Source organism: Tachyglossus aculeatus, chromosome 14 (genome assembly GCF_015852505.1).
Source record: "Tachyglossus aculeatus isolate mTacAcu1 chromosome 14, mTacAcu1.pri, whole genome shotgun sequence".
Lineage (NCBI taxonomy): Eukaryota > Metazoa > Chordata > Mammalia > Monotremata > Tachyglossidae > Tachyglossus > Tachyglossus aculeatus.
Window position 1 is genome coordinate 44,641,166 of NC_052079.1, and position 144,179 is coordinate 44,785,344.

The following is a 144,179-nucleotide window of genomic DNA, read 5'->3' on the forward strand; positions in this document are numbered from 1 at the left end:
TTTAAGATACTCTTTTCCTCTTAGACTGTTCTTTTCCCACTACAGCCCAGTCCCTCTAATACCAACTACAACCCAGCCTGCACACTTTGCCCCTCTAATACCAACCTACCTCCATCTCCCCTCTCATGTTGTCAACCTCTTGCTCACACCCTCCGACTTTCCTGAAACTCTCTTTTCCTTCACACCTGACAGACCATTACTCTCTCTATCTTTAAAGCCCTATTATAACCACTTCCATATTTTTACCAAGAAAACTCTTTGGATACACTACCAGAATGACTGCAGAAGGAGAATGGGGCGTTCTAGGAGAGATGTGTCCATACTGTCATTATGGGTTGGAAACGACTCAACAGCATGAGACAAGACAATCACGTCTGCTCCAGGAAGCCACCTCTATTCTCCCTCATCTCTGCTTTGCCTATGCACTTGGATTCTACCTCCTGAGAAATTTTGATATTCACCCCATCCTCACTCCTACAGCATTTATGTACGTATCTTTATTCTCTGTTGCCCCCTTCCTGCAATTTGTTTTGATTACTATCTCCCCTGCTAGCTTGTAAGTGCTCAGTAAATACTTGATTAACTGATGGTTTATTCTTAGGGGTTGGTGGATCCCTACACCTGCCATTGTCTGTCCGTGTCTCCTGGACATGGATGTTTATTGCTGAACTGAACTTTCCAAGCATTTAGTACAGTGCTATGCACACAGTAAGCACTCAATAAATATGATTTCATGAATGAATGAATGTCTGGATTAAGGGCACCCTCCATTTTTAGATTCTGTCCCTCCCTTTTTCTTTTAATGGTATTTCTTAAGCACGTACTATGTGCCAGGCACTGTACTAACTGCTGGGGTAGATGTAAGCCAATCAGATTGGACATGGTCCATGTCCCAAATGGGGCTTACCATCTTAATCCCCATTTTACAGGTGAGGTAACTGAGGCACAGAGAAGTGACTTGCCCAGGTCACATGGCAGACAAGTGGCAGAGCTGGGTTTAGAATCCACGTCCTTCTGCTCCCAGGCCCGTGCTTTATCCACTAGGCCATGCTGCTTCTCATTTCTCCCATTTCTTCAGGCTCGGAAGTGTTGAAGACCCATTGACAGCAGCAGCAGATTTGAGGGGAGATCTTAGGTGGGAATCATTTCCCCAGGACACTAGTAGATTCGTTTTCCTGGGATTCCACATTCCACAGTCCACCAGCCACCCCTGTTTGGTTCTGTGAGCCAATCAAGCATCTTGAGAAACAGTGTGATCTAGTGGGAAGAGCACCGGCTCTGAGTCAGAGAACTTGGGTTCTAATTTGGCTACTCCACTTGCCTGCGTTGTGACCTTGGGAAGTCATTTGACTTCTCTGTCTCATTCTCCTGATATGTAAAATGAGGATTCAGTGCTTGTTTTCCCTCCTACTTAGACTGTGAGCCCCATGTGGGACAGCGACAATATCCAAGCTGATTGACTTGTATCTACCCCAGTGCTTTGACCTGTGCTTGGTACATATTCCCCTAAGCTCACTGTGGCCAGAGAAAGTGTCCACCAACTCTGTTGCATTGTACTCTCCCAAGCTCCTAATGTTGTGCTTTGCACACAGTAAGCACTCATAAAGTACTATTGATGATAACCATATTTATCATTATAAATAATTATTATCTTCCTTTCATTTTTTCCTTGCTGCCCTGCAGAGGGAGTTAGTGCCTGTAGCCCCTTCACCAAAGAGCTCCCTCTGAAATGGAGTTGGTGTGTCCTGACAAAGTTGTAGTTTATTAACAAACTACTGAGAAGCTTGATGACTGGCAAATATTTCTTTGAGAAAGCATAATTAGAGAGGGTTTCCGTTTGTGGTTGCTGGGCTCCCCTGCTTCAAGAAAGAGGAACATCAAGTTCTTGTACAGTCACCGAACAGGCCTTTGGGTAAAATACCCATACTACTCAAACCCTGGCCTGTTTTCACAAAGTTGACCTGAAAAGGCCTTGTCCAAGACAGTTGAACAATGTAAATCTGTTAATGATTTATAACTGTTTCTCCAAGCTGTATGTGACCACAGGATCAGATTTCCAAGCAGAGAACTCAAATATGTAGAGTGAGAAAGTTACTGAAGCACTCCTGAGACATTTTGTTCTGGAACTTGGTCTCTCCTATGCTGTGTGCAAGGGGATGTGAGCTCCTTATTTTTAGGAAAGCTGGTCCTAAATGAGTAAACGCAAATGGAAAGCCAACGGGCACCACCTCGCTGGCATCCTCTAAATTATAAATTCTTTGATGGCAGGGATCATGGCCTAGTTGAAATGATGTGGACTTGGGTTCTAATTCTGGCTCTGCCACTTTTTTTCTGTGTGATCTTGGACAAGTCACTTAATTTCTCTGTGCCTCAGTTTCCTTATCAGTAAAATGTTGATTAAAACCTACCTAGATTCTGAGCCCCACGTGGGACAGATTCTATGTCCAACCTATTATCTTCTATGTACAGGGTTTGGCATATAGTAAGCACTTAACAAATATTATTATTATTATTATTATTATTGTGCTCTGCCCATAGTAAGTGCTCAATAAGTACCACTGATTGATTGATTGATCTCTGTGATGGAACAGGACCAGCTCTCTCATCCATAAAGTTGAGACATGGGAATAAAAAGTTTAGGCTAGTTCAATCAATCAGTCACTCAATTGTATTGATCAAGTGCTTATTGGGGCAGAGTACGTGTGCAAATTAAGAACTAGTTCCCAGTTGCAGTTAGAGAATAAGGAGTCATTCCACAACATTTCTTTTTCTGGTACAGTTCACACTGGAAAGCTAGGGGAAGGATTTGAAAAAGATCATGGAGAGGGTGCCAAGGAGAAGATGGTTTCAAAACAAGAGAAATATTAAAGTATAGTTGGAGGTTTGCAGCAGTGGAAACATGTTTCAGTGATCTGGGGAAGAGTCATGAGGTTAAGTTCACCTTTCAGATCAGTAGATCATCATCCTGCTTTTAAAGGAGAGAAGGGGACCTGCATAAAAAGAGAAATGAAATGCATATTGGTGAGTGACAGGGGCAGAAGACAATTCCATGACTAAGATGGTGATGCCCATTGACTCCAGTGGACCCACTCTTGGGTTCTGGGGGCCTGGAGGTGGCACCACCAGTTTCAGGAGCCCAGAGCAGCCTACGTTTTGGCTCCTATCCTGGGTTGGCATGAAATCCTTGCTGAAGAGGCAAAGTCTCTGCCTGTTACTCCCAATTTCCCTTTTCCAACAATCTCAATGGAAACTCCTAAGAAAAATAGCTGAAGAGGAAAGAACCCCACCTAAGCAATGCACTGCTCCAGCCAGCAAAATTTAACCAATAACATATTTCACCCTAATTAACACAAGGCTTTGTTGGATTCAAGAACAACCCCTCCCTTTCTTCTCTCTCCCATTTCTGAAAGGCTTCCTGTTAATCCCATTGTTACCACTGTCAACTGAAGATGAATAAGATAAGTAGTTTGCACCTTTCAAGAAAGGGTTTGGAACATTTCCGTTGCAAGGAAAACTCGGATTTGATTTCAACTGCCTAGAGGTCGGGGGAGGCTACTTTATGCCAAAATTATGGTCTTTTTTTGACAAAAGCGGTTTTCTTTTCAGTGGCCTTCAATTTGACATTTAACTGGTTCTTTTCCCAATGAATTGGATGTACCAAAATTGCAAAATTCAAACTCAACTTGCATGAGGCAGGAAAAAAGTTATTCTTGGGTAAGTCTCCTTCTTGATTTTTAAGCCTGAGTATATTTTTTTCTCTGTAATAGTTGCTCACTGAGGGTGTTTTGAGAAAACTCTTTCTAATCAAGTCCTCATTCATGAATTCCCTAACTCTTCTGGATTTTTGTGAATTGCTTATATATTCCGGTTATTTGCAAGCTCCCTGTGGGATAGAAATATGACTCCATACTTCCAAATTTTAGATTATACTGTTCATTTTAAAGTGGAGCACTGAAATCAGAGGAGGTCTAAATTATCCAGGTCATTTGATAAAGTAGCCCTAGCCTATGTCTATGTCAGTCAGTCAACCATATTTATTGATCACTTACTGTATGCAGACCACTATACTTAGGGCTTGGGAGAGTACAATATAACAGACACATTCCCTGCCTGCAATGAGCATACTGTCTAGAAGGGGAGACAGACATTAATAGAAATAAATAAAATTGCATATATGTACATAAGTGCTCTGTCTATTGGGGGAGGGAGTTAGGTGATTTACTGGAGACTCTCTCGGTAGGAATATTTTTTCCAGACAAAATCTGCATAGGCCAAAGCTAAACTTCCAAACTAGCATTAGTGGCTATTACGCTATCAGTCAGGGCCAACCTGTTTTACAGCCATATACCACAAGTCTCGCCTCCAAGCTGGCTGCAGAAACCCTGATGTCAGAGGGACAGTCTGACAAGGGAGGGTTTCAGGCTTTTCCAGCCCTTCCCCAGTCCTGTCGTCCCAACCCTGGCTGGGCTGCAGGTCAGTGTGCAGAGTGCAGGCAGGCTGAGGACAAGTCTGCAGAGGGGGGCAGAGGGGTCCCACCCATAGCCCTTGGCAGCAGCTGTCAATCAGGCAGAATCTAAGGTCTGTGAAGGGAACCATCTCTGCACCAAAACTGTCATACCTGTCTGGCCCCCGGATGTGGCCCTTTTCAGCACTCCCACACTGAACTGGAGCATAGAATACTAGTTGCAAAGGTCCAAATCATTGATCACCAGTGAGTTAGGTACAATGAGCTCTGGATCACCCAAATGGGGCAAGGGAATTGAGGGCTGCGCTGTAAGTTTTCAGGTCTTGGGGTCCCCTATCTGGTCTTGCACAGAAACAGAGGGTGAGAGGGGGCAGAAACACGTAGAGACACGCAAACTCATATGTGCACAAACACCAGAACAGTCATGCCCAGAAACCCTCTGTCTCACAATCTCCTTCACTGTTCAGCAGTCAATCAATTAATAGGATTTATTGAGCACTTACTGTGTGCAGAGCAAGATACAAAGCTCTAGAGAGAATGCAGTATGACAGAGTTGGTATTCATGTTCCCTGATTACAACAGAGAGGGACCCCAACCCTACCACAACCTCCACACCTAACTTAACAGCAGGAGGCAGAGCAGATGTTGGCATCACTGCTACTGCCATTACTACCATCTCTTGGTCCTCAGGGTGGCCCCCTTAGGTAAGTTCCCAAAAGTCCCCCCACCCCTACTGCACTGGGAATCTGTCAGTTATTTGAGGTTAGGTAGATATGTCCCACATAAACTTGGAGAATGTAAAGTGTTTATTCAAGAGTGGGAGTATGGGGAAGCAAGATTAAAATAAAATTGAGCAAAAATCAATGGCTTTTTTTTCCTATTAAGAGAGTCTTTGGAACTACTGCTCTGCTCAACAGGGAATACAGAGCCTTCCAAGAAGAGAAAGGAAATTCCACCCCTCTTCAGAATGTGGAGCAAGAGAGGGGCTAGATGTTAGCATCAGGGGCTAGTTTTATATTATTATCATTGCAAACAATAATAATAATATTGGTAATAATGATAACAATGATGGCATTTATTAAGCCCTTACTATATGCCAAGCTCTGTGCTAAGTGCTGTGTTAAAGGATAATCAGTTCAGACTCAGTTCCACAAGGGGCTTAACAAGGGAGAAGGGGAGGAAGCTTCTCCCTATTTTACAGATGAAGAAACTGAGGTTCACAGGGGTTTGATAACTTGCCCAAGATCACCCAGCAGGCAAATAGCAATGCTGGGACTAGAATCTCCATCTCCTGTCTCCCAGGCCTGTGCTCTTTTGACTAGGTCATGCTGACTCCCTATATTTTAATAGCATTTTAATATTAAGATGGAGGAAGGTCATAGCTGGCCCAGTTGCAACCGTTTCCTTAATCACAGCACTGGAATAAATCCAGAAGCATGAAATATTAAAGACCCTTCATTAGTTTTCAGAATGTTTTACACTTGTTCTCGGAGTTGGAATCTATATAAAAAAGTCCCTTAGTGACTATTAAATTAGTCAGGGGTAACCAAATTCATTTCTGCAATGCCATTGTTCACCCATTCCAAGGTTTGTTTGTCTTCCTCTACCATGAATTGGAAAGGATGGTTTGTTGGCTTCTGCATTGTACTTTACCTTGTGGAATTTCATCTCTTGGCTCAGGCAGGGGAGAAGAGGAGACAGTAAGGGAAAATGAGAATAGACTATTAGGTTCCTGTAGAGTAGATTTAAATGGGAGCAGCTTTTGAGTATCTGGAAGCAGAATTTAACTCCAAGCAAGAGCTTTATAAGAATAACAAAGGACCTGGCTTCTAATCCTGCTCGTACCAATTGCTGGTTGTGAGACACTGGGCAAGTCACTTAACTTCTCTGGGCCTCAATTTCTTCAACTGTAAAATAGGGATTAAATCTTTGTTCTCCCTCCTACTTAGACTGTGAGCCCCATGTGGGGCAGGGACTATGTCCAACCTGATTACTTTGAATCTACCCCAGAGCTTTGAGTAGTGATTGACACATAATAGGCACTGAACAGATACCATTAAAAATAATACTGGCTGTGCAGGTGGTAGAATTGTTACCTCTGTGTATGTGTGTTGGCTTTATAGGTTTTGTGGGGTGCCTGGCATGAAGAAGGGGAGAGATGGTGTAGTGGGCCCAGGAGTCAGAAGGTCATGGATTCTAATCCTGGTTCTGCCAAATGTCTGCTGTGTGACCTTGGGCAAGTCACTTTACTTTTCCATGCCTATTACCTCATCTATCAAATGGAGATTGAAACTGTGAGCTCCACATGGGACAGGGATTGTGTACAACCCAATATGCTTGTATGCACCCCAGCGCTTAGTACAGTGCTTGGCACATAGTGTTTAACAAATATCACAATTATTATTATTATTACTATTATTAGATGAAAGGATATTTGTGAGCTTCTATTGGGCGATGGCTAAGACAGTGTGCCAAAGAATCAGTCGCAGTAGCTCCAGAGGTTAAGTCCCTTGGCATTGCATAATAACAGCAACAACAGTAATAATGATAATAAGTAACTGTAGCATTTGTAAACTATTTGCAAGCACTGGAGTAGATACGAGGATATCAGTTTGGACACAGTTTCTGTCATGCGTGGGGCTTACAGTCTAGATAGGAAGGAGTAGGATTTAATCTCTATTTTACAGGAAAGAAAACTGAGGCACAGAGAAGTTAAGGGCCCCAAATCACACAACAGACAAGTGGCATAGATGGGACTAGACTCCTAGGTCTGTGTTTTTTCCACTAGGTCATGCTGCTTCTCTCATACAGAGAGATAGCTAGGGAAACTGGCCCAGTAAGAGCCACTAACATCCAGATTTGTATCTTCCCCAGCATTTAGACCAGTGCCTAACATGTAGGAAGTGCTTAACAAGTGACACAATTATTAATTATTAATCATTTCTAATGAGTAAGATTTTTTTAATGGCGTTTGGTAAGCACTTTATAAGTGCAAATCAATGTGAACGGGCAGTGGGGACATTACTAAGGATGATGTTTAGTGGTGAGAAAATTCATTCGGACACTGGCTCAGTGGTATCACAGAAGGGACATTTAATGGCAAAACTCACCACAACTCATTTGAAGAGAGCCAGGCCCCACACCCCTCCACCCCACCCCCAACCATGACAACCAATTTGTAAGATGTTGTAAGATTAAGAATGTCATGCAGGCAGCGAGAGTGCCTGAGTGTAGTAAATAAGGAGGCAGTTTGGTTGTCACAATATCCACTGGAGATATTTCACCTCCTTTACCGGACAGCTGTTGTCCTTTGCTACTTTGCCCCAGCCTATGATGGACAAGTAACAGCAGGCCACACTAAAGGAAGCCTGTTTCCTATTTGTCTGTCACCGCTTGTCCTGTCCACCTCCACTCCCCGAAGAAGACCAGATGGCTCTGTGGATACTACTGAACAGGGAAGCAGGAGAAATTCTGTACTCTAGATGATTCCATATGGTCCCAAGTAGCTGATAAAGCCACAGATTCTGAACCGGAGAAAAATCGAAGGTTGGGACAGTGTGCTCTTGCCACCCTGGCCTACCTCAATGCCAAGAACAACTGCGTGACCCTGATGTTGTCCTTCCCTATCACACATCTCTCCCACAAGTCAGACCCACACCTCACTGTAGCATGGGGGTGAAACAGCCAGAAGTAAGGAAATGTCTGTTGGGACATCAGTAATGAAGATTGCTAATCAGAGACCTGCTTAGAACACCTTGTATGATAGACAGACTTAGCAGGTATTCTGAAAATAGCTAATATGGGTGGCAAAAAACATCAGTGGCTATTGAGGTGGCTACCCTGGCAACCACTCAGTGGTCTACCACTACAGCCTGAAAAGGTAAAATTCTTGTATGCACAACTCATTCTGCTGTCCCCTTGCTCTCCCATTAGAGTCACAATAAGTACATCATCTAAGCCAGTCATGGTTTCTTTGTCTCAAGAATTTCCTTTCTTCCCAATCTCTAAAAAGCTTGGCATTTCCTGTTGTAACTAGCACCAGTGGTCAGTTGGGTATATGACATCATTTTTCTCCCTGCAATATTCATTCATTCATTCATTCATTCATTCAATCACATTTATGGAGCACTTACTGTCTGCAAAGCACTGTACTAAGCAGGCTGTCATCCCTTTAAGCACTTGATAGTCACTCCACTCTCAGCTGCATGGTACTTACGTAGGTACCTGTAATTTTTTTTCTGGTGTGTCTTCCCCTCTTGACTGTAAGCTCCTTGTGGGCAGGGAATGTGCCTTCCAACTCTGTTGTATTGTCCTCTCCCAAGCATTTAGTACAATGTTCTGCATACAGTAAGCACTCAATAATTACCATTGATTGATTGATTTTCCAAATGCATCCCCTGCCCCAGCAGGAACACAGTGAGCAGGGAGAAGAGAATGTGATTGGCACTGCACAAGCCACTAGCATAGAACCAATTCCTTCACACAAGTTCTTGAACCCAAAGTCTCAGGACCAAGATTAAGCTGTCATTAGATGGAGACTCCATCATTATGTATCTCCTCCTGTTGACAGTGGAATGATGAATCGACCGAGGAATCGATGGCTCTGTCTGCAGATTCCCCTGTAGAACTCACTTCCTCTGAAGCGGTTAACCTGTCGACAAGCTGCTTTCAGACTTGTGTTTCAGTCTAGTCTGGGGCCAGACAGATTCTCTCCCATGCAGAATCTGCTACAATTTGTTCTTTCCTTTCTCCCTTTGATCACTTGCAAGATTTGAAGTGCCACTTGAGATGCTATCCATCAATAAATGTGGTGGTGTCAGGGTACCCGAACAGATGGGGAAGTGGACTAGTGTCCCCTCTAGGGCATGATATGGCATGATTTAGGTGCTGACCATCAGCGGGTTGGTAGTGGACAGGGCTGAAGTTGTACTTTCCACAGAAAAAGTTTGGTTGGGAAAAATTCAAGGTAGTCCCATTTCTAATGACATGAAATAAAATTTAGCTGGGAACTGCTTCATTCAATCTATTTGGATGGCCTACCTGGTTACTGTAGACACCCAATAGATTTTTGGATTTGAATGATTTTAATTGGCTGCCTCAATTGAGCAGGATAATCCTGTTGCTGCCAAATGGACATTATGGCTAATCTGCTTTAGCAAAGTAGCTAGATCATTCAAATTCCCAATTATCTGGCCTCAGTTATCAGAAAAAAAAGAGTACCTTCACCTAAGGATTTAAATATCTGAGAATAAGTATATTTTGAGAAGTCAAATGTTTTGGATTGTTGCTAGAGTTTTTTTTTTTTCTAATGGCACTTGTTAAGCACTTACTATATGTCAAGCTATGTGCCAAGTGCTATGTATTAAGCACTGGATTAGATGCAAGATAATCAGGTTGGACACTGCCCATGTCTCATAATAGGCTCACAGTATAAGTCTGAGAGAAGAGGATTTAATCCCAATTTTACAGAATGAAATAACTGAGGGACAGAGAAGTTAAATGACTGGCCCAAAGTCATACAATAGACAAATGGCAGAGCTGGGATTAGAACCCAGTTTCTCTAACTCCTAGACAAATGCTCGTCCCATTAGCCCACATTGTTCCTTGGATAATTCATTCATTCATTCAATCATATTTATTGAGTGCTTACTGTGTGCGGAGCACTGTACTAAGTGCTTAAGTTCATTGCGATTCAGTGCCCTAAACTGGTACTCATAGAGTGTGGTAAGTGTGCCACAGTGGTAAGACACACTGCTCATGGACATCTGTACCAAAGTTAACCTTTGTATTTTAGAGCAACAGAAACAGAGAACAAAAATGAGGTCTAAAAAGCATGCTTTCACCTGCATTTCAAAGGTTCAATGATCAACATTTGGAAACTGCTTCTTTTTGCCATTCCTGCTTTGCCATTCATGCCAACACAGACCCAGGTCAACAATGGGCCTGGGAATCAGAGGACCCGGGTACTAATCCTGACTCCGCCATTTGCCTGCTGTGTGACATTTGGCAAGCCACATAAATGGCTGGAGTATGATCCCTTCCCACAAAGAGCACACATACTAGAGGGGGAGGCAGAAATTAATATGTTATAGATGGTTATCTACACAAATTCTGTGGAGGTGGGATAAAAATCAAAGGCTTAAGCAGTACAGACCCAAGTGCATAGGTGATATAATAGGGAGGGCATAAGGGGAAGTGAGACCTTGGGCAAGTCACTTAACTTTGCTGTGCCTCAGTTCCCACATCTGCAAAATGGGGATTCTACACCCATTGTCCATCCTACATAGACTGTGAGCCCCATGTGGGGCCTGATTATCTTGTCTCTATTCCAGCGCTTAGTACAGTGCTTGGTACATAGCAAGTGCTTAACAGGTATTATTATTATCATGTGAGGGCTTAGTCAGGAAAGGCCTCTTGGATGAGATGTAATTTTAGTTCGATTTTACTTGCTGAAGCAGAAATGTGCTTTTGTTCAAAATGGGGGTGGTGACCTAGGGCAAGTCACTTAACATCTCTGTGCCTCAGTCACCTCATCTGTAAAATGGAGATTAAGACTGTGAGCCCCACATGGGACAACCTGATCACCTTGTATCCTCCCCAGCACTTAGAACAATGCTTTGCATATAGTAAGCTTAACAAATGCCATTATTATTATTATTATTATTAATTATTATTATTATGTGCCAGTAACCAGTGGGGAAGTGGCAGCAAGAAAAACGCACAGAAGGGAAACAGAAAAGAAGGCCAAGATGGAGACACATACACGCACAAGAGAGAAACAGATAAAACAATCCCATGAGTTTTCAGTGCCTATGCCAGGATTGTACTTTTATACTTCAATTCCCCTCTTCTTCTTTTTTTAATGGCATTTGTAAAGTGCTTACTTTGTGCCATGCACTGTACTAAGCACTGGGGTAGATACAGTTAATCAGGTTGGACACAGTCTATGTCCCACATAGGGCTCACAGTCTTAATTCAGATTTTACAAATGAGGTAACAGAGGCACAGAGAAGTTAAGTGACTTACCCAAAGTCACACAGAAGAACAGTGGAAGAGCCAGGATTAAACTCAGGTCCTCTGTGTTTTTTCCACTAGACCACATTTTTCCTCTCCAAAATGTGTGCGCTCTCTCTCTCGCTCTCTCTCTCTCTCTCTCTCTCTCTTTCTCTCTCTCTCTCTCTCTCTCTCTTTCTCTTCTCTTCTCTTCTCTTCTCTTCTCTTCCCCTCCCCCCCCCCCCCAACTCCCTTGTTCCTCTGGCCATCTCATATGAAGCCACCAGAATGTTTCAACGAGACTCATCCCAAACTGACTAGAACAAAAGGCATCAGGAAAGGCAAAAAATGAGCACTACTGCTTTGAAAGAAAGATAGATTTCAGACCTGTAGAGGTATTTTTAGATCCAAGAAGGTATTCTGGGACCATAGAAGATATGGAAATACCCCATTAATATTGAGCAGAGCACGAAACTGCCTTCAGACTGCCCGCTCTGGTGCAACCCAATCCTGTCGAAGCTTCCATGCAATGCTCCCTGGCACCTCAACCCCTGTCAGGAACAGAGGGGTGAGTTGCCCCCAGTGGCAGTGGGGAAGCCTTCCTACCGAAGGGTCCCCTTAAATGCAGTTGAGATCTGCGGGTCTCAGTGCAGTGGCCCTAAAAGCAGTGTAATCAGCCACTTCTCAAGCCTTGATGCCCGTCGCCTCCCTTCCCCCCTCCCTTCCTCTTCCCAGCTTGGGCCTCTTTCTGCCAGCATTGGGTCTGCCCACAGGCTACGAGTCTTTTCCTTTCCAGACTTTCCTCTTGCTCAGACTGCTGGCTTTTAGACTGCTGGATCTTCTTTTATTTCAGCCCACTCAGACCTCTCAAAATTCCTAATCACGTAGTAAAATGTAAGTAAAGTACAAGCAACCCATTCAATTTTGAAATCAGAAATACAGACAAATAAACAACACATCCACCCTCACCTGCCAATAGGAAAGCGAATATAGCAAATCTAAGTCACCGTTTTGGAGTGGGTATCTGTCTTGCCCACATCCCTATTAAAAAATGTGTGTGACTGTATTCATTCCCATTGCTGTTAATTCTACAGAATGATGCTTTATTCAGGTTAGGCCATTACCTTTCACATGCCTGTTTAAAACAGTGTAGTAAAAAGTCTGAAATTCCTCACATTCAGAAGTAAGGCCTCCTTAAGACTCAGGCACTTATATGACTCTCAGGGTTTTAACAGTGCTTTTCTTCCAGCAACAGTTTTGTGCTATCAGCTCCAGATGCCAATGAAGAATCTATCAAGTTAAGTTGAAAGAAGTCACACCTGTCAAGTTCAAGCTGTTTATCTCAATAATTTTACTTTATAAAGTATAAACAGTAGAATATTTATTTTCCTTTATGACAGACATAAGGTGGTTAAGCAGTTTGAGTGCTTGTGCGGTTTACATGAAGCCAACCTTAATTGCATAGTAGTGCGCCATAAAAAGAAGATTAGGCCTCATTATCTAGAAACCAATTTTGCATTTTTCTCCTCTGACTGAACCAGTTTAAAATGTAAGGCACTATCTCATCCTGGCTATATGTGAATTTCTATGCTGTCAAAATGTCCTTGCTTAATTCCAACTTTCCTGCTGATTGAAAAGTGTAAAACTTGTGTCAATCAAGATTTTTTAAAACGTCTTCAATTCCCCATACCATTATTGAATGTTTTTTTTTTCCCAACCCTGCCTTTTGAAAAGACTATTTAAGTAGCTTGGAAACGGGGCAGGCTAGGTACAACGTATATTTACCAGTTAACCAGCAAAAATGACCTGGTAACCCAGATAACCAGCCCAAATCATGCTGGGAGAAAAATATACTACGCACATGTTGCCAATTGTGTTTTTGGTGGATGCATTTTCGTCTGACCCCTTGTATTACTTTTGTTCAAGTCTCCCAAAACATAGTGCCCTATGATATCGAATACTTCATAGTGTGTCGTCAACTGATTGCCTTCAGTTTTTCTCCACTGGGGGAAAAGTATGCAGGTTAACTTGGGAATTTAGTTGCCACAAGTATTTCTTGAATTACTAAGTGGTAATTCTTTGGCAAAATGGTCCTTCAGCCATTCTTAACCTGCTAATTATATCTCTCTAGAGAGCTAAAGAAATAGGGTGAGACCTTCTGGCTTTGGAAATAGTCTTATCCAGGGGATGTATAAAGTTACTGGATGGATCTTCCCTTCTCTCCTCTTTCTCCCTCTTTTTCTTCTCCCTCTCTCCCCATATCCTTTCGTCCCCTTTATTCTCTTCCTATCACTCTTCTCCCTCCTGTCTCTCCCCATCTCACACTCCCTCTCTCATGCAACTTCCTGTCTCTTTCTAATAGTATTTGTTAAGCCCTTACTGTGTTCCAATGACTGTACTAAGTGCTGGGATGAATACAAGATTCGTTCATTCATTCATTCAATCATATTTATTGAGCGCTTACTGTGTGCAGAGCACTGTACTAAGCGCTTGGGAAGTATAAGTTGGCAACATATAGAGACGATCCCTACCCAACAGCAGGCTCACAGTCTAGAAAGATAATCAGGTCCCACATGGAGCTCACAGTCTAAGTAGGAGGGAAAACAGGTCTTGAATCCCTATTTTGCCAATGCGGGAGCTGAGGCCTGAGAAGCAAAGTGACTTGCCCAAGGTCAGACAGCAGACAAGCAGCGGAGTCAGGATAAGAACCCAGGTCCTCTGACTCCAAGGCCTCTGCTCTATCCAATAGGCCATACTTCTTCTCTCTACTTTTCCCTTTATGGGTGCTTAGTTAAATACAGAAAAAAGTAAAATAGAGATTCATATAGTCCAACCTGGAACCAAGTTAAAGAACCTCCCTGGGCCTTTGCTCACTACTTGCTTCTCTCAGTGACCCCCTCCCTTCTCTTCATGAGGAAGGCCAGGCTCACTAATCTAATTGGCTTTTTCCAATCATAATGAGTAGGGAAAACCTCACCTCAAATTAGAGGGCTTGGGGGCCAATAACTAAATTATTGGATAGGATCTCAGGGCAAATTGTGATTGTCTAAGAAAGTCTGTGGAATGACTGGTTTCAAATTTTAAACTATATAGAAGCACAAACGGATTCCAGCAAAAGCATCATTTTAGGACTTCCATGTCAGGTCAGTCTGACACGGACTGCATTTCCCAGGTATGTGCTGAACAATACTGCACTGATGGGTTGGTCCACTTAGTGGGCCTTAGTTCTGGGTCATAATTTGTGTCTTTTTTTTTTCTTTTCATTTTGTCTGTTCTGCCCTTGTTTAAAAGCATTCAACCATGTAAATCCTGTTTGGTTTAAAACTCAAGATCATGTAATGAGTCAGGAAGCCTTGAAGCATAGGCAGTGCCCAATAAATTCCCAATTGGAGAAAGAATCTTGCTTTCTCTCCTTACCCGTTGCCTAGGGAAGATCTCAACATTGACTGCCTTTTGGGGTTTAATTTTGTCGACTCTCAGCTTGGCCAAAATTTGATTAATTGGTATAGATTAGACAGCTTCCTGCTCTCTCATCTTCATGGACATCTCCACCTGAGGATAAACAGGGTACAAGATGAGAAAGAAAATTAGGTTTAGGAGTTGATTCTTCCTTTAGTCTCACACATCAGTTACATCACCTTGCCTAACTGCCTACTCTTCCTACCTGTTGATATCAGGCATATCAAACTCCTGGGTCATGGGAATGCAGCCTCTGTGAGGATATCTGCAGTCTTTGGAAGATATAATGCAGGCGGGGAGGGGGGAAGAGAAAGCCAATGGAGACTGTCGCTCCCTGCCTCTGCTGGCAGTCCAGTTCCTTGCTCTTTCTATAGACCAAAGCGGGTGGCTCTTAGACTGTAAGCTTGTTGTGGGCAGGGAATCAACTCTGTTAAATTGAACTCACCTATACTCTTAGTACAGTTCTCTGTACACAGTAAGCACTCAATAAATATGATTGATTGATTGATCGATGCCACCATTGCTGGATGCTACCCAGGGCTGGGAATTTGGTGGGGAAGGTGGGGGTGAGGGGACCATCCAGCAGGAAGTCTTCATACCAGAAATCCTGCAGAGCAGCCCCTGTAGTAGTAGTAGTGGTGGCGGCAACTTTTTTCACCTGGAGCTGGAGCAGAGTGACAGGAGAGATGGGCTTGGTTGGGTCTTTCACCTGCTGTGGCTGACTGAGGGAATCATCATCCATGTGTGTGTGTGTGTGTGTGTGTGTGTGTGTGTACATGAGGGAAAGTGTGAATGGGCAGGAGTGTGGATATGTGTAGTGGTGCCACTATAAGGAAAATGTATGAGTGATAAGTGTGTCTGACTCTCACCGATTGTCTCCTCTGCCTCTCTCCATTCCTTTCTCTCTCCCTCCCTTTTCTGCCTCCTTCTCCCTGTTAATCTACTGCCACTGTACGTCCCCCAAGGAAGCTCCTCCCACTAAAAACATATCTGCTAGAAATGAATGAAGATAGCCTTGGGATCGATTTTGTTTCCTTGGGTCAACTATAATAAAAATGCTCCGGGTTCCTAATAATTTTACAGAGACTATATCGGCAGTTTGCAGCTTCGTAAAAGCACAGCTTGAGTACAAATATGTATTGACATAATTGGTATGTCATAGACAAATGTTTCAGGCAGAATCCCTTCTCTAGATGTGTATTACCCTATCTCTCTCTATCTCTCTCTCTCTCTCTCACACACACACACACACACACACACACACACACACACACACACACACACACCACCCCCGCCCAAAGGCTCAGCCTCAGGAGTCCCACTCCCAAGCCTGAACCATATTCCTGTACAATATATATATATATTTATATTATATTATATATATTATATATAAAATCATATATATAATATATATTCCAGTTTAATTTACATATTCCTCCTGAATATATATATATATTATATTAGTGTTATATATATAATATAGATATATATATATTCCTACTGCCAGTGTAGTAGTTTTTCCTAAAAACAGTTCCAGGGCACTTAGCCCAGTAATTCGATTGGCAAGTGATTATGCGCCTCGGTGTGGTATATATGGAGCTCAGGTCAGACTGTTCCTAGAAAAGAGAAAATTGGATAGTTGTCTCATCCCTTCCGGCCTCTGCTCCTCACAGTTCATAAAACAGAGCCTCTTGACCTAGGGAGAATGACCAGTGTGGGGCCAAATGAGTCCCCAGAACGGATGGTTCACAAGCTCAGTCCCGGAGGGAGCAGCTTAAAGAGCAGAACAAATGAACCAGAGAGCAGATCCGCTCCTGAACACCCCCCCCACTCCTCCTCCCCTACATACCCGAAACACTGAAACTGCAGCCCCTGACCAAATGGTCTGTCCCACTCCCCTCGCCAGACCCTCAGTGACCCAGCTTAAGGACGGCCCTGGGCACCAGAGATCTTAATTACTAGACTGTAAAGTCAATCGAGTAACTGGCTAGTGCCTCTACAGAAGTTTTATTTGGTCCCCGCCACACTTTCGTTAGCCTGAGGCCAAACCTAACCCTCACCTTGCTGTCTGAGCAGTCCTGTGCTCCCTGCTCCCTCTGGCATTGCAGAGGCCACAGTGCTCACAGCCTTCCTCGCCTCGGTGGAATCCAAGCTTGACGTCTGGGCAGGTGAAGGCAGTTCACTGAACTGTTTCGGGAAGGATTTTAACATTGTGTCAAGGCCCAGCTTGCATATTTGGCTAATTATCTGTGGTCTATGGTAATTCCACCCAGGTTTCCCCTCGCTGGTCTGAATAATGGATGGATGATGCTATGTTTACAGAAAGTTCAGATTCTGGGCAGAAAATCCTCCTGGCAGGGTCCATGAAAATGACCTCCGCAGAAGGGGACAGGAGACTCTCCCTTGGCACCAGTCCCTAGGGTTGCTACCTTTACCATTTGTTAATGCTTACAACAGGTAGGACGCTACACCAAGCAATTGGGAGAAATTTACACAGGCTCCTGCATAGCTCTAGAATGATTAAGCTCTAGAATGGAGGGAAGCAGAATGGCCTAGTGGATAAAGCATGGCCCAGGAGCCAAAGGACTTGTCGTCTAATCCCAGCTCCACCACTTGCCTACTGTGTGATCTTGGGCAACTCACTTCTCTGTGCCTCAGTTTCCTCAACTACAAAATGGGGATTCAATACCTTTTCTCTCTCCTACTTAGACTGTGAACCCCATATGGGACAGGGACTATGTCTGATCTAACTTGTGTCTATCCCAGTACTTAGAATGGTTTTTGACATGACATGACATATAACAAATACCATAGAAAAAAAATGGAGGCATTATTCAATTAAAATGTTGGACATCTTATAGCCTAGAAAGAATCCTTGTGAATCCTAGATTCCTAGGACTGGAAGCAATCTATAGAGGTTATCTCATGCATTCCCCTGCCTCCAGGTAGGTGTGCCCTCAAACAACCTACAGCATTTATGTATATATTTGCAATTTATTTATTCATATTACTGTCTGTCTCCCCCTCTAGTTTGGAAGCTCACTGTAGTAAGGAATGTGTCAGTTTATTATTATATTGTATTCTCCCAAGCACTTAGTTCAGTGATTTGCATTCAATAAGTAAGCATTCAATAAATGTGATTGAATGAATGAATGACTTCCCGACAAGATATGGATGCCTATCATTCCTAAAAACCTTCAGAAAAGGAGATCCCTTGGCAACAACCCCAGGGGCAGTTAGTAGTAGTCATGATATTTATTGAGCAACTACTGAGAGCAATACACTGTACTAAGAATTGGAAAGAACAACAAAAGTCAGAGACACATGTTTGCTAACCTAAATCCCTCCTGTTGCAATTCAAGTCCATCTCCTGTGGTCCCTGTCCTGTGATGGTGGAAACATGAACAGCAGTTCATCACCACACAGGTGCTATCCCTTTTCTCACATGAGCATTGTAAAATTCCCTTTAGCCTTCTCGTCCTAAAATGAAATGTTCCTGATTCCTTTGGGCGTTCCTCATAGGGCAAGTCTAAATAAAGGGCCCGTGATTTTCCAGCCTCTGACTGACACCTTGTTTAAATAATAAAAACTGTGACCTTAATTGGGGTGGAACCAAAAATAATCCCCAGGATGAGATTACCCCATTACGTATTGCTTGCCCAACCTGACTCTGTTACCCCTATGGAAGTGGTTGTAAAGGAACAGCTTGGGCAAAGTGGCTTTAGAAAGCTCAGATTACAGTGATCACCCCCTCCCTGCACTTCCCGTACTCCGAAGTTGGCTGTTGAAATGCTTCTGGGCTGCCAGGTCAAAAGGAAGCTGCTGCTTCTGTTTTGAAATGCGTATTTACTCCTTTGCAGTTAGAGATGCTGACAAGGAGGTCTGTTGCTGACGTGTAGAGCAGACAAAAGATAAAAAGTCACAGGCAAATTCTCACTGCTTCCTAAATTCCTTGCATCTTAAATTGCCTCATTTTACCTGCTTGTGGGTCTAGGACTCAGCTCTGGCTAAAGTGATCAGATGTCCCACTTTAGGGGGGACAGTCACAAGACCTTGGCTGCCACTTAGGCACCTAAATTCTGGTTGTTGTTCAGTTCTCCACATTGGCCAAGGGTGGGGGTGATAGCAGGAAGCACTCCTCCTAAAAAAACAGCCACAGTGATTAAAAGTGGTGGCAGTACTAATAGATGAAGGGGAGAAGCCACAGTCGATAAAATGCAGCCTTCCCCACCATTACTACCATCATTCTCTACTACTAGCCTTGTCTTCTTTTGCCGTTCTACTGGGACCTCCAGGGACCAGCCCATGGTCCCAGGGGAAATGACATCAGAAGCTGAAGCTCCACAGCAGTTGTATTTATTGAGTGCTTACTTTGTGGAGAGCATGGTACTAAACGCTTGGAATGTTTACTTGCTTTGTTTTCTTGTCAGTCTCCCCCCCTTTCTAGACTGTGAGCCCGTTGTTAGGTAGGGATTGACTCCTGTTGCTGAATTGTATTTTCCAAGCGCCTAATACAGTACTCTGCCTATAGTATGTGCTCAATAAATATGACAATGAATGAATGAATGCAATTTGGTAATATAACATATATTCCCTGTGCCCAGTGAGATTACTGCAAGCAGACATGGTTGCAGAGGTGGGCAGGAGGTGGCACTGGGGAAAGCTACACTATGGTCATGGTTTCCCTCACCTAATGATGAACTGCTCCCATTGCCATTCTGTCCTGCTGCCCACTGTGTGTATTAGAGCTGGGTGATCTGCCACAACTGCCACCTTCATCATTGGAGCAAGCAGCTAAACTTTGTGAGGGAATGAGTGTGTGTGTGTGTGTGTGTGTGTGTGTGTGTATGTGTGTGCACATCTGAGAGTGCTCATTGCCCCTTCTTATGTTGCTCTGGTCCTGTCTCTTACTCTGTGGGTCTTTCTCTCTTTCCATACCTTTCTCTCTTTCTTCCTCTTCTACCTTTTTTTGACTCCGAACCTCCCTGAAGGCCCCACTCCTTGTCAGGCTCCAAGAAAATATAGTCACCTTAGTCTTGGGTTGCTACATTCAACCTTGTGAGTGACAGTCAACAGCTCTTTTGGCTTTCATGTTCCTTCCTCTTCATTGAGCCCATTTCCCCCAGGGTTAGTCTCCACATTTTCCTGCCCAGCCAAGTGTAAGTTTGTCAGGACCTGAAATTCTCTGCCTGCAGAGGTGTGACAGTTGGGAAAGGAGACCTGCTTCACATCTGTGAAGAGAACACAGCTCCTGCCACAGTGCTTACAGACCTGGAGATCATTCCAGCAGACATTACAAAACCAAGTTGCTTCTGTCTCTCTTACCCTGTGCCCCCATTGGAGACATTTACATCCATATATTGGCATCACCAAAGACATTCCGGTGTAGCTTGATGCCAACTTGCCACCTTCCACTTACTGGGAAGAACCAGACACATTAACACCATAATTTACAGTTAGAATACTGAGGAGTTACTATGCAGTTTGGTCACATGACTACAAGTGATAAGCACTTCAGAATTGACTGTCAAGACCATAAATTATAGTGGTCCATGTGTTTTTTGCTTGCACGTCCGTGACCTTTGAGTGTAAAGTGATAGTAATAAGAAGAGACATGAGGTCGAGATCCTAGCTTCCTTTACTCCCTAACTCAGTTTCTTCCTTACCTCAGTGAAGTTGTGAGTAGACATTTGAGAGACCTAGGAAAGTTTCTGTTGGATTGGTCTTTATTTAAAGCATTGTGGAGGAGGCTTTAATATGGGCGGATTTACAGAAACTCCTCTTCCCCCATTTTACCACCTCCTTCCATTTTGAGCTGACATCAGGGAGCAAGACCCATTGCCAATGGAGGATTTCAGTTTAGTTCTACTGTTCTTTAAATGTCTTTACAGGATCTTTAGAGTTCAAAACCCAGAGGAAGATCTGTAAATATTCAGTGTCTGTCAAATATTAAGGCCAAGCCTTCGGTCTCATGATTAAACAAAAGAAACCGAACCTGAAATCAAACTTAGATTTTAACCAGGCCACTAGGATTCCCAATCTCCTATAGTTAGCTGAGATGACCTGAATGCAGAGAACAACTCATGCCACCACTGCCCTCTGAGGAAGGTTCTCTGAATCCAGTCAGAAGATAGATCCACCATTGGTATATCCTCTCATAGCTGAGGGCCACAAATTCCCAAGCACTGGTTATCAACCGCTGTTTCAGTGGATTGGCCTCAGGGCCAGGATGGCGGTTTCCAGTCACTACAGCAAGTCCACTGCTCCCAGTTAAACCAGGGGAGACACCTACAAGGAGGGCTGAGAAAACATTACATAGTTGTCCTCAGACCTAATCTAGAAAAATACAAGATAAACACCCAAATCTTGGGAAACTTTAGCTAAGGATCACTTCACTTGGAGAAGTGGTGGAACTCCAGGAGTTCAGTTATCTGAAGCCTTCTACTGCCAGAGGTAGAGAGAAGATTGAGACATAGGTATTGAGTTGAAAATCTGAATCCTCGGCCCTCATGGAAATATTTTTTCAGGTTGAAGCATCACTTGCTGGTCTCACATGAACGTTATTAGTGACATGCAAACTCATAAATTATCATGAGGACAGAAAAATGCTTTTAATCCGTGCCAGATTGCCACAGAGATTATCCGCTGCCCTTGTTTTCCTCTCTCAGGGTCTAAGCTGATTGGTGATCCCACAAAAGAATCTCTGCCCAAAATTTACAAATTGTTCCTCAGTGCAAGTGGTCTCAAATATTACTGTATTTCCACTAATTATAATAATACTTGTGGTATTTAAGCACTTGCTATGTGCCAAGCACTGTGGTAGATTAAAGATAACCAAGTTGGACACAGTACTTGTCCCACATGGGGCTCATAGACCAACTAGGCGGGAGACCAGTATTTAATCCCTATTTTACAGGACATGAAACTAAGGCACAGAGAAATTAAGTGACTTGCTCAAGGTCCCACAGCAGGCAAGAAGAATAGCTGGAATTAGGACACAGGTGCTTTTGTTTTTTCTTTTATTGGAATTTGTTAAGTACTTACTCTGTGGCAGGCACTGTCCTAAGCACCGGGGTAGATACAAGTTAATCAGGTTGGACACAGTCCCTGTCCCACATAGGGCTCACAGACTTAATCCCCATTTTACAGATGAGGTAACTGAGGCACAGAGAAATGAAGCGACTTGCCCAAGGTCACACAGCAGACAAGTGGTGGCTGAGTTAGGATTAGAACCCAGGTCCTCGACTCCCAGGCTCATGATCTTTTCACTAGGCCATGCTGTGTCTGCCCCCGTGCTGGGCAAGAGAATTCCTACATTAAACCGGAGAAATGCATCCCTCCCTCTTGCTCCCTCTGCACAGTACAAAGATTCTTTGCTCGGTGCTCTTAGGGTGTGGTCACAGGGCAGCAGACGTGTGTTTTCCATAATTTTTTTCCATCAGCGCGGACATGAGGAGGAGCACCGAGGCTGAGAATCCTGGCAGTAGCTGCCCAGGGAGTGAGCTGTGCTGGAAACAAATGGAGAAGGAAGGAAGGGGCAGGCCAGGTTGTTTCCCTTCTTTGGGTCTCACGAGTGTGCAAGAGTGACCTAGGGACCTCAAAAAGGAGTGAAAGCTGGCATAAGAAGCGGCCTGAAATTTCATTCTTAAACTAGTAGCGGCATCAGAACCAGAACAATAAACAAAAATGCTCTTCGAGTCTCCGGTGTCATAGGTGCATCCTCTTCCTGCTGAAGGCGTTGTTTGAGACTTAGTCCCCTGAGGTAAATGTCAGGGAATGTCTGGGGAGCCAGAAACAGGACTAATGAAGCAAACACAATGAGTTGGAAAAGGCTGCAATCAAAGGCTCCAGTAATAATTCAGAGAAAACCCATGGAGATGAAGGAAGGTTATTTATTTTACTTTTAATCTCAAAAGGGGGCTGTAGGTTGGTTGACTTGGAGCCCAGAGATAAAGCTGGTTCTCATATCAAAAGATTGTGCGGTTGTGCATGGAACACATCTATTCTCTGCCAATATTAATGGAGCGCAAACTGGAGGGGGCTTTATCAAAATGTTATTCTTCTCCAAAAGGCATTCATCATTATCAGTGAGACCCCATACTGGAACTGTAAAGTAAAGTCTTGCCCCAAGCATTTTGACATTAGCCGTGTTCAAAAATATCCTCGTGAGATCCAGGGAGGTGCCATTTTGACTGATTATTTTGAGGCAAACCCAAGTGGGCGAAAAGAAACAAAGGCATTTTTCTCTCCTACTGTTTGGAGTTAACACTCTAAGAATGATGGAGAATCCTGCATTAAGCATATTCCACCTCATCTGTGAAACTGCCTCGTTGAACCTGGGTTAGAAAATTCTTTAGCAAAGAAGATCAGATTTAGAATATTTGGGTTACCACCCACTAGCCAGATACCTCAAAGTAGAATGATTTCTGAAAAATATGAAGGTAATAGTAATATCTGTTAAGTGCCTACTGTGTGCCAGGTATTGTTCTAAGCACTGGAGTTCATACAAGTTAATCAGATCAGACAAAGAACCTGTCCCTATGGGGCTCACAATGTAAATAGGTGGGAGAAAAGATATTGAATCCCCATTTTACAGTTGAAGACACTGAGGCACAGAGAAGTGACTTGCTCAAGATCACACAGCATGTCTCCCCCTCTAGACAGTAAGCTCATTTTGGGCAGGGAACATATCTACCAGCTGTGTTATATTGTTCTCTCCTAAGTGCTTAGTACAGTGCTCTGTGCATAGTAAGTGCTTAATGAATACCATTGATTGATTGATTAGTTAATTGAAATTCCAGGTAGGAGGAAAAAGGAAAAGGAGCTATATACCTGAGTTAGTACTTAAGTAATAGGGTATGTAAGATAGCGGTGTAGAAATGCCAAAGCAGTAGTTGGGATATATAAATGGGAAGATTAAAGATTGTCAGGGAAAGCCTGCTGGAGGAGATGCGATTTCAGGAAAGCTGTGAAAAAAGGTAGAACAGTGGTCTGTCAGACATGAAGTGTAAGGGAGTTCCAGGCATGGGAGACCATGAGAAATAGAGCAGTGGAAGAGGAGGAAAGAAGGCTTGAAAGGAATGAAGACTGTGAGCTGGAAAGTAGTGGGAGAAGAGAATGGATGTAAGAGTGAGAATGTTGATAGAGTGTTTCAAAGCCAGTAATCAGGAGTTTCTGATTGTCTCTCCTCTCTCCAGCCCATACTTCAATCTGCTGCCGAGATCATTTTTCTTAAAGCACATTCAGTGCATATCTCCCACTTCTCAAGAACCTTCAATAGTTGCCCATCACCTTTTAGGCTCCCAGTCAGCTCTCTCCCTTTGACCTTACCTCTCTGATCACCTACTACAACCTATCCCACTCTGCTTCTCTAATGTTAACCTACTCATACTACCCCAATCTTATTTTTCTCATCACCAACCCCTTTCCAATGTCCATCTCTAGCCTGGAATATCCTCTCCTTGGCTATCTGACAGACCACTTCTCTCCCCACCTTCAAGTCCCTACTAAAATCACACCTCCTCCAAGAGGCCTTCTCTGACTAAACTATCATTTTCCCTATTTCTCTATGCACCTTGGTATGTTTTCCTTAAGCCCTCAATATTCATCCCACTCCTAGCCCCATATAAATTTTGTACATATCCATTCCCCCTCTGTAGTTTATTTGAGTGTCTGAGTGTAAGCTCTTGGTGGGCAGGGGATGTGTCTATCAATTATGTTGTACTGAACTCTCCCATGTGTCTAGTATAGCGCTCAGCACAAAATAAGGACTCACCTACCACTGATTGATTGATGTGGAGAGGAATGGATAGCCATTTGAGGTGTTTGAGAAGTGTGTTCAAAAAATGAACCAGGCATCAGAGTGAAGAATGGGATGGAGAGAAGAGAGGCTAAAGGCAAGGAGATTAGCAAAGAGACTGATGCAGTATTTGAGCAAGGATATTCCTAGACCATGGTCGTTTTCCTGGAAATTTTGTGGAGGAAAAGTTGACAAGATTTGGCAAGAGACTGAATATGGAGGAGGAGTCAAGGATAATGTCAAGGTCAGAGGCTGGAGATAGGGTGAATGATTTTACTTTGACTGTGAGCCTCAAGTGGGACAAGAACTGTGTCCCACATGATTATCTTGTGCTCAGTAAGGGCCTTGGCACATAGTAAGCAGTTAACAAATACCACAGTTATTGTTGTCTTATGGTCAGTAGTGGTGGAACAGTTAGGTCATGAGTGGATTTGGGAGGGAAGATGAGGAGTTTGCTTTTGATCGCATTGAGTTTGAGTTTATCCATGTAGAAATATCCTGGAAGCAAGAGGTCAGGACTAGGGAGCTAGATTTGGGAGTTGACCACAAAGAGAAGGCCACTGAAGCCAAAGGAGTGAATCAGCTCCATAAAGGAGTGAATGTAACATGAGAAGTTAAAAATCCATAGAGAAGGGCAAGTCATCTAATGCGACTTGTGCTTTATGCAGTCGGCTACTAGATGACTAGAAGCTCCTCTGAAGGGTCTCTATTTCTAAGGGAGAAATCCTGAGTTAACACTGATCTTGGTCCAAGTGGGAGAAAGCTGTTTGATGTCATTTCACACATCTCCTCCTGAGCTCCATCTGGGTAGCATTTCTGATAAACCAACAATTTATTTATTACCCTTGAAGCCAGACTCTTGGGCTGATGTATTTAGACTGGCCTAAAGTTTACAGGTTTGCACATGAGAGATTTGGCCAGGCAATAGTTGAACAGCTGGGTATGCAAGATTTGGCAGTCCTAATAATAAAAAAAATTATAATGGTATTTATTAAGCACTTACCAAGTGATAAAGCACTGTGCTAGCTGGGCCGCATGCAGAATTATCAGATTGGACCCAGTCCCTGTCCCACAAGGAGCTCACAATCTAAGAGGTAGGGAGAATATGTATTTTATTCCCAGGAAATGGAAGTACAGAGAGGTTAAGTGACTCACCCAAGGCTACACAGCAGGTCAATGGCATAGCAAGGATTAGAATCCTGATCTCCTGACTCCTAGGCCCTTGTTTTCCACAAGACCAAGCTGCCTCCCATGGAGAAGAGGTGTTAGTGAGTAATTTAGGAATAGAAAATTGTCTGCCCACCCAGTGATGCAACTGGGTTTGTGTGGCACCTTTAAACTCTTGCTCCTATTTCCCTGCTGCCATCTACAGCACCCAGATAGATGAGTGCCTCTCCTGGAATTCAAGTTCAGCAGGGGCCTGAGATGTGCTCACTATCCTCCTGGATGAGTTATTTCATGTTTGCTGAAACCAACAGACAACCTTCCCCTTTACCTTTCTTCTTGCACTTCATCCTTCACCTAGAGATGAGAAACAGCAGAAGCTATGCTCTGGTTGCAGGATTCCTGGCAGAACTCATCCCCCTAGAACTCCCTCTCAAATTGAGCAAGGAAATAACTGCTGGTAGAGACATGCACTGGCAAAAATGGCTCATCAGCAACTGAGCCCCTGGACTGTGGGGCAGCAGTCAATCTTTTCCAGAAGAGGTTCAACTTCTCTTTTAGGTGAGTTGGATTCTCACTTCCAGGGGAGAGTGTGTGTTCCCACATTTGTGTTGTGGCTGAGTGTTCTGGGACTATTAATTACCCAAAAACCCTTGTGCTGGGGCATGTACTCTATGCTTGAGTGACAGTGGGCTACTACTACAACTACCCTGCCTCAGATGCCCAAATCCCCAGCAGGAAATGGAAGGGAACTTCAGTTATTTGAATCTGTGTGGTAAAAAGATTTTATGAATGGAATTATCAATTTAATAACTTGAGTCCTTCATTTCCAGGTTTTGGTGATGGATTGGGTGTGAGGGGTGAACGAGAGAGCGGAGTCAAGGATGACACCAAGGTTGCGGGCTTGTGAGATGGGAAGGGTGGTAGTGCCATCAACAGTGATGGGAAAGTCAGGGAGAGAACAGGGTTTGGGAGGGAAGATAAGGAGTTCAGTCTTGGACATGTTGAATTTTAGATGGCGGGCAGACATCCGGATGGTGATGTCTTGGAGGCAGGAGGAGATACAAACCTGGAGGGAGGGAGAGAGAGCAGGAGCAGAGATGTAGATTTGGGTGTCATCAGTGTACAGATGACATCAGCGTAGAGATGATAGTTGAAGCCATGGGAGCGAATGAGTTCACCAAGGGAGTGAGCGTAGATAGAGAACAGAAGGGGACCAAGAACTGACCCTTTAGTTTGAGAATGTTTTGATGTTTCTGTCAATGAAGCTCTCTTTTTCTTTCAAGGTACAAGTCCTGTAAATTCAGTTATTTAATCAAGTTGAAGTGGTCCTCTTCATTCAATCCCATTCTTAAATTACCTTCACTTTTTCCTTTCCCTGCCTTATGGGCTGAACTCAGTTCAGGGCTTGGGATCTATTAAGTTGTCAGAGATCCTGATTTGATAAGGATAAAGGAATTAAAGCAGTCCAAGGGAAGACTGGCTAATTGGTAGCTCCAAGAGATTTTATATTTGTCCCAAGGAAACTTTATAAGGCAGAAAGGCATATTTCCTTTGTCCCACTTTCTTTCTCTTGTGTTTGCTTGGAAGTCCTTGCTGGACTGGAGTTTGCAACTCAGAACTGGATTCTTGGGAGGTAATTGAGTTGGTTCTTTGTTGTGAGAGTATATATGCATTTAATGGGACTTCTGTGTCTGTTCACAGAGTATTTCAGATTCCCCACTAAATTGCATTTGGAATTAATCTGACACGGGCTATTTTCCAGCCTTAATGGATAAAAGGTCTTTTCCTAAGAGGAAAGTATTCAAGTATTAAATTTAATAAAGTTAAGCATGAAAGCTAATTCTTCAAAAAGCTTGAAAAATCTCCATGCAACACAGATACTAAAATCATTCTACTGCTCATCCCCTGAAGGAATCAATCTCCATTATGCAGCTATATACTTTCTGATTTGTAAGCAATTAATCTGTATTTTGTAAATATGGAATCACTATGTGACAGTTTAATGGGGGTTTGGTAAAATCATTGCCCTTTCTTTTTTTTAAAAAAAGTAACTATTCCTATCATGCTCTGCCATATGGTATAGTAATGGAGGCTTTAGGATAGATAAGATTCTTAAAGTGAGACTAAAATAAACATAATGATAATCTTATCACATTTCTGAGCTTAGGTTGTCTCCTGAAGCCCAGAAGTAAAAATAAAAAATATTTCTGGGGCAACAGAAGGGAAAAGCAGAGCCGGGAGGGAGGTCAGGAGATGAGAAACAGCATGGACTAGTGGAAAGAGCATGGGCCTGGGTGTCAGAGGACCTGGGTTCTTATCTTCACTGTAGACCTTGAGTACTGAACTTCTCTGTGCCCCAATTTCCTCATCTGCAAAATGGGGATTCAATGCCTGTTCTCCCTCCTACTTAGAGTATGAGCCCCAATCAATTAATCATATTTATTGAGCGCTTATTGTGTGCAAAGTATGAGGCACTTAGAGTATAATAAAACAGAATCGGCATGTGGAATTCGATTAATGGCTACCCAAGAATCCAGCTCTGAGTTGCAAACTCCAGTCCAGCAAGGACTTCCAAGCAAACACAAGAGAAAGAAAGTGGGGCTACAGAGTGAATTAAGAGTCCAGAAGGGGAGGGCTTTGGAAGCAGTTTTCTGAGGAAGTTCTCCTTTTAGAATTTCCTTTCCACTTTTGGTTCTATAATGTATGTAGATCGAAATGACTGAATGGTTCTTTGCCCTTTGGTTTATTCTGTTTCATTTTTGCCGCTTTCCCAGCTACTGTGAATTTCTGGGATATTGCCCCAGGGAACATTATATTGGGCCCATTAAAAAAAAAGTCTAAAAACTGGGGTTGGGAGTAGGTGGGTGAAATCCACAGTCCAGAAAAATCAATCAGTGGTATTTGAGCATTTATAGTATGGAGTGCACTGTACTAAGTCCTTGGGAGAGTACAGTGTGGGAAAAAAAGCAGTATGTGTGTCCAGGGTTTTTTTTATCCTGCTTAGAGACCTTTAGCTTAGCAAAACCACAGCAATAGGGACTATATAATCTTAGTGAAAATTAACCTAGAGTTGGGGGAGAAATGGTCTCCTTTTGAGCTCGAAGATGAAATTAGGCCCCCCACAAATCTGAGTGCTCGATTGAGGTAGGAGAGTTCCATGCAGGAATTCTTCTTTATGGATGCCCCCGTGATTCACATTATTTCTGTTTTCATGTTGGGCTTCTCTCCTAGCTACATGCTGGAAACTGCTATACCTAATGTTCTCAAAATAGTTATCTTGAGCTTGGGCAAGAGGATACTTACTATTTCCTCATTAAATGCCTATCTAGCCCTTTTTAAACCTTCTCATCCCTGATCTGAAGTGAGAAGGCAGAAAACCAGGGAATAAAACCAAATATTATTGGGGTCAAGTGCTGTATACTGCCAGATGTCATGGGATTGGGAGGTAGAACACTAGGAGCTCAGCTTGCTGTTCAATGGTTTAGTTGGAAGGGAATCCTCAGATTTCAACTGCAAAGCTTGGCTGTTTCTCCACTAGCAAAATGAAATGGGGACTTGGGTTAAAGTATTGTCAGGTCCACCGAAAGCTCCATAATAGATCCAGGTTGTTCAGAGCCTCAGTTTACTCTTTGAAAAGGGGAAAAGATACTTCTCTCTACCTGTTTGATTGAGAGCCCCATGCCTGATCTAATTACCCAGTATCTGCCCCATTCTTAATAATCGTGGTATTTAAGTGCTTATTTTGTGCAAGCACTGAGGTAGATAAAAGATAATCAGTTCCCATATGGAGCTCACAGTCTCAGTAGGAGGGAGAACAGGTATTGCATCCCCATTTTGCAGATGAGGGAAGTTGCCACTTGCCCAAATCATTCATTCATTCATTCATTCAATCGTATTTATTGAGCATTTACTGTGTGCAGAGCACTGTACTAAGCGCTTGGGAAGTACAAGTTAGCAACATATAGAGACAGTCCCTACCCAACAGCGGGCTCACGGTCTAGAAGGGGGACCCTTCTAGAAGATCATACAGCAAGTGTAAGAAAGAGTATGGCCTAGTAGACAGAGGCCTATCTAGCACAGGCCTGGGAGTAAGAAGCTACTGAGTTCTAATTCTGGCTCTCTCACTTGTCTGCTCTGTGGCCTTGGGCAAGTCACTTCACTTCTCTGTGCCTCAGTTCCTTCATCCGTAAAATGGGGGTTAAGACTGTGAGCCCCAGGTGGGACAGGGACTGTGTCCAACCCAATTTGCTTATATCTATTCCAGAGTTTAGTGCAGTGCCTAGCACACAGTAGGTGCTTAAAAAAAGTCACAATTATTATTGTTGTTGTTATTAGAACCCAGGTCCTCAGCCCATAATTATGGTATTAGGCACATAGCTATTTATAAAAAATGCCTTTACTAAAATGCATTCTACTTCAGACTGCCTGACATCACAGTGTCCAGCATTATGGACTCCAAAACTACTAGGTTCTGTAAATGGCTAAGTACCCATTTTAACTGAAAGGTGAGAGTCGAGATGGCTTCCTAACCCTCAGCCCTGTGTTAGAAAGAGGCCTCCAGATGCCCCTGCTCCCTATCAGGGAGATTTGGGGCAGAGAACAGGCCCCAAATAGCTGACTCTCCTGTGAGTCTTGCAGCTTAACCTGCAATTCCTGGTTGGGATTTTGCTGATATTTATCAGCAGCCAGATTGAAAGCTCAGAAATCCCCCAAATTGAGCTGTCCAGAGCCAAATGGGGATGAACATTAACCCAAGTTGTAACAAGTTCTCAAAGGGAACTTTGCCAATGTCCTGGTGGAGCGCAGGTGGATTAAGGGAGAATCGTTACCCTAAGCCTCCATGATTCTCAGCACATTTATCAGCTCTATAGTCAGAGGGTGAATAATGGCAAATCTTTCAATCTAGTAAACACCTGAGGGAGATGCCCAAAATGCCTCTTAATCAAATAGGCCAGGATCCTTGAAAGGGAAGTGATTGTTTTGTAAACATGAATCTGGGCAAAATGTCAAAATCACTAAATTCCCCTGCATATATTTTAAGCCTAAAACTTCAAGGGCACCAGGAGTTTCAGAGTTTTGAATGGAATCTAGGATCTTTTGCAGAATGTGATTGGAAACCTAATTTAGGTTTAAAGGATGGAGATAATGGTTCTAAAATTGTTATTTTTATCCTAGGCATGTTCCAGGGCCCTCATTACACTGTAACCTACACACCTTCCCTAACTCTGAAGAAAAAAAATCTAATGCTGAGAGTCACTGGCATCTTACAAATTATCATATAAGGCTGTCGAATCTCTTTTGTTGTGAAAGACAGTAAATGTGGCAGATGTAAACATCTGAAGGGCAGAATCTGCAACCAGAGGAATAGGGCAGTCAAACCTGAGAAAAACTGATCATGCATTCCTTTTTCATTATTCAGTCTCCTGCTCGCACTAATAGATCAGGACTTCTTGGACTACCCACTCATTTTTTATACGGAGATATGAGCTTTCATTTCTGCCCTGAGGGCATATTTTGGAAGCAAGGTTCCTCAGTGAAATACAGCCCACCTTTGGCTGCTTTTCTCCTCCAGGTTCCCAGGTTTATACTAGTCCAAAGGATAAAGAACAGATCAAACTCTTCCAGGGCTGATTGTTTCCTATAACACAAAGTAAATCTGATTCCTTTCTATCCCCATTTGTATAATCGCCATCTGGTTTGAATGTCGAGGGAAGCTGTGCTTTCAATTACATGGGGCTGGTCTTGTAAACTTTTCTTTGTTAAGTGGGGAGGGGAGTGGAGGCTAGAAATGAGAGGGAATGGTAACCAACAGCAGTCACTGAGGGTAATTTTCCATCCCTGTTAAGGGCTTGACTACTAGCCTGAGCCTTCTGTGGTGCCACTTGCCCAGGAGGGTCACCCTCAAGGATAGAGGTGGGCACCTCCAAGGATGACTTACCCACTTTCCTATGACTCCATTTGAGAGCCAGCTGGATACTTTTATCCGAGAGACTCCCTGAGGGTAGGGATGGAGTTTATGGTATTGTACTCTTCTAAGTCTTTAGTGCAGCTCCGCCCATAGTAAACATTCAGTAATGCCACTAATTGAGGGACTGACTGTGAAGTGGGCTCTTGCTACTTCCATTTATTGCCCTGTGACGGCCTTGCTGCTTTATCTCTCCTCTTACTCTCTCCCAGAAGGCTTGCTTCCCAGATTTGGGAAAAGTCATCTCTGATATTTGAAACATATTTCCCTGCCTGATGTGGCAAGCTCTGTGGCCAGTGCTGGGTATGGTGTGAAGTGCCTGTTCAATCCTCAGTCAATGCAATACAAGTTGCGATCATTCAAATTTACTGAGCACTTAACTGTGTGCAGAGGACTGTACTAAGTGCTTAGAAGAGTACAGTATACCAGAGTTGGTAGATACGTTTCCTTACAACAAGAAGCTTATAGTACAGAGGACAGTCTAGACTGTTATCTGGTCTGCGAGGTCACTGCAGTTAGGCAACGTGTCTGTTTCTTGTAGTCTCCCAAGTGCTTAGTACAGGCTCTGCGCACAGTAAGTGCTCAATAAATATGACTGACTAGTCTAGACTGCCTGTTGTCTAGCTGCAGTGGATCAAGGCTGGGAACGAGGTGGGGATCCATCTCTGAGTTTGTGCCAGACTTTTATGAGTGAGTCCTCAGAGGCCTGAGGTAACTATCCTGACATCCCCCATTTTGGGCCACTAGGCTGTAAGTTCCTTGAGGTCAGGGATCAGGTTCTATTCTATTCTATTCTCCCATGTGCTTAGTACGGTCTTCTCCATTCAAATACCATTGATTGAATGATTGAAATCAGGAGGTAAGCTGGGTCTCCCACTCCTTCCTGCCCCCCCAAGTACCCAGGACATCTCTGCACAGGGCAAGTGTTTTGCAAATTCACCATCCTTTTCAGGTGTGCCGCATGGTCAGTTACGCATTCGGTAGTATTTTCTGAATGTCCACTTTGTGGAGGATTCTAAATGCTTGGGAAAAGTACAAGCAGTGTGGCTCATTGGTAAGATCCCAGGCTTGGGAGTCAGAGGTCATGGGCTCGAATCCCAGCTCCGCCGCTTGTCACCTGTGTGATTTTGGGCAAATCACTTCACTTCTCTGGGCCTCAGTTCCCTCATATGGAAAATGGGGATGAAGACTGTGAGCCCCACTTGGGACAACCTTGATTACTTTGTATCCCCCAGTGCTTAGAATAGTGCCTGGCACATAGTAAGTGCTTAACAAATACCAATATTATTTATTATTATTATGACCGGAGAGAAAGATTAGTTGCCGGCTCTCAAAGGGCTTATAATCATGGGGGTAACGAGACAAAGTCAACAGGAACTGTGGGCATATGCTGTGACCTTTCTCAGACCTCTCAATTCCCCTGTTATTGCTTCCAAAAGTCAAAGCTGGTATCTATCCCCAATGCTTAGTTAAGTACCTGGCACGTAGTAAATGTTTACCTATCAGTATTATTATTATCATTGTTGTTGGGTTATTATTATCTGTTGTATGTGGCAAATTGTTTCTTTTCCTATACCCCATGCTCAAAAAATATAGGCCAAGCTGATGGATGATGACCCCAGGACAACCTTCGGAGATACTGGAAGTTGAGAAAGAATTTCCCCATCCCAACTCCATCCTAGACCAGCATGGGAAGCTAGACCTGAAAGGGAAGAGGGTGGGGAGGGAATGAAAAAGTGGAGTGACAATTTAAAAGGTAAAGGCCCTTGAACCTGTTAACAGAGATGAAGTTAAATTCCAACGTCTGGCATGGGGGATGGAGGGTGGGGGATATTAGAGGGAACCATTTCTTTTTGGGACCCAAGCAGTTGGTCCATTGGCTTAAAACTGTTGGAGCTGGAGTCTGTCGGTGAGCACAAGCTACAGAGGGTTGAAGAAACATCTGACTCATTTGAGCAGAACTCTTTTCTCTTCCCTAACTCTCATAGTTGTTTTGAGGTGCTTAAACAGAGAAGAGCAGCATGGCCTAGTGGAAAGAGTACAAACCTGGGAGTCAGAGGACCTGAGTTCTAAAACCACTCCGCCAGTGTCTTTTTAAAAATGGTATTTAAGAACTTACTATGCTCCAGTCACTATAATAAGCGTTGGGTAGATACAAGATAATCAGGTTGGACCCAGTCCCTGTTCCAAATAGGGCTCGCAGTCTTAATCCCCATTTTACAGATGAGGTAACCAAGGCACAGAGAAGTTAAGTCCCAGGATTGGAACAGATTTCCTTATGGACTACAACTTAAAGCAAGGCCCAAAAGCATTTCTTTTACTTAAAGGGTGAAGCAGCATGGCTCAGTGGAAAGAACACGGGCTTTGGAGTCAGTGTGGCCCAGTGGAAAGAACACGGGCTTTGGAGTCAGAGGTCATGGGTTCAAATCCCAGCTCTGCTAATTGTCAGCTGTGTGACTTTGGGCAAGTCACTTAACTTCTCTGGGCCTCAGTTACCTCATCTGTAAAATGGGGATGAAGACTGGGAGCCCCACGTGGGACAATCTGATCACCTTGTAACCTCTCCAGTGCTTAGAACAGTGCTTTGCACATAGTAAGCACTTAATAAATGCCATCATTATAAAGGGTCACTCTGAGTGGAAAATTTCACTCTGTTTTCTGGAGAATCCTAATTTGGTTCCCAGCGAGTGGGACAAAGTGCTGTTGTCAGCCCATTGAGAGAGTGAGTTTCCCTTGACTCTCCTAATTTGGGCAAATTGATGAAGAACAAGTAATTAGAATTGTAAAAATAACAAACTAGGGGCCAAACTCTACCTCCACGCAGCCAAGCTCAACTCCAGGGTTGACTTCAGGGGGAGTTGCGGATGTGTAACCAGAGGTGGAATTTGGCCTGATACGTGAATGCTTATGGCTTCCAAATGATGTCAGTGTACTTCTTTGGGAAATGGGGAAAGTGCTGAGTTGAGTGTATTCACCTTAGTAAAGAAAAACTGGAAACTGCTGGTGAGGTGCCAGTGTCAACCAATGTTATAAAGCTAAGAACATTTCTGGCACAGGAAAGCATCTTAGAGAAGATCATACCTAATTCATCTCCTCTGGCTGGTTATGGCTTCGGGACTGATTAATAGCCCCGTCTAGGACTGAAATACCAGCGTCCTTATCAACTGGCTAAGAGAAGATGAACCTGTTCAGAGGTTTCAACACGTTTTGATCCCAGACAGGAAGGAGCTGACGGTAATAAGAGATCTCCATAGCAACGAATAGGCAGAAGCCAGAGAACTGGGAGTTAATGCAGGAGGCTATCTCCAGAGTCAAAGGGAATGGAGAATTGAGGCGACACTCCAGATTCTTCCGTCTATGGCCATCCTTTAGCCTGAATGACCTGGATAACTGCCTCGATTCCCTGCTTTGTTGAACTGAAGAGAATTGTTCTCTAATTTTGTTTTGCAATTCATTGAGATGCACTTTAGGGAGGTCATTTTGAATGATTTTCATTAAGCCACTCTTTTAACTGCTCAGAAAAAAACCTTAATATCATTGTAAACAAACAGATGAACTGCCTGAAAAATTGAAAAGAAAAAAAAAAGGAAATTTACCATACACCCCCTGCTACTTCATAGCTCTGGGAACCGCAGTCTTGTTTACCAAACAGACAAGGGGAGAGTGGTCATTTTTATGTTTTGATGCAGTTCAGCTTAAACTATCTTGAGAACACTAGAGTGAGCTTGTGGAGATAGAGCAGCTTATTTGTGGGAAAGCATCCTTGCTTGGGCCTCCTTGGAACCTGCATGATTGACAGCTGATGCCTAAGGGTACTGGAAGCCTCATTCTCCTCCTCTGCCCCCCATCCCTCAACCCCAGGCCATGGGCTTGTTTGGGCTCTGGGGACCGTTCAGAGGCTGTCCAGAATCCCAGCAGGATTGGGAGAGCAAAAGGGGCCCCAAGCACAGGCCTTGCCCCAGGTGGTTTGTGGTGGAAATGGAATTTTCAACTGGAAAAAATTTAATTAGGAAGCATGCTATTTCCTGGTGGGGAGACTGTAAAAATAAACACTCTCTCTCTCTCTCTCTCTCTCTCTCTCTCTCTCTCTCTCTCTCTCTCTCTCTCTCTCAGAAAGTAAAGAGTTTGGACCATATTGTTAATCATTCAGTCAACAAAACTTGCTTGTGAGGGATTCGTGAGTTTTCCTCAGTAAAACTGGTAAGCTGCTCCAAATAATAAAACTCACAGGATAATTGCGCAACTTTCCATTTTTACCAGTTTAGCCAGAAGACGCCAAGGTTGGGCCTCTGTAATCATGGCACAATTACCCAGATATTTCAGGGAAAAGCAAGTGGGACTCTTTCACTGGTCATCATTGTCATCATACTCATCAGCCTTTACTGAGGTCTCCTGTTCCTCAGTCCTCCAGGGCATTTCTGTGGCGGGGGATGGGCCAGCCTGTTCCCAGAGCATGTTTTTTCCTTGCATTCTTTCCCACGTGCTGCTCCATCCCGGTTGAATTTCTCTCTCTCACTGTGAAGGATGGAGTCTCCTGGGAAAATGATCGGGGAATATCCGAGCCATCGAAACATAAAAAAGATGGTTCAGTTGAGGTTAGAAGTACAATCTGGTTACATTCCAAGGTTCTCAGAGGGCTTTCTTTTTCTCGAAGTGGCGTGGTTTCTGAAAACAAAATATTCCAGACAGGAAGAGGAAACTAGGTTCCAGTAAAAACAAGTTAGTTGGAAAGAGCCAGGAAGGAAGACATGTGGAAGTTAAAGGGACTGCTTGGGTCCCTGGCTTTGGCTTATTGACATAATAAAAAATTATGGTTGAGGTGTGTGGAAAGGCATTTCCAACATAGCTGAGAAATCCTCCGCATGCTTATCAGCCCTAAACATATACACACCTTTTGGGATCTCCCATCGCTTCTAACAATCTCCGTGGCATTCATGTGGACTTTTCTATTCATTCACCTCCAGGAAGCCTTGAGGTTTTTGCAATCAAGCGAGCATTGTGCTTCAGGAAATCTGACTGCTCAAGGATATTGTTCATTGAAATCTCTGAAACCGACTTCATAGTGTTCCCCTTCCTCTCCCGCCACCCCGTCCATCCCACGCTTCTAGGTTGTGTGTGGCATTATTGGGAGTTGGTGACCGAGAGAGAGAATGTAAGCCCCTGGGCCTCTGCCTCTCTTTAGCATGGCATAATGGATAGAGCATGGGTTCTAATCCCAGCTCCACCATTTGTCTGCAGTGTGACCTTGGACAAGTCACTTCACTTCACTGTGCCTTAGTTACCTCATCTGTAAAATGGGGATTGAAACTGTGAGCCTCAAGTAGGACAGGAACTGTGTCCAAACAGATTTGCTTGTAGCTGCTCCGGCGCTTAGTTCGGTGCCTGGCACATAGTAAGTGCTTAACAAATACCATCATTATTATCATTATTATTATGCCTCTGCACACGTTTTGCTTGACACTTAGTCCAGCATCCTGGAGGTCATTCCAGGACGGTCCAAGAGGAGTTTACATACTCCACCCCGATTTCTTCTGGCTGTCATCTCAATTCACAGCTGAGAGTCAGTGATGATAGGTCAGAGAGAAGGGTGGGTGGCTGATTTCCTTCTACAGCCCTGCCCATACACTTTGCTCCTCCAAGGCCAACATATGCACTGTACTTCAATCTCATCTGTCTCGCTGCCAGTCCCTTGCCCACAACCTCCCTTTGAACTGGAACTCCCTCCCACTTCATAGACAACAGATCACCACTCTTCCCACCTTCAAAGCCTTATTAAAATCATATCTCCTCCAAGAGGACTTCCCCAACTAAGCTCTCATTTCCCCTTCTCGCTCTCCCTGCTGCATCATCCTTGCAGTTGGATCCGTGCCCTATAAGCACTGATAGTCACCCTTTCTTCAGCCCTTAAGTGCTTATGTACATATCCATAATTTATTTTAATATGTTTCCACTTCTACACTGTAAGCTCCTTGTGGGCAGGGAATGGGTCTACCAACTAGTATTGTACTCTCCCAAGTGCTTAATTAGTACAGCGCTCTTTGCAAAGTAACTGCCCAATAAATACCATTGGCTGATCTGTGCAAATAAATTACCTTTCCAGGTGGAAAAGCTGAGGTAGAAATTGAGCTTAAACCAATTTACCTACCCCTCAGGACGGTCATCATTTTTAACTGTAAAAGCTGTAAGACCTTTCCATGCTGTCTCGTCCACTCACTCCTGTGCCCAACTTTCCACTCAACTCCTTCAGATTTATTAATTAATAATAATAATAATAATGGTATTTGTTAAGCACTTACTCTGTGCCATGCATTGTACTAAGCCCTGGGGTGGTTACAAGCAAATTGGGTTGGACCCAATCCCTGTCCCACATGGGACTCACAGTCTCAATCCTCATTTTACAGATGAGGGAACTGAGGCTCAGAGAAGTGAAGTGACTTGCCTAAGGTCACAGCAGACAAGTGGCAGAGCCGGGCTTAGAACCCATGACTTCTGTCTCCCAGGCCCGTGCTCTATTCACTATGCCATGGTTGGTAACAAAAGGAAGACATACCTCCTTTTCCTTCTCAAAACATGGAAATTGGAGCTCTTTTATCTTTGTTTCCTCTATCCTGCCAGTCTAGGACAACAGGGAGAAAGGAGGAAACTCAGAGAGTGAACATTTCTACCCCTACTGAATTCCCACAATCATCTTGCCTCTCTTGATTCCTTGTTTTGATTGCAGGCAGGACACCCCGTGTTTTCTTTGCTATGCTCCTAGTTCAGAGCTGTGCTCTTTGAGCTACAAATTGATCCTTACTGTCTGATTAGGAGTGTTACTTTTCTCACAAAGAAGTTGATTTGATGTTGTTCAATTACCCTTTGGTCTGGTTCCTCTATTTGCACTGTCTTAATGTGCAATCAGTTTTGAAAACTAGAATGGCATTTTTCAGAAGTCAAGGTGTACCTTCCATAAGATGCTTCTTTCTTTTTTTTATGCTATTAAGAGCTTACTGTGTGCCAGGCACTGAACTAAGCACTGGAGTAGATATAAGCTAATCAGGTTGGACACCATTTACGTCCTACATCTTAATCCCCATTTTATAGATGAGATAACTGAGGCAGAGAAAATATACGTGGTTTGCCCAAGGTCACACAGCAGATCCAGGATTAGAACTCAAGTCCTCGACTCCTGGGCCTGGGCTCTAACGACTAAGCCATGCTGCTTCCCAAGGAAAAATGAAACCCAACAGCTCCTTTTCCCCTTACAGAAATAGCAAGATGTGTTTTAGGATAAGACTAGATAGAAACAAAATGCAAAAGTCATCCATTTCATAGAATTAGAGAGACAGACCTTACCATTAACGAGTCCTGTGCGGTAAACCACTTCCTTGTTATGACCCACTTTGCCTTGATAATTCCAAATCAATTTTGTCTATTTTATTGCATCTTTCTGATCGAGCATCTGAATAACCCCTATTCTGGCTTCGTTTAACCTGGCCTAGAACCAGAAAGCATTATCTCAATTCCCAGAATGTTCTTGGAAGCAATTATAAGTCAAATTATCATACATTACTCAGGAACTCTAGAACTGTTTAGCAGCTTACCTCAAATTTTCAGTTCTTCAACCCTCTCAAATTCTAGAATTTCTTTTGATGTGAAAGATTAAAATCACATATCTAATATAATATATAGGCACATTCACGACACACATTCTTTTAATTAGGAAAGTTGGTACCCTGCCCTTTGCTGACAACTAATGCGAATGCTTTTATCCTGATTTTTTTTTATTATTGATTTATGTACTTCATGCTCATACAGACTAGGGAATAAATCATCCACGACATTGATTTGCTTCCCAGTTATTCAAAAAAGGATAATACCTAATTGTAAGCTTGCCGTCTGTTCAACAGTGGCGGGACATTACAGGAGTTCATAATTCCATCCCCTCTGCTCTTAGTTACCCCCACCAAAGATTGAATTCCAGAGTATTAGTTGGCATGACAGGATGGTAGCTTAATATATCTGGGAATGAATAAGATCAATAAACTTGAACCTGTGTCTTGGGAGGAAGTCATTTTAATTAACTGCTCCAGCGAGGGGATGAGAAGGGACCAGAACTGAACAGGCCGAAGTTTCTGCAGGAATAATATGGCTCACTGATTCAAAGGGTTTTGTCTGAGCTTCAGGAACAAACACCCCCTGAACAGAATGGCTGGAATCAACTATCTCCACGCTGGGGCAGCCATCGAAAGAGATGGCTTTTTCTAGGCTGAGGAGAGAGGCTTGTGTTCAGTTGAGCTGCAGGCCTGGACTGGTTTTGCCCCAATATCCCCTTAAATCCCAGGAAGGAGTTGGGAAATGTGCTCTCAGCTCTTCCCTAAGCTCACCCGCACTCCCTGCTTCCTGCCCCTATTGCAGGGCTGGCTTAGAACAGTGCTTTGCACATAGTAATTGCTTAATAAATGCCATCATTATTATTATAATTATTATTAAGGGGACCCAGTGACCCAACTGGAGTGACTTGATTCTCCAAAGAATGGACATTACCAATTACTCTTTGCTTCCAACGTTCATCACCAACAATTCTGACCATCTCAGAGCCTAGAAACACTGGACTCTGAATTTCCATAAAATTGCATTTTCCCATACTCCCATTTCAGGCTGCCATATGCCTGTGCACGGAAGAATTGTGATCCTAGAGAATCAATCATTAGTATTTATTGAGCACCATCTATGGATAGTGCCCCTTTGTAAGCATCTGAGAAAGTACAACAAAAGCAATAGGTCCTTAAGGATCTACTGAGGGGGGAGAAAAGGAGAAATGACATGCCAGCTCTTGACCAGTACTGATCAGCAGCACAGTTCCGTTGAGCTGTGAAATGAAGTCCACAAGAGCCAGTACAACTTGATGTCAGAGTAGAGGCAAGCCAAGCTGAGTCTACTTGGGGAGGAGTTAACTGATTAGTAGAAGCGAGTGCCTTCCCCTCCCTTTAGGGTGCTCCTGCCTACAGCTGGAGAAATGCAGGGCAGCTTGAAATCAGAAACTCTAGAAGATTCATCATGCCACTTAGTGACCATGAGGTTCCCTGCCTTATTTTTCAATCCAGCCCAAGGGGGATCATTAACTGGGTCCACATCTACATCCCCTTTCTGAGCGTGCTCTGGGTCAATCACAGCCCTCCCTTCCTCTGCCTGCTTGAATGGCAGGTGACCCCTGAGGAGGACTCTGAGCTAGCTCAGGGAGGTGATGCACACAGTAAGTGCTCAATAAATATGATTGAATGAATAAATCCTTACTAGCCCTGGGCCGATGGACGAGTGGGGATTTGCCAACCTACCTTAAAGATGTTTAGAGGAGGAGAATTTTCAAACCTCTTTGGGCATGTGACCTCCTGACCTTCTCTGTCTTTCTAGAGGGCCTCTTCTAACGTTTTAGAAGCCAGGAAGTTCTTATTCATAAACGTTTCCTCTTTGTTTATTTAGCCTAAGCATCTCCTCCTCTAAATTATGCCCTTTGCTTCACTTCTTCTCTGCTCTCCCTAATTCCAGGATGTTCATTCAAATTAGCATGCGTGATCACCCTGAGATAATGAAAAGATAATTTGCTGATGGCTGGAATACAAGGAAAGCATTGCTCCACTAGGGGTTTATGTGCTCTCTCTCTCTCTCTCTCTCTCTCTCTCTCTCTCTCTCTCTCTCTCTCTCTCTCTCTCTCTCTCTCTCTCTCTCTCTCTAATGATGGTTTTTGGCCTGTCAGCTGTGCTCGCAGCCATTCAAATCTCTGTGTTCCACCACAGACTAAAAAGAACAACCCAATTAAAAACAGATGCTTATAACAATAATCAGGTTTCATCTCTATTTTTAATCTCTTTAAACCACACCATACTGTTCTCAGAACTCAGAGGAACTGAGGACAGAGGAGGGAACTGGCTAGTTACTTAGCAGCTTGACAGGACAACGCAGAATTGTAGGTATTTTTGAAAGGGATGGACGGACCAGTTCAGTGAAAATAAGAACCAGATTGCATGGAAATGTTCAAGTGCTGAGACTCGCTTATATAAAACAACTTCAAAAATATTTGAATGTGAAATTTTACCAGATATGGCCTTGATGATGTTAAGTATAATGCCAGATAATGTATCATTAACTAAACACACAAGAAAACTGTTATATGTTTTATTGCCTTTTGCTAAACTGTGTAGAACAAGGAATTGGAAAGCCTCAAATTCACCCATGTTAAAGGAATGGAAAACAGAGTGGTCCAGCTATTATGTTCATGAAAGTATAATTCATAAATGGAGAAACATGCAACACATTTTTTGATTTGGCTTGGCAACTGGTGGGGGACTTTACTGTAGTGGAACAAAACTGAAAGGTTCCCCCAGACCTGAATTAGGCACATAAAAAGCAGTATAATCCCCCCATCCAGAGAGGAAGAAAAAACTGTCTTATGAGCTCTGTTGAACATGTGTCAAGTCTGTTGGCTAAAAGAAGTTTAAAATCTCATTCTACAGAGTCGATTGTAGTCTTCTGTTCTTTTGATAAAGAGCTAAAAAGGATTGCAATGCTTGATTTCAAAAACGACCGGGGAGTGAGGAGGCCAAATTTGGCCTGAACTGCCTTCCTTTTGAGTCAAACGTGAGCCTCCATTCAAGTCTGGAACAGTTCAGCTGGTGACATCTGCCTGACCCCTTGGGAAATAAAGAGAGGTGGGGCCTGCAAAGTTGATTACTTCCTCTTCCCTTCACTTCCTGCAGCACTCACTCCCACCTCATGGACCGCTCCAACAATTCCCCATGGCTTCCTTCCAGCTCGACCTAGCCCCTCCAGTTATCTCCCATCCCACCCTAACACTTAAACACTTCATTCTGAGGCCAACATCTTTTGCACAGAGCTCCCGATGTGGCTAATTTAACTTTTTGCAAGATGGTGAAGGCATGAACTCTTGTTCAACTTAGCGTAATGGCGAGAAAGGGTTAGACTGCTCTCAGGGAGGTTGTGAATCCTAAGCCTGGCTCTACCAGGGTCTTGCTTATCTACTAAACTGAATTATAAAATATGTTGTTTTTTAACAATGCAGCATGCTCCAACTACTACTTCTCTGGAAGCTGAGGCAATGGACAAATGGGGCAGGCCTGCTCTGTTTGATCTTGGAGTGGAAGAGAGGTAGAAAGAGACCAGGAGAGAGAGGAAAAAAGACAGCTTTCCAGTTATTCCTGCACACAAATAAAGGACCCCTTCCCCAGGTTTCTTGCAGCCTTCCAGCTGAAGGGAGAATGGGACTGGACACAAGCAACTGGGGAGAATGTCCATAATCAGCCAATGTGATATTGATTGGACATTTACTGTGCTCTGAGCACTCTCCTAGACACAAATGCATTATGCAAAATCTGTTCTCTTCAGGGGTTTCTAGGTTCAACGTGGAGTTTCTAGGGAAAGTCAAGACTGGTCCTTATTACATGAGACTTAATCCTGCCCTGAGGACACACTTTTCCCACTGAGAGAAAGCTCAACAATACAACCTAGGCATCAAGAAGGGGATGGGGAAAAGATAAAGAATCAGAGTTTCACAGCTCAGATGTCATTCTCACACCTGAAAGACTCTATGGAGTTCTTGGGGCTTTGTACTACGAAGGGCCTTGAGCAAGAGAACATGCAGAGAAGGACAACCAAGGTGATCATGGGGATGGAGTGGATTCCAAATGAAAATATGAAGATAATCAAAAGATTAGTAGAAAGACAAAGGCTGACAGGAAACCTGACCACACTACAGATCATCAAAAAGTGTTGCCCAAAGCAAATGTGGCACTGCAGTTCACCAAATTTCATAACACCCAGAAGCTTGAAGGTTTTAGGTTCCAAGCAAACCTACAAAAACCTTCTCATAGGCTGCATATGTATGCAACTCATTTCCACATAGAGTTGTGTAACCAAAAATCACAGTGTCTTCAAGAGGAGTTTAAATTCTTGGTTAAGAAGTCCATAAGGGGTGACTCCAAGGAAAGTTAGGATGAGGGGGAGTGAGAGTTGGGGATAATGAATAACTATTAGGAAAGATATCAAGGGTGGAAACCACCACAAAGTTCTGAGCATCCTGTTTCCACTGTCAAGATATAATCTTGCTCTCTACCAATTCTTATTGTCTACCATGCAGAGGTCTGTAATAATAAGTGGGATAGTAATAATAATTGTGGTATTTGTTAAGCACTTGCTATGTGCTATTCAGTATGCTGGGGTAGAACACATTAGAATTAGTAGATATGACCCTTAAGGATCTTATAATCTAGCATGGGAGAAAGACACTAAAATAAATTACAGCTAAGCTGAAGCAATACAGTGCAGACATATGTACAAAAGTGCAATGAAGTGAGGGTGTGAGGACCCAAAAGTTTAGGTGACACAGAAGTGCTGGAGTGGCAATTAAGGGGGATGTAGGGAGGAGAGATGAATCAGAGAAGGCCATCTGGAGGAGATGGGATTTCAGAAGGGCTGAGAAGAGCAGTGATCTGCCAGATGTGAATGGGGAAGGAGTACCAGATGGGAGAAGCCAGTCAGTCAATGGTGTTTGAATGCTGACTGTGTGCAGAGCATTGTACTAAACATTTGGGTGAGTACAATATAACAGACACTCTCTCGTCATTGCCCTCTTGCTCAAACCCTACTATGGACCAGCTCTGGCTTGATAGAAGATAAGTGGGTTGGACCCGGTTCCTGTTCATGTAAGGTTCCCAGTCTAATCCCCATTATAAAGATGAGGTAACTGAAACACAGAGAAGTTAAATGACTTGCCCAAGATCACACAGCAGACAAGTGACAAAGCTGGCACTAGAACCCTGGTCCCCTGACACCCTGGCCCCTGCTCTTTCCACTCGGCCATGCTGCTTCCGATTAGACCTTGGTTCTAATCCCAGTTCTGCCTATTGCTTGCTGGTGACCTTGGGCAAGTCTCAACTTTTTTATGCCTCAGTTTTCTCAACTGTAAAATGGGGATCCGATACCCGTTCTCCCATCTACTTAGACTGTGAGCCCCAAGTGGAACAAGGTCTCTGTCTGACCTGATTAACTTGAATCTACTTCAGTGCTTAGAACAGTGCTTGATACTTAGCAAATACCATAAATATCATTATGTTATTGCACTCCCAAATGCTAAGTACAGTGCTCTGTGCACAATAAGCACTCCATGAACACCACCGATTGAACCTTATGTTCTGCCATCACTATAACCTTCTAAATTTGGAAATGAAGGCGCCATGGGATGGAGATGTGAAAACTTTTGGCAAAATCAGTCATACTGATGGAGAAAAAAATGTCCTTTGTGCGTATCATGGGCTCTTGGAGCACCTAGAAACTTGGATTATAAAGTTATTCAGTCTTTTGGAGCCTTGGATTCTGGCCCTCTCAGTCCTATTAAAGAATGTCTCACTTGCCTGTATATGACCTAATGAGAAATAAACTCTAGAAATGACTGGGGATTCAGATTTAAGAAGTTTTAAAGGAATTTCCAACTTCTGACCATGAAGTTTCTCAATGTTTTCATTTGTATTTGTTTTATATGATTTTTTGATTGTTTTTCTTTTCATGGAGTCTAGTAGAGAAAGAGTCTGAATGGAATGAAAACATCTTTTGAAAGTAAACAGAGTACCAGTGAGAGGAAAACGAATAAACTGTGTGAAAGAAGCAGCTGAAAATTAAAATAAAAAAGAAGTAAAGAGCATGGAACACAAGGCACCCCGAAAATGATAGAGCAGCTCGGAGTAGGAGACAGCAGGACTCTGGAAAATGCCATATTGTCTGATTATGAATGGGACCTGCCATTGGCATAAGACTCTATGGATGACTTTGGATTCATCTCTCGACTAGGGTAACAGTCCAGTTTTCAGCCGGTCTGTCCCCTGTCCACTATGGGTATGGCACAGGATATTTCTCAATATTTTTATTTTCAGCAGCCAGCTTCTCTACATCTCCATCCCTGTCACCAAGCCCCATGGCTCTGAGGCAGCAAGTCCATCCACAGGGGTTTGGGAGAAGGCAGTGGTTCCGGAGAAAGCCGTAGGGTCAGAGTGGCCCCTGGAGAAACTTGGTACACTGAGTGCCTGGCATAACTTGCAATCTTACGTGCAGCAGCTTCAGTTGAGTCCAGTCATTCCGTGTGCCCAGATCTTCCCTGTTAGTGCTAAATCCACATGGCTGCATAATGATTCCCTCAGGACCTAGGCGACCATATAGTTCACTGCATGACTAGGGAGTGGAAGATTCGAGCTCACAATCTCTGGACCCTGGTGATCAGCTACGCGCTTTGCAATGTAAATGGAATGGGCACGAGTTCTATATCAGCCATATCAGGGCTACCTCTGTCCTTCCAGCACTTAGTACAGTGCCTGGCACATAGTAAGCACTTAACAAATGCCATTATTATTATTGTATTTTCCCATGGGTAAATTCCTTTTTAATACCTAAGCTGTGTGCTCTTTCTAGACTGTAAGCTCCCCGTGGGCAAGGAATGTGTATACTAACTTTTTTATATACACTCTCCTAAGCACTTAGTATAGTGTTCTGCCCACAGTAAGCCCTAAACAAATGTAGTTGATTGATACCTTTATTTCCAGTTGAACCATGACCTCTAACCAATTTTTACAGGCCCCACCCATTCCAGCGGCCTTGAATCCATTTCATTACAGAAGGTTGTTTCATGAACCTAAAAATTTTGAGTATAACTATATTTATTGAGCACCTACAGTGAGCCAAGTGCTGAGATAAAAAAAGTTAATAAGATCAGGCATGGTCCCTGTTATCCACAGTCTAAGATGTGGGGAGAGCAGGTATTTTATCCCCATTTTACAGATGAGGAAACTGAGGCAGAATGGTTAAATGAATTACCTAAGGTTACACAACAACTAAGTGGTGGAGCCAGGACTAGAACCCATGTCACCTTTCTCCCAACCTAATGCCCTTTCCACTAGGTCTCACTGCCTCCCAACAGTATTTGTGGATTGGAGAAGCAGTGTGGCTCTTTGGAAAGAGCATGGGCTTTGGAGTCATCGGTCATGGGTTCAAATCCCGGCTCCGCCAATTGCCAGCTGTGTGACTTTGGGCAAGTCGCTTAACTTCTCTGTGCCTTGGTTCCCTCATCTGTAAAATGGGGATTGACTGAGCCCCCCGTGGGGCAACCTGATCACCATGTAGCCTCCCCAGCGCTTAGAACAGTGTTTTGCACATAGTAAGCTCTTAACAAATGCCATCATTATTATTATTATTACTAGCTGAAAATTGTACTAAGAGTACAATAGAGTCAGTAGATACAATCTCTGCTCTCAAGCAGCTTACATCTTCATAGAGGAGCTTACAATCTATTTTTTTTTATGTACTTGAAGGTATAGCTTCAACATACAAACTTGTGTCAGTGACCATACAGTGTTTTGTGAAATAACAATGGGTAGGCAAGAATCGCCCTCCCCCCAATAATTGGGAGAAATTCAGGTTCAATTACCTATGCCTTTAGTAGCCTCTTCTGTGATGCTGTTTACACTGTGGGACCTCAATAAAGCTTATTGCTTGACTGGCTTGCCCTGGATTTTCTGGAAAAAGAAAAGCAGGCAGCTTTATTGAAACCAGCCTCTGTGAACTGATTTCACTTTGAGTAGGCGAGAATTGGAGTTCCAAAGCAGTTTGTATCCTCTGAAATGTGTATCTATTTTCTCTTAGAGCTTTAGGTTCCTTCTGATTTCAGTTAATTCTATAATGGTATCATTTTGGGGCTCTCTCTTCACAAGTTTAATTCCTTGCTTTTCACTCATTTTTCTTCCGGAGCTGCCCTATCTGACTCCTTGACAGGCAGATACCTGTTGCCAAGAAAAATATATCCCCCTTCATCCAGTCAGAGCTGTTGGGTGTTCCAATGAGGAATGGGGTGCAGTGGGAGAAGGGAAAGGCTTTCTTGCCAAAAATCCCAGGTCTCCTTCAGTGTGGGAAGAGAGGAAGGGAATGAACACTGATGTCAACCATGAGGGATGGAGGGTGGGAGTGAAGGAAACAGATTGGCCTGCTGGCTTGGACAGAGGTCTAGGAGTGGCTTTGGAGGAGTCAAAATAGAAGTCCATCAAGGCAGTTGAGAGAAATAATATCAATACCTCAAATTTACCTCATACTTATTTTCCAAATCCCTATCAGTGATCTCATTGTCCTCTCAATATCCTTGGGAGCTAGGAAAGGAAAACCATTATCATTCCTGTTTTACTGAGGGAGGAAAGTGGGGCCCAAGGATTCAAGTCATTTGGACAGGAGTATACAGAAAACCTTTATTGGTGTTAGGTCTAGAGTTCGGTTTCCTTACACCCAATTGCCACTCCTCCTGATGAGGAAGGCAGGAGGGAGGAGAAGGTGAGGGAAGGATATGGGTAGATGAAAGAAATCAGTATATGTTATGCACCTCAGAGAGCAAAGCTAGGAACAAGACTTCAAGTTGGCTCTTTGCAGCCTGGCCGTGCAGACAGGCAGAACATTTATTAAGCCTCCGTTGTGTATAAAGCATCACAAAGGGATATGAAGAGCATGGGAGAAACAGAATTTCTCATATTGTGTTTGGAGGAATGCTGTGGCCTCCTCAGAGAATCTTTTTAATAAGAAGCTCTAGATGAGGTTCTGTACTGTACTGAATGGATTATTTAAGGACCCACTGAAGCACATTATCAAAAAATGTGACATAGCTCAGGACAGTTAGGAGGTAAATGAGTAATAATAATACTAATAATGGTGTTTATTTAGCCCTTACTATGTACCAAGCACTATACTAAGCTCTGGGAAAAGATAATCAGGTCAGACACAGTCCCTGACATACATTGAGCTCACAGTGTATATAGGAAGGAGAACAAGTATTCAGTCTCCATTTTACAGATGAGGGAACTAAAGCACAAAGAAGTTAAATGATTTGCCCAAGGTCCCACAGTTGGCAAGTGGTAGAGTCGGGATTATTAGCCAGGTTCTCTGAATCCCAGACCCATGCTCATTCCATTAGGTCATACTGGTTGGCAGCAATTAGTGAATGAATTGCTTTCCTTAAACGGTGGCTTTGTGAATTAGTCAATCCCTCATTCAGTGATCTAAATTGAGCACTTACTGTATGCTGAACACTGTAATAAATCATCATCATCATCATCAATCGTATTTATTGAGCGCTTACTATGTGCAGAGCACTGTACTAAGCGAGTACAATATAACAAAATTGGTAGATGTGATCCCTACCCACAAGGACCTTGTAGTCTTCAGGGGGAGACAGGCATTAAAATAGATTAGGGCTAGGGGAAATAGAAGTTATTGTCCTCAGGCAAGGCTTGGGGCTGTTACTGGGTAAACCTGCCTAAAGGCAGAGGAAGCCTCCCTTGTTGAGGAACTGTCTCTTCCCACCTAGAGACTGGAGAAACAAGGGCTGTAGCTTGTTATCTTCAAACTGTGACTGGGTTGGAAGAACTGGTAATAATAATAATAACAATAATATTTGTTAAACATTTTCTATATGGAGCGGGATAATCAGACACAGTCTGATTAGCGCACATGGGGCTCACAATTTAAAGAGGAGGGTCATCAGTAATGCCTAGTGGAGAGAGCCCAGGCCTAGAAGTCTGAAGCTCTGGATTCTAATTTGCCTCTGTCACTTGCCTGCTGTGTGAACTTGGACAAGTCATCTAACATCTTTGTGCCTCAGTTTTCTCATCTGTGATTTAATACTGGTTCTCCTTCCTTGTTCTCCTTCCTATTTAGACTGTGAAGCCTCGGGTGGGACTGGGACTTTGTCTGACCTGATCATCCTGTATCTGTCCCAGAGCTTAGTACAGTGCTTGGCACAGAGTAAGCACTTAACAAATTCCATTTTTATTAATTTTTATCATTGTTATATTACAGGTGAGGAAACTGAGGCACAGACAAGTTAAATGACTTGCCCAAAGTCACCCAGCTGACAAGTGTAGGAGCTAGAATTCAAACCTCGTCCTGATTCCTGGACCAGGGTTCTTTCCACAGCTCTTGAAGCTCCCTCCAGGTCAGGAAGAAATCTTCACTCACTGGAAGAGGTCCAGAGAGGTTACACTCACCAGGAGCCCAGATTAAGTTTTGTTGGCATCTCCCAAATCATATGTACACCAGGAAGTTACCAGACTCTCATATCTTATGTATCTACTTTGGACCATCATCTGAGCTCATGCAGGGCATAGTGGATAGAGCACGGGGCTGGAAGTCAGAAGATCACAGATTCTAATCCTGGCTCTGCCACTTGTCTGCTGTGTGACTTTAGGCAAGTCACTTCACTTCTCTGTGCTTCAGTTACCTCATCTGTAAAAATGGAGAATGAGACTGTTATCCTATGTGATACAGGGATTGCATCCAACCCGACTTGCTTGTATCCACCCCAGTGCCTAGTACAGTGCCAGGCACATAGTAAGTGCTTAATAAATACCAATATTATTATTATTATTACCCTTAACCTTGGACTACCCAAGGGCTATGTAATAGATTGTCCGACTGCCTAGAAACTAGAAGGTGTCACTAAATCCTCTGTTCATCTGAAAAATAAGAGTAAAGCCTATCCTAGCTTCCCTAGAAGAAACAAGATTGTGTGTGTCATGGAAAAGTCTCCACTCCTCAGGAGCTGTGACATGCATTCAAAGCATCACTAAAATAATCCATGAGAAATGATATTACTGCAGCCTAAAACCAAGGAAGAGATGGTTAGATCTTGTATGCTCTCATGCGTGCCTATTTAGAGTAAAGAAATGTTTTTGGTAAATACAATTTCCTGTGCAGCAAGTTCATGTAAGATAAAAATGTAACTTAATTACAAATGCATAAATATGGTAACTGATATTTACAGAGAGAAGGGAGGACCTGAGACTACAGAAAAATTAGCTATACTGTGTTTATTTTCCCCACAATCTTCTGAATTGGTTCTAACAAAGGAACCTCCCCAAAGCATCCCCTGTAACTGATAGGTTTCAGGCGTCCTCTGCAAACCCACTCTCCAGGAAAATGCATTCAAGAGTATTTTCTCTGCAGATATGTGGATGTCTGAATATATGTTTCCTGAACATAATGGAAACCGGTGCTGCTTATTCAGCTTGAAAGCTTACACCCTGCTTGGCATCTAAAAAGGAAAAATGATATTCGATACTGCGATTCAAAAGCCAATCCATTTTCCACTCCCAGAAGAAGAACACTGCAAAGTGTCACTTTATGTTCTGAGAACTAGGAGCCAAGAAGAGTCACCTCCACAATGGAGAGGAGTCCTGACATGGAGATCCCATTTCATCCCTTGGAACACTGTGGTCCCCACAATGCCTACCCATTCTCACCTGTAAAATGCCATCCCATACATTCATTCATTACAGGTGGTCCCCTGACACTCAGTTCATGTGGTTTGTGCAGCAATCTCAAACTTCAAGACCAAAGGTGAAATTAAAGTGGAAAATGTCCTCCTTCCTCATTTTCCATGGGATGAGGAGCCATTGTCAGCTCAAAAACTATGGGGAAAAACAACTACCTTCTTCTTGTGGGTTCTCCGATCATACCAGAGATGAATAAAAAGGCATGGTTCCTGGACATTTTATCCCACCCTTTAGTACCATTTATGTCAACTCTATTTTCCTTGCTAATTTTCTTTGCCCAACATTTCAGAGGGAGCAGGTCTGGCTGGAACTAACAAAAAGAATCCTAGTTTTTCACTGATACCCATTGTGGGCAGTAATTATTCTAGATGCAAGTGTAGTTTTCAAAACATTTCCACATGAGAGAAATGAAAGAACACAACCTTCACATAGCAATAGAAATGTTGAAATCAGCAACTTACTCCTGTTCCTAATTCAAGCAAGATTTCCAACAAATAGACACAATGCAGTATAAGCACACATCTTTGGCTGAGGAGCTAAGTTTCCGAAGGAGGAGAAGGAAATCTGTTTAAATTTTCAGGATCCTGTGCAAGCATACCTGAAACTTTATTCTGCAAACTCTCATTTTTTACAATGACTAAACTTCAATGCTTTTGATAAGAAATAGCTTCTGAGAAGTTCATGCTGGTGACTGACTGGACTGACTGGACTTGGATAAAACCAGTGCTAAAAGGAATAAAACATGAATTCTGTGGATTGGAGGGACTGGGAATATGGAAAATGCATTTTTATTAAATGCGCTTTTTTTCCTTAATGTTTTCAAGACTTCCATTCCATTCTGGAAAGAAGCAAGAAAAGGAGATAATGTCGGAAGATACCATCTTCAAGCTGAAAATGTTGATTTATATATGGTACAAATGAGATAAAAGTAGGATGCCTGGATATTCTGGGAAAGTGCAAACCTTTCTTTTGGAAAAGTTTGCATTTTACTCTTTAGTCTTTTTTTCTCTAGGACATATTATTTCCCACACAAAGTGACTATTCAATAAATATCTAGACATGGATTGTATGGTGAAAAGTTACCAAGAGGGTATAAAAATGCATATTCTTGGGTTAGATTCTCAGATCTACATTGACTCACTGGATAAAGGACAGCCTTCTTGGTGCCCCAGTTTCTCTCAGAATTAGGAAGGCTCTTGAATGATCAGTATCACTTGAGGAGAGGGAATGCACATGTAAGTAAAATGGACAGAGAATATAACCACCTCACTGTAGCTATTAGTGCCAGCCTCTTCTACTATCCAATCTTTTAAGCAGTTACTAGCCAGCCAAATCAAAGCTGATTGCTCTGAGCATCCCCATTTTCTTCTCCAAAAGGAAAACTATCCTGTTGCATAGCCAGGAGTAATAATCGTGTTTACTGAGCCCCCACTGGATGCAGTACACTTACTAAGCACTTGGGAAGTTACCTCACAAAGACACATTCTCTGCCCACAAGGAACCTACACTACAATGGGTGGGCTGTTCCTCAGACTCTCTGCAAATAGAGGAATTGAGGGAGAACCTTCTCTTGGGGTTTCAAAGATATTCTAACCTTACGTATAACATTCTGCAGAATACTAAACTATCAAGTTAATGCTTCATAGAGTAGTAGAAGGAAGTCTAGATGATGGAGAGGAAGAGGCACACGTGACATCAGTCAGTGAGAGTAAACCTCTCTGAGTTTGACAGGTCACATTTTGGCCCACTAGTGATCCCTGAAATGATTTACAAGGCAGACAATATTATTATCGTTATTCTTGTTAGACTGAGGATGGAGAGGAGGGATTCCAGATTCCCTCAGAATTGCCCCTTGGCTTCTGGCACCATAGATACCCAGGACACTGACCTTATCTGTATATCCTAGATATCCACTCAGCTACTGGAGTCCCACTTTTGGACACGCATCAGAAGCAACCCAGAGACCACTTACATTAGTCTCTTAGTCCTTGGATCACTGGGTTGACTGGGCAGTACTGTCATAGCAGTGCCAAGGTAGGTCAGGCTGCCCAAGGTCCCTTCTGAAGATCTTGCTATTTGTAGTTGATTTAGGTAAAGAAGAAATTCTATTTGTTCTGATGACTTGACACCTGTCCACATGTTTTGTTTTGTTGTCTGTCTCCCCCTTCTAGACTGTGAGCCCATTGTTGGGTAGGGACTGTCTCTATATGTTGCCAACTTGTACTTCCCAAGCACTTTTAGTACAGTGTTCTGCACACAGTAAGCACTCAATAAATACGATTGAATGAATGAATGAATGAAAGTAGTATGGCCAAGTAGAGGGGACACAGGACTGGGAGTCAGGAGTCCTGGATTCTAATCCCAGATCTCCCACTTGCCTGCCATGTGACCTCAGACAAGTTATTTGACTTCTCCATGACTCAATTTTCCAATGGGGATTAAATGCCTATTGGCCCTCTCCCTTAGACTGTGATCCCCATCAGGGACAGGAACTGTATCTAATCTGATTGTTTTATATCTAGCACAGTTCTGGGCACATAGTAAGTGCCTAACAAATGCCACAATTGTTATCATTTTTGTGACAATCTTGTTTGGTTGACTCCTTCTCTTGCCCTTCCTGTTAACCCCATCTTTCTCTCCCTCATTTCCACCCCCCAACCCCGCAAAATAAAAACCCCAGCTGCATTAAAGCCTTTGATATCAAAGCTCTTAATTATTTCTCCCCAGCCTGTCCCCACTGCCATAGTGGCTGACAAATGAGCTGTGGCATGTGGCATGATCCCATAATTGGGAGTCTGGAAGACTTATTTCTGTGCCCAGCTCTGCCTCTGACTGGCTCTCATGTCCTTGAACAGAACACTTGTGCTCTGGGTGCATTAATTTCTCATTGTGTTGTGGTGATGATGGAGCTTGTTCTTGAAGTGCTTTGAGATTTTCCTTGGAAGTTAACTGCCAAATTGCTATTATATTTTCATCAAGATAGACAACTCACTTTCTAAAATGTTAAAAATGAGGTACTTTACAATCACATACGGAAAAATGAGTTGGGAATGAGCTGTTGTTTAATGTTAGATTTGCGGATTTGAAGAAAATAGAAACAGGTTGGAATTCTTGTCCTTGGAATTGTGAGCGAACAAAAATGTCAAACTAACCTTGAAAAAATGATCATTGCAGGTTTACACAGTGCTTGCACTCCATTGATAGGAACATGTGTGTAAAGTGTGTAACCGGATGTCTTTGAATAAAAGTTCCTAGAAGACAACAACCAGCCAGTGTGTATTCTCTGAGTGGAACATATTGTGGGCAATAAATAGAAATATGAAACAGCAACTAGGTATCGTGGGATTTGAGTGGTTCAAATTTTAATGTTTTTTTTCCCAATTGTATCAACTTTCTGGAAATGGCTAGGTATAAAAAAATCTTGAGAAATGTTTTGAATGGAAAAAGCTGCCTATTAATGAAAGAGGCTAGCAGTTCCAACCTAGTATGAATAATTTCCTTGGTCTCTAAGTACAAGTATGAGCAGATACTTTAAACTTTATTTTCTCACAATTAATAATACTTATTGAGCAGTTATTCTGTGCAGAGCACTGTTTTTACAGCTTGGGAGAGTCCAATAGAGTTAGTAGACCCATTCTCTGCTCTCAGGGAGCTTTTTGGGGTGAGGGGAGAGAGAAACTAAAATCAATTACAGGTATGGAGGAAGCAACAGAGTTTAAAGATATGCATCTAGGTTCACTGGAGAAACAAGCTTGTACAAAATACTAAAGTTGCCAGTTTTTAAAAGCAGCACATTGGGGTTTTATGAGGATGAAGGCTTGGGAAAACTAAAAAGCACGTCTTTATCTGAGGCCAACTTCATCCAGTAAGAAAGATTGGCTGCCACCCCAGGGCACACATGAGAGCGGGTGGCAGGTCAGGGATCAGTGGGGTGGCCTGGTGACACTGCAACCGTTTTCTATTCAGAACTTTTGAAGCCCAGATGCAGTTTTAAGATCATCTAATTGTAAGATTGAAATAGTAGATTGTATCATTTGTTTGTATGGAGAATCAGCATGTTCTAATGGAAAGAGCACAGGCATGGGAATCAGAAAGACCTGGTTTCTAATTCTGACTTTGCCACATGCCTGCTGTGTGACCTTGGGGAAGTCACTTCACTTCTCTGTGCCTCACACAGCTCATCTGTAAAAGCAGGATTTAAACTGGGAGGCCATGTGGGACAGGGACTATATCCAACCTGACAAGCTTATATTGACCCCAGTGCTTAGAACAGTGTCTGGCACATAAGTGCTGAATAAATATCATTTTAAAAATGCTCTGTATCACGTCATTCTCTTTCCTTGAGGGCCCAGCCTAAATCACACAGCTTCACATAGTTCAGTGTGGCTGATTTTTTCCTCCTCAGAGTGGCTAAATGTCAGAAGCTGATCTTGTCTTTGTTATTATTATTAATAATAATAGTAATAGTATCTGTTAAGCACTTACTATGTGCCAAGCAGTGTTCTAAGCACTGCAGTAGATACTAGGTAATCAGGTTGTCCCATGTGGGGCTCAGAGTCTTAATCCCCATTTTACTAATGAGGTAACTGAGGCACAGAGAAGTTAAGCAATTTGCCCAAATTCACACTGCAGACAAGTGGCAGAGCCGGGATTAGAACCCACAACCTCTGACTCCCAAGCCTGTGCTCTTTCCACTAAGCCATGCTGCTTCTCAGTATTGAAGGGAGACCAGCCATGTTTCACAAATAGGAATATCAGACATAGCTCCCATATTTGGATATTTCCAAAGGGGGAAGTCAATGGAAAGTCCTCTTAAGGGGAATCAAAATAAACTCTCTGGCAGAGCAGGTGTTTTCACCAATGTGCTATTTGTTTCCCATATCACATTCATCTCCATGGTCCGGGCCTCACTGTCAAGCCTAAAATGTTGGGATCACGAATCCACTTTCTATTTTGGCAGTAGCCTCTGGCATATACCGAGAAGTACAGGTTTTGTTATGCATGTGGACTAAAAAATAATAATGATCCAAGGAAGGAAAATGCATGAAACTGCTTTATATTTCCAGGTAACGACCAACAATATAGGATCAATTTGGTCCCTGAAGGATCTGAATTTGGCTGTTAAGAGCAGTTAAATTATGTTCTGGGGATTTTTTTATTTTCCCCCAAGTAGGATTTAGTGTTCAACTTGAATAGGCAATTCTGCTGCCCTATCTCCATAGTCAATGCTGCTATGTGACAGGACTGTGATGGAAAACATGAATGGAAAGCTCCAGCCAGCAAATTTCACTTTTGCGCAACTTTCCACCCTGACTACTGAAACAGCTCTGTTTGCAGCTAAAAGACCCACCTGTATAACTTGAAATTATGGTCAGAGAAAAGGTGCAAGGCTCCCCAGGAGAAAATGGCAGATCAGAGGCTCTATGTTCCCTTTCTGACAGAGAAGAATGGCTTCATGGTAAAGGTATTTGGCCATCTAAAACAAGGAGCCGACCGTTGTCATATCATATGACATTGTTCCAAATGTTTTAGTGGTTACAAGCTGTTTTACTGGGCAGTGAAAGGTCTGGATCAGAGCTGAGTTCCAGGGCTATGTTATTGAACACTCTCTCTCTCTCTCTCTCTCTCTCTCTCTCTCTCTCTCGACCCCTTAGACACCGGCCTTAGAGCATCTCAGAATCGTCACCTTTGCTTGAGAAGCCTTGAGAAGACTTAGTTGAGAAGAACTTTCCATGGTAATGAGATTTGCTCCTTAGCCTGAACTGTTAGTGCAAAGGAGGAGGAGCGTGACACACTGCCCCATTTCATGCCGTGGTCAGTTCATTTTATGAGGATAAAGTGTCATCTAATCAGCTGCTTGCGCTTGGTCCCGGGTCGCATGCCAGGTTATTCTGGAAGAATGTTGCTTTTGTCATTCCCCTGTCATTACACTCGGTACACAAAAGTGTTTGGGGTTTTTAGCTTTGGGACTCCAGCCACAGCCTAACAATTCTTATGCTGGTAAGGAGATAAATAGTAATAGTTTAATCAATCAATCAGTCAAGTGTATTTATTGAATGCATACTGTGTGAAGGACACTATAATGCAACAATATAACAGATTCCCTGCCCAAGAGTAGTGCTTTTTTAAAGCACCAACTATGTGTGAAGTGCTGTGGGAGAAACAAGGCAGTCAGAGGCCTGTCTCACATGAGGTGCTAAATCTAAGGGAGAGAAGGAATTTTTAATCCCCATTCTAAAGAAGGGGAAAAGAGGCACTGAGAAGTTAAATGATTTGCCTAAGGTCACACGGTGGCAAGTGACAGAGCCAGAATTTCCTCACTACAGGGCCTAGGCTCTTTCCATGGGGCTAACCTGTTTCTCCAGGGTAGAGCTGGCAGGGATTGAAAGACCCCCATACGTCATGGCCTGAGGAGTGACCACTTGCACTAAGATATCCTCTGGCCATAATAAACATTGGGGAGAGATGGCAGCTTTCAGCGGTTTCTTTCTAAATTAAAATTATATTATCAGGGGTTTCCCCTGTGGGTCCCTCCTTTGTGATAGGATTTGTTCCAGCCCTGCTTTAGAATATCTTGGGTCCAAACTCCTGGGCCTCTTTAGGGTGAATCCGCTTGGGGAGCATTCTTGGTTTTTTAATTATATTCCTCCAGAAGTTTCATGCAAGGTAAAACCCTTTCCAGTCACCTTCAAAATTGTAGCATCCAAGGAATATATCAGAGGTGGGAAATATCTGACTTGTTTTAGCATTCTAGGGTGTTGTCCCTTCTCCTTCACCCCTCTCTCCTTCTCTCTCTCTCTCTCTCTCTCTCTCTCTCTCTCTCTCTCTCTCTCTCTCTCTCTCTCTCTCTCTCTTTTGACAGCTTCACTCTCAAATAATTAAGGAACGATTCTGGTTTTCCTCTCTCACACTCCAGTTTATGGGCTCCAAACAACATAAGTCTCCCAGCAAGGTCTGGCTTCTCTTTCAGTATAAATTTTGAATAGTTCTTCTTTATGAAATGCCTTGGCCCGTTGTGCATTTTATGCGATAAAGGAATAAAGACCATACCAGACACGCCAGCAACAAAGCTAACTTATGTTTATGTCTCCCTTTACTTGTTTACAAATTATGTGTGTGCCCATAAGCTGTATTGGAAACAAAATTTAAGCTAATTCCATATTGAGTTTGTGAGTTTAAACACTCAGAACTTGGGAACAGCCCAATGTTAGTCATTTTTACCTTCTATTTTATATGTTAAAGAATCTAATAAAACATGATTTGAAGGATTTATTAAGATAAACAGGACTGCCAATTACTATACCTGGGCAAGGTGAGTTGCAGATGTATGAATTTTAACTTTTGAATTTCCTGGTTCTGGACTCTTTAGCTGCCTAACCTTAAGGCTGAGTAAACACAACTTTTGCATTTCATTTCCCGTCATTGTTTTTTTAAGAAAAAGAGGATGAAAAAATACTGGAGAAGAGATTAGCTCTCCAAAAGCACAGAACTTAAAGTGCTAAATAAACATGGCTATGAATACAAAAGTTCTAATTTAGGCTTGCTGTTTCAAAATAATTTTCCCTAAATGATAATCCAAGTGTGTCACTAGCAAGGACTCCCACACCTGGAGATTGTGAGAATTAGTGAGGTGAGATCTGTGCCTGTATTGCACTCTTACTCTAGTGGAAAGAGCCCAGAACTGGGAGTCAGAAAGCCTGAGATGAATCCCAACTCCTTCCCTCACCTACTATGTGACTTTGGGTAAATCACAACTTCTCTGAACATCAAGTTTCTTCATCTGTGAAATGAGGCTGCAATAGATTGTGAGTCCCAGTTGGGAGAGGAACTCTGTTTGATCTGCTAACCATGTTGGTAGTCATAATTATTGCCCTAATTTCTATCTTCCCTTATGGCTTTACCATTTTTATGGTATTTGTTAAACACTTACTATGGGCCAGGTACTGTAATAAATGCTGGTGCAGATGCAATCTAATCAGTTTGGACACAGTCCCCGTCCCACATGGAGTGCCCAGTGTTAATCCCCGTTTTACAGATGAAGGAACTGAGGCACAGAGAAGTAAAGTTACCATGGATCACTGGATTCCATTCTCCTCTTTGTGGGCTGGATGGCACAAAATTTAAGCACCATTCTGGGGCATGAGACTTCACTGAAGAGTCATCTGAAAGCCCATCTAATTAGCCTGCCACTCTTCTCTTGCCTCCTCCTATTTCTCTGTCCGTATCCTTTGTTATGTCTTCATCAAGAAGGTAACCAGTCCCTGCGAATTTTCTAAGACAAATCACATTTATTTAAAAGCTAAAGCTTTTTACAGATGAACCTTATCAAACTCTTGTGCTGCTGCCTCTGATCTAGGCACTGCTGCAAAACTTCTGGTATTCCTTAGAACAATCTTTCTTGAAAAAATACTCTTCCAACAACCTTTACAGGCAAATACCTTCCACAAACCCTCTTCAAGCATTCTCCAAGAGAACACACTATAACAGAATGACCCTCTTCACTCATGTGGCCATTCAGACTGTTTTCAGGTGGTCTGTCCTGGGTCAAATACAGATTCAGTCCTGGAGGCCTTTGTTGGGTATTGATATTTTCAGCATATAATACTAATAATAATAATGATGGCATTTGTTAAGCACTTACTATGTGCAAAGCACTGTTCTAAGTGCCGGGGAGGATACAAGGTGATGAGGTTGTCCCACTTGGGGCTCACAGTCTTAATCCCCATTTTACAGATGAGGTAACTGAGGCCCAGAGAAGTGAAGTGACTTGCCCAAAGTCACACAGCTGACAATTGGCAGAGCCGGGATTTGAACCCATGACCTCTGACTCCAAAGCCCGGGCTCTTTCCACTGAGCCATGCTGCTTCTCCATGCTATGGCCGTGCTCTGCACACAGTAAGCGCTCAATAAATACCACTGAATGAATGAATGAATGAATGGGAGCAGCATCTGTACTCAGAGGGAACTTAGAGGGCAATACAAGGGTTTTGGAGAATTTAGGGGAGTGTGTATGAGGGTGGGGGCGAAGGGTGGGGGAATAGACTTCCTGGAGAAATGCTCTATGTTTGGATGGTTTCCAGCAGAATCAGGTGGACTTTTGCAAAATGGTCTGGAAAGGCCTCCCTTCTAGACTGTGAGCCCGTTGTTGGGTAGGGACTGTCTCTATATGTTGCCAACTTGTACTTCCCAAGCGCTTAGTACAGTGCTCTGCACACAGTAAGCGCTCAATAAATACGAATGAATGAATGAATGAATGACAGACGATCACTCTCCCCACCTTCGAAGCCATATTAAAAGCACATTTCCTCCTGAGAGGCCTTCCCTCACTAAGCCCTCATTTCTTATTCTCCCCCTCCTGTCTGTGTAAACCTTGCACTTACCCTTATTCACCCCCACAACACTTATGTAGATCTTGTCTTGCCTTACGCTGTTATCTCCAACCCATAGCAACTCCATTGACACATTTTTTCCAGAATGCTCCACTCTCCAACTGCAATTTGAGGCAGTTACAACCACCCAAAATACTAAAGATCCCTAGTCAGATGGTACTCCCTCTGAAATCTACAAACAAAGATGCTTGGAAGTTTGCCTGGGCTTTTCCTCAACATATTGAATGAACACTGAAAATCCAACCTGCTTCAAAGACACCCCAAATGATCACTGTTATCTAGAAAAATGAGACCTGGAAGGAATCTTCTGTGCATTGTCGCCTTCTCTTCTTTGTTTGGGAGATTCTAAGCAGAGCCCTTCTGAACCAGCTACTGGGGAATATCAAGAAATATGCTCTCCCTGAATTTTAATCTAGTTTTAAGCAAAACTGCAACAGAGAAGTCATAATCTTTGCCATATACCAAACCTGCTATTTTAATAATAATAATAATAATAATGGCATTTATTAAGTGCTTACTATGTGCAAAGCAATGTTCTAAGCGCTGGGGAGGTTACAAGGTGATGAGGTTGTCCCACAGGGGGCTCGCAGGTTTAATCCCCATTTTACAGATGAGGTAACTGAGGCCCAGAGACATTAAGTGACTTGCCCAAAGTCACACAGCTGACAATTGGCAGAGCTGGGATTTGAACCCATGACCTGTGACTCCAAAGCCCGGGCTCTTTCCACTGAGCACTTATGAAAACATCCAACATAGCAAACTGGAACTCTGGCTAATAACTGTGTTTAATTGCCCCCTCCCCGTCTCCAAAAGTTCACCAGGATTCTCACCCCCTCTTATTTTACTGATTTCCAACTACAACCCAGCCTGAAGACTTCCCTTCTCTAATGCCCACCTACTCACTGTACTTCAATCTCAACTGTCGCATCCCCAACCTTTTGCTGAAGCCCTCCCTCTGGCCTGGAACTCTTCCCTTTAATATATGGCAAACCAGCACTCTCTCTACCTTCTAAGCCTTATTAAAATCACATCTGCTCCAAGAGGTCTTCCCTGAATGAGCCTCCTCCTACTCTCTCTCCCTTCTGCTTTGTCTATGCACTTGGATTTGTACCCTTTAAGTCCTGGATATTCACCTCCCCCCAGCACTTATGCATATACTCATACTTTATTTTAAAATCAGCTTCCCCGTATAGCCTGTAAGTTCCTTCTGGGCAGGGAATGTGTCTGCCAACTCTGTCATATTGTACTCTCCTAGGCGCTTAGTATGGAGCTCTGTACACAGTTAGTGATCAACAAATACCATTAATTTCTTCTAGAACTACTGCAAACAGTACAGCAAGACACATTAAATTTGAAGGTAAGTCATATCTTACAACTCCTGGAGTTAATCAGTGGTATTTACTAAGCACTTCCTGTGTGCAGAGGACTTTACTAAGAGCTTGGGAGAGTACAAAAGCAACAGAATTGGTAGACACATCCCCTCCCCTCAAGGAACTAATAGTGCTGTTCAATCTATATGACAAATCAATCAATCAATCGTATTTATTGAGCGCTTACTGTGTGCAGAGCACTGTACTAAGCGCTTGGGCACTGTACTAAGCGTTTGAGCACTGTACTTAGCGCTTATGACCTAAAAGGACCAATGACCTATGACCAATGACCTAAATGACCTAATGTCATTTAGACAAATGACCTAAAAGTTGGTGTTTTGGCAGTGTCTGTTCATTCAGGGCCCTATGGGATATTGAATAGTGTGAAGAGAAAGTTAGTCTTGTAACCCTCTTTTTCCTGAGAACTACATCTCCAGGATTCCCCAGGATCCACTAGGAAGTTGGAAGCTTTTAGAAGGAATTAGGTTGGCCAATAAAAGGCTGGGAGCCATAGGCACCAACTTTTCATTTTGAGTGACAGATAGGCTGCAAAAGGTAAGAAAGACCCAAATTTGGGGCTTTTCAGCCCTAATGAGAAGCTCTCAAGTTATGTTATGGATTGGGATAAATGAGACTGCCAGGCCAGCCCAAAAAGCCATTGGTTGAAAACACTTGAGTTCATTTCCACAGCTGGAAGCCCTTGAGGGTAATGGCCCAATTAGTCTCATGGAATTGGAATGAACTGAGAAGAGCTCAGCCAATCACTGATCAGGCAAGGCTTTTAAACAAGGGGGAAGGGTGACAGGAAGGATTTTCTCTCCCTCCTATAGTGATTTGTGGCTGTGCTTCTTATGAGTGCTTGAACTGTAAGTATTTTGCTTCCTGTACATGCTCTGGCCCACAATAGCTTGTGATGTATAATAATTTGGATTTCTTTTTGCTCATTTGCACTGTTTATCTCATCTAAATTCCCCTGATAAGGTTTCTGAGAATGATCTGAGTGACTGAAGCAATCATAAATGTCTTCTTGGTTCCTCCATGATTAACCCTGATTGATCAGTTTTAAAAAAATGCCACCTGGATTATAACTAATTCTGTGGCATGGAAATTCTCAAGTGCCCAAGAGTCAATCAATCAATCAATCGTATTTATTGAGCGCTTACTGTGTGCAGAGCACTGTACTAAGCGCTTGGGAAGTACAAGTTGGCAACATATCGAGACAGTCACTACCCAACAGTGGGCTCACAGTCTAGAAGGAGGAGTCAGAGAACAAAACCAAACATATTAACAAAATAAAATAAATAGAATAGATATGTACAAGTAAAATAAATAAATAGAGTAATAAATACGTACAAACATATATACATATATACAGATGCTGTGGGGAAGGGAAGGAGGTGAGAGGGGGACGAGGGGGAGAGGAAGGAGGGGGTTCAGTCTGGGAAGGCCTCAGTCTGGGAGTTCTGTGGTCAAAATACACTACTGAACTATGGGAAACTCTGTGGCCAGTACTTGTAAGAAAAGGATCTGAAATAAAAATATGGCAGTTGAAGTGAATGGCTTGAAAAGGATTCTTAAAATGCAGTAAAAAAAACCCTATGAATTTTTGTTACCACTTGAAAAACTTTCAGAGTTTTTTTTTAGCAACTGTATGAAATTTACATAAAGACTCTATGAACAGTTGCTGTATACCTATGATCACTGGCCCAACTCAGAAATCCAGACTGAAATTATATTTTGACCTCAATTATTCTGATGCTTCAAGGTAAAAGAGCGGGTCAGAGCCTGAAATGGCCAGGTGATAAGCATAGAACTGTTCTCACCCTCCACAAATGTCAATGAAGATGAGTTGTAGTACTTCTGCTTGAAGAATAAGAAAATGATTTTTGGCAAAAAAGACTAAATCCCCTGGATACTTGAATCATATTCCCTAATAGAACTGAGCAATACTTCATTTAATAAAACATTAATCTTCAAGAATAGGTAACAACTCCTCATTTTGAGTAGGCATAAAACAAGCAGAGATTTTAGAGGGGATGAGGACTGGGAGAAGAAAGACTCAACAGGGTAAATAGTAGACAAAGCTTCCATTTTGGGGTCTTTTAGGACCTGATTGGAAATTCTCAGGTTTTGTCAGAGACCTGGAATGAGCTTATCTAGGAGTCTACATTATAAACTCACCCCATCACGTTTCCTGCTGTTTGTCACTCCCATAACAATCATATGGATTATTCGTACAAACACTGAATGGTGGCTAGAGTAAGAAAGCACCATATGCTGTTTAAATTATTGAAAGGGTGCCTGCAGTTTTTAAATGGGATTACATTTAACTCTGTTTAAGCATTGACTTTCAATGTTCAAGCAGGTGATTGCCCGTGGGCAATGGGGTTTAATATGGTTTTTATAAGCAAAAGCATAATCAGCAATAATAAGTTGTAAAAAGAAAACCCACATGAGAAATTAAATTGGGGTCATCATTTTCAAAAAACTGCTCTTGGGTCCTCCTGAATGTTTGGGGTGATTTTTTTTTTTTTTTTCCTTGTAAACTGTTCATTGATTCTCCCAGCTCCAGCTCAAGTGGCTTTACTTGTTGCAAACCGGCTTGGTTTATGGCCAAAGATTCCTACTTTAATAATAATATTGCTACTAATAATAATAATTGTGGAACTTGTTAAACATTTACCACGTGCCAACCACTGAACTGAGTATGGGATACAAAACAGGAAAAACAGATTGGAGACAGTCCTGTTCCCACGTTGGACTCACAGTCTAATAGGGGGAGAGAGAATAGGTATCAATCAATGGTATTTATTGAGGACTTACTGAATGCAAAACACTGTTTTAAGTGCTTGGGACAGTACATTACAACAGAGTTGGTAGAAATGTTCCCTGTCCACAGGGAGTTTACATTTGAAGGGTGAGATAGACATTAAAATAAATTATGGCTATGTACATGTGATGTGGGCCTGAGGGTGGGGCGAATAGCAAATGTTTAAAGGGTACAAATCCAAGTGCAAGAGTGACACAGAAGGGAGGAGTTGAGGAAGGCCTCTTGAAGATTTAATTTTAGTAAGGCTTTGAAGGAAGGGAGAGTGGTGGTCTGCTGCATATGAACAGAGAAGGAAGTCCAGGTCAAAAGAAGGAGGATGAGGGCGAGGGGTCGGATAGACAAGATCAAAGCACAGTGAGGGCATTGGCATTAGAGGAGCGAAGTGTGCTGGTTGAGTTGTAGTAGAAAATCAGTGATTTAAGAGGGAATGGGGTGAACAAGTGCTTTAAAGCTGATGGTAAGGAGTTTCTGTTTGCTGCGTAGGTGGATGGGCAACTATTATAGGTTTTTGAGGAGAGGGGAGATATGGACTGAATTTATTTAAAAAAAAAAATTGTTCAGCAGCAGAGGCAGGGGTGCAGAGCCCTGTACTCAACTCCTGGGAAAGTACAATACAGCAGGGTTGGTAGATACGATTCCTGACCACAAGGACCTTACGGCTTCCAGGGGAAGAGATATCTAATCCCCGATTTTTACAGGCAAGTAAACTGAGGCTTGGAGAATTTAAGTGACCTGCCAAGATCACACAGCAGGCAAGTGGCTGAGCAGGGAGTCTCCTGTCTCCCATGCCCATGTTCTTTCCACTAGGCCACACAGCTGGAGTGGATATTTTAAGAAAGCTTCAGCCAGATGAATCTTGTACTGAAATTGAGGTGTTGAGTGGGATGAGGCAGTATAACCCCCAGGCCACCTGCTCCTACTGAAGAGGAGGCTGATGCCACTGAATTGAAATTACAGAAGGTGTGGGCCTTAACTGGATCCATGCTAAATGCATGGGAGAATAATAGCTCATTGTACAACATTTAACATGTGTATCGAATGGCCTTTTACTAGCAGCAAAAAAAGCACCTAATACTGACAATATGGAGTGATATGGGGTTAGCTATTATAATGCAACCTAAATTAAAGTAGCCAACAACATTAAGAGGATTGTCATTATTGCTGTCTCATCATTCATATTTTCTCACCATCAATTATTGGTTAGTAACTGGGATCTGTAGTAAAATCAAGGGATGGTTTTGTCAGAGCCTTGGAATTTGGTGACAGAATTGAAGTGGCAAAAGTGAAGACTTACATTAATATAACCCTTGCCCCCACTTTATTCTTCAGTCAGAAAGTGACTCCAGAGAGCACTTTACTGACATAATCTGGGTTTCACCATACCGATTTTAATCTCTCCACATAAAGCCCCATAAAAACTAATTACAAAGCTTTGGCCCTAAGTTGTTTTATAAAATTATATTTATGGGGTAAAAGAATGTCCTTCTGATGTTTGTGGTATTTTATGGGGAAGAGAGAGTGTTGCTTTAAAGTTAGATGTTTCCCTCCGGCCTGTTAAGAATCAACTACCAAAGACATGCTGGAAATGGGGACATGAGCCATTTTTCACGTGTCTGAGTCTGCCTGGTAGTGATTTTGGCAGTTTCTGTTGAAGGTGTATTTAATCAAAGCTTCTTATTGTGTCTTATAATGTAACTGTTGTGACATGTACATTTTATCTCCTTTCTGGAGAAGAGACTTTAACATCTTGGTTGCTAAATGATAGGCCCTTTGTTGGCTGGCCTTTGCCTTGGACATCAAATTCTAACTTTCTGCTTGGACTCAGCCCTCCACTCACTTTATTCCTTCTGATGCCAAATCTCTCATTTCCTCCTGCTCCCCATCTGGGCCCTTCATTCTACCCAGGTGCCCTTCATGACCGACGCTTTTGTTCCTCCTTTCTGCTCCCATTGGTGTGCAGTCTTCCGTGCCAAACTCGGCTCCTGACATGGCTCTTTGTGGCAATAGCCTTTTCTTTCATTTTCCACCTCCAAACTCGCTTCTTCTGTGAACTTTTCAGAGATTGCCCAGGACCACAAGCCAGGGTCAGAAAGATGAAAGGAATGAAAATAAAACCAGGCACCAATTATCTCTCACTGATGTTTTTATGTCTTTCATTTTGGGGCCTGTCATTCTTAGATCATAGGCTGGTTGGAAACAATGGTGTCGTCTTTTTTGCATAAGGTCAAGTGCATTGTGGGTGTCCCATAAATCTCAAATAATAGCCTTACAACACATCTTAAAATGAGAACATCGATCTGTTAAAACAGTATTTTGTGACCTAATTACATCCTGGTTTTTCAATTTGTTCCCAGGATTTCCTGGCTTGGAACAATAGGGTAGGCTTGGTGAAATTGTGTGATCCTAAAATTTTGTCTCTGTTTTAGTGCTGAATGTAAAATATAATTTCTTCTCCTCTTCCCTGAGGAATATGATAATTTTGTCCCCAGAATTCAAACATCAGCTGTGGAATGGTCTTTCTCTACTTTTTCTCCTAAAGCAAGAACTCATCTATTACCTTGTTGCTTCTAACCGAGTCTCTGAAAGCCTTCAGAGAATTCAGAAACATAACCCAGTTACCAAGGATAATCATGTGTTGTGTGTGCATGTAGCAGATACCCACCTAAGTGAACTTCAACTGTGCAGACCCCAAGTGAGAAATCCAAAACTTCCAGTCAGAATTCCACTTTGAAATTCATGTCTCCTCTCTTCCTTATTAGACTACAAGCTCTTCCAGGGCAGGGGCTGCTTCTATTTCTTCTGTACCTCATTCAACCCCCTGCCTAGAATGCTGGTGTTGAAACGAAAGCCTATTACAGTATTCAGAGACTAGATTTATCTATAGTCAATAAAAGGTGCTTATTTATAATAATAACAGTAAGCACTTGAATACCATTATTATGTATCAAGCACTATTCTAAGTGCTGGAGTAGATACAAGGTAATTAGGTTGTCCCACGTTGGGCTCACAGTCTTTATCCCCATTTTACAGATGAGGTAACTGAGGCACAGAGCAGTTGAATGACTTGCCCAAAGTCACACAGCTGACAAGTGGCAGAGCAGGGATAAGAACCCATGACCTCTGACTTCCAAGCCAGTGCTCTTTCCACTAAGCCACACTGCTTCTCACGCTGTTTGCTTACTACTACTAATAATGTTGGTATTTGGTAACTCTTACTGTGTGTCAAGCATTGTTCTCAGCACTGGGTTAGATATAAGATAATTGGTTTGGACACAGTCCCTGTCGGTTTGGCCACAGTCCCTGTCCCACATGGAGCTCACGATCTCAATTCCCATTTTGCAGATGAAGTAACTGAGGCTCTGAGTAGTGAAGAGACTCACCCAAGATCACACAGCAAACAAGTGGCAGAGCCAGGATTAGAACCCAGGTCATTCTGACTCCCAAGCCCTTTCTCTACTCACTAGGCTGTGTGCAGAGCACTGTTCTAAGGGCTTGGGAGAGTACAACAGAGTTAGTAGACATGTTTCTTGTCCACAAGGAGTTTACAGTCTAGAGAGTATCTACGTACATCTTGTGTGTGACTAAATATGCAATTTCACCTCCCCAACCCCTTAAACAATCTGTTATTTTCAAACCTCAAGGTTAACCATTTTAATCAGCCACTGTATTTATCGGGAGCCTTAGTATGTGCAGAGCACTGTAGGGTCTCATCTGTAAAATGGGGATTGAGACTGTGAGTCCCCCGTGGGACAACCTGATCATCTTGTAACCTCCCCAGCGCTTAGAACAGTGCTTTACACATAGTAAGTGCTTAATAAATGCCATTATTATTATTATTATTATCATCTCTAATAAGCCCAATGCCTACAGCAGTGCCCATATCAGCCCCAGCACCCATGTCTGACTTTCCAATCTGTGACATGTTGTATGCACATTGTGTCACTCAGGAGAATATTTTCTTCACTCCATATTTAGGAGAATTTTGAAATAAATATGTACAAGTTCCTTAGCTAATAGGTGGTTGTTGCTCTGAGGTAGTCCAGTGAAAACTGATAATGGATAGGGAGGAACTACATGACAGGAAGATGTGGTTGCAGAAGCATGTGTCTCAGAAGCCTCAGAAGCAGGTTTTGATGTAACTGGCTTCACAAGGAAATTTACAATACATACAGAGGAGATCAAGGGACCTCCATCCACTGTGAAATAAAATCTGGGATCTTAACCTCAAATTCTTTCATTCCAAGCCTCCACTGCCATTGCTGATCATTCCCAACAGACCACCTTGTTTCAATTCCCCACACCGTCACTCTCCCTGACAGGTTGAGATGCTTCTTTCCATGAATTCTTAGACATTGTTTAGTTTCTGGCAGATTGTACAAACAAGTGGGTGTTGTGACTGATGCAGCTGAATGTCAAGAAGATCTAGAGTGTGGATTATCGAAACGAAGCAGGCTGTGAGAGATTTTTCAGGGCACTAAAGGAAAAGCTTTTGAAGTGGTGGAGAAGATGATCCATAAAACAGAGTAGTAGTCTTTTTTTTCCTACATTGGATGAGGCATAAGAATCTACAGAAATGATTTAAAATGGAGATTTGTAGGCTATCTTTCATGCTGATGACATGTACTTCCACCACTGTAACAGATAGCTGGGAAACCTTCACAGACAAAATGAGAAGAATCCCCTGGCTATTCACCAACGAGAATGGATTCCACACCCCCTTGAGAACCATCCCACATTGCCCTCTGAAGTCCAGTCCTACGGAAGCAGACGCCCAAAGAATGTAACACGCGGCTGTTGGATTCCATTATGAACAGAATGTTATCAGATGAGTGCCCTGGGAGGAAAAGTACTATTATCCACAGCTCATTGCTTTAAGTCAGTCAAAGCATTCTGGTTGCAAAAAAGGAGCAAAGAGAAATATTCTCCATATTAACCACTTAATAATGCACTGACTCTTGGCTTTGGATGTAGAGGATGAGCAGCCCTTTTCCATCTCATCCTGCTTATTTTTGTTTTGCTGGGTTCTTGTTTATCCAACTTTTATTCTAATATGAAATGGAAAGATCATTAATCAATCCATGTGTTTGTGTTGTCTTGTAAAATACACCCCATTTTTTTTTCCAGTTGGGATGTGTGTTGTCAGGGTCAAATTCCTGCCACCAGCTGGCCAGACAAATACCCAGGATGTGGCACCTTTGCTAGAACTTCCCAGGGGAAGTTGGGGGGATTGGGGTGGTCCCCCATGAACTTATTAGGGGAAACACCCTGTACATCTCCTTGCTCAAGGTACTCCATGCCCCAGGAGGAACATGGCTGGTAGGGTAGAGAGGGCAGTGAAACTGTTCAAACAACTGGCAATAAATCAACTTCAAAGAAACTTCAGCCCTGTGGCTCATCTGCCATTCTCAATGGGCAACTCCATCACCATTATTATCATCAACACCATTAATAGGTGGGTTAGAACTGTCCTAAGGTGTTGCTACTTCCTGCTGTTTGTGCTGGAAATTTACAAAAAGTTCAGCTTCCCACACAAACTGTGTGCAAATGCCTGGATTCTCTCTGGATAGTTCTGCCCTGATTGGTATCCTACAGGTGGAGGACCTGGGAAGATAGTGGAAGCTGTAATGCTTCTTATTTGGTACCATCTCTTTGTGAAGCCAACAAAGGTTTGTTGTGTGTGTGTATATGCACTCATGTTGTATAGATAACACCACACACAACCACCATTCAAGATTGCTGGGGAAGTCATAGTGGATGGTATTAGCAGGGTAATGAGTCTAGTTCTGGAAGGCCTCATGGAGGTGGTGAGCATGGAGGGCAGCGATGTGGTGAAGTGAAACAGAGTGAAGAGGCTATTGCTAATGGAGGACATTGTAAGCGATGACTTGAAATTGGGAGAAAAAATCCAAGGGGCAACAAAGAAGTTAGCGTGGGCAGAACTGCCAAATTCAGATCTCCATTTTCCTTATAAAACAAGGTCCAAATGGGGAATTCAAATGATATAATTCATTTTTTTTAATGGGCTATTTTATGAGGGCAGATCACTTCTCCCAGACAGTCCAGCGGTGAATCATTGGTATGCGAATATTCCTCTCTATACATTATACACTGTGCTATTTAGTTGCACCATACAACCGAACGTAACTGATTAGATTTCTAACCTCCCATTAGGCCTAATGATATGTTGAGGTCCGGTTTCCAGTCCTTTCACTTACCCTGAACAAACAACACACATGTGTGCGTGCACGCACACATATCCCTTTATGTTATAGAACAAAGGAATTTTCTGCATTTTTGTTTGGTGTCAATTATAACCAGAGATTTAAGCTGCTGTTTTATACATTCAAAAGTTACACCCTCCAAATCATGCTTTCTCCATTTTGGCTCTGAACTTCAAAAGAAATGGTGTTTAGAGAATGTACTCACACATACAAAATGCATCTTAAAAGAGATTATTCTAGCACCTGAATGTGGGGTGACACCCCCCAGCACCTAAGCCTTTAGGAATACCTCTGGATGTGCAAATACACAGCTTGGTTTTTCCCAGGCCCTGGTAGTAGTTATGCACTACGGGAAGAGTGTTAACTCATTACTTGCTAGGATGGGTGAATGAGGGAGGAAGGACCACAAGAAGATTCCCAAATGCCTCCTTGAACTCTTCTGCACCATGCATGTGTAAAGATGGCAAGGAAACATTTCCAGGGGATGAACGATATGTTGGTAAATACAGACCCCAGAGAGACACAGGTAGCTACTGCTGGACTCTTTGCCAACTGAAAGACTTAAGATATCATGCTCAGTCAGTCAATCAAATTTATTGAGGGCTTCCTGTGTTCAGAGTGCTGTCTGAAGTGCTTGGTAGCATACAGTGCAACAGATATATTCCCTGCCCACAGTGAGTTATGGTCTAAAGGAGGAGACTGACATTAATACAGGTACATACTCAAGTGAACCAAGGAAGTGTACAATGAGGAATTTCCCAATTGCACCAATTTCTGCTTCCTTTTAATAATGTGAAGTTCGCAGGGTATTACGCTGATTAGAGTGATGCAAATGCCTCGGTGGTGGGAATAACCATAAATATTGATCTAATCCCAGCTCCTCCACTTGTCTGCTGTGTGACTTTGGGCAAATCACTTAACTTCTGTGTGTTTGTTACCTCATCTGTAAAATGGGGATTAAGACTGTGAGCTCCATGTGGGACATTCCGATTACCTTATATCTACCCCAGTGCTTAGAACAGTGCTTGGCAAATTGTAAGTGCTTAACAAATACCATTATTATTATTATCCAACTGGGAGTATCTTTTTCTCTCTGAAGCTTCTGATTGACCAGCCCTGGTCTTTTCATCTCACAGACACGTTTTGAATGTGAATCCAATAGATAAAACCAAATTCCTCACAAGTGATTTCAGTTGTTAGCAGCTCACAAACGTCTTCAGTGTCCTGAAGAAAAATGATCTCTTTCATGAAGGACTTAAACTGTAATGGATGAAGTTCTTCTAACTTGCTTAAAGAGGGAAACCACAATGGGTTGGGTGGTACTGTGGCAATTGTGGGGGCAATAAGAGGGCCTGGCATGAATAGAAGAGTCGGGGATGGGTGTTGGAGGCTTCCAGTCTCCATGGGAGTCAGGATAGAGAAGGCACTTCAGGTGCACTCTGCCCCAGTCTCTGGATTCCCACATGCAATTGTCCCTATAGGCTCCGGGAATTCCAATCCTGAGTGATCAATCAATCAATCATATTTATTGAGCGCTTACTGTGTACAGAGCACTGTACTAAGTGCTTGGAAAGTACAAGTTGGCAACATATAGAGACAGTCCCTACCCAACAGTGGGCTCACAATCTACAAGGGGGAGACAGAGAACAAAACCAAACATATTAATAAAATAAATAGAATATATATGTACAAGTAAAATAAATAGAGTAATAAATATGTACAAACATTATACAGGTGCTGTGGGGAGGGGAAGGAGGTAAGACTGGGGATGCAGAGGGGGATGAGGGGGGGAGGAAGGAGGGGGCTCAGTCTGGGAAGGTCTCCTGGAGTGATGACCATAGGGTGACATTGTCACCTGCTTCAAACTACAAAAGCTCACAGTCATATTAGTTGAGTGCTTATTGTGTGCAGAGCACTGTACTATGCACTTAGGAGAGAACAATAGACACATTCCCTCACCACAACAAGATCACAGCAAATGGAAACACCCCTCAGCTCTTAGGTGCAGTACAAAAATCAATTAAATTCCCTTCCAGCCGCTATTCTTCCCTTCTAATCTTTTTAATCCACTCATACACTATGTGGGGTTGGCTATCATCAAAGCCAAAAGGAATGTCATATTTGACAAATGTCATCTTCGGTAATGACCATGTCCCTTCATCTCCTCTGGAATGAACTCTCCCATTCCCAGGGAAGCTATTACAATTTTAAAAGTCCTTTTGTCCTTTAGTTCCCCTGATGCACGTGAATTTTACCTACTATCATTGTCTTTACTGTTTGTTCAAGCTATAGATCTAAAACGTCTAGGACTATAGATTAGTTCGTCAACTCTCAAGAATGAGGGTCATAATCCAATTCAGGTTGACAAGGACCGTGCCAAGCTTAATGTCACAGAGTTATTAAAGTCATCCGTCAGGCCTCAGCTCTACCTGCCTTCAAAGCCCTTGTGAAATGCCACCTCCTCCAAGAGGCTTTCCCTGATTAATCTTCTGCTCCCTAGGCCACATCCTTCCAGTGACCTACTCTACATTTATACACTCCTAGCCATGTTAGCACTTTTGTACATATCGATTTATGTACTCTAAGCACTTTTGAAATTCTCCTCTGAATCACTTGATTCTTCCTTTTGGTAATTTATTCCCTGTCTGTCACACATTCGACTGTAAGCTTCTTGATAACAGGGTCACTTCTGATGAAGTCTTTCAACAGTTTAATACAGTACTCTACAGTCAAGTGATCGATAAGTAACATCTTCTAATTGATTGAAGACTAAATTGGGGCATGGTGGAAGTTCACAAGTCATGATGTGTTGGAACAGGAGAAATAGGGAAATTATTTACCAAATCCCACAGCAGGATGAGAAAGCACTTTTGAAAGTGGTAAGGTTCAAAATGATCCAAGCTCTTATATCCTACTTTGACTACTGCATTAGTCTCCTCGCTAACTTCCTTGCCTCCTCTCCCTTATACAGGTCTTAACGTCACTCTACTGTCTGGATCTTTTTTTTTTTGTAAAAATTAATAAATAAATAAATTTCATTCCCGATCTCCCTTCTCCTCAGAAAGCTTTCCATCTCTGTCTCAAACAGAAACAACAGAAACTCCTTTAAGGCACTCAATCAGCTAATAATAATAATAATAATAATAATAATGATGGCATTTATTAAGTGCTTATGTGCAAAGCACTGTTCTAAGCACTGGGGAGATTACAAAGTGATCAGATTATACCACAGGGGGCTCACAGTCAATCCCTATTTTACAGATGAGGTAACTGAGGCACAGGGAAATTAAGTGACTTGCCCAAAGTCACACAGCTGACAATTGGCGGAGCTGGGATTTGAACCCATGACCACTGACTCCAAAGCCAGGGCTCTTTCCACTGAGCCACTCTGCTGCAGCCCCTCCTAAACCCCTCCTACTTTACTAATCTTCTAATCCAACTGAACCCACAGATTTAACTCCTTTAAAGCCAACCTGCTTCTGTACCCTGATTTTGTTTATCTCACTGCCAATCCCTTGTCCTCTCCCTAGTCTGGAATTCCCACTCCATTCATTTGACAGACCACTAGTCTTCTTAATCTTATAGCCCTACTCCAATTGCATCTCCTCCAAGAGGTTTTTCCTAAATCCTCACATCCCCTATTTGTCCTCTCTTCTGCATCGCTTATAGGGTTAAATCTGTAACCCTTAAGCACTTTGATTTTCACTGCATTCCCACAACACTAATGAGCATATCCATCTGTAATTTATTTTAAGGTCTGTCTTCCCCTCTATTCTGTGAGCTCCCTTTGGGTAGGGATCAGTATTTAGTTCAGTGATCGGCACATGGTAAGCACTAAATAAATACCTTCGATTGGTATCGTATCTACTCCATTGGTGAGCACAGTGTCTGGGACATAGTAAACCTTTTACAAATACCACAAATGTTAAGCACTTTTCCACCTAACACATATTTCGTTATTGCAGCAAGTTGCAGAGGCCAAAATATGGGTACATTCAAGGGGAAAGGGGTATAAATTCTAGTTCAAGAGTCTATCAGAATCATCGGAGGGAAAATGGGAAAAGTTGAGGAAAATGTTAAAGGTTTTAGATGGTTCCTCCCTAATTCTTCGGATGGATGTCTAGAAGGTCAGATACTATTCTGGGAGAGAATAAACATGGTGTAGTGGAAACAGTGCGGGCTTGGGAGTCAGAGGTCTTTGGTTCGAATACCCGCTCTGCCGTTTGTCAGCTGTGTGACTTTGGGCAAGTCACTTAATTTCTCTGTGCCTCAGTTCCCTCATCTGTAAAATGAGAATTAAGACTGTGAGCCCCGCGTGGGACAACCGGATTATGTTCATTCATTAAATCATATTTATTGAGCACTTACTGTGTGCAGAGCACTGTACTAAGCGTTTACGTTGTATCTATACCAGCGCTTAGAACAGTGCTTGGCTCATAGTAAGCGCTTAATACCATCTTTTTATTTTTAATTCCTCCAAGCACCTCATTGCTGTCAGAGGCAGAATTCTGGGATGATTCTTTGAATGATATTTTAGCAATGTAACACCCAGTTACACCTGAGCCAACCCGGCCCACTCTGGCTCAGCCAGCATCCCCCAGTATGGAGCAGTGGATAGAGCACAGCTGAAGGAGTCAGAAAGACATGGGTTCTAAATCTGGCTCCACCACTTGTCTGTTGTGTAGCCTTGGGCAAGTCACTCCACTTCTTGGTGCCTCAGTTTCTTCATCTGTAAAATAGGGATTAATACTGTGAGTCTCATGTGACTAACAGAGAAGCAGCGTGGCTCAGTGGAAAGAGCCTGGACTTTAGTCAGAGGTCATGGGTTCAAATCCCGGCTCTGCCAATTGTCAACTGTGTGACTCTGGGCAAGTCACTTAACCTCTCTGTGCCTCAGTTACCTCATCTGTAAAATGGGGATTAAGACTGTGAGCCCCCCGTGGGACAACCTGATCACCTTGTAACCACCCCAGCGCTTAGAACAGTTCTGTGAACATCGTAAGTGCTTAATAAATCCCATCATTATTATTAAGTGGCAGAGTGGGGATTAGAACCCAGGACCTCTGACTCCCAAGCCTGGGCTCTTTCCATCACCATCATCATCAATCGTATTTATTGAGCGCTTACTGTGTGCAGAGCACTGTGCTAAGCGCTTGGGAAGTACAAATTGGCAACATATAGAGACAGTCCCTACCCAACAGTGGGCTCACAGTCTAAGAGGGGGAGACAAAACCAAATATGCTAACAAAATAAAATAAATAGAATAGATATGTACAAGTGAAATAAATAAATAAAATAAAATTTCCAGTAAGCCACACTGCTTCTCTAGGCTGTAAGCTTGTTGTGGGCAGGGAACGTGTCTGTTTATTGTTGTACTGTACTCTCCCAAGCGCTTAGTGCTCAATAAATACGACTGAATCGCCCTGAAACGAGGCGCAGTGCGGAGGCCGACCGGCAGGGGGCAGGTTTTCTAGGAAAAAGTGCTGACTCACTCTGAAACGAGGCGCAGTGTGCAGGTGGACCGGAAGGGGGCGGGCTTCCCAGGCTATAAATAGGGCGCTGCATTCATTCATTCAATCAATCAATCGTATTTATTGAGCGCTTACTGTGTGCAGAGCACTGTACTAAGCGCTTAGTACGGCTGCAGCGGCCGGAAGTGAGCTGCCGCACGAGGTGGTCGTCGTGGTCACCTCGGCTTTATGCAGTCGGTGAACGCTTCCCTCAGGTTCTCATAAATAATAATAATAATAATAATATAATAATAATAATAATAATGGCATTTGTTAAGCGCTTACTATGTGCAGAGCACTGTTCTAAGCGCTGGGGGGAGATACAAGGTGATCAAGTTGTCCCACGTGGGGCTCCCAGTCTTAATCCCCATTTTACAGACGAGGTAACTGAGGCTCAGAGAAGTTAAGTGACTTGCCCAAGGTCACACAGCAGACATCATCATCATCATCAATCGTATTTATGGAGCGCTTACTATGTGCAGAGCACTGTACTAAGCGCTTGGGAAGTACAAATTGGCAACACATAGAGACAGTCCCTACCCAACAGTGGGCTCACAGTCTAAAAGGGGGAGACAGAAAACAAAACCAAACATACCAACAAAATAAAATAAATAGGATAGATATGTACAAGTAAAATAAATAAATAAATAAATAGAGTAATAGGAGCTGGGATTCGAACCCATGACCTCTGGCTCCCAAGCCCGTGCTCTTTCCACCGAGCCACGCTGCCTCCCCAATCATTGTAGAGAAGCAGCGTGGCTCAGTGGAAAGAGCACGGGCTTGGGAGTCAGAGGTCAGGGGTTCAAATCCTGACTCTGCTGCTTGTCAGCTGTGTGACTCTGGGCAAGTCACTTAACTTCTCTGTGCCTCAGTTACCTCATCTGTAAAATGGGGTTTTAAGATTGTGAGTCCCACATGGGACAACCTGATCACCTTGTATCCTCCGCAGCGCTTAGAACAGTGCTTTGCACAAAGTAAGCACTTAACAACTACCAAAATTATTATTACTATTATGTGAGACAGGGACTGTGTCCAACCTGATTTGCTTGTACCCACCCCAGCGCTTAGTACAGTGCCTGGCACATAGCGCTTAACACATACGATTATTGAGAAGCAGCGTGGCTCAGTGGAAGAGCCCAGGCTTGGGAGTCAGAGGTCATGGGTTCAAATCCCGGCTCCACCAATTGTCAGCTGTATGACTTTGGGCAAGTCACTCGACTTCTCTGGGCCTCAGTTACCTCATCTGTAAAATGGGGATGAAGACTGTGAGCCCCCCGTGGGACAACCTGATCACCTTGTAACCTCCCCAGTGCTTAGAACAGTGCTTTGCACATAGTAAGTGCTTAATAAATGCCATTATTATTATCATTAATTATTATTATTATTATCAATCCACAGCCTCTGGTCCCTCTGCATGTTCCCCTACCGGAAATCTTGCAATACCCTTTCTAACCCCAGAGGAGTTCTTGGCATGATATTTGTGTGTGTTTTTCTAGGAAATCTAAGGCTATGCCTGAAGACTATGGATGCATGCCCTAAAGAAGAAGGTTAACCTGAGATGGGAGAAAAATGTTTTCCTTTACTTCCCCCCAAGGACTGTACATGAAGATTATGAGCTGAGCAGAGCTTCAGAGATGGGCTTTGCATAGGTAAGTGCTGGCTATTTCCTTTCCTGTTGAAGTGATATTTTTCAATCTGAGGTAAAGATGGGAAAAATGAAAGTGCTTTTAAAGTGGACTGCGCTCGTTGGAATGGAATTCTTTTCTTAAATACTCCATTGCTATTTTTAACACTATTAATGACTTGAGTCTTGCTTCCAGTCCAGCTGCTGCTCGTAGTTTATACAACTGGAAAATCAATAATTTTGTGTTTGGGACACTGCAGTCCATTTCTGCGGCGATGGGCAGGATGCCACTGGGGTACCATTGTGATGGTTTCACCTTAGGTTTAAAGGAGGTGGGGCACAGGACCTGAGAGTGAGGTAGAAAAATGAACCTTGTTGATCATTAGATTAATGGCAAGAAAAGAGAGTGGATCTTGGCCTGACATTTTAGCGGGTGTTGTTTTTGAGAGATTCTGGAAGAGAGGGTATTGTGGGTATTTTCTTAGGAGTCCCAACATTGTCTCGGGGAGAAAGAACATGTGTTCTTTTGGCACTTTTCTCTGTTCTTAGCTATGGTTTGCTAAATCTAGCCAGAGCTGAACCTGGAAATATATCTGTTTAGTATTTTGATTTTGAAATGCTGAAGAAGGTATCAGGACAAGGCTTAGCTAGGCTAAATCGACATTTGATGTGTGAGCTTGTTTTGAATAGTTGCTGAAAGATGAGCCTCAGACCCTAATCCATTCCTCCAGTCATGCTGTAGCCTGATGTTGAGTACAATAATTTAGTTTATGAAGAAGTATTAGAGAGAAAAAAATGGATATAATTGGTGATTCACGTGGTGCTTTGAGGCCTAAAACCTTGCATTGTTTAAAGTCTTCAGTTTTGTATTTCACCACACCTTATCGCTCCTGCAAAAGAAGCAGTGAATTTCAGACTGTCGTCTTAAGACCTATTAGTGTCCATTTTGCTTAAATCAGGAACTTGTCTACGATGCCCACAATGGTGGGTGCCAAAGAGACCCCACAGACTAGCTGCTCCAATGTCGAACACCTGATAGAGGTTGAGCATCATACTTGATAAAGACAACTTGGGCTTCATTAGCCAGGTGACACGCAATGGTGAAAGGGAAAAGATATTGAGATAGATCCTTGAGGTGAAGAATAGCAGGCCTCACAACTCACCTACAATGCTCAACCCAAAGCTGAGCGAATGAGGGTAAATGACACTGCTGAGGCCCGTAATATCCTGCGTGGTGTGGGAATCGAGGCTTTTAGTCCAGGTTTGTGGGGGTGACTAGGTGAAATCCCGATCTCCACCTTCACGTATTTGCAGTTTCCCCATTGTCTGAGCCTTGAGGGGCAAAGAAAAACAGATATGTCCCAACATAGGACAGGATCCAGGCCAGACATTCTATGAATCACTTGAGGTAGTTCTTTGTGAACCTCCCAAGTGTTCAGAATTTCTAATTCTGATGAGTAGCCAAGATAATTTTGTTAATGGAATGAGAAGACAGGATGCCTCAAATATTGTGTTTGACACTCTTACTGATTTATTCTGCCTCAGTCTCTCCCTCTAACAGAGGGAGTGGTGACCACTTATCTACCTCAGTGACTGAGAATTGTGGGATAATGATTTGGTGACATTTTGAGAGCCTCTCATGATCAGTCTAATATAAGAGCGCACAATATCTTACTATATCAAAAAAAAAATCATTTAAATTCCATTTTATCTTTAGAAATGTCCAACTACATATTTCATGTCAGAGATTTTGAACACTGCTTTCAGTAACAAAAAATAAAGTGACATTTTGTGGATGCTTAAAGTTTCTTACAAAGAGGTGCCTTGTAAGATTTAAATGGAGGGGTATTTGCACACATTTTACAAGGCATGCCACTGAAAAAGACCTTTTTTTGCCTGTCTCTCTCCAAAGCTTTCTCTCTCAAAGGAATATTATGCCAACACATACTATATTTGATGTCATTATATGGCTTATGTCTTTGGTCTAATGAATCTGGTAGGCTCCCACAATGCCTTCGTTCACTTCAGTGACTTGACAACTATCAATAAACTCAATAACCCCAAACCTGACCCCAACAAATACCACAGAGGTTATATCTGGTCTACTTAACAGTAAAGGTGGCATTTCCCAGGAATCCCAAGAAGCTTGTTGAATTACTACTCATATTCTGTAGACAATTAACAAAAGAGATTCCTCTCCTAGTCCTCCTGTTCTTTCCCTCTCCCCACCCCAGCAAAAAATGACTTCAAACACTGCACCTGGCTGTAATCTTTTCTGCTTGAACTAATTGGTATTTGCAGTGGCATAAGGCAGAGTGGAAAAAAAAAAAGCTCTCTGGCTAATATTGGAGTTTCAAACCACAAAATGATTTCATACAGTTGGTTGTTCTGGGGCAGGGCAGCCAACATCTTATATTAATTTTCAGTTGCTGGAACTACACTTCTCAAATGCTTCAAAAAGAAATAGATTCCTAACAAGGTACAGGAATTAATTTTGAAAATTCCCTGAATGCAAAAGCAGATAGAGTTCTCTAAACCATTTCAGGGTTTCATGTGTGCAAGTTTACTGATGCCTGAGTTTCTTGGCTGGCTGATTTTTTTTTTTTTTTTTGTTATTGCTGTTGAAAGAGGAAAAAGCCAATCATTTTAACTGAATGTTTATGCCACCATCCTCTCAAGTTCTACAAATTGCTAATATGTTTGTTTGAATTTCCCATCACTAGCTGATCTAAGCCATGCTTTGGTGATTTTGAGTAAATCTGCTGAAAGCCTTGCATTTCACCTTCTGTCTTTACCCAGGGGGAAGGGAATAGGATTCTGTAGACTGGAGCATGATCTGGTCTACAGGAACTTTCTGGTCAGCTGGCCTACAGAAGCAGTGTGGTCTAGTGGGTAGAACTCGGGCCTGGGAGTCTGAAGGACCTGGTTTTTAATTCCAGATCCACCACATGTCTGCTGTGTGACCTTGGGCAAGTCACTTCACTTCTCTGGGCCTCAGTTACCTCCTACAAAATGGAGGTCGAGTGTAAGCCCCATGTGGGACAGGGACAGTGTCCAACCTGATTAACTTGTATCAATCAATCAATCAATCAATCAATCGTATTTATTGAGCGCTTACTATGTGCAGAGCACTGTACTAAGCACTTGGGAAGTACAAATTGGCAACACATAGAGACAGTCCCTACCCAACAGTGGGCTCACAGTCTAAAAGGGGGAGACAGAGAACAGAACCAAACATACCAACAAAATAAAATAAATAGGATAGAAATGTACAAGTAAAATAAATAAATAAATAAATAAATAAATAGAGTAATAAATATGTACAACCATATATACATGTATACAGGTGCTGTGGGGAAGGGAAGGAGGTAAGATGGGGGGATGGAGAGGGGGACGAGGGGGAGAGGAAGGAAGGGGCTCTACCCCTTGTATCTACCCCAGCGTGGGTCATAGTAAGGGCTTAACAAGTACCATTATTATTATCGTTATTAGTGGATAAAACAAAAGCCTGGGAGTCAGAAGGAGCTGGGTTCTAATTCTGGCTCTGCCACTTGTCTGCTGTGTGACCTTAGACAAGTCACATCACTTCTCTGTGCCTCAGTTATCTGTGAAATCGGGATTAAGAGCGTGAATTCCATTTGGGACATGGACTGTGTCCAACCTGATTAGCTTGTGTCTACCCAAGCACTTAGTACAGTGCCTAGAACATAGTAAGCGATTAGCAAATACCATAAAAAAGCTGTTTGATAAGAGCAGAGCTAGGTGGGCTCTTCCCTCCCTAGGACTTTTCTTAGGTTAGGGATGGGCTCTTTACTTACCTGTGTTCTTTACTTACTCTCTTAACAGAGAAGCAAAAAGTCCTTCCTACAGAACATGTCTCGTCGCACCCCATCAATGTCAGAAAGGCCTTGTGGGATGATTAATGATCAGGCTTCTGGCCCGCCTGATTAAAACAAGTTTCTGCTCTGCAGAAACGTACTTAGTGAAACCACAATGGCAGCAGCACAAATGACCTTCTCTGGATTATCTATCTTCCTGCCAAAGGGAAGGTTGGAGCAGTTTCACTGAGGCTTGGGGAACGTTCAGTTGAGATCGGCCCAAACCTTGTCTCGATCTATGACTTCCGGTGGAAAGTACGCCAACCCTGTGGGGCTAGTTTCTGTTGCCTGTTTCTGATAGTTTCTCTAGGAAACTGGAGGAGAGTGGATGGTCTGAACTGAGCTTGGTTTGAAAGCAAAAGGAAATTCACAGTGACAAGCCAGCTGAGCCAAAGAAGCTATTACTAGAGTTGTCATGTGCTGTGAGGCATCCTTCACCAAGGTTGTTTGGGAGAAGCTGCATTTGTTAGCAAGTGGGTTTTGCTCTATTAGATCAGTTTCTGGTATTTATTTTTGTTTGGCTTTGTTTCCATTTTTGAAGAAAGAGAGGAGGAGGAGGCCTGGCAAGAAACTCCAAGAATAAAGAGTAGGGGCTCCAGAGCAATGGATAGATAGGTAGTCAAAAAAAAAAAAAAAATGGACCAGACAAAGTAGTTTCAGTAGGAAGAAACAGTTGTTCTTACAGGTCTGGGAAGGATGACAGAAGTCTGATCTTTATACTAGCAACACAAACAAAAGAGAACTGAGGGAGGCTTTAGGGAGCTACAACTGGGGAACTGTTGAAATAAAATAAACTTACAAATGGCATATTCAGTTAGACTGCAACTGAAGGGACAAGGAGACAACAGAAAGGAAAGTCAGACTGTCAGAGATGGCAGAAATCCAGGCAGGAAACACACACAGTTTGAACAAGTGTCTCTGTGGTAGGGGGCAGATGGAAGAAGAGATGTTTCAGAAATACTGCTGAGAGAAAAGAAAGGAGATTTATTAAAGTTTTTGAATATAGCTCATCATTATTTTCATCCAATAAGTGTTACTTGTAACTTGTTATATGAGCACAACAAAGCATTCTTTTCCTGCCACACGGTCTCACAATCTGAATTCTTCAAGTGCACTATAATAAAAGTATTTGTTAAGCTCTAACTGTGAGTGTGTCAAGCACTGTTCTAAGTGCTGGGTTAGATACAAATTAATCAGGTTGGAAACAGTCCCTGTTCCACATGGGGCTCACAGTCCAAGTAGGTGGGAGAACAGGTATCGAATCCCCATTTTACATTTGAGGAAACTGTGGCACAGAGAAGTTACATGAATTGCCTGAGGTCACACAGCATCCAAGTGTCAGAGCTAGAATTAGAACCAGAGTCTCTGACTCCCAGGCTCTTTCCACTAGGCCATGTTGCTTCCTTATAGCACTGTCCTTTCTATCAGGAGATGCTACTGATGAAAAAATCTTAACTTTGTGTGCCAGTGACACTGAGCAGATGCTTGTGTAACCTTCAACATTTTGCACCCTTATAAAGACCTTTACTATACTCTTTTTGATTCTGCCTCTTATTATTGCCATGTTCCCTAAGACTCAACCCTGAAAGAGCCACATCACTGTTGCTTGCCACCCACTGTGCTAATCTGGCCTGCTGCCACAATCTCTAATTTGTCTTCCCCTGGGCCACATCATCTGAAAAAGTATAAGCACTTGGAAAGTACCTGGGGGGCGGGGGGGTAGGTGTCACAATGATGCAGAGATGCCTTTAAACTGGTTGCTGTTTTGGTTGTCTCTGAGACTGCTGGAAGTGAAACTTGAGGACAAGAGGGTCCCACGATAGAATAGCTGTTATTTATTTTATCCAAAGTAAGAGTTGTGTCTCCTCTTTGTGGTGACTCTACCCTAAACTTTCTCCTCCTTCCCATCACCACCATTATCACAGCTCTCAAAATTGTTTCCCTGTTTCCTGTATCTGCCATGACCCATCCCTGCAGTCCCCAGGGACGACCCCAGTTATCATCAGAGAAGCAGCGTGGCTCAGTGGAAGGAGTCTGGGCTTGGGTGTCAGAGGTTGTGGGTTCTAATTCCGGCTCTGCCACTTGTCAGCTGTGTGACTTTGGGCAAGTCACTTAACTTCTCTGTGCCTCAGTTCCCTCATCTGTCAAATGGGGATGAAGACTGTGAGCCCCACATGGGACAACCTTATTTACCTTGTGTCCCCCCTCCCAGCGCTTAGAACACTGCTTGGCATATAGTAAGCGCTTAACAAATACCAACATTATTATTATTATCATCATCATGATATTGGAGTGCTTATCATGTGCAGAGCACTGTACTAAGCACTTGGGAGAGTACAGTACAACAGAGTTGGCGATGTGTTCCCTGCCCACAGGCTAGAGGGGGAAACAGACATTAATATAAATAAATAATTTGATACATAATTTAAGATATGTAAATTTGGAGGGGAACATCTGGGATAGTGTAGAAGGGCATCCCCATGGGATTCAAGAGAAGTGGGTGAGATGGGAGTGGTGATCCCCACCCAAGCCTTCCCCATCCCGCCTTGATCTGTTCTCCAGAGCCGGGAGCTTTGGCAGTCAATTGCAACTGCAACAGTTGCAGTCAGTTATTTCTCAGTTTGGGCCATGTGAAACAAGTAAATGAAAAATGGAAATAGTGAGACCAGACACTGGACCAGAGGATGGCAGAAATGGAACAAATCTCCATTTTTAATAATGGGGGTTAATAATAATAATAGTAGTTAAGTGCTTACTATGTGTCAAGCACTGCTCTAAGTGCTAGGGTAGATACTAGCTAATTAGATTGGGCACAGTCCCTGCCTCACATGGGGCTGACAGTCTTAATCCCCCTGTTTACAGATGAGGTAACTGAGGCACGGAGGAGTGAAGTGACTTGCCCAAGGTCACACAGCAGACATATGGCAGAGTCGGGATTAGAACCCACTTCCTCCGACTCCCAAGCCTGCTCTCTTGCCACTAGGCAATGCTAAGGATACAAATGGTTCTGATGGGCCCTAAGAAATGTGTTTGTCTGCAATTAATTTGTCAGACACGTGGCAGAGTCGGGATTTGAACCCATTTCCTCCGACTCCCAAGTCTGTTCTCTTGCCACTAGGCAATGCTAAGGATACAAATGGTTCTGATGGGCCCTAAGAAATGTGTTTGTCTGCAATTAATTTGTCAGACACGTGGCAGAGTCGGGATTAGAACCCACTTCCTCCGACTCCCAAGTCTGTTCTCTTGCCACTAGGCAATGCTAAGGATACAAATGGTTCTGATGGGCCCTAAGAAATGTGTTTGTCTGCAATTAATTTGTCTTGGAGTTTTGTAACCATCTAGAGCCTATATGCAACTTGGACAGGAAAAGTTTAGGACAGCGGCGGGGCGGGGTGTGTGTGTGTATGTGTACACAGATCACTTCTCTGTCCAGAAAATGGGATTTTGCCAACTCCTGTTATTAATTGGAGTTAAGGATAGAGCCCATCCTTCTTCTGTTGTTAAAATCCACTTAATGCTGTATTTTTAGAGTTAGTCTCCTTTCTAAAACAGGAGCAACTTCTGTCCAAAATCTCACATGAAATGTCAGTAAGGTGTCACCAAGCAGCCCAAACGGAGGCACATGCTCTGTCTGGTTATTTTAGCTCCTCAAACCGACAGTAGGAAAACAGAGCAGAACATGATGAGGCAGGCACCTAGCCCTCTCAGATTTGCTTAGTAGCTGCAGATGTCCTGTCCCCAGTTCCCCTGGCCCAGTAACTTCACAGAAGCAAAGGTTTCTGTCCTCCTCGAGCTCTCTGAGACATAGGATCGGAATTTATTGTATATTCTACCTCTCACAGTAAATTTTTTTTCAAAAGAGATGTTCCTTGTTGAAGAGGCAGACTTTCTGGAGGGGATGATCTCACTATTGTTTCCTCCTCTTGACCTATTCTGTATTGCAACATGGGCTTCTTTATAGATGTAAAACTATGATTTCTGGTTGGACACGTCAGGGAAAACATTTGCTATAAGTAACCTGAATTTGAGGAGGATGAGATCATGTGATTCTCTTGGACTTGGAGGGAAATGCATTTGAAAATGGATAATAATCCTAGAAAAATATCCTGAACATTTTTGTTTTTCTTCTGAAACTAAAAATAAAAATTAAAGGTTGACAAAAAATGCTGTAAGCTTAGTTCAAGGCAGAAGGTGGGGGGCGAATAATAAATTGGCAGGGGTCTGACCTATAAATCAGAAGAAATCAATGGAGAATTTAATCAAAACATATGCTGCACATAGTTTCCATTGGCTTTGTATTACTGAGGTTAGAATTATGGCAGAGTGTAGTAGTGAAAAAGCATGAAAAACTAATGACATCTGCCCTCTTGGTGATTTTTTTTTCTTTATTTTTTAAAAAAAGGCTGCTGAATGGGCCACAGCCTTATTTAGTGACTATTTCACAGAACTTAGTAGGAAATATTGTTCATAAGCAAGAAGGTGAGACATTAAGCCAGGAGCTGTTCGATGTTTTCTTTGCATGCTCACCCAATGTGCTTGCCCTTTTTTCAGGATAATGACAGGGATACATACTGTTATATAATGTGCCATGAATGATGTTAAATAGCAGGGACTGCCACGAAGCCGGAGAATGACTTTAAACCGATTCCATCTGGTTGAGTTATGTCTTCATCAGCAGAGGCAAATATTTATTGAGCACCCACTCTCTGTGCATGGCACTGTTCTAAGTGTTACAGGGGTTTCTCCAGAATATAGAGAGGGCAGGTCCCTTCCCATAAGGAGCTTTCAATTCAGGGGCCAACAGGACTAACACAAGTTCAAGTTAACAAACATGAGGATGGTCCTGTGGCTATTTGCTTTCCAAGAGGCCATCCTGCATCATCTGTGCACTTGGAATCATATCACTTGGTAAAATCACCCCATCTTTAGCCCCCTAGCACTTATGTGTATAACCATAAATTATTTATCTGTATTAATGTCTGTCTCTCCCTCTAAACTGTAAACTAGTTGTGGGCAGGGAATGTGTCTACCAGCTCTGTTGTAGCGTACTCTCCCAAGTGTTTAGTGCAGTGCTTTGCACACAGTAAATGCTCAGTAAATGTCATTGATGGATATATGCTAAGGACAACTCAACACAAGCAAAATCAAGTGAAGATTATGCAATCATCCCACGAATCTGGCAGTTGATTCAGACAAAAGTGGAATTTTTGCTGTGTGCTTGAATTCAGAGCCACCTCCCTAAATGGTTCTGAAGTCATCAAAATGCACTGTAAGACTTCACTACCTTCAGTCAATCTATCAATAGTATTTATTGAGCATTTTCTGTGTTCAGAGGACTCTACCAAGTGCTTGATAGAGTATAATATAATAGAGTTGGGAGATACATTCCCTGCCCCCCAAATGTTTGCCATCTAGAGGGGGAGATTTGGCTACCCCAACCACTTGGACTGCCTAAAAAGTATCTCATTAGGAAATGAAAATAGAATTTTCCCCTCTCCACTTAGGAGTTTGATTTTGACAACTTAGCTTTTATCCATGTTCCAAACAGTGATGTTCACCATGGCTGTCAGTGCATTGCTGGACACAGGAATCCACCCAAGGGATAGCTCATGGAGGACCACAAATTGAGGGTTACCCCCAAATGAAGAGAAGTGAAGTGACCTGCCTAAGGTCACACAGCAGACACATGGCACAGCTGGGATTAGAAGCCGGATCCCCTGACTCTGAAGTTTATGCTTGATGTTAGTAGACTGGCTCTGATAAAGATCTCAGTGGAGAAGAGCTGAGTTGCTTGGAGCAACAGAAGCAACAAGAGGCTCTTGCTGGATGCTCCTAAAACTCAAATGGGCAAAAGCTGTCCTAGGGGAAAATGGGCCCGTTTTGAAGGGGAAAATCCATATTCACTTCTCCAGCCTATCAATCAATGGTATTTATTGTGCTTACTGTACTGAGAGCTTGGGATGATACAAAAAAGTTGATAGACATGTTCCCTGCCCACAGTGAGCTTACAGTCTTAAGGGGGAGATGGATGTTAATAGAAAAAAATAATGGACATATACATAAGTGCTGTGAGGTGGAGAGTGGCATGAATACCAAGTGCTCAAAGGGTTGAGATCAAAGGGCATAGGAGATGCAGAAGGAAGAAGGAGTTGGAGAAAGTGGCTTTAATCAGGGAAGGCCTCTTGGAGGAGTTATGACCTTATTCATTCATTCAATTGTATTTATTGAGCGCTTACTGTGTGCAGAGCACTGTACTAAGTGCTTGGGAAGTACAAGTTGGCAACATATGGAGACGGTCCCTACCCAACAATGGGCTCACCTTAAAAAGGCTTTGAAGGTAGGGAGAGTGATGGTCTGGCTTATATTGAGGGTGAGAGAATTCCAGGCCAGAGGGAGAATGTGGGAAAGGGGTCAGCAGTGAGATAAGTGAGATTGGGACACAATAAGCAAGCTGGAGCTAGAGGAGAGAAGTATGTAGGCTGGGTTGTAATAGGAAATCAATGAGATAAGGTAGGAGGGGGCAAGCTGATGAAGTGTTTTAAAGCCAATGGTAACTATACAGACTTAGTTGACTGGGATCCCCAGATCAGGTGGATAATGGTTTTTATTAACCACTTAGCATGTGCCAACCACTGAGGTCAGAGACGAGTTCATCAGAGAGAACACTGAACTTGTCTGTCTCTATGGGGTTTATAATCTAAGAGGAAGAACCAATCTTTTATCCCCATTTTACAGGTGGAGAAACTGAGGCCCAGAACAGGTAAGTGACTTGCCCCTGGTCAACCAGCAGGTGATGGAGGAGCTGGGACTAGAACCCAAGTCTAGTATCTCCTACTTCCTTTTTTCTCCACCAGGCCAAGCTTGCCATGGTTGAAGCACACAGCCTAGCCTCCCATCCTTTTGCCCTGCCAAAATACCCTCACTAAGGAATGGGTACAAAGAGGAAACTGGTTTTGAAACTTCTTTTAAATGGAAAAGCAGCCATCCTGTGTTGTGGTTACTGGTTGTCTTCAGGACGGGCGTTCTGCCCCTTTGAATTTCCTTTTGCTTGAAACATCTCCGCAATGAGGTGTCATACCCGGTTAGGTTGTGTGGACATCACTCTGATGATGTGTGAAGAACAGGAAATTTAAAGTGATGTGGGTGAGTGTGAACGCACCACCTCTTTCAGTGACAATCCTTTCTCTGTTTGCTTCAGTGAGTTTTATAGCCATTAAAAAACTCAGCAAACAGAATTGGCTTCTAGGATTTTTTTTGAACATTTAGTGCTTTTTTTCCTAAATTGATGCTGGTTTAGCAATTTGGTTTCCCTGACCAAGAAAAACACCTGCTTCCCTCTGTCCATTCAAAGACCTGTGGGATACTTGGGTAAGTTGCCTGTAGCCCTGTCTCATGAGGGAGTTTAAAGTAGTACAATCTCAAAAGAAAAAGAAGGGAAGATGTGAATAAGGCTAAGGTAGTGAAAGGTGCAGCATGGCCTAATGGATAGAGCACTACTCTGGGCGTCAGAAAACCTAGGTTCTAATCCCATTCCACCACTAGTCTGCTGGGTGACCTTGGGCAAGTCGCTTAATTTCTCTGTGCCTCGTTACCTCATTTGTATAATGGGGATGTAAACTCTGAGCCCTATGCAAGATGTGGATTGTGTTCAGTCTGATTCTCTTAATAATAATGATAGCATTTATTAAGCGCTTACTATCTGCAAAGCACTGTTCTAAGCTCTGGAGAGGTTTCAAGATGATGAGGTTGTCCCACAGTGGGGGGGGGGGGGGGGGCTCACAGTCTTCATCACCATTTTACAGATGAGGGAACTGAGGCCCAGAGAAGTTAAGTGACTTGCCCAAAGTCACACAGCTGACAAGTGGTGGAGCAGGGATTTGAACCCATGACCTCTGACTCTAAAGCCCAGGGTCTTTCCACTGAGCCACGCTGCTTCTTAGTATTTACCCCAGTGCTTAGTACAGTGCCTGGCACATAATAAGCACTTAACAAATACCATTACAAAAAGCAAAGGGCCTTCGGTACTATTAGCCTTTAGACTTGGTCACCTGGGATTCAGGGAAAGGGGACCTGACAACTTTTCCCTGGCTGTGAGGAAGGAAGGATCATGAGAAGGGGTCTAGGGGCCTATGGAGGGGAATACGTAAATCCATTTTCTGTTTAGATTCGAGTTTTGTGACTTGTCATCTGCTTGTTTCCCCTGATTTTCCTCTCACCGTGTGAGGTTACTACTTGTTTCTGGTCTAGGTGCCATGTTTCTTCTCCATGGTTCTGGACCTCTAGCAGTGGAGGAAGTGACAGCTTTATAATCTGAATTTTCCCTGTAAAAAGGATTTGTAGTTGGAGCATATTCTTATCATCAAAGAGAATTAGATCCCTGTCTGGGGCATGGTTGTGTGTTGTGCAGTATAAGAAACAAGTTTAAATAGATCTAGTCTTTGTTCTCAATCAATCAATGATATTTGTTTTTTATTGTGTGCAAAGCACAGTACTTAGTGCTTGGAAGAGTACAATACAAGAGGTGGTAGACATGTTCCCAGCCCACAACAAGCTCGCAGTCTAGAGGACCAAGTTTTCATGGCACCCATTTTTAAAATTTTTACTGGTAATTAATTGCCTTTTTTCAAATAATATTTGGAAATGTTTATTATGTTCCAGGCACAGTACTCGGTGCTGGGGTAGATATAAGATAATCAGTCTAAATGGGAGGGAAGAGGATTTAATCCCCATTTTACAGATGAGGTAACTGAGGCACAGAGAAGTTAAGTGACTTACCCAAGGTCATCCAACAGATAAGTGGCAGAGCTGGGATTAGAATCAGGTCCTCTGACTCCCAAGCCTGCGTTTTTTTTTCACTAGGCCACACTCCCAGAACACCTCCTAGGTTCTATCATTTTCAATGCTGAAGGTCAGTTTGTTAGTGAGACAGACCTCTGTTTCCCTCTGTCCCTTGCCCAACTGTGACTGCAGCCTGTCTGATAGCCAATGGAGAGGTATAGAATAATAATAATAATACCATTTAATAAGCGCTTATTAGAAGAGGAGGATAGACTGAATCAAATTGTGGGGGTGGGGGAAAATTATAATTGTGGTATTTATGTGCTTACTATGCACTAGTAGGGGGAAGTACTAGGCATTGGGGCAGGGACAATATAATAAGGTTGGACAGAGTCCCTGTCCAACATGGCATTCAAGGTCTAAGTAAGAGGGGAGTAGGATTCAATCCCCATTTTACAGATAAGGGAACTAAGGCCTAATAATTATTACGGTACTCATTAAGCGCTTACTATTTGCCAAGCACTGGACTAGGGAAGATACAAGATAATCAGGTTGGATACAGGGTCTGTCCCACAAGGGGCTCACATTCTAAGTCGGAGGGAGTAAGATTTTATCCCCACTTTACAGATGAGGTAATTAAGGTACAGAGAAGTTATGACCTGCCCACGGTCACACAGCAGGTAAGTGGCAGCTCCATCATGTCCACCAATCCACAAAGCTGTCGGCACAGCTCCCTGATCTGTTGCCCAATTGTACTTTCCAAGGCTTAGTACAGTGCTCTGCACCCAGTAAGTGCTCATTAAATATGATTGAATGAATGAATGCTCTAGGGATGTCTTCTCCATGCAGTAGGGGAAATTAATTCCTGAGAAGAAAATTCCTCATTATACCTTACCCCCCTGTCAAAGGATCCTTCCTGGTCATATGAGAAGCAGCGTGACTCAGTGGGAAGAGCACGGGCTTTGGAGTCAGAGGTCATGGGTTCAAATCCCTGCTCTGCCAATTGTCAGCTGTGGGACTTTGGGCAAGTCACTTAACTTCTCTGTGCCTCAGTTACCTCATCTGTAAAATGGGGATTAAGACTGTGAGCCCCCCCGTGGGACAATCTGTAACCTTAGAACAGTGCTTAGAACAGTGTTTTGCACATAGTAAGCACTTAATAAATGCCATCATTATTACGTTGCCCTGTTGGGTCAACCTCCAGAACTGGCTTGTTAAATCCTCAGAGGTCTCACTGTGGGCAGGGAATGTGTCTGTTTGTTGTTATATTGTACTCTCCCAAGAACTTAGTACAGTGTTCTGCAAACTGTAAGTGCTCAATAAATGACTGAAAGAATGAATAAGAAACTGTAGCCTCTATGTGTTCCTAACTGCCATTCCATTCTCCCTTCATGGTCCAGTTCTGAAAACTCCAACTGAGCCCAGCTCTTTTGGGACAGATGGTCCCCAGTTTCCAGGTTCAATTTTAAATCTTTTCATGGCTATCTACCCACACACATCCTGTTCAAAAACAAAAGACGTGTTCATGCAACCAAGAATAATTGAAGTTTAAAGGAAGAAGCTGCTTGTGGTAATTCCAAATGTAGACACCAGGCTAATATGAATGCACCTCTCTCCATCCTTTCATCGTCTCTTACATAAATATAAAATTGTGGATTTTTTTTAAAATTTCCTAGGTAAAGATCTTTCTCATTAAAAAGGTTTGGCTAAGAAAAAACACCCCTTGCAGGCTCTAAGACTTACAAAACCAGGCCACATGCTGGTTGGCCACCTTTTTCCCCCCTCCCTCCTTCTTCTAATGACTGCTAACTGGGCTATTAAATCCATCTGAGGAGCAAGCAGAGTCTGTGACCAGATGCCCTCTGCTTGAACTCTTCCCACTCTCATGCAAAACCTTTGGTTTAGGTTTACAAGGAGGATGGTTGGTGGAAGTAAAATGGCATTAGGAATGTTTTTGCAAAGCCTGCCAGTGAAAGGCAGGCGTAAGACATGCATCAAATTGTTTTGATTTGCAGTAAGCTTTTTGTGTGTTTCTGTGCCTTTTTTTAAGCATTCATTAACTGGCAATGTGGTTTATATTATAGATCGGATTATGTGCCCAAATGGGCATTAATAAATATGAAGGTTAAAATTTTAGTCTGGTACATTTGGGTCATCTTTTACCTGATAGTCTCTTTTAATGATATTTGATTGTCATAAATTAGAACTGTAAATCAAAACAAGTCCATTTATTGTTGTTTTTTTCTCACACCAAAGAATGTCTTACTATTTTTTTTTGAACGGGCAAAGTTCCATGACTCTTTGAAAGAGGAAGCGATGGAGCTCACTTACGGTAAATCTCCAACTTTCCAATTCATTGTTCTAGTTCTTATTTGGAAATCAGGTTGGTATTTTGCTCAGGCTAAAAGGAAAAACCTCCTTGTACATACTTTAGCACTTACTCGGCCAACCACAGACTGTTATTAAAAGCATTTTAATTGAAACCAGCATAAAAATGCATGTTTTGGGACAGCAACTAGAACTGATAATTAGTTGCAAGAGTTTGACAACCTCAAAAAAATAGTTTGGCACGGTGTATGTGGTTTAGATTCTAGATGAAAAATCCTATGGGATTTTTTTTTCTGGGAACCCTGTCTGTGAGACGTATATGGTTAAGTAAAAATGAGTTCAAGCCCAACCAGACACCATAACACCTCAAGAACTTCAGTAAGCTCCTAATTCACAGCAGCTGAAATTCTTAGAGTGGAATCTCCTTCCGAACCTCAAATATAAAAGAAAGCCCATCTGAGGGTTCTTCACAGCTTTGACTGTGGTCCAGATTATGAAGTGATGCGGTAAACAGCTTTTATGTAATCTATCTCTACTTGTCTTTCAGCTTGCAGAAAATAGGGCTGTGAAATTCCATTTGAGCAACAAAGTTTGCTTTAGCCCTGCTCACATTGTGACCTGCTGCTCACTAGTGCACCCCATTATCCCTGAAATAAGAAGTACAATACCCTTGGAGTTACTATGTAAACACAAATTCCCAGAAGAAAAAAGGAACAAGGAATAGAAAGAATATTTTCAGTCCCATTAGAGCCCACTGCCTGGTTTACTTTGGGATTATCATCAGTGTCATTTATTGTGAGCTTATTTTGGGACCTGTTTATACTGACTAGGCTCTAAACCTGAACAGAACCAAACCAGAAAGCATCATCCCTCTCCCCAGATATCAATCTTATTTATTGAATGTTTACTCTATGCAGAGCACTGAACTAAGCACTTGGGAGAGTACAATACAGCAGATATGGTAGCCACATTTACTGCCCAGAATGAGCTCAGAGTCTAGGGATTACAACTGAGTTTACGAACTGAGAGAAAAGGATGCAGAATAATTTTCAGATAGGAGAAATTGCTTAAGTATGATACTGAGAACTATGAGATGTTCGATAAATACATATTGACGGATTGCTAATTTTTTAGGTGGTCTTCTATATACTATCTGCCAGGCAAGTTTCTTTCTATTAGCCAAGTCCATGGGAAAGGGAGTTGCTATCATTTGAAACGCCAAGGGCAGAGAACTCCTCTACTAACTGTAGTATTCTCCCAAGCACTTAAGATAGTCCTCTACCCAGAGTAAGCAGTCAATAATTAGTGCTTGGCACATAGTAAGCACTTAACAAATACCATCATTATCATTATTACCCCAGTGCTTAAAATGCTCAACAAGTACCATAAAAGAAAAAGAAAAAAAGAAAAGAAAAAAGAATGAACAATATTATTTAATATCGCCTGTATAAGAAATCCTACCACCTGTTATTTGTTGTAATATCTAATCCTCACTGTCAAAAACTTCTTCATGCTTGAATTTATGCAGCCACAGCAACACTATTTTAGTCTTGTAGAGATGGAAAATAACCCATTTTCATGCACTTGAAGACTGTCACCACCTCAGACTTGAATTAATTCAAACTCCTTTTGTCTATCCTATTTTCCACCCCTTAAACCATTCTCTCTATTTCCAAGTTGCCCTTATTTCTCTTAAAATATCAGGGCCAAAATTGAAAGAGTACCTTTATCAAGATTTGTTCAATACCAGATAGATTGGTTCTCACCTACCACATTCAGTATTCATAACATCAGCATGTTAACTCATTTTGATAAACCACATCAATCTGTGATCCACAAAGACCCCCCAGATAGTTTTCTTCTCTATTTAGACCTTTCCATATTATTATTCCATATCTTTCTTTCTGCACAGTATTTTTTTCTCTGTAGAGCTCTCCCCCTACACTTGTTCCTATTAAACATCATCCTGATACTGTATGATTATTTTTATAATTTTTCAAGTGAGCCTGACAACCTTTCTATGTTTTTTGTAAGTTATTAATCCAGAACCAAAACAATCCAAAGCTTTTTAATTTCCTGAAGGAGAGCAAATTAGGACCTTAGAAATGGAACATTTGAGAAGTTGTGGACAGTGGAAAAGTCCATTTTGCAGTAGTGATTTGTGTCACTTGGTGTCCTTCAGACAGATCACTATATTATGTGAGTTCCAGGGACTTTGGTAAATTGCCTTTCTAACTATTACTGCAGAAGGAGCATTAACCTGATTAAGTTGGAAGAGGTAATGGGGGAAAAAAGGAGCTGACAGTTGGATCGTTTACCTGGCTATCTTCCCACCTATAGCACATGGAAAAAAAAGGGAAACACAAATTTTGTTGGATTGTTTTACTTGGGTAGCAAGTTTCAGCTCCTGGTTGAGGGCCAGCAGCTGAATTTTTAAAAGGTACGTAAGGTGGCCATTTCCAGTTATTTTTAAAGATCAGAACACTTTCACTAAACTACTGCAGCCATTTTATTTTGCCTCTTTGTCTTGAGACAACAAGAGCTGAAAGATGGCACCTCTGGCTCACGAGCTGTGTGCATGACACCAACTGCTGTGGAACAATCATATCAAGCAAGATTATTTACTGAGTGGGCCTATCGTGGGCAGAGCTCTATACTAAGCACCTGAAAAATTCAATAAAATGTGATACATCACTCAGCTGACAATATCCTTCCAAATCTGATGTGTTGCACAGCACATTAGGAGCTAAATTGAAAGTAATGCAGACTAATGATATGACCATTTGACCAAAGAGGTTTCAAAGGGGTAGCTCAAAGGCAAGCTTTCATAAAGTTTCTATTGTAATTGTGTTTTGAGACTTATTTACATGGAGAAATGGTGGGGTTCCTATACCACTAGCAGGTTTGGAAATGAAGCAAAAATCCTATCCTCACACTTAGATTAAATCATGCCCTTGGATAGATCCCATGATCCCCTTATTCCACACCCTAACCCCTCTCCTACCTTGCTGTGGGCTCAATTCTTACATCAAGAATAATTTCCAGGGGTTAAAATTGATTGCCAAAGTATGGTGGAGGCAACTTATAATTTGTGGATTTGTGCTGGAACAAGACACCCTCCAACAGTTTTTTTTTATGGTGTTTATTGAGCCATGTGCCAGACACTCTACTAAGTACTGGGGTAATAACAAGCTAATTCGTTTATTCTTTCAATCATATTTATTGAGCACTTACAGCATGCAGAGCACTGTACTAAGCATTTGGAAAGTACAATTCAGCAATAGAGACAACCCCTGCCCACAGTGGGCTTACAGTCTAGAAGGGGGAAGACAGACATTAAAACAAGTAAACAGGCATCAATAGCATCAATGTAAATAAATAGAATTATAGATATATACACATCAAAACAAGTAAACAGGCATTAATGTAAATAAATAGAATTATAGATATGTGTATATTTATATGCACAAGGGTTGTGGGGCAGGGGATGGAGCAAAGGGAGTGAGTCAGGGTGATGGGGAGGGGGAGCTGAGGAAAAGGGGGGCTTAGTTTGGGAAGGCTTCTTGGAGGTGACCATTCAGCAGGGCTTTGAAGGGGGGGAAGTGTGATTGTTTGGACATAGTTGACACAAGTCTCTGGCCAACATGGGGCTCACTGTCTTCATCCCCATTTTACAGATGAGGTAACAGGCACAGAGAAGTGAAGTGATTTGCCTAAGGTCACACAGCAGACAAGTGGCAGAGCTGGGATTGGAACCCAGGTCCTTCTGACTTCCAGGCCAATGCTCTATCCACTAGGTCACGCTGCTTCTCAGTTCTGATTTCTGCATTTGCAGTTAATCAAAAATGGTGGCCTTTGAGGTTGGCTGAATTCTTGGCCTTGGAACACAGAGAAAGTCACATGACCTGAGAAAATCATTTGATTTACATTTGCTTTAAATCTGGAGGATGAGAGGAAATGAGAACAGGAAGACGAGAGAGAGGAGGAAGAGGAAAGAAATTAGAGGTTCAGGATATCAGCTGGAAGGGATTATTAGATGTGAAGGACATGAAAAGAAAAATAGGAGAGGAGATCAATCAGAATCCTGAAACTGGAAGGGATATGCAGGGACCACCAAGGGCAACTGAATTACTAAGTCATCCGGGACCGACAGTGCCTCATCTTTGTTTTACGACCTCAAAAGATGGAGAGTCTACCGCACTCTCGGTAACATATTCCAGTGTTTTGTCACCCTGTGGGCCAAGAAGCTCTTCCTTATATCCAGCCAAAATCTTTCCCACTGAAAGCTATTAGGGAAAAAGGGTGTGGAAGGTGAAAAGAGTGAAGGGGTAGAACGAAGAAGTAATAATGAGAGAGGATGAAAAGAGGAGTAGATGGTGAAAGGAGACCATGGAAAAGTTGCCATCAGTAAGTAGAAGCAACACAAAAAAGACCCCAGCAGAGTTTTGAATTCCTTCTTCTGTCTCACTGCCAAGAAGGCTGCTATTTTCCAGAAAGTCTTTTCCCATTTCCCTTGTTAAAAGGGGGAGAGCAGAATACCCCATTAATCTTTTAAAAGGGCTGCACAGACTTCACTTTGGCCAACAGCATCCTTTCTACTTATTCAATTTTTTCACTTTTCAGAAAAGTGGAACTCAATAGACATATACACAAGAAACAATTCTAACCAGGAGGAAAAGGGATTTCTTCACCCCAGGATACTGTTATTGATCCAGTGGGTTCCAGAGAGAAGCAGCGTGGCTCAGTGGAAAAAAGCCCGGGCTTTGGAGTCAGAGGTCATGGGTTCAAATCCCAGCTTTGCCAATTGTCAGCTGTGTGACTTTGGGCAAGTCACTTAACTTCTCTGTGCCTGTTACCTCATCTGTAAAATGGGGATTAAGACTGTGAGCCCCCCGTGGGACAACCTGATCACCTTGTAACCTCCCCAGCACTTAGAACAGTGCTTTGCATGTAGTAAGTGCTTAATAAATGCTGTTATTATTATTATAAGTTTGCCTTCAGGTAGAATTGTTTGCCCTGATGCTTAAAGCATCTGCTTTCACCAAAATGGGAAAAACCCCTGCTCACTGAGGTGAGCCCACAGTAAGCCGCCTTTCTAGCAACTGTTTGTGATCTCTCCAACAACTACAAGGAAGAGAATCTGCGAAGGCACTGATGGGCTCTACCTGAGACCGGGATTGAGGGCCTGTGGGGGGCAGAGCATGGAGGGAGGTGTGGCTTTCTCTCCCTGTTCTACCCAGTAACGGGCCTGGGATAGTCACTGACTGCCATGTAGAGCCACAGTTGTGACGCTTAAGGCAGGTAAAAGGCAGTCGTTTTGAATCCCACTGGGGGCACGTGGAGAGGCACATGCAGAGAAGCAAGCACTGAAGCAGTGGAGCACACTGGAAAAGCAGAAGCAGCAGAAGGCAACAGCACTTGGAAGCAGAAAGCAGAAGCATTGGCAGAACGGGCTCCTTTGACCACAGCCTAGTATTGGACCCTTGGAGCGGAGTGAATGAGTGTATGTGTGTGTCACTCCCTTGCACGTTGGTAAAACTAAGTAGAAAACTTTCCACAGTAACCTCGGTGATCAGCGGTGTGGTTTGACATTACTACATGTCACCGAGACTTCCCCGGGAAGGTCCTAGTTGGTATGAACCGGGGGCTCGTGACACACACATCCAGTGCTCTAAAGTCAATTGTCTAGTAGAGTTCTGTGTCAGAGTGACCTTTTCTATTCTGGTGCGTGCCTGCAGTCATCTGCTTTCAAGCAGAGGGAGTTTAAATGCAAGTTCAATTCCCTCATTTCAGGTAGACTTTCAGTCCCATCTCCTGCAGAAAGAAGCTGCCTGAGACACGTTTTAGCCCCAAAAGGTGGAAGCCGAACCTGAGCTCAGCTAACATGGTTATTAATACTTAGGCCAGCACCCCAGCTCTACAAAAGTGTTCTATTGTGTCTAAAGACACAACTAAAGAGGATACGGAGCAATTCTTGGTGGTGATTTCTGGGAAACAGGCAGATCTGTTATTAGCTCTCCTATCAACCAAGTCTTCTGTGGCTCTCTTCTCAACCCACTCTAGGTATTTTCCTGTAATGTTGTGTCGCCGCAAACCAATATAGAGTACTTGTGTCCCGAAGTTTCTACTCCTGTCCTTCCCCTCTCCTCATAGTTCGGTTCATACTGTGGGCCAGAATGCCTACAGATAGCCAGGAAATCCAAACCAAGAGTAGGGGGTCTCATCCAGGTGGCTTTCTCATGGAAAAGATACCTGAATCAAGTCAGTCTTTACTGTGCATCTACAGGGGGTGGAGAGTGGAGGTAGAGGTAACATTTGGGAATTAGTGCTTAGAGATTATAAAAAAAGAAATTTGAAAAATCCCTACCTTGAGGATTTCCACAGTCTTACAGAGGAGACAGTCAATATATGTCTGTCAATCTACCCTCATTAAGGATAAGGAAAAATGTATGATTTTCTACTTTCTTACCTTATCCTTGTTCTTCTTTATATTCTTGGTATTTGTAAATATTTTGTGGGCCTCTTCCATTAAATTATATACTCTTTGTGGACAAGGGATTTGGGTCTTAGGCTTCTGTAGTTCCCTCAGCACTTAGTCTAGTGTGAGACACACTTAGTAAACTGTGTTGTTCAGACTGAAGACAGGAAATGACAAGAAAATAGCAAGTTCTCCAGACTGGTTAGGTACTCCTCATATTGGCTCACCTGCCTAGGGATTTCCTCTGAGACATGGAAATGGATTCTGTTTAAGACATTAAGCTACTTTGAAAGCATAAATCAATTAGTTGTATTTATCGAGCAGTTACTATATGCCGAAAACTGTGTTAAGCATTTAGGAGAGTATCACAGAGTTGGTAGACATGTTCCCTGCCCACAAGGAGTTCTTGTTTTCCTCTGGTATTTGTTAAGCTCCTACTATGTGCCAGGCTCTGTACTAAGCACTGGGGTACATACAAGGATAATCTGGTTCATTCATTCATTCAATCAATTGTATTTATTGAGCGCTTACTGTGTGCAGAGCACTGTACTAAGCGCTTGGGAAGTACAAGTTGGTGACATATAGCGACGGTCCCTACCCAACAGCGGGCTCACAGTCTAGAAGGAGGAGACAGACAACAAAACAAAACATATTAACAAAATAAAATAGAGTAAACATGTACAAATAAATAGAGTAATAAATACATACAAACATATATACAGGTGCTGTGGGGAGGGGAAGGAGGTAAGGCGAGGGGCATGGGGAGAGGAAGGAGGGGGCTCAGTCTGGGAAGGCCTCCTGGAGGAGGTGAGCTCTCCTCACTTCCTCACTGTGGTTGTATACAGTCCCTGTCCCATGTAGAACACACAATCTTAATCCCTATTTTACAGATGAGGAAACTGAGGCACCGAGAAGTTAAGTGATTTGCCCAAGGTCATACAGCAGACAAGTTAGGAGCTGGGATTAGAACCCAGGTACTCTGACTTTCAGGCAGCCTAGAGGGGAGGAAGTAAAATTCCGGCCTGTAAAAATAACCCACTTTCTCAACTCCCAGCTGGCTGACAAATGCTAGCGACAAAGCCTCTTTCCGCAGCTGTGGCTTCTTCTGCCCTGGTGTGACAGGATTTCTAGAAACATATGGGTTGCCAGGTAGCAAGAACTGTTGGCTCAATTTCCTTTTTATCTTACACTTCCTATCATGATGAATAAATGAAACAGAAAATGGAAGTGATTGGTTGAGATTTTTTTTTTCCAATTGAACTTTCGACTAGGAAAACAGCGTGATCTGGGCCTCACCATTGTGCAATCAATTTCAACCAGCTCCAGACCTGTAGAGCATGCTGATTGAACCAGAATGAAAAAGCTAGTAAAATGTCTCCTCTCACCACGGGTTGTGATCAGGCCTGGTTAGGAAGGAAGCTGAGTTGGGTGTTCCAGGGAGCAAGGGGTGAAAAGTTTCATTTCCTACATGCAGCTGTAATTAGTAAATGCGTCAAAAGTGAAGGGTGGGGGGGGGGGATGGAAAGTAATGTTGTTTGCTTAAGGACATTTTGTTCCAACACTCTTCTTGTTGCTAAAAGTGGGACTTTAGGAAGTCAACACACGTGCAGGTGAAGTTTCATTTTCTTCTAAGTGAATTATAAAGGAAAGCACATGTTTGGTAACAAGAAGCCAGAAACACCTACCATTTGCTGTCAGAACAGAAACTGTGTAGCCTTGGTCACCCTGTCCCATTCTGACCAGAATACTATCATAATTTGAGTGCATAGATTCTTAAAGGCTGAAAAACATAAAAATAAACCAACCACTCTAATAATTTAGTCCATTTAAGTCTTTCTAATTCCAAATGGGATTCACAACAGAAAAATACTTTGAACATGTTTGGGCAAATGTAGTTTTTGAAGGGATTTTTTTTTCCCTTGCAAACTTCACTTCAGGAACAACTGGCATTAAGTGCCAACATTAAGCACAATAAGACCAATGTTTTCAGGGCTAGTTACCTGTAGTTCTGCTTTTGTAACTAAAATATCACTTGCTGGCTGGTGAAAAGATTATCTCCATTCCTAGCTCTCCATACCACAGCTGCCCTGGTCTGCACATGACACTCCATTCCTCTCTGCTTCAAGAAGAAACTCCTAAATATTGGCTTTAAGGATCTCCATAAATTCTCTCCCTCTTTCTTTTTCCTCTCTCTTTTCCCACTACACTCCTGCTCACGCTCATCATTCATCTCAAACTAACCTACTCACTGTGCCTTGTTCTCATCTCCCACTGATGACTTAGTGCTCGTGCCATCCCACATGCCTGAAACTCCCTCTTCACAACCAACAGATCACGGCTATCTCCATCTTAGCTCTTCTGAAATCCCATTTCAGATTAATTTAGAATCTCTGCAAATTCTGCACCACAGTGTAACTACATGGTACACCCTATTGCTTAAGCATTAACTCACATAGCTCATTTTTCTTCCTGCTCTTTGTAGTTTATTTTGGTGTTTATCTCCTGTGCTAGACTGTAGGTTTCTTGAAGGAAGATATCATGTCTAGAGATTATCATGTCTACTAATTCTATTACCCTCTCCCAAGTGCCTGGTACAGTGGTTTTGCACAAGGTAGGTACTCAATAAATACCACTGATTGACTGTCATGGGATCCCAACAGTCTGGCAGTGAGTGAGAGGAGGAGGTAGGTTGTCCAGAGCCCTAGGAAGTAGCCATCAATCAGGAGATGAATCTCACAGCAAAAACACAAGAACAGGGCTGCTCCACTGCTTATCTGCAGGATCTTAGCCGATATCCCCATTGCTCCCTGGCAACGCAATCAGGTCTCTATTGAGCCATTCATTCCAGTAAAATGTTTCAACTTGTTGTTAGATGTGCCTCTTGAAGAACCAGGTCAGGCAACCAGATCCGAAGCTCAAAATTGGAACTTCCACCTTGTGACCTTTGCCTGAGCCTCACAGCCCCCTGCCACAAGACTGTCTTTGGGTTTAAACAATTCTTCCAGTGGCATAGTGTGTTGCCAATTGAAACAGCATAGCCTAGTAGAAAGAGAATGGGTCTGGTTCTAATCCTGCCTCCACCACTTGTCTGCTTTGTGACTTTGGGCAAGTCACTTAACTTCTCTGTGCCTCAGTTACCTCATCTGTAAAATGAGGATTAAGACTATGAGCCCCAAATGGGACATGGACAGTGTCCAAATTGATTAGCTGCTATCTACCTCAAAGCTTATACAGTGTCTAGCACATAGTGCTTAATAAATACTATTTAAAAAAAGAGAGAGGGAACACTCTTTGAAAGGATCAGGACCCTAGCTCTAACTCTACTCTTCTGGCAAGAGATTTCTTTGTTTCATGGCCTGACTCAGTTTTTACATCAGACCCTTAAATGAACCATCTCTTTCCCTAGGTTTCCCATACTGATAAAAAGCTCCCTAACATGTCTTATTTTTGAATGGGAAACAATAATTCCTCCTTGACCTCTTTTCCTCCCATTTGAAGTGGGCCTAATGACTTCATCTTTTGTTTTCATCTGCAATTGGTCAGTACAGTAAATTTATATCTTCACTCCATCTTCTCCCTAAGTCCCACTTAGAGACATCAGATATTTAAAATATTTTTAAGGTGGGGGGGAAGACAAGTGGTCCCAGAGTTCCTTCCAAATGGAACAGGGCTCTCCCTTAGGGGCAATCGTAACTAGCTTTGGAATAGCAACAGAATCCTGTACATTTGGGGATTGTGCCAGCAGCCTCTCAGTTGTATTTTAATATACAACAACCCTGGAATGTCCATTTCTGTACTCCAGAAAGTTCTTTTCCAAGGCTCAAAATCTCTTTCAGTAGGAATGATAGCCTGCCCTGCACTCAGTAAGCGCTCAATAAATACGATTGAATGAATGAATCAATTCAAACCTCACTCCCCAGGACTCTTTTTTTTGTCTCTTGCAATATACCCAGGAGGCTCCAGCACCCTCCAGTGTTCCTGAAAGAATGTTCTGGCACCTCATAATAGCCCTATAAAACTGCATTAGCTGTGTTTTAGTCAAGGGTGGGTTAAACAGTCTGGGAGGGATACTATAAACACAATGGGCTCTATTCTCCCCCATGATTTAAAATCTCTATCATAAGTCAGGTAACAAAGGAAGAGTCTGACCATAAGGCTATCAAGCCACTGCAATACTAAATACTCTAGTGTGACCTGCAGTGGGTTACCTTACTACTAAGGAGTGTCTTGGTCTCGGGGTGAATAGAGTCGAGTTCTATCTCTGCACTTTCTCTTTTTATTTTTCCCCCTTTCCCTACTTTTAAAAAGTAATTATGGTATTTAAGTGTTTACTAGGTGCCAGACACTGTACTAAGCACTAGGATAGATACCAGGTAATCAGGAAAAGTCCATGTTCCGCATGGGGCTCACATTTTACAAATCCCCATTTTACAGATGAGGTAACTGAGGCACAGAGAAGTGAAGTGACTTGCCCAGAGTCACACGAGACAAGTGACAGAGCTGGTATTAGAACCCAGGTCCTTCTGTCTCTAGGCACGTGTTCTATCCATTAGGTCACACTGCTTTCCTTTCCCTTTTTCCCTCTTTCTCTTTCCCTTTTCCCTCTTTCCCTTTTCCCTCTTTTTCTTTCCCCTCTTTTTCTTTCCCCTCTTTTTCTTTCCCCTCTTTCTCTTTCCCCTCTTTCTCTTTGCCCTCTTTCTCTTTGCCCTCTTTCTCTTTTCCCCTCTTTCTCTTCCCCCTCTTTCCCTCTCCATCCTAAAGTAACTGGAACTGTTGTGTAACCAGGTCCATGAAATCCGTATCAGATCCCACTCCAGAGAAGACTGACTGCATTTCTAGGGGGACAAGAGGAGGGATTTCTTTACAAGTGTGTTTGGACTATAAATTCAGGCAATTTCTCATTAGAACCCCATGCTTAGAAGAAAACTGCATTTAACAGCCCTGAGGCTTGGTTGGGAATCTGAAGGCTAAGCCTAAATAGCAAATATGTTATTCCTTTACTTAGTTCCTTTAGTTTTTAAGTTCCTTTAGTTTTTAAACTTCCTTTAGTTCCCCACTAAAGAATGAGTTAAGGCCTAATAATACTGATACTTAGGGTCAACCTTTTTTAACCACTTTGGTCATTTGGAAGACTCCTAATGGTTATTTTTCCAGAAACCCTGTTGTGATCATTGATGAAGCCCTAAAATTAATGAGAAAAGCTTTGATATTGTCCTCAGCAGTTTTGGGGACAGTCTTTTTAATTGCAAGTGATTTCACATGTAATGCAAGGAGCCAGATCATCACTAGAATGACATCTGTTTTTCTATGAATGCTACCAAGCCACTTTCAATTTCTAGCCCAGTTTTTCAGGCCATTTTCTCATTCATGTGAATGGAAAAGTTAGTTCCATATTCGTGGTTTCAAAGGATTATTTGTATTTGATGTCCAAGGAATACTGTTAGCCTCTTCAAATAAGCTATGCTAAGATCACTTTTTCTTTAAAGCCTATGAAACTGAGAAGCAGTATTGCCTAGTGGATAGAGCATGGTCCTGGGAGTCACAAGAACCTGGGTTCTAATCCCTGCTTCATCACTTGCTTGTTATGTGGCCTTGGCCTAGTCATTTCTCTGTATCTCAATTGCCCCATTTGTCAATTGGGATTAAGACTGCAAGCCTCATATGGGACAGGGACTGTGTCCTACCTAATTAGTTTGTATCTATCCTAGCACTTAGTACAGTGCCTAGCATGTAATTAACACTTAACAAGCACCATAAAATAGTTTGGGTTTAAAGTCTTTACAAGATAATGAAAAATAAAAGTCAGGAAAAAAAATCCCTACTGAATAAAAAATAAAAGTTTTTGGCTCTTTAATCACTTCACCCATTAAATATGTTTCAAATTTGAAATGGGTAATAGGTTCCAAGGGGAAACCATGAGTAAAAGATTATTTTAAAGCCGCCAACTTGCTTCAGCTGGGTTGTTTGCATACTAAAACCTTGTCTTCCAAAGGGACTGTACTGTAGCATTTGTCCCAAATCATCCGATCCTGGCTCAGTTTCCATATTAATTATTTATTTGATCCAAAGAAAACAAAAATAGGCAGCAAAAATACTATGAAGTAGGCAAAATTTTATTCGAGGTCAAACCAGTTCTGCCATGCCTATTAGCAGGGATATCCTGAGCTGCTTTAAAGCTGTAAATGGTCAATAGACAGGAGAACTGTCCCAGATGAACGGAGAGTGGTGAGGAGAGTAGGAAGAAAGGGAGGAGGCATAAGGTGGATAGAGATTCTCCCCCTTCTAGACTGTGAGCCCGTTGTTGTGTAGGGACTGTCTCTACATGTTGCCAACTTGTACTTCCCAAGCGCTTAGTACAGTGCTCTGCACACAGTAAGCACTCAATAAATATGATTGAATGAATGAATGAATTCTGGTTCAGCCCAGGGATTAAACAGGCAACAGAAGCTATGGGTTGGCCAATTTCCTTGGGTATCCTAGCCCCTCTCTGCATCTCTTCTCCTTCCTATATCTGTCTTGCTTCCAAATAAGTCCCGAACTTTCTCCTCCCACCCTTCCCATTGCCTTAGATTCCTGTTTCTTTCCATTACCCCTACCAAGAATTGAAACTACCAGTTGGGGCTGGGTGACCGATAGCCAAGGCAAACTTTGGTTGATAATCAGCTGCAGCAGCTGGGCAGACTGGTTTCCTTAGCAGGCTTAGCCAGAGCTTCTTGCCAAACCAAATGTTGCCGTTAAGATGGCACCACCCACAAGTAAATCCATCTCGTGGCTTCTTAAGAAAATGAACTCCTGGTCATAATGTCATCCTGACAGAGTGTGCATTTCTTCCTTAACTAATTTGATGGCATTAAAGGAGGATGAGTCATTTCTCTATGGAACTAAGAAGTCCATCCATCCAGATTCATTTCTGGTCCCCATTTTTCAATGAGATTAAATGGGCCGGGGTTAGGAGGGAGGGGGGTGTCAGTTTTTGTTGCTGAAGCATTTCATGAATAGTGAGAAGTAGTATGGCCTAGTAGAAAGAGCATGAGCCTGGGAATCAGGGGACTTGGTTTGAATGCTAGCTCTTCCTCTTGTCTGCTAGGTGACCTTGGGCAAATCGCTTCTCTGTGCCTCAGTTTCTTCACCTGTAAATGGGGATTAAATCCTACTCCCCTCCTACATAGACTGTGAGCCCTATGGGCGAGAGACTCTGTCCACCCCAATAACCTTGTACCTATCCCAGTGCTCAAAACAATGCTTGACACATAGAAAAATGCTTAACAAATGCTATTATTACAGTGCCTGGCACCAAGTAACAGATACCATTAAAAAATTGATATTCTTCATTAAGTTAGTAATAGATTAAAAATGTGACGTGGGGAACACTTTCCAAATGCAGCAGTTTGAAAAAATGTGAGATTCCAAGAATTGCCTTCTGAAGACATATCACTGACCCCTTGCTTGTAGCCAATAGTCTAAAGGTTAATGTTTTCAAGGTCAAAATGTCATTGTAGGCAATCATAGCTTTCATTATCAAACACAGCATTAGCTTTCTGTAGCTACTGCTGTAAGGTGGGAAATCTAAGCAAGGGTCATCAACCAGATGATAATCAACTCTGCTAAGAAAGTTATTTCTTACGTTCCTGTTCTCTTCCTATGCTTCCTCCTCCATCCCCCAGCCTTCTAACTCTTCATGACCAGATCCTTCTAAGGTCGGAGGGGAAGGATGAAGGACAGGATTTGGGGCTGTCAATCTTTAGTAACATGAACTACCTCTTAGGTGAATACAAACTTTGCTGTTTCTGCTTCTGGTATCCTTCAAAGGACTCCATGAATTGGTCGACCATATTGCACACATACTCACATGCACGCACAAACATGCGTGCACACTCACACAACAGCAGTGTGCACTTTGAGAGGCCCTAGGGACTTAATTGTTATTTACAAATAACCAGGCTTCTTTAAGTGCACACAATGAAAACAATTTACCACTTAATCCAATAAAATTAACACAGAACGTTCTTTTTATCGACTACGTCTCTGGCCATCTATTTTTTAACATCTGGCAATGATTATATAATATACGTTTCTTCTGGCTCTTTAGTAAACAGAAACCACATGAATGTTCACTGTTCTAACACAGTAGCACCCCTTCAACCCAATGCTGAATTTGATGGAAGGAGCTGGTGAATAGGGCAGAAATGAGCATTGAAAGACAGGTTTAAGGATTCAGTTAAACCAAAGTCACATTTACTGTTTACTGAAAAAAAATCCATATTCCATGGGTAGTGCAAATCTGTTATAGATTTTTGACAAAGTCTATATGGGTTTTGGCCCAAATTTACCCAAAGCTTGAAGGTATAAAAATGGGAAGGGGTTGAAAATGGATGGCATTTTTACAAAAATGTATTCTCTTATGTTTTAATGTTTCATGTATCAAGCAAGGGTATTTGTTGAGACTTTATTCCATGCAGAACACTCTACTAAGCCCTTGGGACATTGCAGTGCAGCCAAATTAGTAGATCCAATTCCTGCCCTCAAGGAGCTTAGAGTCTTGTGGCTGACCTTAGAATTTCATCTGTGGTCTAGTGGGAAGAGTGTGGATGTGGAAATCAGAGAACCTGGGTTTTAATCCCAACTCTGCCACTTTACCTGCTGTGACCTTGGCCAAGTCACTGAACTTCTCTGTACCTCAATTTCCTCACCTGTAAAATGCCTGTTTTCCCTCTGTAGACTGTGAGCCTCATGGGACTGTCTGACCAGATTATGTTGATTCTATACTAGTGCTTAGAACAATGTTTTGCACATAGTAAATGCTTAAAAAATACTGCTGTCATTATTTCTATTACAAGAGGGACAGGAAAGATCAGTTCCAAAATTTCAATTTCTACTTGAAATTGAGCAACAACTAATTGACATTCTTATGCCAATGGCAAATAAAATGAAAACTAACATACTTGAAATTTAGGAACCAGATACAAAATTTACTTAACTGACTCTTGAAATCAGAGTCAATTTTAGAGTGGAATAAATTGAAACTCTGGGATATCATTTTCATCTTAAATCAAAACAATTTTCTGATGACAGTTGAGAGCAGTGCATTAAAAGTTTATTCTGTGTTAACCTGGAAAATTGGTAAGTTGTCCTGACGAAGTAAGGTTAATGATTCAAGAATGAGCCCTGTCTGGTCCCGAAGAAGGGTCTTAGCCCCAACTGGCCTTCTGCTAATCCAGTTTGGTGCCAGCTGCAAGGTGGCAATGGAGCGGACAGTGAACCTAAGCAGTGATCCGGAACTCACTGACAGAGAGGCAACCCTTGGAAAGGAGGTCTGACTCGAATTCCATTGGATCTACCTGACATCGATTTTGTGATGTCCCTGCCACTCACAGAGCCAGGGAGGACCAGCTGGGTTGACTTTTTATTGACCCACTTCAAGGAAATGCAGGTCAAAACAAGCCTCATAGTCCAATCCCTTGAATTATCCAGAGAGGGGGTTCTGCTTCTGCATTATCCAGGCTCTACACTTCCCCTTCCTTTTGTCATTTTGCACCATTTCTTATGGGAAAGGACCAGCTTGACACTGAAACACCATCCATCCTACAACTTCTACTTTTTCATAGTTTCAAAGGGGAAGCAAATGAAACTAAAGCTAAAATAAGGTGGCAGAATTTATCTGTAACTTTCAGTTAACATTATTCCTGCCCGTCATTCCCTGTCTGGTTATATTAAAATATAACCAGAATTCTTCTGGGCCATAACTAGCACATGGAAGATACTTAATAAGTACTAAATCAGCCAGTCAGTTGTGTGGTGATGGATGACAAATTTTTTTAAATGACCCAGAACAAGCAGACTAGCGATGAGGTTTATTTCAGAATGAGTAATATTTTCCCAAGAGCATCTTCTAAAGCTATTTAAGAAAATAATATTTTCCTTCATAGGAAATCAGCTGGAAGGCCCAGCACACCTTGACCTCAAACTTGCCAAGTAAAATAGCGGTAGAGTATTCCTCTTCAAATAGTGAGGAATTTGCAGTCATTTTTGAAAAAGGGAAGAAGGAGTTCAACCCCTCCCTCCCAAATGTAGGTAACTTAAATGTTGAAACTATTCAATCAAGATTATTTATTGAGTGCTTACTCTGTGTGCAGTACCATATCGTTAGCTTGGGAGAATTTGGAAGAGTGAATGACATGATTCTTCCTTACAAGGAGCTTACAATCTTGTGGGAGACACACACAACCCCCCCCGCCACCGCCTCCCCGGAATGGAAGTGCACAAAGAAAGTTCTATTAATTCATCTTTTTACAACTAGGTGTTATGAATGACCTGGGATTTTACTGAAAGGTCCAAAAACCCTGGGGAACTTCTCATATCCTGATCATGGTCATGAAGCAAAAGGGAATGAGCTGGAGATGGGCATTTTAACAGTGACTCAATTTGCAGATGGCTGTAAGTGGAAGTGAGGCTTAAAACAACGTACTTCAATGTCACTTCTTGAGGACATATTCTGATCCTTCTTAGTACTTTCTTTTTAATCTGGCAGTAGATATAAATCAATTACTCCATCTGCCCTTTCCCATAAGTGAATACGTGCTTGTGATTTCACATCATGGCTGGAGCCAAGTAGAAGTTTAATTCATTTTTCCGCTGGAATGGCTGGCCAGGAAATTCTGAAATGCTCAACAATGTGAACTTTAAACTGTACTGTTCCCTGACAAGACATGGTTACTTTCAACCCCAAGACTGCCCTGGTCTTCAAAAGCCTGGGAAGAACTTTATCTACTAGTAGTCAGTAGGCCCAGCCTAACACACTCATCCCCTGGGACAGGACTATAAGAGCCCTCGGTATATTCATGATTTTCCTCATGGGCCCTACCTCCACTTGTCAAACCAGGAGTTAGCAGGGAGCTGACTAAGACTGATGGATTTCTCCAGTGAGAAATGGATTTCCGGGCATCATCTGTGTGAAGAATGGCCATGTTCCAACCACTGGGGCTTTCCCTGCTAAAAAGATATGTCCACCCCTCCCTGAGGGTGACCTCTTCAGGGTGCTAATGTGTTCCTAATGAGACCACATCAAAAATTATGTCAGTTGTCCTTGCCTCTTCTGATACGCCTGAGGAAAAACCTGTCCATCCTAAGAAAACCAGAAGGCCCCTGGGACAGAAGCTCTGAGTATCCAATGAAAACATCTTGCAATTCATTGGAAGATAATTTCCCAGTCTTTCCACAGCCCTATAAATATAGCCTGTATGTACTCTCCCCATCTTTAAATCCCTACTAAAATCATGAGGCCTTACCTAAGTCCTCACTTCCCCTATTTGCCCTCCCTTCTGTGTTGCCCGGATGCTAGGGTCTGTACCCCCATAAGCATTTTGATTTTAATGCTCTCCACACATATCCATCTGGCTTATTTTAGTGTCTGTCTCTCCCTCTAGTCTGTTAGCTCCATTTGGGCAGGAATCATATCTGCCTATTCTGTTGTACTCTCCCAAGTGCTTAGAACAGTGTTCTGCACACAGTAAGCGCTCAATAAATATTACCATCTGATGGGTTTATCCCTCATTCCAATGACCTCCTTCTTGTTTTGTCTAATGGACTGTACTGTAGCCTCATCCCCCTCATCCCCTCCTGCTAAAATCTCGCTCTAGCCTTGCTTTTAATGACTGAGAGCTCATCTCATTTTCTTTTTACCTCTCTGACTGCTCTTCTCAGTCTCCTTTATTTGGTTTTCATGATCTCTTTATGTGGGTGCTCACCTCTCCCATCCCAATTGCACTTATGTGCCTCTCTTTACACTCTGTTGCTTCCTCCCATCTGTAATTTTTTTAAATAACTGATGCCTGTTATAATCTAAGGGGGAAAGGAGGTAAAGGAGGGAGTATACAGTACGCTTGGATAAAATTCTACTCTCACAAAGGAAATATATGCAGTACAAAACCATGGAAGAGTCAAGGAATGTAGAAGTGACTTATCAACATTTATATTTGATGCTACCAAGGGCTTCAGACCTTACTCTGCCCACAGCAGGTGCTCAATAAATATTTGTATTGTTGTTGGACTTCCCAGACAGATGACTGGTGAAAAATACTTCTCCCTAACTGGATCTATTAAAATTCAAAGCCCAAGAGAGTGTGGAAAAGACTTCCTCAAAATACCCTAAACCCTTATCTTCTCAAACTATTCTGCTCCAAACCAGGTGCTTCAGTGCAATTTGGGGTGAGTTATCTGGGCCATTTCTCAGACTCTCACTTGGATTTGGCTTTGGGGATCAAGGCACAGACATTCTGTGTAAGCCAACAAGAACTGTGATAGGTCTAGCAACAAAGCTTACAAAGCGGCTTTCTTCTAGACTATAATTTCAACTGAAAGGATAAAGTAGAAGAACCATTTTTCATCAGATAGTAGTGTTCAAGCTAGCTCTCCCTTTCTCTTTTTTTTTTTTTTTTTACAACTGTGTCTGCCTGAACGCAGAGCTGGGGTACTGGCTGATGACAAGCCAGAGTTCTCGGTACTTTTGCCAAGTTCTTGAGCTAACCATTCAACCAGGCAGAGGAGATAACAATTCTCAGCAGTAGCATGTACCCAGAATTTCCTAGTGGACAGAGCATGGGTCTGGGCATCAGAGGACTTGCATTCGAATAATGGCTCTGCAACTTGCTTGCTGTTGTGACTTTGGGCAAGTCACTTAATTTCTCAGTCCCTCAGTTTCCTCAACCTTCTTGTATCTGCCCCAGAAATTGAGTACAACGTTTGGCACGGAGAAAAGTGCTCAACAAAAACCACAATTTATCCTTATTATTATCTTTACTATTATCATTACCTTTAGTGTGACGGTTCTGTTCCATAAAAGATATTCACAAGAAGGTTTCCTGTCCTGCTGTGCTCTGGGTGAGTTTTGAGCCCATGACAGAGCAGAGTTAGACCTGGGTTTATAGGAAGTTAGGTTCAAGTGAGCCTGTGATAGTAGAGAGTAGCATGTTCTAATGGATAGAGCACAGGCCTGGAATTCAAAATAATCCTAGCTCTGCCAATCATCTGCTGTGTGTCCTTAAGCAAAGCACTTCACTTCTCTGTGCTTCAGCCTTATCTGTAAAATGGGGATTAATAATGATGATGGTATTTGTTAAGCACTTACTATGTGCAAAGCACTGTTCTGTGAGCCCCATGTGGAGAAGGGACTGTGTCCAACCCAATTAGCTTGCATCTACCCCAGTACTTAGTACAGTGTCTGGCACTTAAGCGCTTAAATACCATAATGAAAAAAATATGGACATGGGTAGTCACCCAAGCCATTTGGATGAGCACTAAAACCAGGGCAGGAGACTGAGAGGAGGGGCTGCAAATTAGTTATGTGACCCTCAAGCAACTAGCTCTCTCCCCACTTCTAAGCCCAATTGAAATCATATCTCCTCCGAGAAATCTTCCTGGACTATGTTCTCATTTTCCCCTCCCTGCAGCCTCTCTCATGCACTTAGTCCCACTCCCACACCACTTAGGTATACACCCTTGTACCTGATCTTTTCTCTTACCTATAATTAATTTTAATGTCTGTCTCCTCTATTGAACTGTAACCTCCTTGAGGGCAGCGTTCATGTCAACCAATTGTATTGTACTCTCTTAAGCACTTAGCTCGGTGCTCTGCAAAAATTAACCACTCAAAGATTGACCGATTGCAAATCCTGGCATTTCCTCCTGTTACAAACAAAGCAAAACAGAACAATTTTTTTAACTATTTGGTAGAATTCAGACGGAGTGTGTTTTTCTTGTTTTGACTTTGATAAGTGCCTCGATCCTCTCAACACTCCCATTAGGTTTGACTGTGGGGGTGTAGATGGGAAACATGGATGTGGGTGAAGCCCCCTGGGGTAGGGAGACATTCAGCTTCCAGAAGGGCTGCAAGGGAGGAGCCCTAGTAGCTGCTGTTGGGGTAGCAGAGGTGGCTGCTACAGCTTCTTCGAAGAGCAACAAGGCCATTCTGCTTTCTCTATTGCAGCCTTCTCCCCTTCCTCCCACCCTGCTAAAGAAGTGAACAGTAGTAGTAATGGTACTTTTAAGTGCTTACTTAGTAAGGAGCACTGTATTAAGTGCTAGGAAGAAACACATAAGTGAAATTTAGACATTATTCCTGGTCCCAAAATACCAGTCTAAGAATGAGGACTGGCAACAGACAAAGAAGGAAGAATGGAAGTAAAAAAACACGAAAAACAATATCAAAGACAAGGGCAGCGTTATGTAGCAATCTTCTTCAGGCCAGTTAACAAAACACGGGACTGGGGCAGAGTTTCTCAGAATTCTTTTTCTTCCCTCTCTCCCAAACTATCCAAACAACTGTCGATGTGCACACCATTCAAGCCCAATATGGTCCTCAAACCCTTTTACGCTAAAACTCCTTTTACAGTTGGGAAAGAATAATTCAATTGAATGGACCTGATTTCTGCTGTTTCTACTTTTTGCTGCCCCAAACATAACTTATTTTAAATAAATGAGGAGAGATTAGAATGACATTCAAACTTTGGGTGGGAGAGGAGAAGGCAGTTGTAGAATGTAGAGGCGTACTTTTCCTGTCTGATTTTCTTACATGAATCCATGTCCAAAAAGGAAATAGTAGTATCTGGAGAGGCTGCTGTTGTGTGGAAAGTGAATATTTTGATAATTTTAGGAAGATGGCTTCAGTTATTAACAGGAAGACTGAATGGAAGGAAAAAGTTTTGAGGTTTATTTTTTATATATATAAGGAAATATAGTTAGCAATTTTGGCTGATGGGGAGTCTGTGAAACCCGAGACAGACACACCAGTAAAGGGGCTTTATTTAGGAAGTGGAGGTGACAGGATATCTGTTTTCAGAGGGGATTTACATTCATTATGATTCTTTGCTGCCATTTGAAGGAAGTTATGTGGAGGAATATTTTTTAAAAAGCCTGTGAAACACAAAAAGGGATCTTTGAAGGGATAGAGAGTTGGCCCTACCTGTGAAATAGAATAGGCTCCCAAAATTCTAGGGCCAACCCCAGATTGGAACCCATAAAATGCTGTTAATGGTTTTACAGTGCAGTGGCTCATTTAAAACAACCCCTATTTAAGTTTGTATGGCATCTCATATGGTCTGATTTAAGTGGGTAGTTACCAAGGTCCTATGCGAATCCTCAGAAATGGAGGGCCAATTAACCTAATTTAGCCTGATCACTTTATTTGGGAAATCTCACTCAATCTCAGATATTGTGGTAGTTTTATAAACCAACCCCTACAAAAACATCTATAACCTTTTTAGTTGGTCTCCAGGAAAGGAACTACAGTGCATGGGAGAGACGAAGGGGGACTGTCTCAAAATCACCAACGAGAGAAATGTAGAAGAAGCACGCACTCTTCTTGCCCTCAGCCCACGTGGTCATTCAGAAAAGTCAGCCTCAAGTCTTGGGGTCCAAGCAGCCAGCCAAGACTGACATTCTGCTCACTGGGGTCTGAAAGGCTGCTGTTTTTCTCCGTAATGTCTTTTAAAATGGAGAAAGATTGTAGTTTGTAAACTCTTTGAGGGCAGGGATTAAGTCAACTAAGTCTATTGTAATATCCCAAATTTAGGACAGTGTACTGCATCTAGTAGGCCCTCAACAAATACTATTAATTGATTGGGAAAAGAAATGTTTTCGTGGCCCAACAAACTTTTCCTTGAGCCTCTTACTCTGCTTCTGTTTCATCAGAGGCTATCACAGATAGAGCATTCCTGGGCCAACCCTCTGATCATCTTCTGAGGTAGTAATAGAAGTAAGAGTGGCAGCAATCATTAAGAAGCCACCTGGTGTGTTGCTCTCTAGTAAGTGCTTGGGAAGTAGAGAAGAAACTTAGTCATAACTGAACTCTCAACCAGCCAAGGTCAAGTACCGTTTGGCCATCCAATTGCAGAGAATTTGTTCATTACTGATTTGTACTTTGTCCCAACCAGGTATTTTTTCAGCTCTGACTTCTGGGTCATATCATCCATTCAGTTATCTTTAGCACTTATGGGTAGGACTATTTTATTGGTTTGTCTATTTATGCTTTGCATTTCTGCTCTTATTCTTTTCTCTATTGTACATTTGAAATTTATTTCCAATTGTCTTCTCCATTGCATTGTAAACTTCCCTCAGGGCAGGGACCATATCTTTTTATTTATGTTTTCTATTCCCAAGCACCTAGCATGGGGCTCCGTACATAATGGACATTCAATAAATAATAATAATAATAATAATAATAATGGCATTTGTTAAGTGCTTACTATGTGCAGAGCACTGTTCTAAGCACTGGGGGGGATACAAGGTGATCAAGTTGTCCTATGTGGGGCTCACAGTCTTAATCCCCAGTTTACAGGTGAGGTAACTGAGGCTCAGAGAAGTTAAGTGACTTGCCCAAGGTCACACAGCAGACGTGGTGGAGTCGAGATTCAAACCCATGACCTCTGACTCCAAAGCCCATGCTCTTTCCACTGAGCTATGCTGCTTCTCTGAGTCACGCTGCTTCTCTACTGGTGAATCATTTGAGTAAAGAACACTAAAACAGTTCTCTAGCAATGAAAATCCTTTATGCTTCTCCCTCCTTCAAATCAAAGTGATTTTATTTCTCCCCGTGTTCCAAAACTTCTACACACAGAGACACATAAGCGCATGCAGATTCCTTTTTGAGGAGTTGAATAAGCCATTTCAGATGGAAAAGATTTCCTTCAAATTTACTGTGACAAAATAAGTATTTTGAGGAAACAGCTTCATTAGCCCTCCAGGATTGCACTAGAGATTAAGGTAGAGGAGATGAGAATAGATCTGTCAAAAAGGGTGAGAGTATTTCAAAACTATCCCTGATCAATTTGAGGCCATTTTCTTTGAGAAAAGCATCTATTGGATGAAATGGAAGTCAGACATTCGACCTTCCAAAATTGAACTGATGTTCTTGCGTTATCTGGCAAATATTGCTGAGAGTGGTAATGAAAGAGGGAAAAAATATACACAGGAATAAAATGTGTAGGAGAAGGGCCACAGTTTTGACTGGAGAGGATGAGAGTGGATAGTTCCGAAGGATTCAGAAACTGGAGTGCCAAGTGAAAAAATGGAGCCAAAACGTCCAAGAAACTGAAATAGCTTTCTCCTGTGGCTTTTCTTGGGTGAATTGTATGTCCTGAGTCTGGAAGAGGAGTTAGTCTTATTAGCTTAAGTAGTTTTCCAGGGTGTAGTTTATACCTTAGCCTGGAAGTTTTTAACGATATGCTATTTATGACTTTCCATAAACTTTCAAAACCTATTTTCTTTGGTTACAGACAACGTGCTTTAGGTACAGCACTTGAAGTGAAAATTCCACTAATAATCTGAGTAAAGCTAGCATGCTGAAAATTCTAGTGATTACATGCTTTATGCTTCTCTGCTATGAAGACATCAAGCATCACCAAATGTCAGCTTATAAAGGTGCTTGATTTTGCCACTGAAAATGAAATTCATTTCAAAGGTGGTGTTTAATACTCTGAACAGAGACTTATCAAATGGCCCCAAAATATCACAGAAAGATTGTCTCCAAAAATTAGTTCTTCCCACTGACAGAATCCCATAAGGTTAAAAAAAAATAAAAAGTCTAATGTCAGATGCCACAACTAGCGGTCATTTTCTTTGCCAGTTATAGATGAAAATAATTGAGGAAACTTTTTTCTTTGACTTTTCTTTTGAACTGCTGTAATCATTCTCATGCTCCCTCTAATTTCTAGGTTGCTGCATCAACTTGCCTTTGCTGAAGACAGATTTGATTAGTCAACATGTCAGGATGCTGTAAACAAGTTCAAAAGCTGGTTGTAAACTAATGGTGAATGCCTCATTCATACCCTCGAACTTGCTGGGCGCCAGGATAGGACTAAGTAGTCAAGCCCCAGGCCTGAAGCGATCTGATGGGGCGTGTGGAGGAAGGGTGGCTGAGCAAGGATAAAGGAAAAACATTTCATTTGGCTTGCAAAGTTCACTGCCCCTCTTTTCCACTACTGACTACTAGCATGTGCTTGGGGAGAAAGGCCTGTGTGAGGTGGTGGGGACTTGAAGTCACTGCTACCAGGAGCACAACCCTTCCTCTCCCTTCTCCTCTCAGGGATGCAGCTCATTTGGGAAGCTGTGACAGGGCTGACGAAAAATCAATTGAGGTGAGAAGCAGCATGGGCTAGTGGAAAGAGCAAGGGCCTAGGAGTAAGAGGATCTGAGTTCTAATCTCAGCTCTGCCGCTTGCCTGCTGTGTGGCCTTGGGCAAGTCACTCAAATTCTCAGTGCCTCAATTTACTTGTTGGTAAAGTTGGGATAAACTGCCTGTTCTCTCTCCCCCTTAGATTGGGAATCCTTTGGAACAGGAACTCTCTCTGGTCTGCCTATATTGTATGTACCCCAGAGCTTAGTACAGTGCTTGGCACATAGAGCTCAACAAATACCCCAGTCATTATTATTAGGTGGAGGTGCCTTCACAATGGATGGGGCTGCATGAATCAATAAATGGTATTCATTGAACACTTACTGTGTATAGAGAACTGTATTAAATGCTTGGGAGAGTACAATTCAACAGATTAAGTAGATACGTTCTTTGCTCACAAGGAGCTTACATTCTAGAGGAGAGGAGAAATGGCATGAATAGAGAGGAGTGGAAAAATAACAGGAAAAGAACATCAGCAGTGTCATAGTAGGTGAGCCCAGTGAACGACCCATCCCAATCTTCTTTCTCCAAAATGGCAGGGCAAGCCTCTTGGAGCAGTTGGGCAACAGTTACCCCCCTGGACAGCTAACTGTGAAGCTGGAATAAACCATTCACATCCTCAACTTGTTCCTCCAACAGCCCATTAGAGACCACTCATCCAAGAACTCATCCCAAACCTTCTTTAGCTTAAAGAAGTCATTTGAATCAGATACCCAATGTTTCCCCCCATCTAATATGATTGTACAACTTCACCACTGCCCCAGTGGCTGTGGGGTCCTAAAATTGTGTCTAGTGAGAAAAGCACCTGATCATAGAACAAACAGTCCCTAGGTTCACCCAGCATGGGACGGGGGAAAGCAATTTCCCACCCCATTTCTCCCTACCTGACACACTGCCTCACCTAGCGTTTGATCCTCCCCTACTTCACTTATGTCCATATCCTTATATTCTGTTGCTTCCCCTACATGAAATGTATTTTAGTGTCTGTCTCCTCTGCTAGTCTGCAAGCTTCTTGAGAGCAGGGATGATGTCTGTTAACTCCAATGTTTGTACAGTGCTTTTCAGAGTAAGCAGAAAATACTATTGTTTGATGTCGGGGGCTCTTGAGTTTGAAGAAAGGCCTCAGAGAGTTAAATAGCCTCACTCTTCTCTTTACCCCTCTCTTCCCCTTTCCTCCATGGAATTTTGCCATTATTCATATGAACACCTGTTTCCCCATCTAGATTGTAAGCTCACTGTGAGAGAGAACATGTCTACCAACTCTGCTGTATTGTACTCTTCCAAGCGCTCACTACAGTGCTCTGCACCCAGTAAGCACTCAATTAATACCATTAGTGATGCTGATCAATGATAGTAAGTGCTTAAAAACTATTATTATTAGCATTATTATTATTATTAGCAGCTTCTCCTGCTGCCTTTATTGATTCAGTGAGCAACAGCTATCTCAGAGCCATAAGGTATTTGCTACTTTCCTACAGGGCTGATTCAGTGCTGAAAATCAGTAAACAAGGAGTCCTGTGAGGTGCCAACTCCAGTCTGTCCCCAGGAATGTTAATGGAGAGTGGATAGAGTTTAACCAGAAGAGCTTACTCTGTTTTTATTAACTACATGAAAGCTTCTAACTCCATTTGTCGTAAAAACCATTGGCCCGTTCCCTTCGAAAAGGGGTTTCCTGCCACAAGGCTGAATCCTCCAGCTTCAAAACAGGCTCGGGAAAATTAAAAATGGAACTGGGCCAATGAATCATCCACATTCCTGAGATCCAAAAATATTTGTCACGTGCCGTTCCTCTTTGTTTTCAGAGCTTAGAAGAAAGAGTGATCAGATAGCGGAAATTTTTTAAAAAAATTTTTATTTTAAAAATCATCCTTGAATGAAAAAAGCTGCACATGTTCAATCAATTTACCTTTATCCTTTAATTGACTAAACCCCAGCACTACAATCAGAAAGAAAAACATTTTGCTAAGCATTTCATTTCTACCATGATTCATATAGCTATGGTCTTCAAATTGACATGATGGGAATGAGGTATTTAATGTTGGAATAATTTTTCTGAACACATCATAAGAGGTTGAAATGGCTTTTAAGGCTCATCATCTTTTAGTGGCATACACGTAGAAAGCATACACAACTAGAAAATATTGAAGAAGCCTGCATTTGGAAGCCAGAATTAAAATAGTATTAGCCAGAGGTGCATTCTCCAGCTTGTTAGATTATTTGTTAAAATGATTGCTTGGGAAGACAGAATTCTACAGTCTGCACCTTTGAGATGGGAAGTGAATTGCATTTAGAACCGGTTTCTCCCTCCACCTTACACGCTGTTAAAAATAGGGAACACTACAAGCCTTTCTTGGTTCTGGTTTGAGCCCGAGTACTCTCTGTTACTGTTTAGAATTTATATAGCTCTTTAGGTTGCTTAAGGTTTTACAGTTGTTTAGGTTTTTCCTGTGAGTGCTCCATTAGAAGCCATTAAGAAAATTAGTACCATTTTACAGACCGTGAAAAGGTACAGAACGGAGGCTTAAGGGTTTGGGGTGAGGCAAGCCCAAGGGGCTAGTTCCCTCCCAGTCTGCTGGTCAGGCTCGGGCCAGGCAGTGACCATAGGCAGGTGGTCATTCTTCCTAGATCTAGAGCCATTCCTGAGAATTTTGAGACTTGGAAACTACCACATGCCCAGCCAGTGTTGCCTAGTGAGAAGCAGCATTCTCCTGGCTGCTTCTTCCCAGTTTCCTGTTCTTTAAAATGGGGGATTCCATGCCTGTTCTACCCCCTACGTAGACCGTGAATCCCTTATGGAACAGGACTGTGTCTGACCTGATTGACTTGTATCTATCCCAGTGCTTAGAACAGTGTTTGACACATAGTAAGCACTCATCAAAGTATAACAATAATAATAATAGAGGAATGGGCACAGTTGAGCTCATCCCTCCAGACTGTAAGCTCACTGTAGGCAGGGAATGTGTCTGTATATTGTTGTACTCTCCCAAGCGCTTAGCACAGTGCTCTGCAAACAGTAAACACTCAATACATATGATTAAATGAACAAATGAATGAGGAGGTGGGGATGGGAGGGCCAAGAGGAACCCGGGCAGCAGAAAAGAGGCAGGGCAGTTGGGTCAGTATAAAGTTTTTGTTTTGTATTTGAAAAACAACATGGGATGATCTAAAAATCATTTCTCCTCCAAGAAACCTTCCCTGCCCAAGCCCTTATTTCTCCTCCCACTCGCTATTCACTTAGATCTGTGCCCTTTAAGCACTTTCAGCCCTACGGCAGTTATGTACATATCCTTATATTCTGCCATTTTCCCTATTTGTAACTTATTTTAATGTCAGTCTCCCTCTCTAGACCATAAGCTCCTTGTGGGCAAGGAATCTACAAGTCTATTGTTTGTACTCTCCCAAGTATGGTGCTCTGCACATAGTAAGTGCTCAAATGCCATTGATTGATGGGATTGAGGTTATGGGAGATGGGGCAGGAGGGTGGCTTCAGAGTTTGATCATAAGAAGCACTTAGTACAGTGCCTGGCAAATAGTAAACATATAATAAATACCATAAAAAGGAGGGCATAGACAAAAAGAGAACTGCAAAAGTGGGAAAGTGGGAGGAAAGCAGCAGGAAAAGCATGGGGTGATTGAAGAAAAATGCATAAATGAAATAAAAAGGCTTGCCTAGGTGACTAGAGAAGCATCATATAGAATTACATCGTTGTGCATTGGAAATAAAACCAGTCAGTTAATGACATTTGAGTGCTTACTTTGTGCAGAGCACCATTCTAAGCACTTGAAAGAATACAGTACTTCTGGTAGGCATGATTCCTGCCCTCAAGGATCTTGCAACTTAGCCGGCAAACTCCCCTTTGACCTTGCCTGGCCACAGGACAGAATATCCAGTGAAGATGAAATAAATGTGTTTGACAAAACAGATTGGGATACTGTCAGGCCTGCTGCTGCTAAGGAGATCATCTTTTGCATCACCTCAGACTGCATCAACTACTCCTGCCAGTTGTTTCTCCATGCATTGCTGCTAGCTGCATGAGGTGTGCCAGAGTGTGGATAGTTCAGTGCAACGCATCACCACTTCCACAAAAATAAACCAATCCACCAAAGCATAAGCTGAAATCCTATTTGAGTGAGTTGCCCAATTTTAGCCTCTTGCCTGAAGAGATATCAGTGCAATTCTGCAGGTAATCTCAGAGTCTGTGTGTGTGTGTGTGTGCTCACCTTGAGGGTAGTAGGGCTGGAAAAATGTGCCCAACTTTAACTGGAGAGGATCAATATGGATACTATCTCCTTGCAGGCAAGGAATGTGTCCAGCGACTCTTTGTGTTGTACTCTCCCAAGTGCTTAGTACAGTGCTCTATGCACAGAAAGCACTCAGTAAATATCACTGACTGATCAGGAGTCAGACCTGTGGGAATAGAGATGCACACACATGCACACCCACACACATCTACGAATTCAATCAATTCATCAATCAATCACTCCTATGAAATGGCTGGCCTAATCTCAGTTCAGGGCATACTCAACTCAGAGAAGTGTCACAAAACTCCCTTTTACAGGTGCTTAAATTCAAACCTTCTGAAGACAACTCCAGATTCCCCATTACCACTTTTTTAACAACCTCTTAAGAGGAAAAGCAAAACCTTAGAAAAAAATTAAGGTGAGCTGACTGCAGAATCATCCTGCTGAAGGTGTTTCCTTCTATGTGTCCTTCAAAACAGTCACCCTGGTGTGGCTGGAACCATTCCTAGCTCTCTAAAGTCTCAACAGCAACAAACAATGGAAAGCACAATGTTGAAGGATTTGCTTTGCCTGGCAAACCTACAACTTTCCACAAATGTTCAAAAAAAGAAGGAACCTTGATTTACTCAGGCTTTGGACATAAGAGAAACATGGGGGTGGTCAAGGAGGTCTTAAGGCTGTTTTTTTATTTCAGCCTTCCAAGTCCCAGCACACTTAGGAAAATTGGAAAATCAATGGGCAGTTTTGTCCAGAGAGCTCTCCGGGAGAGAAAAGCACTCTCACCCAACCCAGGCAAGGTGGACTGCAAACTTCATCATCATCAATCGTATTTATTGAGCGCTTACTATGTGCAGAGCACTGTACTAAGTGCTTAGCACTGTACTAAGCACTTAGCACTGTACTAACGTTGGCGTGGAGGAAGAAGACAATTACACCAGGCACTTGCTCAGAATAATGGGGTCTTCCCTACCTCTCTGGATTGCCCTTTTGTAGTGTCCAGTTGATTAAAAAACCAAATCAAGTAATATATGGTCCCTAGCAGGTATAGACGAACCCGAAGGCCACACTTTGGCTGTTTTCCTCCATCATCTGTCATTCTTTTTCATTCCACGTCTAGCCAGAAGACATTCCACTCTTGACAGTGATTCAGACTCTTGATGACCCTTAACTTAACTGCCCCATGAACAAACTTTACAAGGCAAATGAAAACCAGGAATCAGTTAACAGTTGGTGATTGGAGAAAATTGGAGCCAAGGACAAAGCATTTGTATTCTTCCTTTCTCCAGCATTTTTGATATATCTCCAATTTGCTCAAGTCTCTTTAGACTTGCAGCTTTAGTCGTAGACTTAATGTGAACCATTCAACACAGCCCTGCCTGAATTATGGGTGATTTATTAAGATGATGTTAGGAATCCCAACTGCAGGCACTGCTGAGATTGCAGAGGTCTAACGTAATGTGAAAGTTTTCCAAGGAGCCCAGATTTCACTGGACTGATTAGCCCAAAGCTGGTTTCAGTAATTGTTTTTTCAATTAGTTTCCTAGAAAAGTTCTGGCCCAACTCTTGAGAACAGATCTTCTGCCCACTCTTAGTAGTGGCCGTGACGGTTGCTCTTGGCCTACACAGGCCAGCATCTTCAAAGTTTCATTCATTCATTCAAAACATTTGCCACAGATTTTAAAAAATATAATAATAAAAAATTAGAATCACAGTGGCATACATTTCCCCTTTTTTGCTCATCAGCAACTTCAAAATAGCCATGAACCAAGCCTCCAAGATTAACAGAATCTAAGGAACCATTTGGAATGCAAATAATGCAGATTTAATCTATGGCTGCTTTTGAAAAAAATGCAGTAAATTTTCTTTTACTCTGTGTTGGAATAGGGTCATTCTGTACATCTGTACTGTGGTCACCCCGCATACAGGGAAGGAAAGAAATCTGACTGTCGGAACAATGAAATAGATTTCTTGGAGGCCAGCTTTTATATGGGGTTAGAGTTCTTTTTTAATTTATTAATAGATCCCACACACTATCTTTTCCACTGACATTCACTCATGCTCTGAACTGTGTAAACTGTGGGGAGAATTTGTTTTTTATTTTGCTCTCTGTCCTGCGAAAATGAAATGTGGTTGAAGTTTTTCAGGAAGAGCAGGTTGCTAGAGATAGGGGAATGAATTGTGCATGAATAGATATCAAGGTTGTGGAGAGCACGTAGAAATCATTTCTGTGTGATGATGACCATTCCCTTAGGGTAAGAGAATTGAGTGGCAGAGCCTGCCAGCCCAATAGCAGAAGCAGCAGATCACTTACTGAGTTCCCTTAGTTGCTTCTAGCACTGTAACTTCCTTCTATCCTGTAAACTCATTGTCGGCAGGGAATGTGTCCGTTATATTGTACTCTCCCAAGCACTTAGTACATTGCTGTGCACACAGCAAATGCTCAGTAAATACAATTGACTGTATGACTGTCCTGGGCACTGGAGAACAGTCCTTTCATTCGAAACGCTTACAATCTAATTCGTGCAGATATCTTAAGGCCCTGGCAGCCCACATGAATTAACCAGCCAACTGGGCCTAGTTTTGGAAAATCGATTGGCGATTTAATTTTACAACTATGGGTCTCATGGCCTACAGGAGATCTAACTCTCAACATAAGCCTAAGTAATTGCAGATTCATTTATTTTTACAAAGTAAAATATTCCCATTGAGTTTATGAAGGGTGAGAATCTGGGTTGGTATTCTTTAACAGCATTAAGGCTGAGACTAAGGAAAGTTGCTTTTTTTAAAAAAAAAAAAAAAACAACTCCCCCGGCCCCCAGCCCTGCAACTTGCATTCAACCAATCCCTCTTTTCCCTTTAAAATTCCCCCTTAGAGTGAATTGCTCTATTGTTCCCACCATGCCCCCTCTTCAAACTGAATTATGTTCCAACACTTTCCTGCTGGGTATTTGGCCTCCCATAAAGTTATGTAGCACTGGGACCCATCTCACTGCACTCATAGCAAAGAGCCAGTTTGTTTCCTTAGGAACAAAGGGGACTCTAAACTCTCAGGATTTAAAATCAGGAGAGTAAAATTCTCGAAGAGGGAAAATTCATTAGGATCGGGTCCATGTTTACTAAGCTTACAAAGTCATCCTTCCACAAATGCCTTCTGAGAGAAATTCTGCCTTGGTTGAACAAGGCAAAAACTGAAACTTCAAAGAAGAGGTGATTTAAGATACATGAACTAGAGTCCAGGAAGCTGAATTTGAGTTCACTGTGGGCAGGGAATGTGTCTACCAGCTCTGTTATATTGCACTCGTTCAAGCATTAGTAGAGTGCTCTGCACACAGTAAGTGCTCAATAAATATGATTGATTGATTTTAATCCCACCTAGGTCCTCCACATCCCTGAGGAAGCCACAAGCAGGACCAAGGAATTGAGAGAGAAAATAAACTTTAGGCATCTGTGTTGACCGTGGTAGGTGGTGGGGAATTTCCTATTCCAAAGGCACTTTTATAGGAAATCAGAGTGCAGGCTTGATGGGAATTGAAATCCCTGAGGAGGAAGCTAGGGAACAGCTTGAGAAACCAAAGTACCGTAAATCGCCAGGGCGGATGCTATTGATTTGAGGGTTCTGAAAAAGGTAAAGTGTGAAACCGACAAGGATATGTGGTATATCCTTCCAAACAAGAACTTTTCCTGAGCCCTGGCAAGTGTCGAATACATTGGCTGGTTTTGAAAGCAGGAAAGCCTAGAGTGAAACTTGTCGGAGAACTGGGGGAACTGGCCGATCCTAAGTAAGGGTAGGACAGCAAAACATTTAGCTAAATAAAGCTTGTCACAATAAAATCAGGCTGAAGTCTGCCTGAAGGGAAACACAGTCTGTTTTAAAGGAAAACTTTTCTAATGAAATTATTCTAAAATAAGGAGCCTCATTTTCAACATATGCAGCTTAAGAAGAAAAATGCATTCGGAATTGCAGAGAAAAGGGCAATATTTTCCATAGGTTAAACACTGGCTTGGTGAATTAGCCACAGGATACCTGATTTGATAGGCTAATCCGATTAGGAAAATGAACCCAAAAGGATAAGGGATTTGGAAATTTACCTTCATTAATGTAGAAATGAGTCAGGGCTACAGCCTGGGTTAATTTTATTTCAGATTTAGATTTTATTTTCATTAGCAAGCACCTGGAAATTACTGAAACATCAGTAAGCGAATGACCTGTCCTTGCTTCTCCTGTCTGTAATTACTCTTATTTTTACCCACACATACACACTCTCTCTTATTCTTCCCTTCTTTTTCTCTCTCTGTGCATTTTTTTTGTCTTCGGGAACTTAAATTTGTCTCATGCACCATGTTATGGCAATCATTAAAGTCTTTGAAACTTTCACCTATTGTTGTGGTATGCTAAAAACTGGGCTCTGGAGGCCCCTACACTAGAAAATAAGTAGGACAGAGCACTAAAAACTGATATTAACCATAAATAATTCTGGAGTTATACCAACCAGTACCAGGAAAATCTTTTAACAGCACAGCTGAAAATTACGAGTGATTTCTGCTCCTGGGACAGTTCATTGTCCAACAATAAATAAAGTTGAAAACAGAACCCGGAAGAGCACCATGACTTCTGGGAGACCAACAGGGTTTGGCAACTACTGAGAGCAAATCTCATATCCATCAATTGTATTTATTGAGAGCTTACTGTGTGCAGAGCACTCAACCAAACTCTTGAGAGAATACAATATAACAGAGTTGGTAGAAAAGTTCCCTGCCAACAATGAGCTTATAGTCCAAATGAAGTCCAGGAAGCTCTAATGACCGTATTTCCATAGTACTGTGAGTCCTTGGCTCACACGGTAGGCACATTCTACCGATCATGCATTTGGCACAGGATCGACGACAAGCTATTCTCAGCATCAGGTGGGTGGGCAAGGTCAGCAACAATGAGAACCTAGAATCCTTTGGCAAATCAGTAGAAAGTTAATGCTCATCCCATACCTTCAGTAGGCAGGACTGAAAAGAGAATGGATGCTAGCAGGATACCCAGCACCCAGAAAGGATCCAAGATACCAGCTAACTGCAGTGATTTCACTGGAATGGTAGCATATGTGAACAGAGGAGATGGAGCGGATGTTTTAAAAATATGCTGAAACAGTTTCAAACAATGTGATAAGACTTTAACAAATAGGCCAGCCTGACATGCCCGAAGCAATTTCGAGAGGAAATCCTCACCTTGATTAGGATGAGGATCTTGACTAAGGACAATCTCTACTTGTAGTGGGAAGATGGTTGTCTGTTGGTCTTTTTTAGTCAATCTTACTAAGCGCTTGGGAGAGTACAATATAACAATAAGCAGATACCACCTCCCTTTGCCTGGATGGGGATCTCACTATCGATAGTTTCATCTTGGTTTCGACATGATAAAAGAAAAGGGTTTTTTTCACTTTACACTTTACAGAGCACAGCACCACCCAAGAATGATTTTTTTTGTACCCTCTCACTTCTTGCCATTCGTCTATACCCTTTCCATCCATGGAGACAAGAGGTTACAGGTTAGTTGAGTTTGAATGAGTTTCCCAACCTGGTCTCTGGTTTTGCAGGTGGGGATCCCCCAAGAGTGCTGCCTAATAACAATAATGATGGTATTTGTTAAGCACTGTTCTAAGTGCTGGGGGAGATACAAGGTAATCAGGTTGTCCTCCATGGGGCTCACAATCTTAATCCCCATTTTACAGGTGAGGAAACAGGCACAGAGAAGTTAAGTGACTTGTCCGAAGGCACACAGCTGACAAGTGGTGGAGCCGGGATTAGAACCCATGGCCTCTGATTCCCAAGCCCGGGCTTTTGCCATTCATTCATTCAATCGTATTTATTGAATGCTTACTGTGTGCACAGCACTTGGGAAGTACTAAGCCACGAATGCCTACCTAGAGAACTGTGAGGATCATTGATAGTCTGGCCCCTCTTAGATTCTACCCTTCTTCCTCAGACTCCTCTGTGCCTTGACCTCTTGCTCCCATAGGTCAATATGTTTACTTACTGATGACTTGGGGAAATTTTTCTCTCTCCCAGTTACTCTTTATTGGGGGGGGCGGGCCTTTCTGGAGGAGAAGGTTTTGAATAAGGGGAGAAAAGTGTCTTGATAGCTATGAGTGGAACATGGAGCCAAGGATCAAGGATGATGTCAGAGAATCAAGGACAAGTGCCAGATAGGGGAACCAAGTGGACCCAAGTCCAGAAAGGGGGGTGGGGGTGGGCAGTGAAGAGACACTGGGCTTCTTCAGAAATTAAGAGTCTCCTTGCTTCAAAACACTGGCAGCACTTAGTGATCTTGGAGAGGTCTATTTGCATCTGACAAATGTTTATTAAAGTCCTTACTATCTAGATAACAACCTCAATCATGGATGCATTAGAGTCTCATGCCAAAATGTAATTATCTGTGCTAAGACCCATTGAAACAACAAAACAACCAGAAGAGACTGGGAGACTAAAGGTTCGCCTGAGAATTCCTATTGGCTCAAAAGGCAATGATGATAATAATTGTGATATTTAAGCGCTTACTAAGTGTCAAACACTGTTTTAAGTGCTGGAGTAGATACAAGGTAATCAGGTTCATTCATTCATTCAATTGTATTTATTGAGCGCTTACTGTGTGCAGAGCACCGTACTAAGCGCTTGGGAAGTACAAGTTGGCAACATATAGAGACGGTCCCTACCCAACAGCGGGCTCACAGTCTAGAAGGGGGAGACAGAGAACAAAACAAAACATTTACAAAATAAAATAAATAGAATAAATATGTACAAATAAAATAAAAACACAGTCCCTGTTCCACATGGAGCTCACAGTCTTATTCCTCATTTTACAGATGAGGTAACTGAGGCACAGAGAAGTTAAATGATTTGCCCAAGGTCACACAGCAGACAAGTGATGGAGCTGGGATTCAAAGAAGGGTAAAATGACCTAACTCCAAGGCTTTTACTCTATTCACAGCACTTATGTATATATGTATATATCTGTAATTCTATTTATTTATATTGATGCCTGTTTACTTGTTTTGATGTCTGCCTCCCCCCGTGCCCTCCCCTAGGCTGTAAACCCATTTTGGGCAAGGATTGTCTCCCTTTATTGCAGTATTGTACTTTCCAAGGGCTTAGCACAGTGCTCTGCAAACAGTAAGCACTCAATAAATACATTTGAATGAATGAATGTACACTAGGCCATGCTGCAAATAGGTTCTCAGAAAGGAACTTTAGAGGGAAGGATTTGGAATAAAAATTCCTTCAAGATCCATCCCTTCCTTTTGTTTCCAAGCTATGAACTTCTTTCACCTAGGCTATCTCATCAATTAATCAATAGTATTTATTGAGCCCTTATAGTGGGCAGAGCATTGTACTAAGCATTTGGGAGAGTAGAATACAATAATTTTGATCTACATGATCCCTGCTTAAAGTCTAAATGAAGAGACAGACATTAAAATAAATTACAGATAGGGGAAATAGCAGAGTATGAAGATACATACGTAAGTGCCTTGGGTGGTGAGAAGCAGCATGGCTCAGTGGAAAGAGCATGGGCTTGGGAGCCAGAGGTCATGGATTCTAATCCCGGCTCCACCACTTGTCAGCTGTGTGACTTTGGGCAAGTCACTTAGCTTCTCTGGCCCTCAGTTCCCTCATCTGTAAAATGGAGATTAAGGTTGTGAGCCTCACGTGGGACAACCTGATCACCTTCCCCCCCCCACCAATCGCTTAGAACAGTGCTTTGCACATAGTAAGCACTTAAATGCCATCATTATTATAATTTATTATTATCAAAGTGCTTAAGGGATTCAGTTCCAAGGCAGAAGGGAGGACGAGTTGGAGAAATGAGGGCTTAGTCAGGGAAGGCCTCTTGCTATGTGGGTTGGTTATCCATTTTCAACCCTGCTGCCCAAATCATCTGGCTACCATTTTTCACCGTTGTTTCCCTAAATTCCTCTCACTCTGACCACCCCTCCATCAATGGGAAAGAACACCAATTCCCTTTTTCCAAAGCTTGTCTCTTCTCTACTCTTGAAATGCAGCTTCAAACTAACACCTGTCCTACATTGTGATCTACTGTAGTGGTGGCCCCAAGATGGCCCAACCTCCTTTCTCCTGGGTAGTCTCAGGGAAGGTCTTGGAGTTCAGGCAGGGTGGTAATAGACTGAGTAGGGAAGGACGGGGGAATCATGTGTACTCCCAGACCTATGAGGAGGTGTGAATAAGGATGTTAGGTCTTAAGCTTACTGCCTTGTTTCCACGAGCCCAACCTTCCAGAAAACTCTGCTAAATAACTACCAAAGAATCCACTAGCAGTTAATGTGACCAGAGGCCCTGAATTAGACAAGGTAGTCGTAATTTTTGAGGTTCAGCCCCACCCCCAAAAAAAGGCTCTCCTTAGAAACCATTTAGGCTCACAAATTCAGCCATAGGTATGGGATGGGCCTCCGTGGCTATGGCAGTGGTGCAGCAGCAGAGAAGAGGAGAGGATGTGAAACTGCCTCCTCCTCCTCCTCCTCCTCCTCCACCTCCTCATTCCCACCACCACAGATGAATTGGCTGGACCCTGGGCCGTTTCCTGGAGGCTTCCAGGATGACTGCTCTGACGTTTTTCCAGCTGGGCCAGGAATGTCCAGGATATAACTCTAGCCACTGTGGTTCACATGGTAGCAGAGGGGCCCCAGACCACAGAGGCCACGACAGCAGAGGCTGGTTGAGGCCTGGCCTGGGGCACTCAGAGTGAGTGAGTGTGTGTGTGTGCGTGCGCGCGTACGTGTGTGCGTACGTGTGTGTGTACGTGCACATGCACGCACATCACCCTCTGTAGGCCCTGATCCTACTTCACTATGAATCACTCAGAATGTAATCATTTTACCCTCTTTGAATCAAAAGCCATATTGGATTGAGGCTTTTTTTAATTTCAATTTGTCTAGTAAGAGAAGTCAAATTTCTTGAGAAACATAATCTGAATATAAAAATAGAAATCAAGGAAGGGAAGAGGGCAAGAATAATGCAAAAGATCGAATTCACAAGAAATTTATAAAACTCTGAGGGATCTTTTAAGTGAGGGGGCTTTATTTTTATTTTATTTCAGGCCACGGATTTTAACCTCTTAAATTACCAGACACTTTACTTTGACCGAAATATGACTGAAGTGTTTTAACTACTCATTTGCTGGTAAGCAAATAGATGCACACCTTTCCAGGCAAAGCATACTGGCATCAACCAATTCTTCTTAAAGCTTGGTGTCACAATGGGTGTGGCCTGGGGAGTGGTTTGATTGAAATGAGAACTGGTCAACTAAACATGAGATTTTGTATTTGTAGATTAACAATTAGAGAATTTAGCTCAAGACCTACGAGATTGCAGAATTCTGGACAGAAAAAGGAAGGACCCTTTGCTCTAGACTGTAAGCTCTTAGTGGGCAGGGATGTGTCTACCAACTCTTTTATATTGCACCCTCCCAAGTTCTTAGTACAGTGCTCTGTGTGTAGTAAGCACTCAATAAATGTGAATGATAGACAGCATCCTACCTCATCCTGGTTAAGAGGAAAGGGGTCTTGGTGGGAACAAGCACGTTCTGAGCATCAGGGTCTGACTTTTCAAGTGGAATAATCAAAAGTGTTCTAGCTTCCTGGACTTGGAAATTCAACTCCAAGAGAAAGGTCAACTAGGAGACTGACCTGTTTGACATGGCCAGTTTAAATTAGCTTTGTTGGGTCTAGACAAAATATAGATCAGAAAAGCCTCATTTTCTATGGCAGATGGAGATGGTCCAGATAAAGTGGCAAGGACAACAAATGGAGTGGAGAAGGGACAAGCCCATGACAAGCTAGGTTGGTTGACTATGAGTGTACAGGACAGGTTGGAGGAGAAACTGAGCATCTAAATTCAGACTCAGCTATGACTTCATTGACAGAAAGGTCTTGGGGAGTTAGCTTGTGATTCCAGTGAAGATTTAGAAAGATTCTGAATATTTAAGAAGGATAGATAGGAAAAAAAGCAGATGGAGGTAGCCTTGTACTTCAAGGAACTAAAATAAGGATTAGCAGATAGCACGTTGGACATTGCCCCTGTTCCACATGGGATTCATGAGTCCAGATAGGAGGGAGAACAGATATTGAATCCCCATTTTGCAGATGAGGGAAATGAGGCACAGAGAAGTGACTTGCCCAAGGTCACACAGCAGACAAGTGGTGGAGCCCAGAATTAGAACTCAGGTCCCCTGACTTACCAGGCCATGTGGTCTTTCCATCAGGCCATGCCGCTTCCCAGAAGTCGAAACATTAGATTCCACCAAAGAGACAAGCTGTTCTTGGATACTTCCAGCACATTTTTAATAAACACCGGGAGCTTGGGTGGTGGGAATAAACATCCGATAAACATCTGATCCTTTGGTTGCCGAGAACAAAGTGCTTGAGATTTGTCCCTTGCAAAAAAGAAGTAAAAAAGCACCAAAATATATCTTTTATGGAGCTGGGACAAAGAAGAAATTTGAAGAAGTGGAGGGCTGGGGGATTAGATAATTCTTGGGGACCAGAATGTGGTATTTCCTGAGTTGATTACTCAGTAAGTTGAATTTTCTGACAGAAATGCAGTAAAAATTGCCTTTTTAGCTATCCTTCTTATGTTCTTATCTTTAACTCCAACAGTTTATCCAACACAGTTCCACCTTTCCTCTTTTCTTTTCAGTCTTCATTCAGGGCAGTACCCTTTTCCTCCCCTGTCCCTTTATTTTCCATTCTGAATGACGGTAGCAGAAATTCAGGAGGCTCTCTCTAGGGTTGTATCTGGCAGGGAAGTATGATGCTTTAGCAGAAGAAACAGTTGCTATTTTGGAGAGTTGTAGGTTAGCAGAGATTTTTTATTTCTGTGAGAGACTGTGTTTTTTGTATTACAGTTTTACATTTCTAGTTGCTGGGCTGACCACCAAACCTTAACTGCTAATTCCATGTTCTTTTAGTCCATAATGGTGAGCTTGAAAGACCTGATTTGGCTCTGGGGCGTTTCCACCCTCCACCTTAAAAAAAGTCCTCTTTGATCATTTTCAGAAAGAGCTAAAAATAAAATTATTGAAGAAGGAAAAAAAAAACCCAAATTGTGCCTGTGAAATCAATAACAACGCCTTTCTGGTGGTACCAGCATCTAGCTGTTAATTTAATCTAGCAGCCTGTTTACTTGTTTTGATGTCTGTCTCCTACTCTCTAGACTGTAAGCCTGTTGTGGGCAGGGATGGTCTCTCTTTATTATTGTATTGTACTTTCCAAGCGCTTACTACAGTGTTCTGCACACAGTAGAGCTCAATAAATACTACTGAATGAATGAATTTCCTCACCAGTTCCTAGTGCCATTTGACCTTATGAAACTGCATGTCACTCTGTATTGCCAGATGTGTCAGTCATCTGCCCTTCACTTACAGATGGTGTTGTGAAAATGAAAGGGAGGCACTGTGGCCTAGTGGACAGAACATTGGACTGAGAGTCAGGAGCCTGAATTCTAGGTCTAACTCTGCCACTGGACTGAGATGACTTTGGATTTGTTCTTTAACTTCTCTGGACCTCCGTTCCCTTCTCTATAAAATAGGAATACCGTGCCTGTTCTACTTCTTCTTATACAGTCCTTTGTGGGACAGGGACTGTTTCTGAAGTGATTGTCTTGCATCTACCCCAACCTTCAACACAGTGCTTGGTATACAGTGAGTGCTTGATAAATATTATTATTTAATGGGATTTAAATTGTATTTTTGTTGTATTATTGTTATTATTATGGCAAGTGCCAATACCCAAAGAGGTCCAGTAGTCTCCCGTTGAGCATCTGCAGACTGATCTGATCCTTCAGCTTCAGGAGGACAGGAGACTGCCTCCAGATGGGCAATATCTATAATACATATTTAGTTAGCCAATAGATAAGACAGAGAAGCAGCGTGGCCCAGTGGAAAGAGCATGGGTTTTGGAGTCAGAGGTCATGGGTTCAAACTCTGGTTCTGCCAATTGTCAGCTGTGTGACTTTGGGCAAGTCACTTAACCTGATCACCTTGTAACCTCTCTAGTGCTTAGAACAGTGCTTTACACATAGTAAGCGCTTAATAAATGCCATTATTATTATTGTTATTATTATTATTATTATTAAGAGAACTCTGGAGGTCTGCCCACTCTTAAACGAAATATAGAAGAAGCTCCAGGAGGACAGATTCATGTGTCTTGTTTCTTTTGTGTGCTCCGAAGCATGTATCTACCAACTCTGTGGTATTATAGTCTTCCAAGCACTTAATACAGTGCTCTGCACCCAGTAAATATTTAATAAATGCCACCTATTGATTGATTAGTATAGTGCTTGGCACCGAGGTGCTTAATAAACACATCGATGATCATGAATGACTCAGTGAAGGGATGGCAGGAAGGACTCCATAGCACCCTTGATTCGGGTTATCCTACCTTAAAGAACCCAAAGGATGGGGAAGAGGAGGTGTTAGCCAAAATTGGAATCCAACATATTTTTGCAGGCTTTTTTGCTTCCCTCCTCCAAGAAGGCCTGCAGAGATCATAATGAGAACCTCTTGGCTAGGGCTGTAGCTCGCAGTCCAAAGCTGAGCTGGGACAGGAAGCGCTCAAATATCTTTACAGTTTTTCACATCATTTTCAGCCCAGTTCCTTTGTTTTAGAATGTCACTCGTGGTTAGTTCAGAGATAGACACACAACCCATCCAATTCACACGTCTTGAGGGCCAGAGTCCTGGGAAGGGTGGGGAATTGTCCATGGCAAATCTCAAGAGCAGGAATGAAGGGGAGTGGGAATGTTAAATGGGCCAGCTCCCAAGGAGGAGTGAATACTGCTGCTGCCTTTCTGCAAGGAGTCACATAGCCTCGGGTCACAGACGAGGGGAGGGGGGAAAAAAGATCACCCTTGAAAGCAGTAGGGATCGGCACATTAGGGAGGAAGAGCAAATGCTAGACAGCTCCTCCAGCAAAGTTATCAAAGAGGCCTCCTTTTCCAGGTTCAAGACGGTCTATCTATCAAACTTAAAGCTCAAAGTTCCATTTGCTCTTCTCTGGAAAAATACTTTTCAGCCCTAAAATTATATTTTTCCTTCCTAAAAGAGAACGGGATTTAAATTGTATTTTTGTTGCATCTTCTATCAGTGGTGTATATTAAGGGTTTACTGGGTACTGAGCACTGTATTGAGCACTTGAGAAAGCACAATAGGGTAGGACGACATGATCCCTGCCTTCAAGGAGCAGTCTAGTAGGGAAAGCATTCATTCATTCATTCATTCAATCGTATTTTTTGAGCGCTTACTGTGTGCAGAGCACTGTACTAAGCGCTTGGGAAGTACAAGTTGGCAACATGTAGAGATGGTCCCTACCCAACAACGGGCTCACAGTCTGGGGGGGGGGGGGGGATTTAGTCCCTCTAGATTGTAAGCTTTTTGTGGGCAGGGAATGTGTCTACCAACCCTGTTATATTGTACTCTCGCAAGCGCTTAGTACAGTGCTGTGCACACAAGCACTCAATAAATACAACTGATTGATTTTAAAATAAATTACAGGTAGGGGAGGCCAGTGACTACAAGGTTTTGTTCAATCTAAAGGTTCTCAAAGATTTCTGTGGTCCAATAGATCAATAGAATTTACCGAGCACTTTTTTTAATGGTATTTGTTAAGCATTTACTATACGCCAGGCACTGTAATGAATGCTGAGGTAGATACAATTATAATATTTATGGTATTTGTTAAACACTTTCTATCTGCCAGGCACTGTTCTAAGCGCTGGGGTAGATAGAAGTTAATCAGGTTGGACACAGTACGTGTCCTACATGGGGGCTCATGGTCTTAATCCCCATTTTACAGATGAGGTAACTGAGGCAAAGATAAATGAAATGACTTGCCCAGGGTCACAGAGCAGACAAGTAATGGAGCCGGAATGAGAACCCAGGTCCTTCTGACTTCCAGGCTGTATCCATTAATCCGTGCTGCTTCTCAATCAATCAATTAATCAGTTGTATTTATTGAGCGCTTACTGTGTGCAGAGCACTGTACTAAGCACTTGGGAAGTACAAGCAGGCAACATATAGAGACAGTACCTACCCAACAGTGGGCTCACAGTCTAGAAGAGGGAGACAGAGAACAAAACCAAACATACTAACAAAATAAAATAAATAAATAGAATAGATAGGTAAATAAAATAAATAGAATAGATAGGTAAATAAAATAAATAGAATAGATAGGTTCTCCTGAGTTCAGAGCCTTATACTCAGTGCTTAAGAGTGTGACATAAGCAAACGCATAATCAAGGATCTTGCAATCTGATGGGGGAGACTTAATAAAGTCTTCAAGATTATTATGGGTGGGTTCCGTGGGAAATGGTGGGCTAGCTGTACTCCATCTCCACAGCCCCCGAATCAGAGGTTCACAGTGCAGCATGAAAAGGTTCAGAATAGACTCGAGGGAGAACTTCTTGATAAGGAGAGCTGTTGAACAATGAAGCGGGTTACTGAGGCTGCCCTTTCTGGGTAGCCTTTGATAGAATGGTTTAGATATCAACATTCTTGGCGGTGGAAGGGGTGGATTAGTTGCTTGTCCCGTGATCCTATAAAGAATAAACTATGGGGTCTTTAGTGATCACCTGTTCGCTCCTGGATGTAATGAATAATATGTTAATTAGTTTTTAATGACAACATAGAAAGCAGCGATACAGCAAATCGGCCTGTGGTAACTGAAACCCAACGCCTAAGCCACTCAAAACAGATTAGAAAAATGTTCACCATCTTCTGTTTCATTCTTGTTATATCCATTTGCCTCCGATACAACCCATGAAAGAAAATCACCCTGTTGACACAATTTCCTCACTAAAGCTTCTTTCATTTACCTGTCCAGGCTGCTCTAATGAAAGTAAATCTGGCTTTGCTTCTCACTGTCAATATTTGCTCTGCATCTGTGGTGTCCTGAAGGGGGGAAAAAATGTCTTCAATGTCAAACAAGTATTTATCCAAAGGATTTGCGGCTTTCTCAAAGCTACAGTAAATCAATCACTTGCTGTTAACCTTTACCCTTAAAGGGGTGGTGGGCTTCTTTTTCCCTCTTGAAATGTCCTATCCATCAAGCCTGACAGAAGCATGATTTTTCAACCTACAAGAATCAGTGCAAAAATAACTTCCCAGAAAAACCCAGCCAGCAAATACTTTTCCACCCAATGCTCAACGGAGCCCAACCCAACCTGGAGGTTGTTACAATGAATCTTCATGATGTTATAGAAATGGTTTCTACTCTCTCTGCAACTGAAAAAGCCCCACAGAGCCTGAGATTATAGTTCAGAGAAGGCAGCCACCGCTTCCTGGCAATCAGAGACCAACACAGTTAAACTACACAGCTACAAGCTGCCGGTGTCAGCTACCTCCAGGGAGCTGACCTCTTTGTGTCGTAGCAAGTTGTTTGTCATAAAGGGTGATTGTTTTGGGGTTTGGTCCAATGGAATGGAAAGTCAAGTCGATAGAACAAAGTCTGGGCAAGAATTCAAGCAGTCGCAAACAGTGGCTGCACTCTGCTCCAACAGGAAAAATATTTTCATATCTGTAAAACTTGCAGGGGCCTTGGCTAGTTAAGGAGCACCCATGCTGCCCCACTTCGAGAAAGACTGACACCCCCAACGTACCCAACCTTCCCAAATGACATGAGTTCTTTGAAAAGCAGTTTGCTTTACTTGGGGAGAAGAAGAAGAACTCCCGCAACTCACTGTGCAATCTGGAAGGGCTATTCCAGTGGGAAGACATTTCGGTCAGTCTAAGGCAGGGCAAATTGTGCCACAACATCAAAAGAAAAACACATGGACGCATGCACAAAGGAAACACTGTATAGTGAAATTCCCTCCGGCCTATTCTGGGGAGAGAGTGCCATTGCAGATTGGGAGATTGAAATTAGGTCTCCAGGGTTGTATTTATAGCATTTATTAAGCACTGACTCAGTGCAGAGCATTGTATTAGGTGCTGGGAAAGAATACACAATTGGGAATTAGACGGTGCCTGGGACCCCTCAGAAAGCGTGGCCGAGTTTCTCCCTTGATCCTTTTGGAAGGTCTAACTTCTCTGTCTGGGGCAGTGAATTGTCTCTCCTGCTTTCTCCCCTTGCAGTGCCAAACTAGGTCCTTTTAAGAAATTCTGTCCTTTATGGTATTGGTAAAACCTTGGAAGTCCCTCCACAAGATAGATCTTAGATGTGTCAAGTACACAAGTACAGTGCTGTGCACACAGTAAGTGCTCAATAAATGATTGAATGAATATTCTTATCTGTATAAGTGGGTTGAGAAAAAAAGATTTAATTCTTTGTTCTCCTCTCCCGCATCTTTCCTCCACCCTCCCTCATCCCCACCCCAGCCCTTTATTAATAATAATGATAGTAGTAATAATTGTGGTATTAAACACTTACCTTGTGCTAAGCACATTGCTAAGCATGGGTTACATACAATGCAATCAGATGAGACACATGCCCTGAACCACTTGGGGCTTATATTCTACAGCCAAGGGATAATTGGTATTTATTTAATCCTCATTTTACAGATGAGAAAGTGGAGGCATGGGGAAGTTGTGACTCGCCAGTGTCACACAGCAGGCAAGTGACAGATTCAGGATGAGAACCCAGGTCTCCTGGCTCCCAGTCTTGTTCTCTTTCCACTAAGCCATGCTGGTTTTCCTGAAGAATTAGTTTTCAACATGACTCTGATGCCACTGCTTTTGCTTCTGGACAAATCAGAAAGTGTGTTGTGGAGACAGAAACGAGAGTTCATGATGAACCCAACACTGGCAAGAAAGTCCTTAAGAAGGTTTGGCAGGAGAAAACCAATATTGTATCCACCCAAGTGTTTAGTACAGTACTTGGCCTTTAATAAGTACCATTATTATTGTTATTATTAGTAACAATAATAGTAATAATAACATTGGCCAATAATAGTAATAATAATAGTAATAATAACATTGGCCAACTGTTTCTAACAGTAGAACAATCCTGAATAGTCCAAAGTGCTGCCTCTTTCATGAGCAATAAATTAGATTTAAATGGTCTCCTAAATAACAGCTCCACCTAAACTGTTATCACTAAAGTCTCTGCATGTAACTCCTGATTACTAAGAAGCCAATTTTTCAGATTCAAAGGTCACAGCTGATTGGGGGGGTCATCCTTTTGTTGGGGTTGGATTGGGAAATGGAGTTAAAAGTCAAAGTGTGTAATTAATTAATTTTCCCAATATGGAACCTACGGATGTAAGGTTTACATTTTATTTATGAGTTTATCTCATGTACTTGACAGAAAAAGACATCAATATTGTTCTCATCTAGAAATCCTGTTGTTTAAAAGCAGATTTAGAGATTAGCCCTTGAAGATCAGTCACATGTCATAGATGTAGATCTTAAAACAAGCTCCTAACATTTGGTTGTTTTAAAATGACTTCCTGTGCACGTGCAGTACACAGAGTTTTTACTCTTGTCTAAAGCATAGAGAGCTATGGGCATCCTTGATGTTCAACTGCACATCAAAGGGAGAAAGAGCAGAAGGGGACACATTTGAAGCTCAAGAATGTTATCCGTCATGCAAAGCATTTGCCATTCTTGGAGTGTATATGTTGGAGCAAGCAAGCCCCAACTGCATCCCAAAATTGTATCCAAATGTAATTCTTCCTCTCCTTTCAGCTTCTTCTAAATTTGGCCTAGTAGAAAAAGCATGGGTCTAAGGAGTCAGGAGGCCTGGGTTCTAATCCTGGCTCCACCATTTGCCTGCTGTGAGACTCTGGACAAGTCACTTCTCTGTGCCTCAGTCTCCTCATTTGTAAAAATGGGGATAAAATGCTTGTTATCCTGTGAGGAACTATGCCTGATCTGCTTATATTGTATATACCCCAGGTCATGGCACATAGTAAGCACTTAACAAAGTATTATTGCTATTGTTATTGCTGTCATTATTATTATTTTCCTAATTATTTTATTATTATCAGTAATATTATTATGGTACTTGTGGAGTGCTTACTATGTGCCAAGCACCATACTAAACACTGAGGAAGATACAAGATAATCAGGTTGGACACATAGGGCTCAGGGTCTAAGTAGGAAGGAAAATAGGTATTTAATCCCCCTGTGACAGATGAGGAAACTGAAGCAAAGAAAAGTGAAGTGACTTGTCCGAGGTCACATAGCAGACTAGTGGCATGGCTGGGATTAGAACCCAGGTCCTTTGACTCCCAGTCTCATGCTCTTTCCATTAGGCCACATCGTTTCCCACTAATCATGAGAAGCAGTGTGGCTCAGTGGAAAGAACTCGGGTTTTGGAGTCAGAGGTCATGGGTTCGAATCCTGCCTCCACAACTTGTCAGCTGTGTGACTTTGGGCAAGTCACTTCACTTCTCTAGGCCCCAGTTACCTCATCTGTAAAATGGGGATGAAGACTGTGAGCCCCCCCGTGGGACAACCTGATCACCTTGTAACCTCCCTAGTGCTTAGAACAGTGCTTTGCACATAGTAGCGCTTAATAAATGCTATTATTAATCATAGGTAAGGGTCTGGTGGCTTCCAAAACATACTGTCAAAAGGAAGAATGCAACTAAAGCATCGTAAAAGCAGATAAAATAATAATGGTATTTGGTATTTGTTAAGCGCTTACTATGTGCCAAGCATGTGGCGTTAAAGCGTGTGGCAGTGAGACGGGTATCATGATAGGAATTTCTCCATCCTACAGTTAGAGCGGGCCCTCACTTAATTTCTCTGAGTCTCAGTTACCTCATCTGTAAAATGGGGATGAAGACTGTGAGCCCCACGTGGGACAACTTGATCACACTGTATCCCCCCCAGCACTTAGAACAGTGCTTTGCACATAGTAAGTGCTTAACAAATGCCATTATTATTATTATTACTTTCAAAAAAGAGAGGGAAAAAATGGGGTGAGGGGAAAGTATGGTCACCTGTGAACACCCAGAATGCCTTAGAACAAAAGATGATCAATAACCATCTTTACAAGGCTAAATTATGCTGGGCACTGGGCACAAAGCAGAAGCCCTAAGTCTGAAGACACGGACACTCTCTTGAATTTAACTGTTCACATTTATTTTGGCAAAATGTTCCATCTCTCCCCCCACTACAGATTTGATATAATCACTACTTGCCATTATGCCTGTCACACCTCATAGTGTAAATTAGGCTTTAAAAGAATGTCACTGATTTAATATCAATCCAATCTACATTGTAGAGGGACTGGTAGCATTATCAGTGGTATTCATTAAGCACTTACTGTGTGCATAGCACTGTACTAAGTGCTTGGGAGAGTACAGTACAAAGCAGTTGGTAGACATGTTCCCTGCCCACGATGAGCTTACAGTCTAGAGGGACAAGTTTGGGAGGGGAGAGGGAGGGAGAGGCCAAAGAGAAGCCTCAGCATTAAACTGCCTAAGGAATCAAGGATCAGCAAACCGGCTGACAGCATACTCTAAATTGGCAACATCTCAATTCACATTTCAAAGGGAAAATTGAAACCATGTTTTCACAGACTGTAGGCATTTTTCAGATGGAAGGAGATTCTAGTAACCAAGGTAACACACAAACACCATCCCTCCTTCCTCCTCCTCCTGTCCCTCAAACAGGTCACTAATGAATCTACCTCAGGGAAAGAAATCAGTCAAGGATGAAAACACATAACTCTTAGGGAAAAAAAACAACCTGGTGCTCGGGTCACCAGAGAAATCAGACATATGGATTGTGGGAGCCTCTTGTCAGCTGCACAGAGCGAAGCAATGAGCTTCTATTATAGAGAAGGAATTATTATGTGCTATTAGGGACGAAAGAAGTTAGAGCATAAAGAATAATAGGCAGCTGGAACCAGCACTGGCAAAACCACAATATATTTAATAGTCTCCTGTGGCTATACAGGCACCAGCTATCATGGCCAGCAGAACCAATTTCTGCCTTAATTTTACATTTATGATTAGCTGCACTTGGGATCTTTAGGACATGGAGTAAGTGACCATAATCCCCTGTGAAGTTTGCTTATTTGATTCAACATCAAAGAGCATCATTCAACTCAAACCCTTCCTTCAGCCAATCTCTTCGGTGGAGTGGTGTCACGGGCTTTGAAATCTGTAGTCCATAAAAGTACCGATGAGCATGAGGAGAGCGTTAAAAGGGGAAAAGAAAGCCTTCCAGGAAATTTGAACTGATTTGGCCTGCTCTCAGTCCATATGACTTCTTGAAGACTTGGCCAGATCTGGTGGAAACTGGCTTCATGTATTGGGGACATCTGTGAGCCCCATATCCCTAGCCAAGATCAAAGAGAGAGAGCTGGAGGTGCAGATCTGAAGCAGGTGCTCCTTTATGCCTGATTTGGGATTTTGGACAAATGAGTGATTTTTTTTCCTGTGGCGGAGACTAGAGGAATAAATTCACCTGTAACATATTTTTTTCCTCTACCTCCAGTAAGCTTACTGTACCTCTGGGAACCTGCCAGTAATACTAGAGAAAAACTTTGAGAGATGAAATGGTAGCCAAGAGCTGACAGTTCAGCAGTCAGACAACAGTATTTGAGAGACCAGTATGGCCAGGAGGTATGGGAAAACATGACTCCAATCAATCAATCAATCGTATTGCGAGCTTATTGTGGGTGGAGCACTAGTACTAGGCACTTGGAAGAGTACAGTATAAGAGTGTTGGTAGACCCATTCCCTGCCTTCAGTGAGCTTATAGTCTAGAGCAGGGAAAATCCAGCCTGGCCCTCCTAACTGAGAAAAGGAAGTAGTTGCAAATACACGAACACAAATAAAAATTAATAAAGCACAACTGGCAGGGACCTACAAACATATTCAAAAACGCCAAAGAATGTGAACCATGGCAACGTCTAAAAAAAAATTTAACTGGAGGCAGAGTGCTCAGAGGGCTACTGGAATGATTGAAGCCAGGTAGGGTTAATTTGGGAAGATTTTTTAATAACACTGTGGAGATTTAATAAAGCTGTGGAGCAAAGAAGCATAAGTGGAGGCCCCACCTGTGGTTGTTAATTTTTAAGGGCCATTGTGGTATCAGGAGTCTAAGAATCCTGTTCTAAGCCAGAATTCAGTTCATAGTTTATGGTACTAAATGCAGAATAATGTCTCCGTCTCAGGCCCGGATTGAGGAATGGAGGTGTTTCCTAGTTCTCCCAGTTATACTTGCCACCTCCTTTGAGAGGGCGCTAGGGTCCTCTATGATTCCTTGGATTCTAATCCCAGCTCCACCATTTGTCTGCTTTGTGACCTTGGGCTAGTCACTTAACTACTCCGCACCTCACTTTTCCTCATCTGTAAAATGGGGATTCAATAACTGTCTGACTGCCTACTTAGACTATGAGCCCCAGGTGGAACGGGGACTTTTTCTGACTTGATTATCTTGTACCTATCCCAGCCCTATGAATAGTGCTTGGCATATAGTAAGGGCTTAACCAATACAATTATTGGTTTTATTCTTCTGCTGGCTCTGCCTGTTCCAAACCTTCAAATTTAATAAAGCCTTCACTTGAGATTCTAAACAGCTACTATCATCATTTTTTAAAAGTTATTTGAAATGTCATGGAATTTATCCAAAAGCAAAAAAAAAAAAATAATAATCAGTGGTCAGTAAAAATCTGCTAGCAAAGTGCCTATTTTTCAGAAATGAAAATGATTTTTATAGTCTACCTGGGTGATCTTCTAGGAAGATAAGACTGAGTCTAAGAAAGGTCTGAATTATATTTACTTAAAGAACGAAGTCACCTTTCTGTGCTTTAGAGATTTATATCTCTAATATGTACCTTTCCTGCCAACAGGTAAGTACATCAGGCCTTTGAAGGAATCAATCAATCATATTTATTCCATGCTTACTGTGTACAGGGCACTCTACTAAGCACTTGGGAGAGTACAATATGACCAGGTTGGTAGACACGTTCCCCAACCACAACAATCTAGAGGGGGACACAGACATTAATATAAATAAATCACTTATATGTACATGAGGGGTGTGGTACTGAGGGAGGGGTGAATAAAGGGTGAATACCCAAGTGTAAGGGCAAAAACCGAGGGAGTGGGAGAAGAGGAAAAGAGGGCCTAATCATGGAAGGCTTCTTGGAGGAGATGTGTCTTCAATAAGGCTTTAACTGTGAGGAGGGTGATCGTCTGTTGGATATGAAGAGGG